This window comes from Alexandromys fortis, unplaced genomic scaffold (genome assembly GCF_014885135.2).
Source record: "Alexandromys fortis isolate MF-2015 unplaced genomic scaffold, M_Fortis_MF-2015_v1.1 scaffold_19, whole genome shotgun sequence".
Lineage (NCBI taxonomy): Eukaryota > Metazoa > Chordata > Mammalia > Rodentia > Cricetidae > Alexandromys > Alexandromys fortis.
The window spans coordinates 12,587,305-12,731,483 of record NW_026067890.1 but is presented as its reverse complement, the minus strand read 5'-3'; the positions used below and the strand labels follow the sequence as shown (position 1 = coordinate 12,731,483).

General features: G+C 42.4%; 1 protein-coding gene across 1 annotated transcript; it reads left to right on the top strand.

Annotated features, from left to right (window-relative positions):
• Positions 1 to 38,384: 38,384 nt before the first annotated feature.
• Enpep (glutamyl aminopeptidase) lies at positions 38,385 to 101,839 on the top strand. Its single transcript, XM_050135879.1, has 20 exons — positions 38,385 to 39,308; positions 48,597 to 48,738; positions 50,589 to 50,720; positions 59,253 to 59,373; positions 61,330 to 61,484; positions 62,124 to 62,237; positions 64,840 to 64,974; positions 66,782 to 66,847; positions 70,951 to 71,016; positions 71,132 to 71,283; positions 77,103 to 77,179; positions 87,202 to 87,335; positions 87,469 to 87,524; positions 90,062 to 90,212; positions 91,869 to 91,942; positions 92,055 to 92,159; positions 92,251 to 92,421; positions 93,356 to 93,496; positions 99,636 to 99,714; positions 101,057 to 101,839. Exons 1-20 carry the CDS (start codon positions 38,677 to 38,679, stop codon positions 101,207 to 101,209), a joined length of 2,856 nt encoding a protein of 951 aa, XP_049991836.1. The 5' UTR covers positions 38,385 to 38,676; the 3' UTR covers positions 101,210 to 101,839.
• The last annotated feature ends 42,340 nt before the right edge of the window (positions 101,840 to 144,179 follow it).

Sequence of the window (144,179 nt, the reverse complement as noted above, 5' to 3'; positions counted from 1 at the left end):
GGAAGCTCAAAATGTAGTGCACAGCTGTGAGGGGCTGTGTCATCATGGTGGTGCCTCGTCGTAACAACTACATTCAGTGGTATTTGATTTCTTCTGCAATAAGTTTTATAGTTGCAGAATATCATTTAAATTTCTTTTAATTAAATATATACTGTGGTTGTTTGAATGAGAATGGCCCCCATGCTCATGTATTTTGAACACTTGGTCACCAGTTGGTGGAACTATTTGGGAAGGATTAGGCGGTATGTTCCTGGAGGTGAATTTTGAGGTATCAAAAGCCCATGCTATTCTCAGTTAACTCTCTCAACTTATGCTTATGAATCCAGATGTAAGCTATCAGTTGCTACTCCAATACCATGTGTGGTGGTTGGAAAGAAAATGGCCCCCAAAGGGAGTGGCACTATTAGGAGGTATGACCTTGTTGGAGGAAGTGTGTCACTGTGGGGGCGCACTTTGACAGTTGACTTCCTGTTGCCTCTGTGTTGAAATAGGAGCGGCGGGGCTGCCTCCCCAGCACCCCGGCTGCCTGCTAGCTTATGCCCCGAAATAACAACACACAAATCGTATTCATTTAAACACTGCTTGCCCATTATATCTAGCCTCTTCTCGGCTAACTCTCGCACCTGGACTAGCCCATTTCTAATAATGTGTGTAAGCACCCCAAGGTGTGCTTACTGGGAAGATTCTAGCCTACGTCCATCCTGGATCAGAGCTGAGAGGAGCTATCGCCTCTACCCGGGAGAGCTGAGCATGGTGTCTCTGCTCCAGAGCAGAGCTGTCAAGTCTGTCTGAGGAGGCTTACCTCACTTCCTCTTCCTCCTGTTTACTCCTCCCACCTATGTTTTAACCTATCAGGGCCAGCCAAGCAGTTTCTTTATTGCTTAACCAATGAAATCAACAGATTGATATATGACACTCCCACATCACCTCTGAGTCAAGATGTAGGACTTTCAGCCCCAGCATCATGTGTATCTGTAAGCCGCCATGCTCCCTGCTATGATGATAATGGACTGAACTCCTGAAACTGTAAGTGAGTCACCCCAATTAGATGTTTCCTTTGTAAGAGTTGCCATGGTCATGGTGCCTCTTCACAGCAATGAAAACCCTAAGACACCATGTCTGCCTGTCTGCTGCCACGTTCCCCATCATGATGGTCATAGCCTCTAACCTGCTGGATCTGTGAGTCCCAAATTAAATGCTTCCTTTAATAAGTTGTCTTGGTCATGGTGTTTTGTCATAGCAATAGAAAGCTAATTAAGATATGGTGATAAGGAGCAAGACAATCTGAAAAGGTTCAATAGCATGTACTTTCGAATACATGATACTGGAGAAGGAACCATGGAGACAGCAAAAAGATTGGTGGTTTCCAGGGTTTCAAGGGAGGGGCAGGAGGGCCCAATGTGTGGAACACGGGATTTTTTGTTTAGAAAATTAAATAATCCTGTATTGTTTTGTGCATGTCACTGTACATGTTTTAAACAGAGTGTGCACCAAAGGTGAGCCCTGATGTAAATTTTGTACTTCATTTGTGAATGATGTACCAACCCCCGCTCATCCATAGCAAATGCACTGCTTGATTCAGTGTGCTAGCAAGAGAACGGGATGGGGAGGAAGATAACGGGTTGTAGAAACTCTTTGTACTTCCCACTAACTTTTTTTTTTTAAGGTGCTGGGGATTGAACTCAGAGCCATTTAATGCCCTCCACCTTTGCCATTTAGCTACATCCTTGGCTCTTTTCATTATTTTTATTTGGACGCAGAGCCTCCAATGAGCCAAGCTAGCCTCAAACTCACTACGCAACCCCGGGCAGGCCTTGAACTTGCAACCTCCCTGCTTCCATCTCATGAGGGATTCCAGGCATACACTATCATACCTAGCCCCACCGAGACTTTTTACAAACTTCAAGTTGATGAAAAAAGAAGCCTATGTATTAGATATATCTAGTCTGGAGTACACCTGTGTATATACATACATCTGTGAAACTGTAAGAATGAAAGAATGGTGTTTCCAGATGTTGCTGTAGTGTGTGGTGAAATGTCTTAAAACTGATTTTATGGGACTTTTTGGGAACCTTTTCTTCATCAGAATTGGCAGTGGTCGGGACCAGATTGAGCAGTACAACTAAAGGGTTCCAGGACTCAGAAATGCATCCCCAGATACAGCCATTAAAATCCATCACTGCCTGGGGTTTAAGGAAGGAGTTAGAGAGATGGAATCATTGCTGGGGGGCCTGAGCGGCCTCTGTAGTCAAAGAACAGAGAAGGGGGTGTTCAGCCCATGAATCCTCACAGGCACATGAACTCCTGAGCCCTTAGCCTGTTTCACACAAGTTTGCAAAGCCAAGTTGAAGAATGAACATCATGAACTGATAAACAAATGAAGGAAAGTGAAATAAATCTTCAAGGGTCAGCCGAGGAAAACCACACACACACAGACACACACATACACACACACACACAATTTATAGTTCAAGAGGATGCTTTCAAACTATTTTCATGTAACAGTGGCAGAATCTGACTCTGTTATTATAGAGGGGTGAACTGTACTCCATCATGCTTATAAGTTATCCTCGAGTTTATATGTGATTCTAAATTAAATACTGCTTCTTGCCAGCTCTGTGGTAAGCTTGCCAGGTTTAGTTTAAGCATGTGCGGATGGATACATGCCACACACACACAAACACACACACACACATACTGGCTCACTCACACAAACACGCACACACACACAAATGTGTGCACACACACTCACACAAACACACAGTCATGCACACAAACATGTGCACACACACATGCATACAAACACTCATGCATACAAATATGCACACTCTTACACACACAGTTGCACATGTGCACACACACACACTAGCACACATGCATGCACATGCACCTTCATTAGAAAAACTATTTTTGTTGTTTGTGCACTTGTTTGGAAGAGTTCTTCAGATGGCAGCAAACCTCAAAAGCAGAAGCTCCAGGCTGCTACTGGAGTGGAGACCAGAGGAACCCGGACACTTCCTGGTGACACTATCCAATTCTCTGACGTCTAAGTAGGGATCCTGGTGGCACTATTCAATCCCATGACGTCTAAGCAGGGATCCTCACAGCCGTACCGTGTTCATAACTGGCAACGTCAGTCACTGTTCAGTTATGAGTCTATGGCAATGGCTCTCAACCTTAATGCTGGAATCCTTTACTACAGTTCCTGGTGTTGTGGTGACCCCCCAACTCTAAAATTTTTTCATTGCTACTTCATATTAACTGTAACTTTGCTACCGTTATAAATCGTAATGTAAATAGCTCCTATGCAGGATATGTGACTCCCAAAGGGGTTGTGACCCACAGATTGAAAACCACTCGCCTGTGTAGACATGGTCAAATCCTCATCATTGACTTCCTGTTGCCGGATGCTATTTCCCCCATTACACAAATAGCAGAAAGAAATGCTTCTCCCTTAATCCTCATAATGGCAAGTATTTTCACACAAGGAAAGAGAAAGTTTGGTGAAAGATGCGAAGGATGTAATTTTGATTCATTAAAACAGGTTTTGGCGAGGTGTAGTGACATGCACCTTTAATCCCAGCACTCAGGAAGTAGAGGTAGGCAACCTGGTCTACAGAGTAAGTTCCAGGCAAGCCATGGCTACAGAAAAAAATAAGGTTTTGGTAATGATCTTCGGCACAGTTTATTTAGGGGAAACCACTTGGAGTCCATTTTCTCTTCCACATGATGCTCGGTATTGATTTGCCCATGGTTAACTGTCATCTCTTGTATTAGCTTGCATTAACACTGAACAAGAAGGGTGATGGGGGCTGGAGAGATGACTCAGAGGTTAAGTACTGGTTGCTCTTCCGGAGGTCCTGAGTTCAATTCACAGCAACCACAAAGTGGCTCCCAAACATCTACTATGATGAGATCTGGTGTCCTCTTCTGGCCTGCAAGCATACATGGAGATAGAACACTGTATAAATAATAATAATAATGATAATAGCCAGGCAGTGATGGTGATTATGTATGCCTTTAATCCCAGCACTCGGGAGGTAGAGGCAGGCAGATCTCTGTGAGTTTGAGATCAGCCTGGTCTACAAGAGCAAGGTTCCAGGACAGGCTCCAAAGCTACAGAGAAATCCTCTTTCAAAAAAACAAAAAACAAAAAACAAAAAACAAAAAAAAGAAAAAAGAAAGAAAGAAAGAAAAAAAAGAAGAGAGAATGGTTATGAATGAGAATAGCTATGCTGTTGGAAAGTTTCCCTTGTTGGTCATATTTCAATGGGATAAGCCACTTCTCAGGCAACATTAATTTTCATTTTATTTTTCCTATTGTTACATTTGTTTTTCAGGCAAAGAAAAATTCACTTCGAATATTAGGACTGAATTTTAATAAGTGCCCTGAAAGAATAAATGGCCTCATTACGATGAATTTTTATTCATTAAGTCATTTATCTAAGTAATAGCTTTTGGCTGTTTTGAGAACTGTGAGCAAAGCCCAGAGAACTCAGTACTTAAATCTGAAATATTATAACGATGACTTTGTAAAACTGACCTTTATGTGGAGACTGACAATAAATATATAATTTCCTGAGAATTTCATGTTTAACTGCACTTTCATAAGCTGACTTCCGTCTCTCCAGCGTTTCATGACTTGAAACTCAATTTATAGGTAAAATAATTCCAGAAAGGTATTTTGTTTAAAATTGCTCGTAAAGAATCAGTGCACACTAATTTCCAAACAGCAGGATAATTGTGAAATTATTGTATCCTTGGTTTTCATGCTTTGGGGATGATTTCAACAGGAATCTAGTCTCTGAGCCCAAAAGAAACTGAGGATAATGTCTCATCATTTGCTTTGCTCTGTAGACAGGGCCTCTCACCATGTAGCCCACACCAGCTTTGAACATGATTTTCCTACCTCAGCATCCTAAGTATTGGGTTATGGAATTCTCTCTCTCTCTCTCTCTCTCTCTCTCTCTCTCTCTCTCTCTCTCTCTCTCTCTTTCTCTCTCTCTCTCCCCCCCCCTCTCTCTTAGAGACAGGGTTTCTTTGTTTAGCCCTGACTTTCCTAGAACTAGCTTAATAGGTTGGCCTTGAACTCACAGAGATCCTCCTGCCTCTACCTCTGTCTTCCAAGTGTTGGGACTAAAGGCATTCGCCACCACCTTCCAGCTTAATATGTGTGTGTGTGTGTATTTCTACATTGTGTTTATCTATTGTGTGTGCACACACTTGCACACAGCTAGAGATCCATGGACAGCCTGTTGGAGTCTCTCCCCCGACTGTATGCACCCCTGAGATAGAGCTCAGGCTGTCAGATTCCCAGGGGTAAGTGTTACCAGCTGAGCCTTCTTGTTGGCCCATTATTTTTTTCATTCCTAATATTTGATAATTTATTCTGGGGACAATAAGACCACCGCTTCATCGAACATAAATTGTCATGTGTCAATCATCACTAGGAAGTTTCCTTGATTTATAAAATGACAAGAAATGATTGCATTGTAATGAGGTTGGGGAGATTAAAGGACGTTAGGCCAGAAAGAGACTTACTGGGAAATGGCCAGCTGCTGGAATTCTACTGCTGTTGTCACGAGTGCTCTATGGCTCTGCTCAAAGCCGTAGCACCTCCTACTCTCTTAATCCCATTTCTTTCATGTGCATTTTAGGGGAAAAGAATCTTACATTAAACCTCCTTATGTTGCACATGGATTCACACTGAGTTACAACAAAAACAGTGGATCGTGACATGATACTTGAGCTTGTCCCTTACACGCGCACACACACATGCACACACACACACACACACACACCCATAATAGAAAATAAAACAGCTGAAAGACTCTAAATGCATTTGTAAGCCCCCTCAACCCTAAGACATTTTTCTAAAACTCACTCTCTCTTGGAAACGGGACAGTCACACACACACACACACATGCTGGACTGCTCATCCTCCTGTGTCCTTGTGAATAATCTTCAAACACAACTCCGTTCTGGGAATTGAGGCAAAGACAACCCACAGACGTTGACTCGGTTCCTGACGTGTTGATTTAGTCACTGGAACAAGGTCAGGATGGACCACAGAGTGCTCTGCCTTATCACCTGACCGCGCAGCTATTCTCCTGCCCTGGAATAGACCAATCACTGCTAGTAACCCTTTGAATAAGCCAATCCAATAAGTTGGAAAACAACCTACAGGTTCCCCCCCTTGTGTCTGTGGCTTTTTGCTTTAAAAGATGGACTGTAACAGCTATCCATGTCCTTCATATCCTGAACCTGAAGGACCCTGTTATGACAGAATAAAAATCCTCTTGCTTTTGCATCAGTTGAGGCTTTGTGAGTGGTGTCTGGAGCAACTCCTCCCTGTTGTTTGGACTTCTAGTCCAACACAGCAAGACAAAGTTCATTCCAAACTGAAATCTGTGGGGCCCAGAACAGCTTGGCCACACTACTGCCATGACAGGCTTAATAAAAAACAGCTAAAAAATAGGCCTGTGTTTCTCAGTTTACTGGCCGACAGCATTGGATTCCAGGAAAAGCCATTGCTGACACTACCCAAGGAGGGCCACCATATAAAGAGAAGTACCTGTTATCACAAGCACCCCGTCCTTTAGATGAGATTAGATAAGATCATCAGATGTCCTTGAGCCCAGCACGCAACTATTTCCCTTTCACCAAGACAGCCTTAGATAAATGTCAGCAATCAGGGTCTTGAACCCTGGAAATCCACTCATCACCAACCTCTAATATGATAAAAAAAAAAAATAAATAAAACCCAAAACCCTAACCTGCCCGGACTGAGCACTCTTCGATCTGGTACCACTATATTGAACACACGGAGAGTCCAAACGCAAGCTTGAAATAAAGGCTCTTTGCTTTTATATATGGGATTTTGTCTTCATGGTGGTGTTTTGGGGGTCCCCACAATCTGGGCATAGCAATAATGAATTCTTTAAATTATTTTGATGAAGTACTGACTGAGTCATCAATTGCCAGGTTTATCAATTGCCTTATTTATGTCAGGTACTGTGACAGAGAAGAAAATCCTAAGACTGCAAACCAGAAAAAACAAACAATTAATCAATATTCAGTTTCATGAACTGCAGTAGAAAAAGCCCTGAACTCTATGTACCAGAGGCTCCACCTCCACCTGCCTTTTGTAACCTTTGAATGGGTTCTTAGCTCAGTGTGATTTTCAGTTGCTTTATCATTAATTAGATTGTATCAAAATTTCAGTATAGCACTATATTCCTTATGTTATTATAAAAGACAAATCTATTTTTTTTCTGTAGGTATTTCATGCAGGTAGAAGCTGCTGAGAAGAATTAGCAAAATCAGTCATCACATGATGCTAAAGAAGCCATCCTCAGAGTTCTCGGCTTTACCTCACTTCTGGACTTGACAGATACTTGGCTCACTGAACAGCCTTGCCCATGACAGACGCCTGGGCTTACTGAAAAGTCTTACCCATGACAGACACCTGGGCCTACTGAACAGCCTTGCCCATGACAGATGCCTGGGCCTACTGAATGACCTGGCCTGATTCAAAGTTCAGCTTGGGTGTGGGGAGGGTGTGATAGGAATTTGACTAGATAAGGGATGAAGAGTTTCATATCTGTCAACCAAAGGTCACAAAGATTAGATGATTAAGCCAGTTTTCTGTGACTGGCACTAGTGGGGAATCACTGCCGGAATCTGGTGAACCCTGGAGAGTGAGTGAAGTTCAGGCCAGGACCGTTTGACAAATCAGTGACTGAGAATGGTGACCAAGAGACACTTTGGGAACAGGAGGGAGAGACGTCTCTATGGTGTCGAGGAGGCTGCTTCTCCAGCTTTCTGATGCTGTGAGGCCTTTGTGAGAGCCAACAAAGCAAGGTGCAATCTCGGAAGGTTAATTCTCATCTATTCCTTATGCCTGGCAGAGTCCCAGACAGCAGTGATGAAGGCAAATCCCGTACTTGATGGAGTTGACATTGTAGCTAGGGGGAAAGACAACATGCATGAAGGAACATGTGAAATAACACGAGGAGAAGAGAAGGCTCTGAAAAAAACCCAAGGCTTGTTCAGTGGAAAGAAAGTGCTAGTGGAGGCCGCCGGGAAGGCTGTGGGCAAGTGAAGGCTGCCCCCCCCCCCCGGGGGGTTTTCTCTAAGGAGGCGACATTTGAGATAAAGTGTCAGAATGAGGAGACAGACCACTTTGTGAGGATGGGCAGGAAGTGCGTTTTCAGCAAATTTTAAGAGGAGGGAGATGGAGCTCCTGATCGTCCAAGAAACAAAAAGAAAGCTGTAGAGGATGGAGCCCAGGATGGGAATAAAGGAAACCTGGGCAGTGCTTTCAGACCACAGGCAGGTTTCAGCTTGTTCCAACTGTCCTGGGCAGCGGACCACTGGGGACTTAATGGAAAGTGACACCATTTCCATAATTATAGCACCAGCCACGATTGACATTTTTATGTTACCATGGCTGGCTTCTGTGTGTATTAATAAAAGCTAAAATCAGATTAATAAGAGGAGCACAGCGGCTTCACCTGGATGTGGATCTGAGCCAGAGAGAGTTTTAATAAAGGCTTGATAAGGTCTGCTCTTATCTGATGTCCTGTCACTCCTGAAGCAAGAGAGTCTCAGAGAGCCGGAGTCGGGAGCGGGTGCATGGAAACAGGACAGCTGGGTGGGTGGCGTGGAAGGTGACTCAAGGAGAAAAACACTGGCGAGAAGGCTCAATCCAAAGGGAAGATCGGGAGTCCAAAAACAGTTTATGGAAAGCAGTTATAATGTGGGGGTTTAGGTCAAAAACTGAAACTTCCCTTAATAACCTGGAAGCGAGGCGTTGGGGAAGAAAACCCGTTTGTGCTTCATTTGGAAACAATATAAATTTCCCTTCCGAGTGGAGGATTGGATGAAGCTTATTATCACATACAGAGAAGGAGTCCTTATTAACACAACTAGACTTTTCCAGAAGCATTTCATAAGGACCTGTATGTGGCCTTCTTGGCGAACACTGGAGAAGCATTTCCAGCCGTATGGGGTGCGGCATGCCTGTAATCCCGGCACGTGGTCAGCGGATGCCGGAGCATCATGAGACTTAGATGGCCAGCTACTTAGAGGGCACCCTGGGCTGCATGAGACCCTATCTCAAAACAAATAAAAAGAAGATACATTTTCATAAAATATATTTCATAAAATATAGGCAAAACATAAGCAACATAAAACTTCAAAAGATGTTTCTGTAACTACGTAAATGGTACAATTAACATTTTAATTATGGTTTCCTGTCTGTTTTTTGTAGGTGGGTACTGCCCCCTCCCACATAAACACACACACACACACACATATATAAATGCTTTTTGAGACAAAGTCTCACTGTGTACCTCTGACTGGTCTTGAGCCACAGGAGAGCAGCCTGCCTCTGCCTCCTGAGTGCTGGTATTAAAGGTGTGTGCCAACTCTCCCAGCACATCTGTATTTAAATTTAAATAGTATTTATTATTATTAGTGTGTGTGTGCACGTGTGTGTGTGTGTGCATGTGTATACAGTGTGAGTGTATGGGCAAGCATGTGGAGGTCAGAGGACAACTCTGGGCAGCTGGTTCCATAAAGGACAATTCTTGGAAAGAAGCTACTTACACAGCTGATGCACTGATAACTTCAAGGGCAATGGGGTTGGAATATTGCTGATCCAGCAGCCTAGTTACAGCCTCTTTGGCCTCTCATTAGCCCCGTGAAGATCCATTCCTTGCCAACCTCTAACATCCTGGTAAACAGGTAAAAACCTTTGCAGTGTGTTAATTTAACAAACTCCTATTCCCTACCCATGGTGGTACTAAGAACTATGAGATAGCATCTGGGTCCTACAGTTGGGATGCAACTGCCTGCTCTAGCTGTCCACTTAACGCTCCCACCAATGTATTTTAAAAGTGCCTTGATTTATGACTTTTCTTGTGCTGTTACTATGAAAACCCTATGAAGCGGGTTCCACATTGGAACACTATATTTGGGGAGACCTCAGTTATTCACGCTTGACTACGGAATGGGAAATCTCTCGGTCCCTTTGGGATGAGAGCTGGGTTCTTTTGTGTGCACTGGTTTCTTTCCACCTTTGTGTATATTCTGGGGCCTGAACTCAGGTCACTGGGCTTGCCAAGTGCCTTTACCTGTTGAGCCTCTCTCCAGCCTCCTCAAGATTTGTATTTTGACCAAGCAATTGCAGATGCTAAGTCACTTATTGTTTGTGTTTCCTTAGTGGACGTATTCTCTATTAAACTACTAACATTTCCTCCTTTTTCTACAATAATTCTGTACTTGGTAAATGTAAATATGGTATCATAATGAAATTGGTTGATGTTGTACAGGGAAAAACTGATTAAATGTTATTGTATGGCCTAAGTATGGCACAGTTAAAATTTTGTACATGATAGAATTGGATTTTTAAATTTATAATACACAGAAAAAACAAATTTCTTTTCAAATTAAGTGTTTCCTAGATGTCATTGTATCTACCCATCCCACTTGTAAAAAGTCTCTAAATGTTTTTTTTTTTTTTTTTGGTTTTTCAAGACAGGCTTTCTCTGTAGCTTTGGAGCCTGTCCTGGAGCTCTCTCTGTAGACCAGGCTGGTCTCAAACTCACAGAGATCCTCCTATCTCTGCCTTTTGAGTGCTAGGATTAAGGGCATATGTCACCACCACCCGCCTTCCTTCCTTCCTTCCTTCCTTCCTTCCTTCCTTCCTTCCTTCCTTCCTTCCTTCTTCCCTTCCTTCCTTCTTCCTTCCTTCCTTTCTTTGTAGCCTGTGAATTGATACAGATGATAAATGGATTCGAAAATACACTGAATGAATGATCGCAGACATTGTGTGGGAAGATGCCTGTTACAGATCAAGAAAGTAGACAATAATTGAAAGTAGTGTTGAGCATAAAACCATGCACAAATTCAGCAGTACCCTAGAAGGAAGAAGCCAGTTCAGCAAAAGAAAGGCTCGTGTCTCAGTTGAGCACCCACTCAACAAGATGCTACCTGAGCCGAGCACAGAACACCAACTGGCAGGAGATTAGCTCCCAAAGATCTAGGCATGGGTTGTTCATGGCATTAGCTAGACGCCCAGGGGAGGTGGTGGGTCATGATCACACCTGCTTTGCCACCTCTCTCTTCTCCTCCCACTCCTGCTAAGCCCCTTCATCTTCCCAGTCAGCCCCCTTTCTACTTTCATGACTCTGTGTGTGTGTGTGTGTGTGTGTTGTGACCCAGTGAGTTCCATTGTGGTTATTTACGAGAGCATGGAAACCTTATTAACGGCTACACCACTGAAGAAAACGTCTGTCTCTGCCTCTGCCCCATTTACAGTTAACTGTGTATAAAACCTCAGGGAAAGGTGGGGACCCGTGAGTCCTTCCCCCGTGTATGGCAGGTGCTGATGGTCTCAGCCTTGCAGATCTGTGCAGGTCAAAGCAGCTGTGCACTCAAGAGTACAACAGCAAGGCTACGCCCTTGGGCAGTGTCTCACACCTTTTCCCACCTTTCTCCAGCACATTGCTCTCTGCACATCTTCTGGAACATTCCCTGGGCCTCTGCGGAGGTGGGAGGGACATTCCATTTACAGCAGGCTATTCAACAGTCATTTATTCTCCGTACATTGACCAGTTATGAGCCTCGGCAGTCACTGCTGATAACTTCAAGAGGAAGGCTTGTCTAAACAAAGCTGACAGCAGCACCGCTCCGTGGGAACAAACACGGTTATTTAGAAGGCAATTTGACCGGCACATCATGTCCATCTAGCAAAACAGCAGCAATAACTTTCCCACCAGGACTTATGGCCTCTCTAGCCACAGACTTTTGATTGCATTTGTAGTACCTGACATAAATTCACCCCCTCTAAAGCAGGTATCGAGTGCCATCAAAAAGCAGCTGATGACTCCCAGAAGAGATCTGCCACGACTGTGCAAGTGGGCTCCTCTTACCTGTAGGTCTCTTGTACCCAGGGGGAACAGACCGTGAGACCATTGATGACCATTTCCCCTTAGCAGTTGTGTAATATTATTTGACACAGGGGCCTAACCACCAGGGAGGAGCTTCCAGCCCTGTGGATTTCTCCATCCTGTCACCAAGACCTGTGACAGCTTTAGCAAGACAGTTTGACTGTTTAGTTTTGGTGGGCAATCAACAGACGCGGCAATCCTCTTGTATTGTTTTGAGAGACCTCAGGGGCCTCCCTGGCCAATGACTTGAAGAGAGGTCACCCACCCTTGGCACTGGGAGGTTTTCTTTAATAACTTCTGGCTTCCCGGAGAGACTTCATTAACCCACATAGCTGAATTTTGAGTCTAAACTGAAATAAATCACATGCTAATCTCACTGGTTGAGAATAGGACCACTGCCACAACTCAAAGTCAAATTTGAAACAAGCTTTAATTTCATCCTGCGCTCTGGTCAGGCCCATCTCTGGTTTTCCAGAAAATGGCCCCAAGTCACGGTTTGCAGGGACTTAAAAAGGCAAAACCCAAAATTCAGTGCATTTCCCATCAGGTCCAATCAGGGGCAGGCATACATTCTGACATACTTCCTGCCTATGTGCCTCCTGCCCACATTCTAAAAGGCACATGCAGTGTAGGTGGGTCAGATAAACTTGTTTAGGGAACTGAAAACTTGTGGCCTGTTACCTCCCATAAATAATAATCTCCAGCATTTCAGGAAGTATCTGTTCTTGGGCAAGGAGCTTATAAGTTAGAGCCGTTTTTGTTTCATGGATCTCTTAGGCACAGTAATTGCAACTTAAAACACAACACTAGACTTTGACAATATATAAAATAAAGTCTGGCTTATAGGTAGTAAACACAATCTTTTATTTTCTGATTTTATGTATATGAAATGATAATGATTTGGACTTAACATTTTAGATAAACTATCATTAAAACTACTTTTTAAAAACTGTAGCTTCTAGAAGGTTCAAAGTCACACATATGCATCATAGTTTATTTTGATTATTGATATTGCTCTGGGCTTTTAAAATAAAAACAAGAAATGGCAAACTGCTGCTACCCAGATTTGCTTTGGGTGTCAAGACCAACAAAGAGAAGCCAGGTAGCTCTGGAGCACCTCTAATGTAGCTAGCAGTCTGGAGGGAGAGTTTTGGTTGAAGCCCAGGCCACAACGTAGAAACTAAAATGTTACAATGTGCCCGTGCCAATGTTACTACGTTGATTATAACTGTAGCATTTGTGGGGAAAGGAAATTCAGCAAGCATGGAAACATAGGTACTTTCCTGGGCAGTGGTAATCTTTCTCGAATTAAAATATACAGTAGCACCATTTTATGGGCGTACGCATGGTTATTTGGAAGGCAATTTGACTGGCAGGTCATGTCTATCTAACAAAACAACAGCAATAACTACTAGGACTTATGGCCTCCCTAGCTTTAAACCAACTGAATTAATTTCAGGTGAGGGTGGACATACTTCTTTCGGCAAGGCCACACCTCCTAAACCTCTGAAACAACACCACCAAGTGGAGATCAGATGTTCAAAGGCCAGAGCCTTTGGGGGACTCATATCACTACAGGTATATATGGGTACACTCACACTTGTGTACATGTACCACAGATACAACAGAGAGACAAAGAGGAAAAAAAAGAAGGCATCGGTGACCCTACTGGGTTCTTTCACCCTTAACTGTATCTTTGTCATCATGTCACTGATATTCTATACAGCACCACACTACCTCGATAAAACTGCTACTTTCTGACAACCCCACACAGAGTAGGACACTAGGAGTACATTAAAGATCCAACAGAAAATACAACATCCAGTCCATCCCAGCTTGTGCTGGGAAAGGGTTTCCCCCATACACTGCAACACTTGATACCCAGATGCATTTGTCTTATCTGTTGGGTCTTACAATGCTCTCTTCTTTAGAAACAATATTATAAATGTAATTTGGGACTTGGACTAACTACGAAGGTCTGCCTAGGTCACGCCGTAGCAGAATTCCAGAAGCATTCATTACGTTTCAGCAGCTGACCATAAAGAGTGCCAAATTCCTGCTGTTAGATTTGGAGGCAGCATGGTGCAATGAGTGAATACTGGGATTCGTGACAATGGTGTCTCTGGTTGCAGCCAACTGGGCAAATAAAAGACACCTGGCACCAAGTGTGGACAGGGAAAGTTGTTTGATTTCATTCAGTGTCGTTCTTTTCTCCCACCTGAATGCAATTTCCTTTGCCCACATTTGTTTCTATGGAATTCTGGCAGTAAATAAAATGCTATCTTAGAGAATCACATAGGCAGTTTCTGCACCCGAGTCATCTTTGGAAAAGGTATGGGCCTCAGGGTAAGCGGCTTTTTACAAATCCCCCTCAAGCCAGCCCCAGAAAGTTGAAGGAAATAGTCAGTGTGCGCATCCTTGATGGGAAGGAAGCATACATGATGAGCATGTCTCAGAACAGCGCTTTGCCATGTGTAGAGCCTCGTCTTGAGGATTGTCTTAGGGTTTCTATTGCTGTGAAGAGACCATGACCATGGCAACTCTTATAAAGGAAAACATTTAATTGGAGCTGGCTTACAGGTTCAGAGGTTTAGTCCATTATTGTCATGGCAGCAAGCATGGTGGCATATAGGTAGACATGGTAATAGAGAGAAAGCTGAGAGTTCTACATCTGGATCAGCAGACAGCTGAAAGAGAGAGACACTGAGACTGATTTGGGCATTGGAAATCTCAAAGCCCACCCCCAGTGACATACTTCCTCCAGCAAGGCCACAGCTACCTCAACAAGGCCATACTTCCAATAACCACTCCCTGATGACTAAGCAGTCAAATCTATGAGCCTATGGGGTCCATTCTTACTCAAACCACCATAGGGATGATGGCTGACTGCTGTAGACATTTTTCAACAGCAGCATTCTTCTCTTTCTGACCTGCCACTGCACTGGACCAGCAAAATAAGTCCTACAGTGAGGAGAGACCAGTGCAGAGCCAAGATGGTCACCAAAGACTTGTCTTTTCTCTTGCAGGGGGAGTTGCTGGTGACTCTGAGCCCTAGTCTCCTTGCTAGTCACAACAATCATGGTTTTAGTTATGGTCAAGGATGTAATTGATAGTTATGGCTGTGGATTCCAAGCCAAGGTGACAAAATAAAACCCAGTGTGAGTTCACAACACTTTTTTCTGTGGCCATCTTGAGAGCAAGATCTTAAAGAGGATAGTGTCATGAGACAGAAGGATCCTGGATCCCCATATCACTACTTGGAGTTTTTGTCAAATACCATTCCCTAACTTAGAACATCCATTTTGAGTGGGGTCTGGGTGAGAAGTCAGTTCTTATTTTTGTCTATCCTAGGTATGTTAGTAGTGATTGGTTAGGCCATTAAGCCTACTGTTATTAATGTGCAGTGTAATTGACCAGATCAAGGTTGATCTGAAGGTAAATGAATGGTACCAAGTACACCCATACTAGAGAGAGGAACATGATCCATCATTGTGATATGTCTTGATCAATGCAGCTCTTCATGAGAAGAAATCTGCATGACTCTCTAGCGGAGGAGAACTTATAGAATAATATGTAATATACATATATTCTTATATAGATATATAATACTATATAATACACATTATATATACACACATATATGATTTGGGGATTTATTAGAGTGGTCTAAAGACTGTGATCCAGAAAGCTGGATCTACCAATGGAAGATCTGAGAATCCAGTAGTTGTTCAGGCTACGAGGCTGGCTGTCTCAGCTGGCCTTCAGTATACGTCAGAATCCAGAAGAGGCAGACTTTCATGGCAGTGAAGAATGGACTTTCGGGAGAGAGTGAAAGCAAACAGGCAGAGGAAAAGCTTCTTTCTTCCTTGTCCTTTACACAGGCTTCAGCAGATGTGGCCCAGATTAAAGGTGGATTTTTCCCAACTCAAAAGATCCAGATTAATAGTGGGTCTTCCTACTTCTAATGATTCAATTTGAAAAATACCCTCACAGGTGCACCCAGCCACTTGGGTTTTAGTTAATTTAGTTAATTCCAGATGTAGTCAAGTTGACAACTAATAGTAGCCATGACACTGTGTTCTGAGGAACTCAGAGACTCAAAAGGAAATAAACCTAGGATGGAGCACGCATGTGCAGAGGCGAGGAGAATGCATAATGAGTGGAACTCACTGTGGAAATAGGCCAGGATGGCTGGAGAGGGGGACGCGTGTAGAGTGGCAGCAGGAAGAGGTGGAGAGACACTTAAGGTACCAGGGAAGCTGGGTGTGGAAAGCATCATGGGTAACAGGAAGCATAAACCCAGACCTGTCTTCCCTCTCCTACAGACGAGCTCCCTCTAGGCTGTGTGTGTATACTGCTGGAAATGTGTAGGCATTAGTCTTCATGATGGACTCAAACATACAATTCCCCTTCCCTCTTTGCCAGTGAACTTCTCGACTTTGTGGCCACAGTGTGAGCTGTCCTGAAGATGAGCTGAGGTTACTGAAGCTGGTCATTTCCAAAACGCTTCCCTTTGTCAGCTGATGCTATCTATAGAAGGGACAGATGTGTCGGTCCTGGCCAAGGACTTGTCAGAAGATGCCCACTGGAGACTTCTGGAAGCATTTCTGCTCACTGATTAAAGGAAAGCCATGCTTAAGAAAATGATGTTTTGCTTCTTTCTCTTCCCTGTCTCTTTTCTTCTGAAAGTGACTGTGACACCTGGAGCTAGTGAAGTCATTTTGAGACCTATAGTGGTTTGAATAATAATGGCCCCTGTAGGTGTGTGTATTTGAATGCCTAGTCACCAGGGAGTGAAAACATTTGAAAAGATTAAAAGGACTAGGAGGTGTGACCCTTGTCAGAGTGAGTGTGTACTTGTTGGAGGAAGTGTGTTACTGGGACTGGATTTTGAGGTTTCAAAAATTCCTATCTCTCTCTCTCTCTCTCTCTCTCTCTCTCCCTGCTACAGAGTAGGAAGTAGCTCTTTCCGCTATTTCTCCAGTGCCATGTGCTTCCTACCATGATGGCCATGGACTAACCCTCTGAGCAAGCCCGAATTAAATGCTTTCCTTTATAAAAGTTGCTTTGGTCATGGTGTCTCTTCACAGCAATACAACAGTGACTAAGACAAGACCCTACAAGCAGGGCAAAGAGGGAGATGGGCAGAGAGTGTGTTTGACTTTCAAGGGTAAACTACATTGAGACGCCCATTGACTTCAGACAGAGGGAGACAGTTGGGTGTCTTTATGGTTTCAGCTATAAAATTTACAACAAGGCAAAGTTTTTTGCTATGTGTACTAAAAGCATGCCTGACTTATGAACTCCAGAATAAATTCTTTCTCAAAGGTCAGGAATAATTTTCATATGTTCCAACACTTGGCTGGCTGTACCTGATGGATGATGTCACACATGGAAATGTGACTACATGCTGAGCAAGGAGATTTCAAGCAGTTGAGCAAAGACCCCACCAAACATACGCATAAATATCTTGGGCCCAGGTACAAAGAGACAGAGGAGCCAAAAGTGAGTCATTGAAAGCCCTCTTAAATGCAATGTGGAAAGAATGCCATTAAAGGACAATTTCTAAAATGAGGAAATCAAATAATTCATAGATCATCCATCAGTGACAAGACTTAGAAGCAAACAAGCCAAGCATTCAGAAGCTAGAAGGAAATTACATTATATACAAGGGATGGTGTCATCCCCCCTGAAAAGACAATACTACTGATTTGTTTTAGAGGACTTAGAATTAAAGTTTCAAAATCAGAAGTAAATATAAAATTTTCACCAGGCACCATTTTAGTGAAGGATTCAGATTAAATTAGCGCAAGCCCTACTGTTTATAAAGAATCACAGAGATTCCACCCCAGCTTGCTCCCAAGCACCCTTTCCATCTACGGGGTCCTAGGATCCCCTCAGCTACGGTGCTGAGGATCTGGGGACACAGTGCTACTGCTGCAGGGGTTTCTTTGTTCCACACGACCCTGCAACTACCAAGCCTGCCCTTTTGCCTCCAAGGTCCTTGGCCAGTAAGAGGCCCTGCTCCTGTACCAGGAGATCCATCTGGAGGGGTAAGTGTATGTTTGCCTTGGCCGGCCGCACACCCTAAGAACAAAGTACAGCCTCCCTCTAATTCCCTAAACATTCCTGGCCATTCAAAGGGGCATCTCCCCGGCTACTGGCTTTTTCTATTTACCCCATCCCATCTTGCCACCAAACACTCCTGTTCATCTACAGGGTCTTTAGATCCACCACCACAGCCTACTTCAGGGTGGAGGGGATCTGAGAGTCGAATCTAGTGCCGAGGGAACCTAAGAGAGGGCAGACCAAGAAAAACCCACAAGTACACTGTTAGCCACAGCAAAGATTGAACCAAGACGCCAAGACTCTCCTGATCACATTTGAAGCAAGAGATGAACAGGCGCCAATTCAAGAATTCTTCCAACAACCTGAAAAGCAACATGATAACACCAGAATCCAGCAAACATGCAACAGGAAGACTTGAACACCCTAATCCAGAAGAAGTAGAAGAAATCAACTTTAAACGTAACATTATGAAAGTGATAGAGACCCTTAAACAGGATGTGAAAAACTCCCTTAAAGAAATGGATGAGAAGACTAACAAAAAGTTAGAAGAAATGAATAAATCCCTCAAAGATACCCAAGAAAACCAAGAAAAAAAGCAATCAAACAGGTAATGGAAACAGTTCAAGACTTGAAAACTGAAATCAAGAAAACACAAACCAAGGGATGGCTGGATATGGAAAATCTGGGTAAATGAACAGGAACTACAGAGACAAGTATAACCAACAGAATACAAGAGATAGAAGAATGAATTTCAGATGCTGAAGATACTATAGAGGAAATAAACTCATTGATCAAAGAAAACAGCAAATCCAACAAATTCTTAACACAAAACATCCAGGAAATCTGGGACACCATGAAAAGACCAAACTTAAGAATAATAGGAGGAGAAGAAGGAGAATTACAGCTCAAAGGCCCAGACAATATATTCAACAAAGTTATAGAAGAAAACTTTTCCAACCTAAAAAAGGATATTCCTATGAAGGTACAAGAAGCATACAGAACAATGAATAGACTGGATCAAAAAAATCCCTTCGCCATATAATAATCAAAACACAAAACATACAGAATAAAGAAAGAATATTAAGAGCTGCAAAGGAAAAAGGTCAAGTAACATATAAAGTTAAACCTATCAGAATTACACCTGACTTCTCTATGGAAACCATAAAAGCCAGCCAGAAGGTCTTGGATAGATGTGCTGCAGACATTAAGAGACCATGGATGCAAGTCCAGACTACTATACCCAGCAAAGCTTTCTTTTACCATCGATGGAGAAAACAAGGTATTTCAGGACAAAAACAAATTTAAACAATACGCAGCCAAATACACACAGAAAGTTCTAGAAGGAAAACCACAACCCAAGGAAGCCAACAACACCCATAATAACACAGACATGTAACAACCCTCCACCAGCACAACTCAAAGAAGGGAAACACACAAACACTACCACCAAAAAAAAAATAACCAGAGTTAACAACCACTGGTCATTAATATCACTTAATATTAATGGACTCAATTCACCTATAAAAAGGCACAGGTTAAGAGAATGGGTATGAAAACAGGATCCAAAATTTTGCTGTTTATAAGAAACACACCTCAACCACAAAGACAGACATTACCTCAGAGTGTAGGGCTGGGAAAAGGTTTTTCTCAACCACAAAAACAGACGTTACCTCAGAGTAAAGGGCTGGGAAAAGGTTTTTCAATCAAACAGACATAAGAAACAAGCAGGTGTGGCTATACTGATAACTAACAAAATTGACTTCAAACTAAAATCAGTCAGAAGAGATGGAGAAGGACACTTTATACTCATAACAGGAACAATTCATCAGGATGAAGTCTCAATCCTGAATATCTATGCCCCTAATATAAAAGCACACACATGTAAAAGAAACATTACTAGAACTCAAAGCACACATCAAACCCACACAATAATAGGAGATTTCAACATTCCTCTCTCACCAATGGACAGGTCAACCAGACAGAAACTTAACAGAGAAATAAGAGAACTAACAGAGGTAATGAATCAAATGGACTTAACAAACATTTATAGAACATTCCACCCAAATATGAAAAAAATGTACCTTCTTCTCAGCATCTTATGAAACCTTCTCAAAAATTGATCACCTACTCAGTAACAAAGCAAACATCCACAGACACAAAAAAATTTTAGTAACCACCTGTGTCTTATCGGATCATCATGGAATTAAGTTAGAATTCAGCAACAGTTCTGCCCTCAGAAAGCCTACAAACTCATGGAAACTGAACAGTCAACTACTGAACCACACCTGGATCAAGGAAGAAATAAAGAAAGAAATTAAAGTCTTCCTTGAATTCAACGAAAATATGGGATACTATGAAAGCAGTGTAAAAGGAAAGTTCATAGCACTACGTGCCCACATTTAAAAAAAAATGGAGAAAGCTCACATTAGAGACTTAACAGCACAGCTGAAAGCTCTAGAAAAAAGAAGCAGACTCACCCAGGAGGAGTAGAAGACTGGAAATAATCAAACTGAGCGTTGAAATCAACAAAATAGAAACACAGGAAACAATCCAAAGAATCAATGAAACAAAGAGCTGGCTCTTTGAGAAAATCAACAAGATTGATAAACCTCTATCCAAACTAATCAAAAGGCAGAGAGAGAACACGCAAATTAACAAGATCAGAAATGAAAAGGGGGACATTACAACAGACACTGAGAAAATTCAGAGAATCATTAGGTCTTACTACAAACTCCTGTATGCCACAAAACTGGAAAATGTAAAATAAATGGACATTTTTAAGATAAGTACCATATACCAAAATTAAATCAAGACCAAGTTAACAATTTAAATAGACCTATAAGTCACGAGGAAATAGAAGCTGTCATCAAAAGCCTCCCAACCAAAAAAAAAAAAAAAAAAAAAAAGCCCAGGATCAGATGGTTTTAATGTAGAATTCTACCAGATCTTCCAAGAGCTGATACCTATACTCCTTAATGTGTTTTACATAATAGAAGCAGAAGAGTCATTGTCAAACTCTTTTTATGGAGATACAGTTACCCTGATACCAAAACCACACAAAGACTCAACCAAGAAAGAGCATCAATACAAAAATTCTCAATAAAATACTGGCAAACTGAATCTAAGAACACATCAAAAAAGTTATCCATTATGGTCAAGTAGGCTTCATCCCAGAGATGCATGGCTGGGTCAGCATACGAAAATCTATCAATTTTCGTCATATAAATAAACTGAAAGAAAAAAACCATATGATCATTTCATTAGATGCTGAAAAAGCATTTGACAAAATTCAACAGCCCTTTATGATAAAGGTCTTGGAGAAATTAGGGATATAAGGATCATACCTAAATTATAATAAAAGCAATATACAGCAAGCTGACAGCTAACATCAAATTAAATGGAGAGAAACTCAAAGCCATCCCACTAAAATCAGGTACAAGATAAGGCTGTCCACTTTCTCCATATCTCTTCAACAAGTTCTAGTAATAGCAATAAGACAACATAAAGAAATCAAGGGGATTCGAATTGGAAAGGAAGAAGTCAAACTTTCATTATTTGTAGATGATATGATAGTGTAAATAAGTGACCCCCAAAACTCTACCAAAGAACTCCTACAGCTGATAAATACTTTCAGTGATGTGGCAGGATACAAGATCAACTCAAAAAAATCATTAGCCCTCCTATACACAAAGGATAAAGAAGCAGAGAGGGAAATCAGAAAAACTTCACCTTTCACGATAGCCACAAATAGCATAAAATATCTTGGGGTAACACTAACCAAGGAAGTGAAAGATCTATTTGACAAAACCTTTAAGGCTTTGAAGAAATAAATTGAAGAGGACACCAGAAAATGGAAAGATCTCCCATGATCTTGGATTGGTAGGATCAACATAGTAAAAATGGCAATTCTCCCAAAGGCAATCTATAAATTCAATGCAATCCCCATTAAAATCCCAACAAAATTTTTCACAGACCTTGAGAGAACAATAATAAACTTTATATGGAAAAACAAAAAAACTCAGGATAGCTAAAACAATCCTATACAATAAAGGTACTTCTAGAGGCATTACCATCCTTGACTTCAAACTCTATTACAGAGCTACAGTAATGAAAAAAGCTTGGTATTGTCATAAAAACAGAAACATTGACCAATGGAATTGAATAGAAGACCCGGAGAGTAACCCACAAACCTATGAACACCTGATTTTTGACAAAGGAGCTAAAATTATACAATGGAAGAAAGAAAACATCTCCAACAAATGGTGTTGGCATAACTGGATATCAAAATGTAGAAGAATGTAAATAGATCTATCACCATGAACAAAACTCAAGTCCAAATGGATTAAAGACCTCAATATTAATCTGACCACACTGAACCTGATAGAAGAGAAAGTGTTAAGTAGACTGCAACACATGGGCACAAGAGACCACTTCCTATGTTTAACCCCAGTAGCACAGACAATAAGAGCAACTATAAATAAATGGGACCTCCTGAAACTGAGAAGCTTCTGTAAAGCAAAGGACACGGTCATTAAGATAAAAAGGCAATATACTGAATGGGAGAAAATCTTCACCAACTTCACATCAGACAAAGATCTGATCTCCAAAATATATAAAGAACTCAAGAAACTAGATATTAAAATTCTAAATAACCCAATTTAAAAAATGGGGTACTGAACCGAACAGAGAATTCCCAACAGAAGAAGTTCAAATGGCCAAAAGATACTTGAGGTCATGTTCAACTTCCTTAGCAATCAGGGAAATGCAAATCAAAACAACTTTGAGATACCATCTTACACTTGTCAGACTGGCTAAAATCAAAAACACCAATGATAGCCTATGCTGAAGAGGATGTGGAGTAAGGGGGACACTCATCCATTGCTTGTGGGAATGCAAACTTGTATAACCACTTTGGAAATCAGTGTGGTGGTTTTTCAGGAAATTGGGAGTCAACCTACCTCAGGATCCAGCAATACCACTCTTTGGAATATACCCAAGAGATGCCCAATCATACTACAAAAGCATTTGTTCAACAATGTTCATAGTAGCATTATTTGTAATAGCCAGAACCTGGAAACAACCTAGATGCCCCTCAATGGAAGAATGGATAAACAAAGTATGGTATACATTGGAGTACTACTCAGTGGAAAAAACAAAAAAACAACAACAACAAAAAAAAAACAATGACATATTGAATTTTGCATCCAAATGGATGGAAATAGAAAACACTATCCTGAGAGAGATAACCCAGACCCAAAAAGGTGAATATGGTATGTACTCATCCATTAGTGGACTCTAGACATAAACAAAGTGATGTGGGAGTGATTTCTTATTAATAAAGAAACTGCCTTGGCCCATTTTATTGGATAGAAAATTAGGTAGGCGGAGTAGACAGAGGAGAATGCTGGGAAAAAGAAGCTGTGTGAGGAGTCGCCATGGTTCTCCCGCTCCAGACAGACGCAGGTTAAGATCCTCCCTGGTAAGCCAGCTCGTGGGCTACACAGAATATTAGAAATGGGTTAGAACAATATGTAAGAGCTAGCCATAAGGAACTGGAACTATCCGGGCCAGGCAGTGTTTGAAAGAATACAGTTTCCGTGTAATTATTTCTGGGTATAAGCTAGCCATGCGGGCGGCCGGGTGCCGGGGACGCAGCCCTGCCGCTCCTATTTCAACAGATGGCGCCCAGACGTGATGGGCTAAATCCACTTAAAAACCTGAGAAGGCTTAAAAATAAGGGAGAGAGAGTTTAACACAGATTTTTGCTGTTTTGTTGGTGGCGTGCTGTAGAGAGATTCCTGATTCAGCTACAACAGCAGAAAAATAAGCTACATCATTTTAAAGCGCGGCTTCCTGGGGGCTGTGCTGCCAGCATGAACTCTGGCTTTAAAGCATTTCAAGGCTTTTATGGGACTGGATGTTTGTGTTCCGCTTGGGATCGGAGGAGAGTGCTCTGAGACCGTGCAGATGGCTCAGAGCTCCCCGCCTGCACCTGGGCAGAAGGCAGAATCAGGCTTAGGCAGGCGGAAGAGCATGGCGGATTCCTGCCGCTATACAGAGACGCATTTTCAGACTGCGCAGTGCTCTGCATGTCAGATTTGGCTGTAACTTGGATGAAAAGAGTTTCTGTGCTGCACACTCAGTCTCAGAGTTAAACTGCTGAGTGCGGCTCCAATGTGGACTTGCTGTGTGCCTGAAACTGTGAATGGTTCAGGGGCACCAAATGACTCTGAGGCAGGAGCGGCTGCTCCATGCTGAACTGTGCTGATCTCAGGCAGGAACTACCGTAATTACCTTAAAACCGTGCAGTTAAGGTTTAGACTGGGCAGGACACAGGCAGTACCGTATTACCTGTAAATGGTGCAACTTAAGTTTTTAAGAAATGCTTAACATTTTAAGAAATGCTCCTGTATAGTAAAGAAATTACAGATTCACAATAAAACAGATTCAGACACTGTTGGATAAATGTACGTAGGCTTGGGAAAGAGAAGAAAAAGAATATAAAGAATAAAGTTAATGTCTTAAAAAGAAAAAGGGTAAAGTCTTTAAAGAGACAGAGTACAGAAGTACAGAGAGTTATAGATTAAAAGAAATAAAGAAATATAAGCCACGTAAAAATGGAAAATTCACAGAGAGTCTGGATTATGTACATTGTGTTTTCTTTAAAATTTTTGACTGTGAAGGAGCTAAGTACAGAGAGACATTTCATTACATGGGCTGCCAATCTAAACCAAAATGGATATAAGGGTATTATGATTTCAGAATTTGGGTCTAAGGATATGATGCTTTGGAGAGGGTCTTCTTTTGTTTTTGCAGAGGATGAGACCCTGTGGATTGCATCTATTCCGATTTGGTATGATAGACCACGCCCTCCTGAAAGGTTGCTGTGAATACCCTCAAAAAATTGCTTCGCTCAATTGCCAACTGAGATGAAACTAGCATACAGGTTATATCATGAACAACCTAATTAACGACGCCCCTATTCAGCAGGAAGCAGTTTGTAGAGAAAAAACTACGCCCATGTTCCCAAATATTGTTTATAAATGTTCTTTTACATTTAAAGGGGGATATGATATAGATATGAATAATTTGCATTGGTATGGATTTTATGGTCAATTTTGTTATATGTATATGTATTTTTGATCTTGATTAAGGTATTGTGATTGTGTAGTTCATTTAAAAATGTAATGTATAATTAGGAAATATAGGTTGTTAATGGATAATCATCGCTAATACTTAAGCTTGTAGTCATGTTAGTTAGATTTTCTAGATATATAGAGAGATATTTTAGTTAGATAGGCATTCTTCATATCTTTCAAAGGCTGCAGAATATGGCATTTAAGATATTTTAATAACTTAGGGTTTTTCATGACAATGAGACACATTTGCTCCTGGCAGCACCAATCTATTTCAAGAGGAAGATGGGCATCGAAGAGAATCCTTATGGAGTTTGATAGCCATTTGGGCAAGAAACTGCTCTTGCCTGGACTGTTGCATAAACTGGACACAGAGAACCCGCAGAGAGAGGACTGCTGAACTTGCCTAAAGGTGAGATGACCTTTTGGGGTTCCTGCTTCATGAAAGAGTCTGTGAGACATTCTGCAGGACACAGCAAAAAGTGACTGAACTGTCTTTGGAATTTCTTGCTTGATGAGAATGTCTGCTGGATACTATGGGCCTGTAGGCCGAAGATGGATGCCCCAACGGTACAGAGGAACTTTGGGTGACTGTCCAGGCAGCGAGATGTCTCTGTCATTTCTAGAGTTTTCTTATTTCTTGTTTGATAGGTAATATTATATCCTTCTGGAGTCTTTGATGGAGTTGAAGAATGGTTAGTTATAGTTTTCCTTAGTTATGATAAGAGATAAAATAGATATAAATATTGTAACTGTAATTCTTACTTGATAACTGTTTTGTTATATGTAATTTTACTATGTTAAAGTTAAAGCCTTTCTTTTTTGTTTAAACAGAAAAAGGGGAAATGATGTGGGAGTGATTTCTTATTAATAAAGAAACTGCCTTGGCCCATTTTATTGGATAGAAAATTAGGTAGGCGGAGTAGACAGAGGAGAATGCTGGGAAAAAGAAGCTGTGTGAGGAGTCGCCATGGTTCTCCCGCTCCAGACAGACGCAGGTTAAGATCCTCCCTGGTAAGCCAGCTCGTGGGCTACACAGAATATTAGAAATGGGTTAGAACAATATGTAAGAGCTAGCCATAAGGAACTGGAACTATCCGGGCCAGGCAGTGTTTGAAAGAATACAGTTTCCGTGTAATTATTTCTGGGCATAAGCTAGCCATGCGGGCGGCCGGGTGCCGGGGACGCAGCCCTGCCACCGCTCCTGTTTCAACAACAAAGGACATTGAGCCTATAGTTCACAAGCCTAGAGAAGCCAAATAGTAAGGTGAACCCAAAGAAAAACATATATTGATCCTTCTGGAAATTGGAAGCCAGGCAAAAGTTGGGAGCATGGGGGTGGGGGTGGAGGTGGGGTAGGGGAAGGGGAAAGGGGAAGGGAGAAGGGAAGGATTGGGGAGAGCTTGGGGGAGTGGGAGGGTTGAGATGGAGGAAGGGCAGATATAGGAGCAGGGAAGAAGATATCATAATTAAGGGAGCCATTTTAGTGTGGGCAAGAGACTTGGCTGTAGAGGGGATCCCAGGTCTTTAAGGGGGTGTCCCCAGCTAGGTCCTTAGGCAGCAGAGGAGACGTTGCCTGAACTGGCCTTGTCACACTTATGAATATCTTGCATATCACCATAGAAACTTTATCCGGTGATAGATGGAGATAGAAACAGAGACCCACATTAGAGCACTGGATTGAGCTCCCAAAGTCCAGTTGAAAAGCAGAAGGAGGGAGAAGATGAGCAAGGAAGTCAGGACTGCGAGGGCTTGGTCCACCCACTGAGACAGTGTGCCTGATCTAATGGAAGCTCCCCAAATCCAGTGGGATGGGGACTGAATGAGCATGTGATCAAAGAGGACTCTCTGAATGTGGCTGACAATGGAGGCTGACTGAGAAGCCATTGATAATTGCACTGGGACTTGTTTCTACTGCATGTACTGGCTTTTGGGGACTCTAGTCTGTTTGGATGCACACCTTCTTAGGCCTGGATGGAGGGGCGAGGGCCTTGGACTTCCCACAGGGCAGGGCACCCTGCCCTCTCTTAGGACCAGAGGGGGAGGGAGGAGGGTGAGTGGGAGAGTGGGAGGGAATGGGGGGAAGGGAATGGGGAAAAGGGAGGAAGTAGAAACTTTTGAATGGAAAAATAAAAAAAAAAAGAATCACAGAGATTCTATTTATTGATCAAATAATGTCTCAGCTCTGTTATCAAACAAACATGATGAAGGCGACTGGAAAGCTCGTAGCTGAGAGTCCTCCATAATTGGTGACCTGTCACTAAGAACAAAACAAAATTCTGAAGGGCACCTTCAGAAAATCTGAATGAAAGAAAAGGCACACTTATTCAGTAATAAGACAAAGTCCACCCAACCATGGGTTTAACTTAAGGAATTCTGTCTTCATAGTTTCATTAGTGTTTGCATTAGTGTTTTTACATCAATTTAAGTACCTAAAACATCATGGTTCTAAATATGTTTGTTGAATAAATATCTAAAATCTGTGATATTGCTTTCCTTAGCTGGTATTGTGGTTTGAGCGAAACTGACCCCCATAGACTCAGATGTTTGAATATTTTAGGAGATGTGGTCTTGTTGGAGAGGATGTGTCACTGGGAGCAGGCTTTGGAGTTTCAAAATACTCATGTGAGCCCTAGTGTGCTCTGTGTGTGTGTGTGCCTTGTGGTTGTGTATTAAGATGTGAGCGCTCAGCTGTTTTCTTTGCTCCACCACCATGCACTCTAACCCTTCTCCTAAACTGTAAGCCAAACTAAATGCTTTCTTTTATAAGTCATCTTGATTATAGTGTTTTATAACAACAAGAAAATGTAACCAACAAAACTTGTAGAAAAAATTCCCGATAATGTAATGGCTTAAAATAACCAAAATTTGGGGCTGGAGAGATGGCTTCATGGCTAAAGGTTCCTGTTCCTCTTTCAGAATACCTGGACTCAGTTCCCAGCACCCATATGGCAACTCACAAGCAGTTGTAACTCCACTTCCAGGGGATCCAACTCCCTCTTCTGGCCTTCGTGGACACCAGTCTTGAACAATAGTACATACACATAGTACATATACAGACATGTAGGCATACATTCATACACATAAGTTAAAAATAAATCTTTTAAAAAATCAGAAACAGAATTTTTTTTCTATAACGTGTGAGGAAGGATAGAGGTCTAAAGTGAACACTAGCAATTTTAAATCGGTATGTCAGCAGGGCACACTTTCCATGGAAGCCATAGAGAAGAGCCCATTCCCTGTTCCTTCCAACTTCCGGTGACTGGCTGCAATTTTTGGCTTGTGGCTGCAGCATTCCCATCTATAGGACTTGCATCTTCAGAACCTTCTCTGCTGTCTTCACCTTGCCTCTATCTGTGCACAAAATCTCTTGGTGTCCCTCTTGGAAGGATAGGTCAAGTTTTATTTAGTTCCGATGCTGGTTATACAGAATCAACTCTCATCTCAATATCCTCAGGCAAATCCTATCTACCCAACACTGTTTTTATAGCGTGTAAAGTTACATTAGCAAATGCCAGGTTTTAGGATGGGAGGGGTTAAAACAAAGCATTTGAATAGTGTTTTACCTGTCTTTCCATACTTGTAATGGAAATACCAAACAACATGATTCATATGGATTTACATATTTATTTTGGGTAACTTTCAGAGCGTTTAATTCATCATCCCTCACCCTATGCACTTGAGCAGAATATTGTGTTGTCAGGAACAAGTCGAGAAGTGGGAGGCTGGCCTCAGGGCTGTTAGGGTACCGAGAGGAAGAGACATAGCCCGAGGCCATACATGCATTTCAAAGACTTCTCCAGACAGGCTGAGCTCCTAAAGGTTTCCCAGTCTTCCTAAACAAGGTCTCTCTCCCGTTAGGGAGAAGGCAGTCACATGAGAGCCTGTGGGAGTCATTCCATAGTCAAACCACACAAATAATAAACTGAAAACAAAGGAGATGCCCAAAAGAGTCTCCAACAGTAAAAGGATGTCCCTCTTAGATGTCTGAGTGACTTCGATCATTTCAGTGTAGCTCAAATCTTTATATCCAAGGGAAACAAAAGTCAGAGACATCGTCATGTACTAAAACTAATGTGATAATAAAAGAACTCAAATCAAATAACTAACCTTGATAAGCAGTCATTGAAAAAGTCCAGATCTTTCCTCAGGAGGGAATTGTAAAGAGTCCATTATTGTTTTTGTAAGTTGTGCAGTTCACTTGGCTTCTCTATGGAGTGACAGAGAGTTTGGTAACACCATTATTATTTTTGCAGGCTTCTGCAGATACAGAGCAGAGAGGGGAAACCCTTGCCAAGAAGTCTGACACTACAAAGGCTGGAGGAAGTGTGGAGTGGACGAAGTATTTCTGGAGTGCACTTAGAAAATAAAGATAATTCTGCAGTTCTTGGAACAATAGAAGTCTGGACTATCTTGTCTTTATTCTTTCTCTCCTATTCCTCATCTCATCCAGCTGTGTGCTTCCAGAGTAGTTGCACACATTACAGAGCTCAACAGAAAAGCAGCTAGAATTCTTCAGAGTGAGGAGCAGGAACCCGCAGACTGAGAAGTCGTTGCAGCTCTGGGGTGTGAGTATGGTGGTCTATGGTTGACGGTGCATCCCAGAAAATCCTGCCAGAGAAGAATCCTAAAAACACGGAACAGAGGTGGCAGAACCCTATTGTTTCAGTGGTGGTCATGGTTCAGTGGATAATTTGGGGGATCGCTTCCTCCATGCCCCTGAAAATCATCTTTTCCCTTCCTCTTCCTGGTAACCTTCCTTCTTGTTTTCTTCCTCACCGTCCTCCTTCTGTGTCTCCCCACACTGCGCTGGTTACTGGACAGATTCACTGTTTGCCAACTTACAAAAATTAGATGCGACAGACAGAACACGCAACAGTTCCAGGCTTTAGGAAGTGTTTATCTGGGCTGGAGCAATGGCTCAGAGGTTAAGAGCATTGCCTGCTCTTCCAAAGGTCCTGAGTTCAATTCCCAGCAACCACATGGTGGCTCACAACCATCTGTAATGACCTCTGGTGCCCTCTTCTGGCCTGCAGGCATACACACAGACAGAATATGTATACATAATAAATAAATAAATAAATAAATAAATAAATAAATAAATAAATAAATAAAATATAAAAACAAATAAAAAGAAAAGAAGTACATGAAAAAACATTCTTCTATACCCATATATAAAATTTAATCTGTATGTATAGCATAGTAGATATACAGATAATATATGCCATAGCATTGATGACATGATATGATATATGCATATTATGGACATGTTATGATAGATAAGGTAGATAAATAAAATTAACACTAAAAAAAAAGAAGGAAGTGTTTATCTGGGGCTTTTAGTCTTGAAGCAGATAGAGTCTTCCCCAGAGCTGCTGGAGGCAGATGAAAAGCTGCAGGGGTCATAGTTTCCCCACTGGGTATGAGCACCATGGTGACTTACTCTGTGTGCTTTGACTAGTTGTGGATCTCTGTAATTGCCTCCATCTGTTCAAAAAGAAGCGTATTTGATAAGGGGAGAGAGCTATACTTATCTACGGGGATAATAAGGACAAGCATTTAGAAGGCGGCTGGAAACTATATCAACAACTACAGGGTAGCATCAGGCTCTCCTCTAGGGTATGTGACCTCTCCAGCCATGGATTTGTATACGTTTCCAACACCAGGTATGAGTTCTTTCCATTTGAATGGACTTTAGGTCTAGTTAAAAAGCTGTTGGTAGGGGCTGGAGAGATGGCTCAGTGGTTAAGAGCATTGCCTGCTCTTCCAAAGGTCCTGAGTTCAATTCCCAGCAACCACATGGTGGCTCACAACCATCTGTAATAAGGTCTGGTGCCCTCTTCTGGCCTTCAGCATACACACAAATAGACTATTGTATACATAATAAATAATAAATATTAAAAAAAAAAAGCTGTTGGTTACTCCAAGATCAAGCGCCACTCTTGCACCATTGGAGATATCTCAGGAACTAGTCGTTGCTGTGGTTCGTGTGGTTCATGTTCTTTAAAGCTGGGTAGGACTGCTGATAGCTTTTTTCTGTTGACAGCTTGCATAGCACCTTCTGACGTTATAGGAGCTAGCCTTCAGGGAAGATGCACAGGTCAATACCCGCTTGATTTTTCCAAGTCCTATCTTGGTATCTTCAGCAACTGGGCCTTACCTTACTATTCTGGCTGTCAATCAAGATCAATGGCAGTAACCAATTGTTTGAGACTCACTTGGACCTTCCTAACCAGGAACTCAAAGAGAAATGTTTTTTGCCTGGCACTGGGGTTTCTGTTAGGTAGACGATGGCTCTTGGAGGGAACATTATTTCATCACAGGCATAACAACATTAAAACTGTGTGTGTGTTTTTGCTAGATTTCCATTGTTATAATAAAGACCACGGCCGAAAGCAACCTGGGGAGCAATGGGTTTTATTTGGCTTGCCTACCCAGAGTCACAGTCCATCCAGGGAAGCCGAGGTAGGAACTAAAGGGATGGATTTAGAGGTAGGAACTGAATCAGAAGTGATGGAGAAGCACCTCTTGCTCTTAGCTTAATGGCCTGCTTGCTCTTAGCTTAATGGGCCTTTCCACTTCAATTGTCAATCAAGAAAATGCCCTACGTTTATCTATTGAAGGACATATGGGTTGTTTTCATTTCCAGGCAATTATGAATAGAGCAGCAATAAATATGGCTGAGCAAATATCTGTGCTATAGTGTGCCAAATCCTCTGGGCCTGTGCCATGGGGATGGTAACAGAGTAGATTGATTTTTAGCTTTTTGAGAGTTTTCTACAGTGATTTCCATTTCAACTAATAAATGGATGATGGAAATGTGGTACAATGCAGCATAGAATATTATCTAGCTGTAAAGAAAACAAATCATGACATCTGCAGGTAAACGGATAGAACTGGAACATATTAAACTGGGTGAGGTAACCCAGTCACAGAAAGACGAATGCCACGTGTTCTCTGTTGTCTGTGGTTCTTACCTCCAAATCTTCAGCTGGGAGCAGATTACCTGGAGTAACTACAGAGAGTAGAGAAGTAAAAAGGCATCCCTGGATGTGCTTGGGGGCGGGGGGATAGAGATGGAATAGTGGGATACAACTGGGGAAATGGGAAAAATAAAGGGGAGCTTAATTAAGGAGGAGAGAGAGAGGCCAACATAGCAGGAGAGGAAGGAAGGAGGGTAAAACAACAGTAAGGATGTCCAAAGGCTATAAGGAATCATATTGTTATTTATTTACCTAAAATTACAAATAATACATGTAAGTGGCTATACTTACACACACACACACACACACACACACACACACACACACACAGAGTTTTAATGGTGTTAGGCCTATGATAAAATAATGCTTCTTCCAAGAGCCATCGTCTATCTAACAGAGACCCCAGTGTCAGGCAAAAAACATTTCTCTTTGAGTTCCTGGTTAGGAGGGTCTTCCAAACAATTGGCTACTGCCATTGATCTTGATCGACGGCTGAAGATATCAGTCACAGGACTTGGAAAAATCAAGCTGGTGTTGACCTGGAAGCACCCTCCCTGACGGCTAGCTCCTATAACGTCAGAAGGTGCTGTGCAAGCTGCCAACAGAAAGAAGCTATCAGCAGTTCTACCCAGCTTTAAAGCACATGAACCACAGCAACAACTGGACTGCCCGATGGTAGTTCTACCTACCAAGAGTCATAGACTGTCTATCAAATACCCTAATACCAGGCACGAGAAGCCTTCTTTTGAGTTGTTGGTCAGGGGAGTCCAGGAGACTTTCCCCAAGTTGGTTGCTCTTGTTGCCCAGAAACTGACAGTAAGTCGCTGTTCTTGAAGACACCACACCCTTCAGACATAGGACTTGCAGAAATTGAACTGGATCAAGTCGGTTCTGACCTAAAAACCTCCTCCTAGAGGACTAGATTTCCTAGTACCAGGAGGCCCCGGTGCAAATTTTCATGGGAGGGAAACAAGCAACAGCTCTAGCTGCTGGGATGTCCGTGACCCGCAGCAATGATCAGCATGGCAAGGGTCACACTTAAAGGGCAACAGTGGCATTCGTATCCCAGCAGTAACCCACAGCTCTTCTGTCGGACAAGGCCTGCTCAACAGAGGGAGATCACGCACAGCATTGGAAACCTTGCCTCTACACCAGGTGACTGGGATCCCAAGTTTTAGGTGAGAATCTAGTACTTCTGCTTATTTAAGCCAGTATCGCTCTGAGCTTCATTCTAAATATTTATTCTTGTGCCCAGAAGGTAGATTTCATCCCTTATCAAAGAAACTTGTCTTTGCAACAGAGACTACGATGTAAAACCACAACTGGTCCATGTGCAGAGAACAAGTAACTGTGTGGTGCTCCGTCCTAGCAGATACGTATATACTACGACTCCCGCACCTAAAACCGGGGAACCATGGGTGGAGATGGGGCAGAACTATGGCAGGAGCCAGAGGAGCAGAAAATCTACTGTGAGCAAAGTTACATCCATGAAGTCTCAACAGCGTTTCTGCCTTAACAAGACCTGAACAAGTACGCTAATAGATGTGTTAACACCGAAGGGGACAATCTTATGGTGTCTTAACCCTAAACAAAGAATTAAAGGCAACTTAAAGGTGCCGAGAGCAAGAGAAGTAGCCTTCCCCAGGGTGGAGCTCCTCGAGTTATCCGATACCAAGTGGTCAGTCCTGAAATAATAACAGGAAACATTACACAGGCTGAGCAGACTGTGCTTCCATACTTAGAAAGATGCTGAGTCAGGGCAGTCTTCCTGGTCCTTGGGTTCTCACAGTCTCTGCCCTTTCTACCTCTGTTTCCCGAGGCTAAGATACAGGGGGTGCTGGGGGAGGGAACTCTAGAGAGAGGGGCAGCCGGATGCAGGTGCTATGAAGAGGCAAGAAGGAAAAGAGGGTACTTAACTAGGCCGAGGGGAGAGAGGGTAATCAGAGAGACTGTGAACGAGGAAGGATAAGAAGCACCAAGGATAAGGATATATGAAAAGCCACAGACGTCTATTATTTTATAAGCTTACTTTAAAACACACATCTTTCTCTGCCTGTCTGTCTCTTTCTCTCTCTGTCTCACATACACCATATACACACACTATCCTGTTTGCTTTTTTATGTCAAGCTGGCAAAAACAACAGAGTCATCTGAAAGAGGGAACTTCAATTGAGAAAATGCCCTAATCAAATTGGCAATCTTGTGGGCCATTTTGCTTTCTTTTATGTTTACGTTTTTTAATTTTTGAAATTAAAATATAATTACATCATTTATTCACTTCCTTTCTTCTCTCTAGCCTTTCATATGTACCCCCTTGCTTTTTCTCAAATTAATAGCCTCCTTTTCTTTAATTGTTGTTGTTATTGCTCAGATTGAGATTAATCAGGCTGAGATTAACTGACAGATGTCAAGGGCCAGCTGAGTAGCTACACCGGTGTTCCTTGTTGCTAGGAGGTTTTGGTGTGGTCCTAGTATCAGGTGAGGAGGCAGCACCTTCGCAGAAATGATCCCATAAACCTCTGTGGAATATGAAATTCTTTTATTGTTGTTGTTTTTCTGAGGCAGGGTTTCTCTGTGTAGCTTTGGAGCCTGTCCTGGAACTAGCTCTTGTAGACCAGGCTGACCTCAAACTCACAGAGATCTGCCTGCCTCTGCCTCCCAAGTGCTGGGATTAAAGGCATGCACCACCACTGCCTGGCCAGAATATGAAATTTTTGACCCTAAAAGAAAAGTGTTTACCTACGCTCCCACTGAAAAAGAGAGGTGCACACTAGCTAGGTGTCCCAAGTCATGGTGAGAGTCTGGCCTCAGGCCACTGGTGTGAGGAGGAATGATCCAGAAGTTTTTCTCCTGCTCAAGCCTAGATAAGATTCCCAGCTCTGACATAGTCATTCCAGTCTTCCCTGGAATTTGAACTGATTTTTTTTTATCTTATCTTTATTTTATTTCAACACTTCCGGATAACGATAGCTACAAACTTTTCCCTATGTGAGCTCTTGGTTCTCTCTTCCTCTTTTTAGCTTATTGAGTCATTATGCGATCGGCAAGCACTTATTGTCAGCTGGAGAACAGAGCCTCAACTTTGTACTCCAAATAGAAGATTATCTGTATTGTTAAAAGGTCCTGGAAATATGGGTTGAGGACCTACAGTAAATGGTTGTTTACTTAGTTCACTGGCCAGAACCTAATAAGTGGGAACCAATGGGTCAGGGTGACTCTTCCTTATTATCCCCATTATTTATGACAAGGCTATCCAATACAGATGATTTAATTGAGGTGGGGGATGATTCACTGGTCTCTCTGCAGGAAGAAATCCTTGCACCAGTGGCTGCCTTGATCCTCACTGTGAGTGGGATATGGGCTGAGGATTTTCCTAGTCAAGAACCTCTGGCTGTAGACCCAGTCCTCCATCGTCAGTGAAGGGAAGGAGAGGAAGGAACTGTTGCAGTCGGAAGAAGTGTGGAGTTAAGGAAGCTACCCTGCGTGGTGACTCTAGAAGTGTCTAGTGCCCTTGCTTGTTCAGCTGGCCCCCTCATTGGTCTGGGTTTTACTTCTGTCAATTAGGCAACCCTGATATGCTGATCCTGACGGAATAAAGATATTTGGGCTTTAACCGGACCTGAGGCATGTTTCATTTCTTCTAGAATAAAAAAATACGTAATGAATTCCTTTTGGCGTTTCAAGCAGCATGGCCATTCTCAGGCCTCTTGCAGTGATCTTCCACCTCAAGGTCTATGATCTCTGGCAGGCAGAGCACAGACTCAGACCTGAGATGAGACACTGTGTATCCAGACAGGACAGAATTTATGGAAATACACATGTCAGCTGGCCTGAAATAAAAATAATGCTTCCAGATTAATGTAATTTTGTGTACATTCTTTCAAATAGTATTCCTCTTCATTTTTCTAATATGTTTAAGAAAATTTGATACTCATCTTATGTTTTGCTTTAGGAGACATACTTCAAAATGATTGACCCTTCAAATATTTAGTGAAATCTCAAATGATTTTTATAATGAAATGGAAAAGGGGAATTCCCAAGCTAAAATGTTGATTTACCATCGGAAACACAAAGCAAACAAACAAAAAAGATGCTTCAGAATATGAAATTAATAGTTACAAGATGAATCTAGAATTTAGAAAACATAACTCTTCCATTCTTTGTCTCAACATTATTTCATGAGAAAATTCCACAAATGTTAGAGATTAATGTTCTATTTTGACATTAAAGGGTTTCATCTCTTTCTAGTGCTTGTTTAAATTTGAAACTTAAAACTATTCTAAATTTGAGATTTAAAATAGTTTAAAGTAGCTTTTCTCAGAATGTGTTCCATGGAAGAACACAAGTTCCCTAAAAAAATAAATAAATAAACTATTCAAAAGCCAGAGATATAGCTCAGAAGAAGACCCTTCAGTTCTGAGCCCCGACACGTCAGTCACAACTGTCTGGAACTCCAGTCTCAGGGGATCTGACATCCTCTTCTACCTCTTTGGGCACCAAGTACACACATGGTGCCCAGACATGAAGGAAGGCAAAACACTGCTACACACATGGGCATGGAGAGCAAACGGTCAAAGCAGCTAACGTGGGAACTTTTTTCTTTTCTTTTCTTTTCTTTTCTTTTCTTTTCTTTTCTTTTCTTTTCTTTTCTTTTCTTTTCTTTCTTGGTTTTTCAAGACAGGGTTTCTCTGTGGCTTTGGAGCTGAGAACTTTTTTCATAGCGTGTTCATTCTCTCTTGGAAGCTCACATTGTCAGGGTTTGAAGACGCCAGAAAGAAAAAAAGGAGGACAATAGAGAAGACTCTAAGTGTGTGTGTGTGTGTGTGTGTGTGTGTGTGCATGTACAGATGCATGTATGTTGGGGCCGGAGGAGGACATACTTGGCTGCTATTCCTCAGGCAGCTGAACACGTTGCTTACATCTGATACAGAGTCTCTTGCTGGCCTTCACTCATCGAAAAGGCTAAGCTGGGTAAGCAAGCCCCAGGGATATGCTTGTGTACACCTCCCCAACATTGGAATTCCAAGGCTTATACCACTACACTTGGCTCTCTTTTTTCTTTCTTTCTCTTAACGTGGGTTCTAGGAACCAAACTCTGGTCTTTGGACTTATTAGGCAAGTGTTTACTGACTGAGCCATCTCCCCAGCCAGAGATTTAATGTTATCTTACCCGACTGCTCTTTTGAAAATGCTAAGCTTCTTGTAATCATCTCACCTTGAACATTCCTCCTCTTTAGATAAGCAACTCTATACAATGCCATAAATATATGGACCTTCAACTCAAATAACCAATTCTGCTCTCACCAGTCAGGTGCCTCTCATCACCGACGTCTAAATGTCAGTCTCGCCTTCTCTAAAATGGGCATCAAAATAGATCCATTTGCCTGGGGCTGTGGGAAAGATTTAAATGCCAGTTTCTCTAAAGTACCTTCCACAGCGCACGGGGTGTAAACAATTACTGAAACCCCTGTAATTATGTTTGCTATGCTTTTGTCAGAGGCGGCTAGTGTTGGCCACTAAGCTGCTTTCAAGCGCACATGCTGGAAGCCCCCACACATACCTCACTCACGGCCAATGGATCATTGCTAATGGGTAGCACAGGCCAGTGTGGGCACCTGTTTTCTGCTCCATACCTGACTTCCTACCAAAGTCTCTAGAACGTACTCTCCCGTGGAGGCAAACTCCGAGACAAGCAGAGACCCTTCCTTGACTTTCTGTTTTCTCAAGCTTTCCATCCTCTCGCTCACTCTTTCACCTTCTGCAGTCTCCCTGACCAGCCAGTTTCTTTGCGTTTCTCTTTTGTCTTCCGTCTGCCTTCCTTGGGCTACCTGCTCCGACCAATCTGTCACTGAATAGCTGAGTGATCCTTAAATTTAAGAATCCCTCCAAGTATGCAACTCCAGGATATGATTTCAACAGAGGGCAGAATTTGAATGTTTACATAATTTGAGGGAAAAGAGAAGAAACAAAACACTTAGCTTCTTTGGCAAGCGACCTAATAAAATAGTGAAATTCAAGAAGCCCTTTGGCTGAGAGAGCCGGACTGCGCACACAACAGGAAGAAGCCCCGGATTTGGTGGCAAAGGTTGTGTTTTTTATCGTAAGCACGCCTCTTAGCCAAAAGCTTTCTCCCTCAAGGCTGCTGACAGAGGTTTGGCAAAACCTCTTCCTCCTGTTGGCCGATAGGCGCAAGCCCTGTTTTATATTTAACTCGCTCCAGTGCAGGCGGGGCCGGCCTGGGGAGCCGCTGTTTATAGAGAGCTGGCCAGCGTTCTCATCCGAACTCCTCCTTCAAGTCAGCTTCCCTCCGGGAGTCTCCATCCCATTCCTTGGTTTCCGCATTCATCCCGGAGTGGCCGGTGGGAACTTGCGGGACTAGAAAGGGACACTGGACGCCAGACAGAGAGGTGTGGGAAAACAAAACCAGGCTGCCAAACCAGGGGACTCCTTCCGATTGAAAAGGAAAGCCAGCTGATGATAGTTAGTTAAACTTAACATCCTTTCATGTGTGACTTCTGACTTCGGCAGGAAGATGAACTTTGCGGAGGAAGAGCCCTCTAAGAGATACTGCATCCGAGGCAAACATGTGGCCATCATCTGCGGGGTGGTGGTGGCGGTCGGGTTAATAGTGGGGCTTTCGGTGGGCTTGACCAGGTCGTGTGACTCCTCTGGAGACACTGGGCAGGACACAACCACGGCTCCGACCCAAGCTTCTTCCACCACCGGCACTCCTCCCCTGGACCAGGACATCTGCCCTGCCAGTGAAGATGAGACTGGAGACTGGACAAACTTCAGGCTGCCAGACTTCATCACACCAGTCCACTACGACCTGGAGGTGAAGCCCTTGATGGACGAAGATAGGTACACCGGCACAGTGACCATCTCCATCAGCTTGAGCAGGCCCACACGTTACCTATGGCTACACATCAGGGAGACCAAGATCACCAAGCTGCCGGAGCTTGTGACACCCTCTGGGAAGAAGGTACCAATTCAACGGTGCTTTGAGTACAAGCAGCAGGAGTATGTGGTGGTCCAGGCTGAAGAAGAGCTTGCTGCCACAAGTGGCGACAGTGTCTACCTGCTGACCATGGAGTTTGCCGGCTGGTTGAACGGCTCCCTCGTGGGATTCTACAGAACCACCTACACCGAGAAAGGGCAAGTCAAGTAGGTGCTGTGCTTCTCTGACCTCAGCTTCTGCAGCATCTGTTTTCCTTTCCTCTTTGCTTTCCATCTCTTATTTTGTTGGTCTGACTCCTGTCTGCCCTTGGTTTCAATTCTGCTTGTTCATCAGAGACGCAAAATGTCTTGCCTTACTGTATTTTGAAATTCTATCACCAAGCTTGAAAGTCGTAAGTGGAATGACCGGTGTAGAGAAGCTTTGTACTTTTAGAAGTCTTTTCCTACCTACAGCAGTATAGAGTACCACTCTGTACTACTACATTTAATATCCACACAAACTACCTCGGATTTTTATGAAGGTATCTATTTGGAAAATTTCGCTGCTGATATTTTGGGGACATATCACAACAATTTTACAAGGAGTGATAATTTCATTTGAAATGACAGTTGCATTAAATGTCAATTGTTATTTCTTGCAATTTCCCGGCAAAGGCTCTTAATGAAAATTAGACAAGATATGACATGTTCTTAGGTGCTCATCCAAGAAGAAAAGCCTAGCTGTGTCTTGTGGTTGTCTGGGAATTCTGGAAAGACATACCCGTGATGGGGTATGGATAAGTCTTGGAGCTGCCAGCTATCATTAAGCCTGCGATAGTAACACTAAACCTTTACAACATAAAAGAAAGTCACAAATGGTTTTTTTTCCCCTGCAGCACTCCAAGCAGAAGTGTTTATAATACACATCAAATAGTTATAATTATAAGACTAATATATATTTATTCAATCTAATCTAATCTATTATTTTTCTATCTGATAGTCTCATAAATCGGTGAATTATCAGATCTCGGTAAAAGGCATAAAGGCCTTCCTTGAACTTCAAAGCCATCACAAGGCCAGGGACCCAGGCTACACTACATCTGAGCTGTCACTGAACTTGACCCTGCGTGGACATTTGCCTGCACAGATTCTACAGAGTTAAATGACTGAAAAAAAAAAAAAAAAAAAAACTAGGTGTCACCAATCAACAATGGGAGCTGGGGCCAGTCCTCTGTGAATCCCTTTCCTCTGTTGTCTGAAGCATCTTGCAGAACAAAGCAAAATCTCTCGGTCAAATTTCTTCCAATTGTTTAACCAGAGAGGCTCACGGAGTAAGAAACGTTGACTCAACTTTGCATTATTGTGTGGCACATGGATTAACTGTAGAAAAAGACTAATTGAAAGAAAACATCAGGGGGATCACATAGATCTACCATGCTAGCAAACTCATTGATTTTTTTCCCCCTATTTTTAAAAATGACAGCATAGCAAGCCCTAGAAACAGTTTCAGGGCCCAGTGGTATCACCCACTAAGGTGTTAAACTGTACTTTAATACTTCCCTAGGCAATCAAAGTGGAAACTGTTACATTTATATTCCTGTATCTATCCGTGTGGATTTTAAAATTTAATAGATCATAAACCTTTTCTTTTATCTTTAAATATTTACAAGAATTTGATATTAAAGACTGTGCAGTATTTCATCCTATAAATGCACTGATTCTCTCAGTTCTTATTGTTGGACATGGGTGCTGCTTCTAGTGTATTATTATTAATTATTAACTCATCAGAGAAGGACACTGCTGTAAATACACCTTTATATGCCCATCTGCTTATTTCCCTAGGTTGGCTATTATCCTAAAAGTTGAATTACCAGGCCAAGAGTACAAGCATACCAAAAAAAAAACCCTTTTAACACTTAAGTTTCTTTATGCATGAATAATACAGTCATTGCAGCGAACCTAAAAGACAAAACAGTGAAAGTTTAAAAAGGAAACATTCACCAAGGAGCTGACTTGTGATTCGGCATTCTTCCACTAAATGACATGCTGGACACACACTTGGGTATGATAGACATGGTGTAATTCTCCCAGCTTTTCCATTAAGCGTAGCTATTTAAGTTGCTCGCACACAATGTAAGGAACAGCCTTATAAACAATCTCTTGTGACCCTCTCCAGTTTGAGCTTTCTGGTGATTTCCATAGCACTGATAGGGTGAAAACTGAAGTTTTGATATTACGGTGGGGTTTACGTCGCGGCAAATGAGAAGATAAAAGGCCAGAGAAATCATGATGGGAAGAAGAAAGCGATTTTGTTGGTGGGGTGAATACACAGAAGCCGACTAAGAGCGAACTTGTGGGAGGTCACGGAGATAACTTTGGAGAAAGAGGAAAGGGTCACTTTGGGGACAAGGGAAGAGTTAGTGAGGGTGAAGCAGGAGTCATGGATGGCGAAAGACAGAAAGCTCCATCCACGCAGAGGAGATATTGCAGATCAGGGTGGAGAGGAAGGCAACCCCGATGACATCAAGAGGACCCATGGGGAAAAACAGTTTGGAGGGAAAACAGCTCAGGCCTGCCTGTTGACTGATGAGGAAGGGCGGGCAGCAGTTATGGGTCCAGGATGCTCAAGATGTAGCATCCGGGTGACTGGCCCTGCCTTTTAGTGGATGCTGGAAACACAAGGAGTTGGTGTCAAAGGAAGGAGAGGTTGGTGTCGAAGGTCAGTGTGAGACCTGTTGAAGTGTGTTAGACACAGCTAGCAGGAATCTGGGGAAACAGCTCTGAAGCCAAAGGCTAATGTTGACGGTATGATTTAGTAGCTGTGTGAAAACAGTGTATATGTGGGAAAATATATTATCGCACACAAATGTGTATCCTCCGTCGTGAGGTTTGGGTCTCGAAATGTTAGCTCTAGTCAGATGATTCTCAGCTCGTGGAGAGTTATCAGTACACAGTGAGATTTAGGAGGAGGTCTTGTATGCGTGTTGCGGGGCTCGTGGTTCTTCTTTACTTTGGAAGTGAGGAAATTTCACCTGGCCTTGAATATCTTCTGCACAAAAAGCAACACAGTTTGGAATTAAATAATGGACTGGTTTTTTCAATCCAGCACGCAACTCCACTGAGATGTGAGGGACCACTCTGAATCAACCGAGCAGCTCGTGTGCTTCGTGTGGGAACCCTTAAGAGCCTGTAGATACAGCGCTGGTAGTTACTACCCCTACCGCAGAAGCCCCCCCCCCCAAGGATTTTAGCCAGATTATGCTGTGTGTCTTGCTGGCTCACCTTATTAAGTTGCTGAACATAGCTTGGAAGACATTCTTGGGAGCACGGGTACCCGTGATTGATGAGATAACACAGTTGTTTGGGGTTTTGCTTTCTAAAGTTGATTCAGAGTGGCCAGGACTGAGAGAGCAGCCACTGCATCTCCTTCTCTAACTTTCTCGAAAGCATGCTGGTTTGATGCAGTCAAGGAAGGCAGACAGAGACTCTCCCTGATGGCAAGTTAATAAGCTACCAGGAGTAAGATTTAAAGTCCAGTGAGTGGCTTATTAGCGTGGCCCAGGGAGGTCCCCTAGAGAAGTGGTTTGCTCAGCACATTTGCCTGGTGTAATAATTATTCAGAATATTGCAGAGTCACTGACGAGTATCTGCTGCGGTTCTCCTCATCCATTTGCAGTCCAACTCAGATTTTTAGAAGGAGTTTTACTTGTGAGATAAAGATTGTGATCTAAAATCTCTTTATATTGCTGTCTTATATATCTTGTTTTCAAATTTGCTTAGCATTTAGGAAACTGGTGTCAATTCAAAGACCTGGCCATCTATCAACAGTTTTCTGAGTTCTTCAGTAGACCACCAAATAAACAAGAAATAAGCTAGCCTTTCTTGTTGTTGTTGTTTTGTTTTTGTTTGTTTGGGTTTTTTTTTGTTTTGTTTTGTTTTTGAAGGGTCTCACTGTGTAGCTCTGGCTCTCCTGAAACTCACTATGTAGACCAGGTTGGCCTCAAACACACAGAAATCTGTCTGCCCCTGCTTCCCAAGTGATGAAATTAAAGCAACACAGTTTACCCACCATGCTTGGCATAAGTTACCATTTTATATGATTGTATTACTGTTAGGACTTACACACAACATATTTTTTTCCAGTGCATAGTCCAGCTAATACATGGATTTTAAATATTTTAGATTGTAGAAAGCACTGTGTCAGGAAGTCTGGGACTGGTGTGGTAGTCCATGTGTTAATCCCAAGGATTCAAAGAAAAAGACCCACCAACCCAGATCACCATGGCCAAATTAATTAAAACAAGCTTTTTTTATTTGGGTACAGGGTCTGTCTCCCTCTAAAGGTGGGGGTTCAAGAGATCAGCATTGGAAGTGAGGAAGACAATGTTTTTGTAGTTTAGGGATAAGGGGTTTCCGAGTGGAGGATGTGGCAGGTTAGTGGGGTTACAGGAGCAGAACATGCACATAATAAATTATTCATAACAAACATGTGAAAAAAAGCTATGACTGCAGGTGGTCGTACCAATGCAGTCATATACAGGTGGATGTCATTACCTTCTGAAATAAAGGCATGATTTTTTTTTTTTCTGGAATAGGCACTACCATTTGTAGTGAAGGTTACAGGTGGGGCACAGCCCAATCCTTGAGAAACAGAAATTTAATCATAAACATGAATGAATGTAGTTTATCTTTTTTTTTTTTTTTTTTTTTTTTGAGACAGGGTTTCTTGAAAACAGGTAACAGTCCTGCCTGTCCTGGAACTCACTCTGTAGACCAGGCTGGCCTCGAACTCCCCAAGCTCCGCCTGCCTCTGCCTCCTGGGTGCTGGGATTAAAGGCGTGCACCACCATCGCCCGGCTGAACCTATTTTATCTTTACTGTAATATCCTGTTAAGCCAAAAATGGAGGCAGGCTGTTTCATCCCATTTTTGTAATCCCAACTCTGGGGCAGCTGAGGCAGGAGGGTGAGGAGTTCAAGGTTCACCTGGACCACCCAGCACAGCCCTACCTCAGAAAGACAAGGAAAGCATAGTTTATCCACAACATTTACAGGGAATAGCAGGGGGTGTCTTGGCACTATTATACCCATTTCAAAGGCGTCACCTCCTGGGATGACCCCTAAGGTGTGTCAGGAAAGAATTACTCTGGTAAGGGCAGGTCACACCACGTGAAGACACTAAATCAGGTGTGACTTGCTGAAGGTCACAGGTGGGAAGATTAGAATTAAGATTAGAGCTATTTAAGATAAGAATAGAATCTTTCCTTTGAGAGAGTTTTTCCTCTGAAATCACAGGGCTCTTGCACTTGGGCGAGGAGGGGGGAAGGGGAAGAAAACCCAGTTCATATTTTGCCTGCCTGCAGGCAATTAATATCATTCACTTTGCCTACACAGCCAGGTCTCTGCGATTGTGTCAGACTCAGCAGCGTGACGGTGAGAAGGCCACCGAGGCCAAGCTGACCCACTGCGCAGGGACACCTGCCGCTCTCTGTGCACAAGCAAGTGCAAGAGCCGTCTAAATTAGGAGAACAACTGGTCAGAGACCCTTTTAAAGGGGAGTGTGACAGGATTAAACCAACCTTCTTCTCTCACCTGGCTTCTCAGGACTTTATACTCTAGCATCTTGCAGAGGGTTGATGTTTGTAAAACCTACACAAAATGAATGACTGTTGCCCAGAAGGGCAGCTCCATTCCCTCCTTACTCTGGGTTTTTGTGATGTGCTTGTATGTATACATGCACATGCGTGTGCTTGCACGAGCACACACACACACACACCACACACACATACAGAGTATATCACTTTTCTGGCTTATTTCTGAGGAGGACTAACTGCCACAGGATTGTTCCCCCTCTCCCCCCTCCCCCCCCCCCCCGTGGGGGCGGGAGGGTGGGGACTCAGAAGTCAAAACAACTCAAAGGAAAAGGAATCTGGGTAAGCACGGGTTGTCCCTTGCTGCTTCTTGTCCTGAGGCCTTTGAGGCATTCTTCGTAGACTGATGTATTTACAATTCAGAATAATCTACAAAAGGTACAAAATTAAGATTTATTGCAGGACATGGTGGCACATGCCTTTGCGCCCTATAGAGGCAGAGGCAGGTGAATCTCTGTGAGTTCAAGGACAACCTGGTCTACATAGTGAGTTCTTGGGCTGCCAGGGTTACACAATGAAACCCTGTTTCAAAAAAACAAAACAAAACAAAAAAGTGCAGCAAAATTTCCTCTTACTGAATTGTTAACACCACCCTAACCAATAATCAATCAGTCTGTTGCAGAACAGACTCCTGGCTAAGGCTTTTCTGAGATAACTTGATTGTAAAAAAGAAAAACAAGCAAGAATAACAAGAAGAAAACCACTTCAAACTTACAGAAACGCTACAAGAATGGTATTTGGAACATCTAAAAATAATTTACCAGATTCATCAATTATTTATATTTTTCCCCCTTTGGACCCTCTCTTCTCTCTCTCTCTCTCTGAAAACTCATTTACATGTTGACAACAGGGTATATTTCTCAAGTCCAAGGCATTGTCTAACAATTACACAGCATCATAAAAAAAAATCAAAGAATGTAGCATCAATCCAATTATGTAACCCAGGGTTCAAAAGCAGTCTTCTTCACTTAACCCAGTAATGGCCTTTCAGTTCTTTCCTGGTCCCAGTATCCCATCTTGGAAGTGTGTACAGCACTATGAGGTTCTTCAAACCCAGGTTTTCCCCCAACCTTTCTTCATCTTTCTCCATGTCAGCAGTTCTGAAGGGGGACGGCCAGTTACTGGAGAATGCCCCCTAGGTTTCCATTTATGTGGCTCCTTTTAATGCCAGGGAACCGTTTAGATCAGGAGTATCAGGCAAGGGAGGTTGTGACCTGCTCGGGAGGTGGTACAACTGCTTATAAGTCAGTTATTGTTGCTGATGTTACCTTTAAAGCGTGCCCTTCTGGTCATTTCCAACGGTTTTCTCCGGAGTGGGAGTGACGGGGTTTACAGGTCATTTTCCCAGAGAATATTTGAAACATGAAACACGTCTCCGCCCAATTCTTTTGGGTAAAGAATTTTCTGAAGATTTCCTGAATCTGGTAGTCCTTCTAAAAGTATTGCTCTCTAAGGGCTTGAGATGGGTCTCATTGGTAGGGTGCGTGCTTAGCGTGCATAACCCCCCCGAGGTCAGTCTCTAGGATTGCACGAGAAAATGTCTATAATCCTACTTTTCTCTCTCTCTTTTTTTAAAAAATTTTTAATGGTTTATTTAACTTTATTTTATGTGCATTGGTGTGAAGGTGTCAGATCCCCTGGAACTGGATCTTCAGACAGTTGTGAGCTGCCATGTGGGTGCTGGGAATTGAACTCGGGTCCTTGGGAAGAACAGTCAGTTCTTTTAACCACTGAGCTACCTCTCCAGCCCCCTATAATCCTACTTAAAGAAGAATTTAAATCAAACTCGCAATCAAACAAAGAGTTCAGGTGCTGTCCTAATCAGCTGCTCTGCTGCTGGGATAAATACTGACCAAAACCAACTTGAAGAAGAATGGTTCGTGTCACAGACTGTCAAAGTCAGAAGTCGAGGGAGAAACTCAAGGTGGGGATCTGAAGTAGAAGCTGAGGCCGAAACCATGGGGGAATGATACAGAGTGACCTCATCTCCACAGCTGATGCAGCACCACCCCTAATTGGCTGGGCCCTCAAGAAAATGCCCCACAGACACACCCATAGGCTAGTATGACCTCTTCCCACACGTCTCTAGTTTGTTATGTTGGAAAAAAAAAACCTAACCAGAACACTGGCTCAGTTTACCCAAGGGTCCTCTTTGGCAAGTCTGAGGGTCTGAGTTTGATCCCTAGAATTTACATGGTGGAAGAAGAGAGCTGGCTCCCGCGGCTGTCCTCTGTTCTTCACACTCTGCCACAGGGTGCCCACCCCATCACACATACCATAAATAAAGTGTTCAAAAGTAGTTTAAAAAAAAGAAAAAGAAAGGGTGCATGGGTTCTTAGTTTATCCAATGGGTTGGATTCCCATTCTGTTGATTTTGGTGCTTCCGTTCCCACAGATTTGGCAAGCAGTAATCGTGTCAAGCAGACACCTGTGTCCTTTTGACTTATTCCCATGATTCTTTGAGAATTTCTTACTTTCTTGGTGTGACAAGATGATCTGGGTGGTCATGGGCTTCTTACCTAGCCTAGAAGCAACTCCTTCTCTAAGGAGCCCTGGCTCCTGTTAGGAGAGAATTGCATTTGTCACTCGTCATCTGGGAGCAGAATAATGTTTGTAATGTGTATTAGTATTATGAGTACGGTGTGTGTGTGTGTGTGTGTGTGTGTGTGTGTGTGTATCTGTCTGTCTGTCTGTAAGGATAGGGCATAATAGTACTTTCAGAATAAATAAAAAGTTCTAATAATTTAGCTTTTTGTTGTGGTGATGATTTTTTTCTTTTTGTTGTTCTTTTTTAATGTGTGTGTGTGTGTATGCGTAGCTTTTTTGTTGTTGTTGAGACAGGGTTTGCTGTGTACCCCAGACTAGCTTGAAACTCAACATAACCTTCCATTTTCAGCCTCCCCAGTGTTGAGATTACAAAGGTGAAACTCCCCTCCTGGCTCCTTAGCTTAGAATTGTGATACAGCTTCTTTAGTTCATGAGAACACATGTTACCTTTGTTCAGATTATTGGTGATGTCAAGCAATGTTATTTTGCTTCTATTGCTTTTATTTGCTGTTCTGTTCAACGACCAAATATATGACCATATTGCCTTCCTGCAATATGCTTATATATGTGTTTGTGTGCATGTATATATGCTTATATGTGTGTGCATGTATATATGCTTATATGTGTGTGTGCATGTACATACGCTTATATATGTGTGTGTACATATATACATATAAAGTTTGAAAATAGTATTTTCACGTTGAAAATCTAGAAATGTTAAACATTAACAGTTTAGAGAATACATGTGCCTACTAGCAGCCCTCAGGAATACTGCTGTCTTTTCAAATGTGGGCTTTTTTAATTAAAAAAAAACCATGCAGAAGATTGCACCCAGGACCTTGCATGTCTCAAGTGGATGGTTTACCACTGAACTCTTTCCTCAGCCCTTAAAATGGGGCTTTAGACCAGGCTGACCTTTCCCTCACTAGGGAAAAGGCTCAGCATCCATTTTGTCTGAAGATGAATAGCAGTTCTGTCCTTGCTGTAGTGTAAACATGGAAGAATGTGCCAGTGGGACGGAAGGAGGGGTGTGAGGAGACACTCCTCCATTCTGTGAAAGGACACACCTGCTCACAGCTCCCCACACAGAAACAGGCAACTGGGTGTGCGTGTGTTTGCCTCCTCGTGGCTCAGTGGCTTTGGGTAGAGTACCCTCAAAATTTTAAAAGCCCTTTGATAGATATTTGATAGTATTTCAGATGGCTCTCGTGAAAAGAAATGGTAGCTGTTATAATAACGTGGCTCATATCTCCTTGAGCAGTAGAAACACAGGGACTGTCGGAAGCAGCAGCATGCATTGTGTCTGTGTTTATTCCTAAGGAGCATAGCAGCCACCGACCATGAACCAACGGATGCCAGGAAGTCCTTCCCTTGTTTTGATGAACCCAACAAGAAGGCAACTTACAATATATCCATCATTCACCGCAAAGAATACTCAGCACTTTCAAATATGCCAGTATTGGTGAGTATTTGTTCATTTCTGCACATACACTGTTTGCAACACTACTTGACCTGCCTGATTCACTATGGAAGGGAACTCTGAATCCTAAAACTAAATGAACTATAGCTATTAAAGACTAAGAAGACCTTCTAGCAATCCTTTTTTTCTTTGACTCAAGGAAATTGTCAGTTTTATAGCATCACAATCCAGTAATAAAGTCACCTTGAAACTTTTAAGAAAGAAAGAATATATACTATACATATAGACTGACTGGGGGCTCTGTTTAACTAACCACACACACACACACACACACACACACACACACACAATCCATGATGCACTTAAAGTGGCCATACTCACAATTTAGACTTTTCAGTTTAATACAACCGTCTTTTTTGTTGTTGTTGTTGCTTTGTTAAAGCTATTTAAAAAAATTACTTCAATTCTTGATTGTACAAACCAACTCCAAAAAATACCACGCCCATAGATTTTCCTCCTAAAAGAATCTGACAAACATTGAATTCTGCCTAGATACTTGCGAGCACATGAATCTTTCCTCTTCATAATGGGTGGCATAGTTAGCTAAAAATCATAACCTTGAAGTTAAGGCTTATCATACACATCACATATTTGAATCATAAGGGAACCACGCTTATTCTCCAGTATTAATTGTTCTTTACTTCCCATCTTTCTGATTCACTAGCTGAGCTATTACTTAAACTCATCCTTCTATCAGTAAATTGACCCTGGAAAAGCACAAACCAAACAAAAGGAGCAAATGTATGAAGATTAAAATGTAAAAATGTCCCCAGCTCCAGAACAAATCTGTTTATCAGATTTGTTTTCTTTGGGCACCTGAGAAGTGAAGTTTGGATAAGAGAAGAAAAAGTAAAGGCTAAAATTCAAGTTGGACACAGCAATTAAAAATATATGCTCAGTGTACAGGAGGCACCAGAATGCCTTGGAGCAGATGAGGGGAGATGGAGGTGGGAGGAGAAAGAAGGCATCCCGGTCCATCTCTCCTCATGACCTAGTCATCTCAGAAGGCTATGCATCTTTAATTCTGCTAGATTCAGATACTGGCTGGGAGAAGGCTGGTTCTCTGGGTCATTAAGAGATAGACCTAAACTGATACCAGTAGACTTTTATTGTGATGTAACTTTTCTGTCGGGAGCATGCACTTAGCCACAAATGGCAAGGATGGTCCCATCTAGAGAGTAGTTATATGAAAATGTGCAGACGTTTAAGCAAGAACTTGGCAGGTGCTTAGGGTTGGCCGTTGATTGACATGGGAGAGGGGGAGGTGTCAGAACTGGCGTGGATGAAAAAACACAGATGAAAAAACACAGTTGTGTCAAACAAAGGACACTATTCTGACAGTGGTCACCAGGGCATTGACCTTAGTGCCCATAGCACGGGTCTTCTGTGTAGATGGACAACTGCAGTTGCAAGAGAGAAGCCAACACTGGTTGTTCACACAGTAGTTAACCCTTTACACACAGTAAACCAGCTGCTGTCCAATTAATTCTTCCTTCTTCAAGACTTTCAGCCTGATCTTCATTAAGGGGTCAAATTTCCCTTTAAAAAAATAGCCAGCATTGTGTGTGTGTGTTTGCAGAGAGTTAAATAAACTCCTGCCCACTTGATATGCCACTTAAACTTATTTTCTCCTGAGAAATCTGAAACAGTGTGCAGTTCAGTCATTCCCCAGTCTTTAAAATAAGGTGACTTTTCCTACATCCTCTTTACCATCTGACCCCGGAACTTTGAAAATGAACTTTTGAATAGGGAATGGGGCTTGGGGTAGTCATTTGTTTGTCTTTTTCATGGTTGATCTTATGATAAATAAGACGATCTTTTGCTTTCCATAGAGAGAAGAGACGGTGGATAACAACTGGAAGAGAACAGTTTTTATGAAGTCTGTCCCAATGAGCACCTACCTGGTGTGCTTTGCTGTACATCAGTTCACCCGGATAGAGAGGACGTCCAAAAGTGGCAAACCAGTGAGTCTTGTTGGATTTCAAAAACTCACCACCAATGCATTTGTGGTTAAATTTCCAGCTTCTAAAAAAATAATTGCTTATTGTTTTTCCGAAAAACAGGCAAGAACCCTCGTTAGCCACCAGGTCTGGGGAGCTTGTTAATAATATTAAACAATATAGAAAAGTACCAGCCACAAGGACATGGGGGATAAACAAAGGTGACAGGCATAAATATGCACACCCTTGAAATAATTTAAAGGGAAAATTCACTAAAAATCCAAAACTAGTTCCTACATGGACTGACATAAATATGTCAGATGATGTGGCCCAACCCAACTGCATTACAAGGCGAGGCATAGGTGTTAGAAGGAGCTTTTAGGTAGAGAAGGGGAGGGCAGGCGAATATTCTGCCAGCAACAGGAGCTGGACCATTGACAGTGCCATTTCTATGTGTTTGCTTGTTGTTTGTTTTTTGAGAGATAGTTTCTTTGTGTAGCCCTGACAGTCCCGGACCGCACTCTCTGTAGACCAGGCTGGCCTTGAACTCAGGGATCCACCTGCTTCTGCCTCCCAAGTGCTGGGAATAAAGGTGTGTGCCACCACCACCCGACTCTCTATATAATTAAAATCAGGCAGCAGATTCCTGAGATCCTGACTCAGGAGAAACAAGAATATATTTCAAATTATGTAAATTTTAAATCAACAACTTGATACAGAAACATAAAAAAGTCAACAAAATATCAGAAGTATTTTGAAAGTATGAGCATATGTTTTTAGATGACAGCTTCAATAACTTCCTTTAAAATAATTTTCATAGTTGCTTATTTATTTACTGTGTGCATGTGTGTGCATGTATGAGTGTGTGTACGTGTGTGCACGCACGTGTGCACTATAGCATCCTGTGGTGGTCAGAGGACACCTTGTGGGAGTTTCTTCTCTCCTACCAAGTATGCTCTTGGGATTGAACTTGGGTCTTCAGAGTGTCACCAAGTCCCTTTACTTGACAATTTATCCTGATGTCCCAGTGATTTCCTTTGAAAAACCCAAAATCATTTTTACCTACAACTTTTTTTTTTTTTTTTTTTTTTTGGTTTAGGGACTAGAGAGATGGCTCAGAGGTTAAAAGCACTGGATTTTCCAGAGTTTCCGGATTTGATTTCCAGCATCCATATGGCTCAAAACCATCTGTAACTTTAGTTCTAGGAAATGTGATGGCCCTTTCAGGCTACCTCAGGTACCAGGCACAGGCATGATACACAGACATACATGCAGGCAAAACACCCATACACATAAAATAATAATAAAATAAATATTTTAAATTTTTTGTCTTGTTTTAGGAGCCCCCATTTTGTTATTATTTAAATTCTTGTTTTGCTTACAAGTCAATTTACCTTTATAACATATATGACCATATATGCACACACACATATATATACGTATATATATGACCATATATACTCTTCACAGTACGCATTTATAAGGAAGAAGTTACTGCCCCATTTTACAGATGAGAAACTTGAGGCCAAGGGAGGTCAATTGCTTTGCTGAAGAGCCATCTGAGGGGTGGTAGGGACTCCCGTTCTGTATATTCTTTCTGAATCACCGTGCTCTGCTAAGGTTTCTGGGAAATGGATGCTCTGAAAATCCCATCACCTCCTCATCAATCACTGCAGGGGAAGGGCCGGCTGTTTTTACTTCCTGTGAAACTTGTTCCTGGAAAAAAAAACTGCCTCCATTTAGGTATTGATGGAGTTGCTATTGAGACATGCTAAAATTGGGTTTCCATAGTGAGTGGGGGACACAGCGACCTTTCACGTGGGACTCCACCTCGACTCTTTCCCATGTCACTTATGTTGCTTTGATCAAGGGCACCACCAGTTCCTAAAGATAATACTGAGTATCGGGGAAATGGCATTGATAGAGGATGTTGCTTTTCTTGACTCCTCCCCTCCGCGTAGTCGATGGCATATCTATCTCTGGTTTGATGTAAAGTTGAGTCCTTTAGTGAAGTTCATGTTTTTCTTCCACTGTCAGCTTGTGTGGACTATTTATTGTGTGCTTTCTTTAGAACCACACTCCGTCACATACAGGTGTTTTTCACATTAATTTTTACAATATGATTACATTCTGAGCATTTTTCTTTTGAGGAGAACATCAAGACAAGGCAGAAAGGTGGAGCAATTCCTCTCTGCTCGTATAGTTTTACGAGTAAGACTGCAGCCAGGCAGCCAGCAGAGGACATTACTCTCTTAGTGACTTTTCTAATAGCTTGAGTTTCCGGATGACTCCCTTCACTGTTCCCTGAGCAGTTCTGCTGGCTGGGTGAGTCATTGCGGTGTGTAGCAGCTTTTGGCTAGATTCTCAAGATGGATTTCAAGTAAAGAGATGGAGCAGCGTGGTGGAAAATACAGTTTTGCCGAAGATTCTCAGCAGTGGTAAATACTTCTTAAATGGCTCCCCTGAGAGAGCTGGCAGCAGAACGTTCTTTCTAAAACAGGCAGCACTCTTTGCACTTTGGAAGGGGAGCAAGGGTCTCCTGTTGTGGCATTCCTTTCTGACTACCTAAGTCATGAGAGACCTCAACTGCCTTCTGAAATTCCCCAGATCCTCTAGACAGAATTCAACAAAGTGACCCGGAGCTGGAGTTAGGGGGCGCCTTACCCTCATCTTCTGCTACACAGTGAGGTGATCTTCCCTAAAAATTGAGCAGAACTTTTTCTGAGGACCTGAAGCATTTCATGTTGACGCTAATGCTTCAGGAAGCTCCCTCCTGTTCTCTGAATGGAAGGCTAATGTCGCCACCCCAGAAGAAAGCTCTCTCGGTGTGTAACTCCAGAGAGAAGCGCTAGGAAAGCAGCTTCCCTAGGTCCACGGAAGTGTGACAGAGAGAAAACCCACCTAAATTTTATAATCCTTTAAAAATGTGTTATAATCAATTTGTTGCAAAAATTACCTAGTAAGGCAAGACATTGCAGTTAGGCAATCAGGCAGTCCAGCATCATGAACGACTTAGGCAGTCGGCCAGTCAGTTAGGCCGTCAGTCTAGCTTCATGGATGACACCTTGCTCTGGCGGTTTCTATCCTGCATTTCTCAGACTCTCTTCCTGTCCTCTTAAGTGATTCTCAGACAGAGGTGAATAAAGGAGGTGAATAACCCTTCACCCCATTGATAGGTTCTTCCCCCATACTGGTTTTCCTGTATTACATTCATGGACTCTTCCGTATATGGATTTTCCTGGATCATGGGCACAAATATTTGTCATTTGGAATTTCTCTAGATTATTTTACCTAAATATATTTTAAAAAGAGAGGAAAACAATTCTCCACTTAAAACTTATTGCCCCTTATGTAGTAGTGCTCTCTATTACAAAGATTTGCTCCTTTAAGACATTATACATTTTAGAGCATCTTACATGTGCTTCAATTTTTTAAAAATAACTTTACATTTTTAATTGAATGTAATTATGTCATTTTCTCCTTTTGTTTCCTCCCTCCAATCCTTACTATGTCCTCTCCCTTCAAGCCCTTCCATAGTCCCTCTAACTCCCTTTCAAATTCAAGGCTAATAAATCTTTTTAAAATTCTTTTTTATATAATGTATTTTGATCATGTTTTCCCCTCCCCTAATCTCCGTTCAATGGGTTTCTACTATATAACACGTGAATCTGGGACACTCATTAAACCGGGTGAGCTGTAGATAGTTGACCCTCTGACAGGCGTTCCTTCCCATCCACTATCAGCAGCTTGAGGTCTGTAATTTACTGTAACCAGAAGAGAGGACACAGTGAGCATCAGTAGTGGCGCTGTTGGTTGAAAATAAAGTGTTTCCCTATGTGTGAGGAAAAATTATATGGAGTTTCAGGATAGCTCAGAAAACTTTTGATTTTCTGTACTTTCTTTTTTTTTTTCTTTTGGAAGAGTAGTTGTGTTTTTATTCAATCAACTGAATGTCAAAAAAAAGAATAAAAGGAGAAATTTGAAGGATGACTTATAGTAGTTTTGTAACTATTGACTAGGCACAAATAGGAAGATGTCCTCCCTCCCTCCCTCCCTCCCTCCCTCCCTCCCTCCCTCCCTCCCTCCCTCCCTCCCTCCCTCATTCCCTCCCTTCCTTCCTTTCTTGTTTCCTTTTTCCTTTTCTATCTCTTGGCAAACACCCCCCTCCTGAGGCTTTTTTGCATTTAGTTGATTGGTTAAGGGTTTGTAGCAAATGATAATCACCTTAGGAAAACAGACCAATCTACTGACCCCGAACCTGGCACAGTATAGAGAAAGTATATGACGTTTTAGCTGTGTGAAATAACTGTTCAGCTAAGGGTGTAAAAACTGCCATCGTCCCTCTAGAAGTCACATCGTAATTACATATATTAGCTGTATTACTAATAATATTATTAGAAACATTTCTGCTTCAGAGTTTCACTTAGATATATTGCAATTCATTTTCAAATCTAGAAACAATTTGGATTTAAATATATTGTTTTATTTTTTTCTTTAAGCACCAATTTAATAGATAGGTTAGAAGAAAACAGGAACTGAGACAAATTTAAATTTTCAAATTGTCACAAATGAAATAATTTCCTGTTAGTAGGTTTGCGGTGCCTTTTCTGACATAGTTGATGTACTGTAGCTTCTCCAGAATGTATTATCTTTGCACCCAGCTCCAAGGAATCAAGTCCAGGCCAAGTTAAATGTCTATGGGGCAGTTGGCGCCTGTCTTTTGTAAGGAAGCATATGTAAAAAGGAGTACCTACCTTGTTGGGGAGTGCCCTTGTCTTTCCAAGTGAAGGAGCAAATCGAAGTGTCTATCAGCTAGATATACACTGCAGTCCAGGCAACTCCAGTAACTCACAGAGACTGTACTGAGCTTTCTTCCCCGAAGTATGGAGGGACAGTTCCCGAATCAGTGTGCCCCGAATTCCACCTGGGGATGAAGCTGCGCTAATTGCACTAGCTTTCTCTGTGACTCTCATCTTAGTTCACTGGTTTCTAAATGAAAATGCTTCGTCAAAGACTATGTAGGCTGCTGTTTTTTGTCTGTCTGTCTGTTTCAAAGAAATAGACTATATTTAGGAAGGCTTTAAGTTCTTTTAATTATTATTTTATTTTATGCGGACGAGTGTTTTGTTTGGTACCATGTGGGGGCCTGGTAGCCACGGAGGCCAGAAGAGGGCGTTGGGTTCCCAGAACTTGAGTTACATCTGACTGCGAGCCACCATGTGCGTGCAAGGCATTGAAACTGGGTCTTCTGGAGGAACAGCCAGCACTCTTAACTGCTGAGTCATCTCTCCAGCCCCAGGATTTTAAGGTTTAAGTTTTATGTCAGGAATCTTAGCTTTTGCATTTCACTTCATCAGAATTATCTCACTAGAAAATGCTGTTTTAATAATGGAGTATATTTTAACACTGTATTTTGAAATAATTCACAAACTTTGCTATGCTGTGTCAATACCGTATATAACTACTTATCATTCCTTCATTAAAACTAAGAAATGAATATTTATACAACACCATTGACTAATCCACAGCCTTTTCTTACGACTTCAGCAGCTCTCATTTTCTGTTTCCTATTTTATGACCTGTTTTGTGCTTGTGTTAGTGAATTCACATATATATGTGTGTGTGTTTAATGCATACAAGCCTCAGCATTTCATTGTCTTCCTAATGAAGCTGAGTGGGTGGAGCAGCTGAAATCTCACATCTCCAGCCACAAGTGCGAGGCGGAGAGAACAGTGGGGGCGGCAGGAGGCGTGTGAAAAAGCCCACACCCAGTGATACACGCCCTCCAACAAGGCCACACTCCTGCTGGTTTCCAAAGGGTTCCACAGAGGACCACGTATTCAAACGTGAGCTTGGGGAAGCTATTCTCAGTGGAGCCACTGCACGCTTCTCTTCACTTGCCAGCTTTCACATTTTTACTTCTAAATCTCCTTTGAACTCTCGGATTTTAAGGAAATGTCTATATCTCTGGAGCTGGTTTATGCTGGAAATCACTTGTGTTAGGATGTGCATAAGGCTTGATTTTCAAATACTGATACATTTCATGGGACTTGATAATTAAGTGTGTGTATGTGTGTGTGTGCATATGTGTGTGTGCATAGTTTAATTATCTCTACCTATACATGTGCTATATATAAATCTATGTATTTTCCATATATATACATTTATAATATAAATGGGGAAAAGAGAAGATATGAAAATCCATCTATCCCTTATCAGTTCAGGTCAGGTAATAGTACCAAATTAGCTCAGACAGATAATGTTTTGATTTTCAGAACTCTGTGGATTTTCTAATTGTGGTTAAGAGGTTGTGGGAACATGATCTGTGTAAGACTCTCAGTAAAATACTCAGCAGTTACATAAAGTACGACATTCTATTAGCAGTAGTGCAAAATTCACAGGACTGACATGAAGCGTGACAAGCTCCTTGCAGGAGAAGGCCCGAGAGCATCTCCCGCGGTGACGCTCGTAGGTAAACACTGAGGAGGTTTGTGAAAGCTTAAGGTTTGGAGACATAAATAGGCACTGAGGGAGAAAATGGTATAAAGATCCATTAAGCTGGGCTGGAGAGATGGCTCAGTGGTTAAGAGCATTGCCTGCTCTTCCAAAGGTCCTGAGTTCAATTCCCAGCAACCACATGGTGACTCACAACCACCTGTAAGGAGGTCTGGCGCCCTCTTTTGACCTTCAGGCATACACAGAGACAGAACATTGTATACATAATAAATAAATAAATATTAAAAAAAAAGATCCATTAAGCTGTTCTAGGAAAAGTTGGTCAGTCATGATGATCAAGTCTAACAAAGAGACACGTGAAGTGAGGGACAGCGATCAACTAGATAGCAACCCTCCGGAGCTTAGGTCTCCCCCCTCAAGTTGCTGGAGACACCGGAAAGACATAAAATCTAAACACTTACTTATGGGGCTGAGGGCCGGCACAGTGGTTATGAGCACTTGTTTCTCTCTCTTTCCAAGACAGGGTTTCTTTGTGCAGCCCTGGCTCTCCTGGAACTCACTCTGTAGACCAGGCTGGTCTTGAGTTCACAGAGATCCACCCACCGCTGCCTCCCAAGTGCTGGGATTAAAGGTGTGCGCCACCACCGCCTGAGTGCACTTGTTGCCCTGGAGGACCGACATTCGATGCTCACCACCACCTCCTGTCTTTAGGGAATCTGACATTTCCTTCTGGCCTCCTCGGGTACACGTGGCATGCACACGGTACACAGGCCATGCCAAGCCTCTCATTCGTGCAATCAAAACACTCACACACAGCAAATAAAACAGATGAGGCATTAAAATATTAAGCCTGCTTTATAAGAGGGTCCAGTATGATAAGAGAAAAGCAACTAGAATAATGGCAGAGCCAAAGAATCAATTTAAAAATTTTGAAAGTCCATACTGTGTATTTTGAGGTAGGGCTAGTCCTCCGAAGTAGTGGTATGTATCAGGAATTTAATTTCCTCTGAGAAGATACTCTACTTTAGAAAATAAATAGATACGTAACAGTTAGGCTCTTGAATCCTTCCATTTACCGATAAAATTTATAAGCTTCATATTTAACCATTAAAAGGTTCCCTGAGAGCAAGCGTGTGAACTGGAAAGAGGACGATCATTAGTTCTGTTGTTCTGTCCAGTCAGTGGCTACCAGCTGGATTCCTAGGTTCAGTCATTGCTTGGAGCAGGCATGCCATAGCTTACCAAGAGGACAGGGGAAGGTAGTAAGAATGGATTATCTCCTCTCTCTGACAAGTAAAAACTAAAAGCCTTAAGGAATGTTGAAGGGGGGGGTCACTGACTGTGGTGGGAGTTCATTTCTATTTATGCATAAGAGGTGAGAACTCCACGTAAGGGACGTTCTCTCATCATTTGTCCTTTAGGCTGTGGTAGCCCTCCAGAGCTCTCTTCTAAGAAATGGGCTCGGATGCGCGTGTCCAAATGAACATCACTTAACAGTGATGCGGTGGGAACAGGAAATGCGTAGGTTTCATCTCCCTCTCTTGTGTTTTTCTAATCTTGAATCATCTGGTCTCGCTGGGTCAACGGTCTTGAACTTACTACAATGACGGCATCGGTCTTTGCCCGAGGGCTTTGGGTCAGGTCTCCGGGTTAGCGCACGCGCATTTCATTTGACTTTCCTGCTGAGGGAGCAGACAGACTGCCAGCTGAAGCGCTGTTTCTCTGTCACTCACGGAAAACTACTAAGCAACCAGAAGGTTCCTGAGCGTCTGTTCTTCTGCTTAGAAGGATTCTTACTTAACCTTTCTTAATAAAGTCCTGCATGATTAGAATTGGGAAAAAAATGTCTGCACTCAGTTCTCAGTTCAATTCGTAAATTAGGTCATAGAGGCATAAAACAATATCCTTATAACTCAGAAAATTGACGAAGCTTACTCACTCCGTCTTGGGAAAAGTTTAGGTCATCCATCATATTTAAGGTTCAGGGAGTAAAATAGAAACATGACTACAGTCATTTAACAAAACAGTGGACTATCCCAAAGGGGAAATGTGTAGTCAATGAAGATTCACCTCCCTGAATGTTTGTCTTTTGTTTACCAGCTCAGTATTTATGTCCAGCCGGAGCAAGCTCAAACTGCGGAGTATGCTGCGAACATAACTAAAATTGTGTTTGATTATTTTGAAGACTACTTTGCTATGGACTATTCGCTTCCTAAACTGGGTGAGAAAATGCTTTTATCTCCTCCTTTCAAGCTGCCTTTGTTTTTGTTTATTTTACCTGAGTTAACCTAGACTGTTTAACTAGATTACCATTGATTACTGATCATTCCTGAGTCTTTTTACAGGTGCTACAGGTCTGACGTTTACCACAAGCCCAAAGATCCATTCTAGGTTCCTCTAAAATTTCTAGGCCTTCTCTACTTTCATATGATGAAGATATCATCTTTGCTTTGCAGCCTCCATATTAGAGGGAAGACAAGTCTGGGAGAAGCATCAGTGTTCCATTTCCAGAGTGTTCTTCCCTCTAATACGGAGAAAGGCTTGTTTTCTGTGAAGCACAGAAGGACCGTAGTCCAAATGATGGAGCCTCCATCAAGAGCAGAAGCACTTTATTAACAAGCTTATGTGGCTGCTTTGAGTAAAACTCTGAGTCCCTTGAAGAACTTGTAAGGAAGGTGTTACTTGAACCAACCAAGAACCCACTTCCCTATCCAGCTCCTACCGCCATAATAAACCCTGTAGAAAGCAAAAGAAAGGTTCTATTGCCCTGAGTGTGTGCATGCCTCAGTTTCTCCTCAATGGCCTTTTGTGCTGCTTAGCAATTGTTAGAGGAGACAGAAAGATAAGTAAGTTATTTACTTATTTATTTATTTTTCCATAGTCAGAAGGGAAACTTTGAAAGAACGGGAAACCCAGATCCCTGGGTCTTCTCATCTTCTTCTCACTTGTAGTGATCAGGATGACCCGAGATGCAGAATCCACACCAATTTCCTCCTTTCTCCTCCTCTTCTCTTTTCTCACCGTATATTTTTCTCTGTATCTTCAACACTCTCAGAATTAGCTGGGTAATAGAGGTCTTTGGAAATGGTGTCCTCATTTATATCAAAGGGTAATCAAGTTGATGTCAATTAATTATAATGTCTGTAGTCACCAGAGAAGAGATTACTTTCATTTGCACAAGGATTTGTGTAAATTATACTTTCCAACATGTGAAAAAATACTTTCTCAATCTTTAGTGATATTCTTATGCCATAATCACAGCACGGCAAGAAAATCGCTGTTAAGTTGATTTCTACTGAAGATATATACTTTTTATTCCTTTATAAAAGTCTTTAAGAAATTTTATTTTAACCAGAAAGGCCCTTTTCTCACATGCTAAAAGTAATTTAACTTTTTCGGATTTTGCCCCTCATTTAAATTATAGTAGTAATAAAAAATGCATTCAGATTATAGTTCATTATCTAGAGAAGCTCTATTTCCCACTAACCAACATTTTTCTATTTAATTTTTCAATTTAATGTAGAAGTACCCAACACTGCATCCTCTTTTTGGATGGCTCTGTCTAAAATCCAGAGGACACAAAAGATAAAAATTCATGTAGCATGCAACATTTTAGAACTGGAGGAAAATTTAGGGATGGCAAGGGGAAGCGACACTAGATGGATGGAGAGTCACTGTCCTCAAATTGTACAGCCTTGGAGGTAGTGGGCTTTCTAAGTCTATGGCCTTGACATGTGAGCTGTTTTCATGAACTCACAAGGTCTGTCTTTCTCAGTTCTCATGGAAAGACTTTGTTCTTCCTAACAGTACACCTCCCAAACAGGTACTGTTTATAACCGAGGTGATAAATGGAGGATGGGGACACCTAATAAAAATGAAGCACTGTGCAGAGAAGAAAGACATAAAATTATATGGGCTTTGGGAGGGGGGGAGTCATGTAACCATTAAGCAAAAAAGGGGGGAGGGGATGACCCATTGAAGTTTGGAGCCTACAGGAACTGATCCATGGGAATGCCAAGTGCATTAGGACCAAAATGTTTGCGCAAATGATTCCTGTTTCTCACTCTGAGAAATTACTTTTAGCCTCAAAAAAGTCATCGAAATAACTTAATTTGGTAAGAAACGCGTGCACAAATGGAAAAAATCCGTTTCTCACTGGGCTGTCTTTTTTCCACAGATAAAATCGCTATTCCAGATTTTGGCACCGGTGCCATGGAAAACTGGGGACTGATCACTTACCGGGAAACAAACCTGCTGTTTGACCCCAACGAATCAGCCTCATCCAACCAACAAAGAGTGGCCAGTGTGATTGCCCATGAACTTGTACACCAGGTAGGGGCCTGCAGCAAGTCTACTGTCTTTTAAAACTGGCCTTTGTATTACATAGCAGTAATACAAAGTGTGATTGAATAGAGAAGCGGGAAGGGGCAGCTCAGAAGATGCTGTCTGGAAACCAATCAGCCTTCACTAACCTTGATCTGTACAGAAACTTTCTAGTGTTTCTCAACCTGTGGCTTGCAACCCTTGGGAGGGGGCACCGAATGACCCTTTTACATGGGTCACCTAAGACCATCAGAAAACACAGACATTTACATCAGAATTTTAACAGAAGAAAAATTGCAATTTCATAATTATGAAATTATGAAAACAGTTTCACACTTGGGCATCACCACCACGTGAGGAACTGCATTAAAGGGTCGCAGCCTTAGGAAGGTTGAGAACCACTGCTTTAGACGGCTTTGCCTTTGATCAACACACAAGAGACTGTCCTATAACATTTTATATTCCTTAAAATATGGGAATGAACTGGAGAGTTTAACATTCTCAGATCGAGATAAAGTGTGAAGCATATGTTAGGTTCAGTGCTGGCCACTTCTACAGCAGCTACAAATCCATGCTCCAAAGCTTCCTATGCATCTTTCTGCCACGAGGATAAACATCTGACTACTTCCTCCTTGCTTCTCACTTCAGTGGTTTGGAAACATTGTGACCATGGACTGGTGGGATGACTTGTGGCTAAATGAAGGATTTGCTTCTTTCTTCGAGTTCTTGGGAGTGAACCATGCAGAGAAAGACTGGGAAATGGTGAGTCTTAAACACAAACTCTCTTGAATATATTTTCTTAGTGGAAACTGGGACTGAAGCCTTTGACGGCGGTCTTGGGTCAGGTCAAGGGCGATGGCGGTCACGGGTGTTCGTGGGGAGGATAGGGTGGGGCCGGTGGCTTCCCCTGAGCTGTTCTTTGCCAGGAGCCTTTATCCAGTCATTGAGCCAGTTGGGAGTCATAGACAGACACCTGTTGGGAAGGGAGGGGTGTGGGGGAAGAAAGAGTAGAAAATGCCCGCCTTTCAAGCAGCAAATATAGTGCTGCCCTCAGAAGTGATATTATTCCATTAGCTACTAGCCCCAAGCAGGTTGCTGGAACGTGGTAAAGAGATGAAGGATCTACTTAGCAGTCAGATTCCAGGTCAAATCCTAACGCATCGTCTCTTAGCTGCACAGCAGGACACGTGGTCATGAACAAGGTGACACCTCTGAGTCAGGCCTCCCTTTAACATCCAATGAGAGCGATGTTCTGTGTCAAGTAAGCTTCCTAGTTCCCACACTGTGTGCTTGCTTAGTGAATAGTCACACAGTGTGCCCGCGAGGGACCTGGGATAAAAGTTTCCAGAAATGCTACAGAATTTTCTTTAGGAAAGTTAGGCTTTCTTGTCTGTCTTTAGATCATGTGAGCATTCTTCTGTGACTGTATGGTATGTATGCATGTATGTACACGCTGGAGATGTGTATCCCTAGCTCTGTATAGCGGTAGATAGCTGTAAAATATGTAGAATACTGCCCTCTACTGGAACAACTGTTCTTAACAGTGAGTAACGTTTAATTATTATTTACCTTGTCTGTATCGTTTGTAAAGAGAAGACAGAAAGAACTACCTCGCTGGGTTGTTGTAAAGATGAACAATAAAGTGTATTCAAAGGGGGTTAGCCTTCTATGTGAATCTGATAAAGAATAAACAGGACGACTTAACTTGAAGGTTATTTTAAAAATCTTTTTCTGACTTCTGACTTCTGATTTTTTTTTTTTTTTTTTTGGTTTTTTGAGACAGGGTTTCTCTGTGGCTTTGGAGCCTGTCCTGGAACTAGCTCTTGTAGACCAGGTTGGTCTTGAACTCACAGAGATCCGCCTGCCTCTGCCTCCCGAGTGCTGGGATTAAAGGCGTGCGCTACCATTGCCCGACCCTGAATGTATTCTTAAATGACTCCTAAACTTTAGTGTATCCTAAGTAGCGTAAAAGTCTACTAAAGGCAAATTTTAAAATTAAGAAAAACACCATCCAACAGAAGTTTAACTTTCTTGGGGCTCAACAGTCTGTAACTGTTTTTCCTTTCATCTTTAAAAAGTAAATTTTTTTTTCTACCTGGGTTCTCTGCCTTCTGTCTCCTCCTCTATCCCCTGCCCCCACTTCCCCATCACAATTTTATGTCCTTTAAGAAACAAAATGAAACTAAAGTAAATTAAACAAAACAACACGTTGGTGTAGGACGAGCTGCTGGAGCTTGGGTAGCTTTCCGTGGCCACATTCCTGGGAGAAATTGACTCCTGCGGTACACAGCAGCCATTACAATATATATATATGTTTTTCCCGACTGGATTGCTGAGAAACAATTTTTGCAAATCAGTTTTTCTATTTTTCAAAGTAAATTAGGGAGTGTGCTTTAGGCATTTCTGGTCTGGAATATTTCTTGCTCCGCCTCTTCTCCTCTACTCTTTTTGTCTTTTATTTTTTCCTTCTAAAATACCTTGGCGTTCTACCTATATCAAACACTTGTATGAAATTATAACATACTAACACTCAAATGTCATAATTTTATACACAAGTTCCCCTTTCAGAAATATTTTAAATTAATAGAAGGAATAAAACTTTTGATCTTTAAAAAATTAGTACTAGTTTAATGGAGTGGTTTTTCAGAATCTTACTCCATATTAATCAAAATAGCAATGATAACCACTTTGTTGGCTTCCCCTGAGTTCCAGGCACTGTGTCAGGCACTGCTGCCCTTGAACTGGAGTCTGAATTTTGTGCAGGAGTCCAGAGAGAAGGAGCTCGGACTGCTAGTGAGTCAGCGAGCTTGTTTAAGTGATGTATCAAGAAGATAGAGAGGCTGTGTTCTCAACCTGGAAGGTTAACCATACTGCAGGACCATACCCGCTTGACTTGGCTGAGAAAAAACCAAGACTAAATCATACTGATCACTGGAACCTTAGAACGAGTTGGGATTTCCTGTGGTTAGTTAGGAGTTTTCCATATTCCAATGCCAAGTAAGAGAAAGCGACTGTGGCCAGTCAACTCTCCGCCTCTGAATTTTCACAACCACCCTGTGCGTTGACATCATTCCCGTTACACAGACAGAAAACTCAGAGAGTGTGGTCCAGTTTCAAGGGCAGCGTAGCAGCAGGAGGAGTAGATATTGCTGGGTCTGTCATACAGGAGTCAAAAGCGGTCTAGCTAGACGACCGAACCAGCGTGGAGCAGCTGCTGGGAGGGGATTCGTCTGAAGACCCAGAGACCACATTGCACGATTGGGGTCGTTTTCTTTTCTCTCCCCCACATTGATGACACGCGATGGTGTAAAGTGGGACGCAATCCGAAGGACGTGCTGCCCTCCTTTGCTTTCTGTCGTTCCAGCTCAGTCAGGTGCTGATTGAGGACGTGTTGCCGGTGCAGGAAGACGACTCCTTGATGTCCTCGCATCCAGTGGTTGTCACAGTGTCAACTCCCGCTGAAATAACGTCTGTGTTTGATGGAATCTCCTACAGCAAGGTAGGAGGTGCGCGGCGTTGCTTTTGAACATGTCCCTATTTACTGACGTTCAGTACATGTCCAACAACTTGTTTTTAAGAAATGGTTTGATTCTGCTGTGAGCTCTGGAAAAGAATGGAGAACTAGTCAGGACTGAATGGTAAATAGTTGATATTTTGCAGGCGAAGGAATTGATGACACGGGAACAAATTTCTGTCCTTTTCCCCATCTTTGTTTAAAATGACTTTCATTCTGATAAGTAAGCAATTATCCCTTAAGCATCCAATTTAATTGCTTTCTTTAATTTTTAAAATTTATTCTGTGGTGGAGGGGCCATATATGCAAACGTGGAGAGCAGGGCAGGGATATGGAGAATTGAACTCAGGTTGTCAGGTTTGGCCGCAAGCACCCTTCCCCCCCTCAGCCATCCCACCAGCCCGTTCTTGATTTTTCTGAAAGATGATAGATCTTACTTTTCTGCTGTGAGGAAACCCATCTACATGGGCACTTTCAACAGGAGAGCACTTTAATGTTCAGAGCAGATACTCTACTGTGTGTGTGTGTGTGTGTGTGTGTGTGTGTGTGTGTGTGAGAGAGAGAGAGAGAGAGAGAGAGAGAGAGAGAGAGAGAGAGAGAGAGTCGAAGATAACTGTGTTTGTGTCTGCTAGACAAGGCAGTTTTTAGCCCTGAAACTTGAGGAGCTCTAGCTGAGAACGGGCCGCCCAAGCCTTTTGTGACATTTTCTCACAATACCGCCCACAGTGTCTCCTCCACACATATTTCAGACGTGTAAAAACATAATATAATTGATATCTTTACTTGGGTAACTTCCTAGCTCAGTTCCTCCTGGATCGGCCTATATCCGTGCTGCTGTTATCTTGGATGAACCCTGACAGAGTTGTGTTTACTTATCATTATTAAAATGAATATGTATCAAACCAGCTTAAGTGAGAAACAGTGATTATTTGATCTTGGTGCCATAATTTTTTAACTTTTTGTACATATTGTTCCCACAACGTCTTTCCAGTCTTCTTTTAAATGATTCTCTGTCACAGTTAACTCACAAAGAAGACTCGGGCTCAATTCTCTAAGTCCTGCGTACTCCAGAGCCTAAAATATTGTCAGAAATAAATATGTTTCCAAGCCTTATTCTTGCCGTGTCCAAATGCAGTTTAAAATAATTGGAAAATGTAGTAATAACTAGCAAGTTAAGTGGGAAGTAATATTTTTCGAGTACATTATTTGAAAACTTATCTTAAAATCTTAGACGTAGTGTGCCTTAGTATTAACCCACATGGAAGAATCTGGAAATCAGGACATTCCTCAAATTCCTGAGATCTATAAAACCAAATGAAGCAAACTGCTTTTGATGAGAAAGGTTTTGTGGCTACATTTTGTATCTATCCATACTATTTAATACGTTATTTTCCCTCTGTACTTCCTTCTGTTAAATATACTTATTGTCTCCTATGTGGGGGTAGATTTAATAATCTGCCATAATTTTACCTTGAAATTAGTGCTTCGCCTAAGAATTGCGGTGGGGACCATTTCTTTTCTCTCATTAACAAAGCGCCACCTGTCGGCCCACTTGGGGAAGTGCAATAACCATTTGGGTCTTGAGTCACGGGTATCAGGGCCTATTTGATCTCTTTATCACTTGGTTATTTAGAAGCACACACACAGAAGGATGTCAAGTGTTGGGGTTTTTGTTTGTTTGCCCGAAATTACAGTACTATAACTATGTAATTCATCAGAATGCTCTTCAAGAAACCCTCGGATATAATCACGAAATGTGCCGACTTTAATCGATACCCTTTTCTCATCCTAGGGAGCTTCTATTCTGAGAATGCTTGAAGACTGGATCACCCCGGAGAAATTTCAAAAAGGGTGTCAGGTACGGTTTCTCAGTGGTAGCAGAAGTAAAACCATACTGATACGCAGCTGGCAATCACGGGTAATTAGGGTTAACTGCTTTCTTTCCTTCCCTCACTTGGGCAGATAAGTAAGAGACAACGGTGACTTCACATCAAGTTAGGGCTCGGTAATGATCACTGACCAGAAATGTCATGGAGTCGGTCAAGCGCACTGCTTAGAGAGACTTTACTCTTTACACACGCTGTCTGCAAGTGGGCTGCCATGGAAAAACAGGGTAGACCAGGTGCCTTAAACAACAGACATGTACTTTCCTACAGCCTTGGAGGTAATGGAGTCCAGGGTGACAGTGCTGTTGTTTCGGTTGCTGGTGAGGATGTTTTTGTTCTGTAGACAGCCCCGCTGTGTCCTCATATGTCATAGGTAACAAGCAGTCCTGTATCTTCTGTAAGAACATGAATCTCACTGTGAGGTCAAACCCTCATTATCTCATACCAACCAGATGCCCTCCAGATGCTCTGAGGCCATCATGTATGAATTTGGGGAATAGGGGCATGATTGGCTTCATGGAAGCATGGCATGGACACTTAAATCTGTCTCTACTAGTCTTCCTATGAAGAGAATATAAGGTCTTTTCCTTAATATTGATTTGGGAAATTATTGACATGAATAGTCATATTCTCATGAAGTCAGTGAATAAGGAGATCTTGCTCCCTATGGGAAGGTAAACAAGAAATTTTTTCTGATGTTCTGCACACATCCTGTGTTAGCATGGCACTACACTGGACGTTCCAGTTCATTTTTGTTCTTCTAGAAGACCCTATGTCAATGATCTCGGGCTTAGTGTCTCCTGACCTTTATTGAAGTCACTACAATACGTCCTTCTAACTGCCCCATCGTCTGGTGGGGCCCATTTCAACCTAGAAACAGAACCTCCTGTTGTGCTAACCTGGGAACTTGATACAGCTGTTGCTGGTGGATTGCGGCCCACAGAACACGAGAGAGACAGTTTCCACACTGACTACCAGTTCTTTGTCATTTGTTTCCCAGGATCATGCCACTACAGGACAATGCCACCACTACCCCAGTAGCTCCCCGTGTGACTTTGTCTCTGTGAATGGCATTGATCTGTCTCTATGATATCCCAAAAGGAAGTCTCTTTGGGGGAGCAGTCATAAAATGCCTCTGTGCCTACCAAAACAAGACTAGAGTAGGATTTAGGAAATATTTAGGGTGCACATAAGGACAATTTGATCATTAAAAAAACCGTCCCGTGAGGACATATGGCACAAAGGGAGGGGCTGTGTGCTTGTATGACTTGCCTTGAGCTTCCAACCCCATGGTCACCGCGTCCCTACTGTGACCATCTTCATGGCGGCCCTGTCTCTTATGTCCTCAGGCCTATAGAATTCTTCACGTATTTGGTGATCCAGGAGATTTTGCTGAGTGGATATCTATAGTATGCAGTTTGTTAATATAGTGTCGCACTAGAAATTTAAAAGAAGCCAGGTGCAGTGGGGTCCACCTTTAATCCCAGTATTTGGGAGGCAAAGACAAGTGTATCTGTGAGTTCGAGGCCAGCCTGATCTACATAGTGAGTTCTAGGCTATCCAGGGCTATGGAGTGCCACCCTCAACATAAAGAACAACAAAAAATCTTTTTTAAAAGAAAGAAAAAAAGAAAGAAAGAAAACTTGCTTTCAAAGACTGTTACAATTCTATTTGCAAAGATTTCATCTTAATTTGCCACTTAAACTAACACATTCTTAATACTTTAAATTAAATGGTCCTTTGTGTCAAGTTTTGTAGGGAACTATCAAAAAAGCCCTTAAAATAAACACCTGCGCTAATCATTCAATAAATGCTCACTCCTCTGTAACCTGCCTGACCTGTAGTCGCTAGTTTTAAAAGTCTCACCTGGGACTAATATAGCTCTATAACAGCCTCTAATCATGATGATCCTAAAGATTTATCCCAGAACAATGGATAATAGGCAACACGTTCCGTACAATTATAGTGCCGTGGAGTGAATTCACAGGAAAAGGAAACCCCAAACCCAAACTGATGTTTTCAGATATCAGCGAAGCTCTCAGATTATCCGGGACATTGAAGCTCTCACCAGAATCCCTCTTGGGCTGCTCGTCCTCACTCTGTGGCCGTTGCCCCAACATCCATGGTCTGGGGGAAACTGGAGTTCAAGGACTTTCTTTTACAGATTCTAGCTTTCTGCCAAGACTGGTTGTCTATTAGAAAAGGTGGCCAGTGCAGAATCTGAGTAGACTAATAGTCTATTTGCGTGTGTGTTCTCCCCACGAAGTACAATGTCACACAGCAAAATGATGCTGCCATTAACTGGAAGACCCGTGGCTGCAATTACGCATTTTAAAAGTACAATACATGGTTGGACATTAACAGCAAAATATAATCATGAAACATGTATCCATCTTTTCTTGTTCCACTGTAATGAATTAGTATTATCCCTGGAAAAGAAGATCAGCTGAGCTGGGGAGGCCTTTTTTTTCCCTAGGACACTAACAACATGCACCATTCAGTTTTCTTTTGTGCTCACTAGTACCAACCAACTAGCAAGGGGACCAAGGCCCAGGTTGTCATGTGATTTAGACCAGAAATATGAGACTGTGATAATGGAAAGGAGAGAAATTCTTAGTATAGACTATTAGGGAACTCTGACCTAGACAAAACAAAAGCGGCACCTTTTAGCAGTGTTTCTGCAAATTTCAGTTCGGCTTCTACTTCATGAGAAACAATAAACTGAAGTAAAGAAAAAACCCTAACAACCCGATGAATCCACCCACAGTGATCCAGCACTCAGATTCTTGCCCACGAGTCTCAGGGGCGTCTCTCTTCCTCCAAGGGCACAGACATTCAGCCAGGGCCATTTCTTTCACCTAAAAAAACGGGAGCATTGTAGTAAGTAATATTTAAGTTCATATCCAGTTCCAAGATGGCTTGCCTATTTCTCAGCTCAAGATCTTGTAAGTATCCAAAAAATGCATTTAGCAGGAGGGTTAGACACAAGGTCAAGGCCAGCCTCTACTCCACAGGGAAATTCTGTCTCAAAAAATAAACGAAAAACAATAACAAAACATCCACTGAACAAATGAGGCCCTCCAAGATGGTTTTCGAAGGGCACTATTCTGCATGAACCTGTAGCTATAGTTATAGCTGCTATTATATTAAGCTTCTGAGTCTGGAAGAAAGACCAGACACAGGCACACTTCTGCCTTCCTTCGCCTGCCCTCTGGTGGTAGTGTTGAGAAGTGAATGAACCAAAAGAACGCAGGGGGCAGTATTCCAAACCGACGTCAGGGATGCTGGAGTCCTTCTGGGATTCTAAGTTTATTTTATCCTTACGTGTCCGAAAATAAAGAAGAATCCTGAAGATAATATGTCCTAGATATAGACCCTCCTGGAACACTAGAGCAATTTAGAGATAAAATGTTACATACAAAGTTAAGCGCTGGGAGCTCTAGTCAAAGTTTGCTTTCTAGGTAAGATTCCCATGTGTTAGATAGCACAGATCTGGAAAGTCGTGGGGACAGAGAACGCAAACACTGGCAGATCTCTGGAAGACCACACCCCAGGAACGACCAATTATGGGATTGAGAAAAGACTGGGAATGTTCTCTGGGGGCCCATCCCATGTCTCCTCACACAGAAGGGTCTTATGGATAAAATTGACAAAGGGTCAGCCTTTCATTTAAAAGATTCCTATTTTAAAGATATTTGAAGATTAAAGACTTACTCTCCACAGTGAGTAATTTCTCCCACTCACTCATGACCATCTTTATCGCAGTTAGAAGACCACAGACACATTCATTTCCTTAGTGCACAAATTTAGCCTCTGCCGTTTCTAAAGTTCAAGCGCTAAAGATGTGTCTAGCTTTCACACGGCTGAGAAATGGAAGGAGCGGTTGATAATAAGGAAATCACACAACACTGAAATAGCAGTGTCTGTTGATGACGTTCTCCTACAAGAAAACCACACTGTGTGGTTTCTTGTGTCTCATCTCATTACCAGGGACGCAGGGACGAGTAGTTGAGGGGAGGTCCAGACAAGGCTGCGGAGGTACAAGGCTGGGATCTAAAGCACTCATCTTTTACAGGAGTATCTGAAAAAATTCCAGTTCAAGAATGCAAAAACTTCCGACTTTTGGCAGTCACTGGAAGAGGTAAGGAAGGCAATCCCCTTGTCCAACTTAAAAGTGATTTACATTTTAATATCACTAATCTTTAACTTTCCCCTTATGTCTAAACTAACGGCTCTCCGTTGGTTTCCAACAACAGGCAAGTAGCCTACCAGTGAGAGAAGTTATGGAGACCTGGACTAACCAGATGGGCTACCCTGTGGTCACTGTGTCTGAAAGGCAGAAGTTAAAGCAGGCACGCTTTCTGCTGGACTCCAAAGCTGATCCTTCCCAGCCACCATCAGATCTTAAGTAAGGCTTTATGACAAAACACTTAAAAGAATAGTAGAAATTATTCAGCAGAGATACTGCTAGCGTTCTCAGATCCCGCTCTCATTGTGTGGTTGATATGTGACAGTCTAAAGGCACGGCCTTTGGGCGACAGAGAGTCCAGAGCTAGCTAAGCGACAGGCCGCGCATCCACAGCTGTATCCCTTCTCCTTAGACGCCGTCGGTAGAAGAACAGAAACAGTAGAAGAAACGAAGCTGTGATGGGGATGAACTTGCATGGGGAGAGCTGTAGGCAGTATAGAATGCTGGGAGGAAGGCCAAAGGAGAAATAGTGGCCCAAAAGGAACAGGGAAAGATGCTGCCGGATAATGACAAGGGTCTCGTGTCTCCCTGTCCCTAGACAGGCCCTGCACTCGCGATGTACATGACGAGCGCAGAGAGCAATGCGAAAGGAAGCTGAGAATAGATCGAGTCATGAGTACAGACTGTGCCAGCTGGACCTCCACCCTCTACTTTGTTCCCATTCATCGCCCTTGCCTCGTTGTAGAGAACTCTCAGAAGTCTGGCAGTGACAGCAGGCAGCAATCCAGATGGCTTGTTTCCCCCAAAATAGACTAAAACAGTAAGAGATCAGCCGAGGACTTCCACAGTGGAGGCCCCAGTGCAAAGCCTTCCTTGCTACGGCACATGCAAGGCAGGTGGGCTGGCTCCCCTAAGACCTGCTCACAGGAGATGCGTGTTTCCAAAGCCTACAGTAGAGATGGCATCCTAGCCCCCAAGAATAATTAGTTTGAGCTTGAGAGATGATTCAGCTGGTAATGGACTTGCCACGTAAGCATGAAGGCCTGAGTTAGCATCCCTAGGACCCATGTGTGGCCATGCGTGCATCTGTAACCCCGATTCTTCTGTGGTAAAATGCGGGGTGGACACAGAAGAATCCTGGGATCCTCAGCTAGTCTGCATACACAGAAGTGGATAATAGAGAGACCTCGTCTCAAATAAGGTGGGAGGTGAGGAACAGCACTCGGTGTCATCCTCTGACCTCCACACAAGTGCCACGGCATGCGTGTCTACACACAGACAGGTACAGGCAGCATACATGCAGACACAAAACAATAATCAGCTCAATGTCCTTTTAAAATATGAATAGACAATAGAAAGTCAGAGCACATAAAATCTCTAAATATAAAAGCTTAAATCCTCTGTGGATAGACAAATGAAAAATTCCTGACTTGTGGACATAATTTAGGAAGCAAATAACAAAACAAAATAAAAAACATAGAAAAGAAAAAAAAATCTTGAAATGTATTCAGAGATTTTTTTTTTTAAAAGCTATTTTGCTCATCATCTAAGAAAGAATGTCTAAGAAAGGCAAATTGAGAACACAGAAGGCATACTAAAATTTTAGTCGAAGTAAATTTGGGAGAGAGTCTCCAAAAATGTAAAACAGACACAATGTGATGGGCAAAATGAAGGAGACAAATGGGAAAGCCTTGTGCCTGAGTAAGAGGTGACCCTCAAGGAAGCAGCGAGGCATAGTGGCATTGTCTATAAGAAAAGGTTAGGAGCTGATCCAGGGCCGGCAGGAGTCGTCTCTCTTCCCAGTGTAAGGGATACTATTTGTAGCTTGTCCCTGGGCATCATGGGAACATTGTGGAAACGAGCAGACACTGTGAAATACCCTCTGAGAACTGTTGTGAAGCATCAACTAACACCCAGGGGCCGGTCTCATTTTACAGAACAGCAGTGACGTCAAAATCCACAAGGCAAGAATGGTGGGGTAGAGCTCCCTCTCGGAGGTCCACCTGTAACGCGTAGAGAAGCCTGAAAAAGCATTTATTTTATTCAGTATTTTTGTTAAAGAGGTAGAAGGACAAGTAACATAAGGGAGCTAACCCATGCCCTCTCATGGATAAATTAGAACATATTGGCTGAATAAATTAGTAAAATTAAAGCGCAGTTAAAACCAGAAGCCCTTGCCTGAGGGAGGGATGTGGGGGCCTGGGGTTTTCATCACCAGCTCTTCGCGTTGTTGATTAATGATGAATTTATGAGCAAATTGCACAAGTCAAAGTCCCCTGATCATCCAAGCAGCACTGCGCTTAGAAATTTAATCAAATTCTCTTGCATATGGCGTAGAAACTTATAAATAAAATCTAGTTCATGCAAACACTACTAATTAAAACTTTATTAATTTAGGTCATTCCTAAACCAGATAGTGGTGGCGCACGCCTTTAATCCCAGCACTTGGGAGGCAGAGGCAGGCGGACCTCTGAGCTCTAGGCCAGCCTGGTCTACAGATTGCATTCCAGAACAACCAGGGCTAAACCCTGTCTCAGAAAACCAAAAACCAATAATTTCAAAGTATGAACACCCAATTAAGTTCTATAACTCTATATCATCTACATTTTTATTTCTTATATATTTTTATAAATCTAATTAAAGCACAAATACAGGGCCAGTGAGAGGACCTAATTGGGGAGGGGACTTGAAGCCAAACCTGACAACCCAAGTTCACTCTCTGGAAGTCAAGGAGCGAAAGGAGAGAGTTGTCAACTCCAGCAAGTTGTCTTCTGACCTGCACATGTGTGCCCCCCTCCCCCACTGAATAAATAAGTAAATACATGCAGGAAACATTAAACCCACATACAGAGTATATCCAAAGACATTTCATCCCGTTAAAAATAAAACCCACAATTTTACCAAACAAGATCCTCCCCCCCGCAATATTAAACATAGTTATTAAGGTCAGATGTTTTAAGAATTTCAACTAAAATGAGAAGCCAATATGCTATTCTCTTTAATTTTCTCGATTTTTAGAAAATGTTTTAAAAGAACATGAAATCGGTTCAAGTGTGTTATCTCCTAACTTATTACAGTTGAGTCTTAGTCGCCCAAGCTCTGCCTCAGTCCGCAGACATGTGCACAGTTACAGAGTTATTTTGCACACATTTCTGAGGGACCAGCCCACAGCCCCCTCACTGAAGGGAAGGATATCAGGACACCAAAGCCTAGGACCAGCCCCGGGATTCTGGCTGCAGTAACCATTCCAAGGATATCATTCTAGTCCAGCTCAACCTTCCCAGCATGCACTTTGGGTTACCTGGAGTGTGATAATACATTGCCAATCCCTGGGCATCACTCCAGTCCTACCCACACCCAATTTTTTTAATGACCTTCCTTTATGTTTTTAATATTCAGTTTGAGTGGAGAGACTTTCGCACCTACCCACTTCCCAGGCACCTTGCGGTCTCCACAGCTTGATTCTTACTGGAAAGGCCCTTGTGTCTCTTTAGTGATAACTTTGAGGATATTGTATGTAACTTTTTTATTTTTGTGCCATTGTATGTCACATGGAAATGATCACAAGTCAATTATTTGGGAGGAATTCCTACAATATGAGGGAGGAGAATGACAGGATATGGAGAAGACATTTTGAAGGGTTTTAACAGCCTTAGATTGGTTTCTTTCGTCTCAGTAAAGCTGATTGGCCAACTTTAATACTGCCAGACCCTTTTATTTCCAAAGTATTTCTCAAATGTGGACCAAGTACCCGTTTGGGAAGTTTCACAACAACCATTCTCTCCTGTCATATTTGTGCGCTGATTTGGAGGGGCGTGGGGAGTGTACAGGTGTCTCAGAACACTTGGTTTCCCCGGGGGTTAGTATTTAAGGGGAGAAAATGGGGGCAGAGGGAGTGAGTATAACACACATGAAGGTCTCAGAGTTCGACAGCAGCACCGGGCATTGAGGAAGTTCATTCGCTTCCCCAGACCTACGTTTGTGTGAGTCCCCGGGGCCGATGCTCTTTTTCTCTTTTTACTTTGGAGAGGGCTATGACGGAAAAAGACTAGCTGCTTTCCCCTCTTTATTTAATTACACCTGGATTAAAGCATAGACTGACTTGTCTTCAGGTGATAATTCAATTATAAAAGTCAACTTAATTGTTCTGTGCCTGGTTCCACTAACCGTTTTAAGCTGTTTCACTTGTAGTTGCTGTTTTTGTTCCAGCAAACGACATTGACCGTATATAATTTTGCCTATGTGGGAATGTTAAAATGTGTAAAACAGCAGCATGCTTCTGTCTTGCAAAACAGGCTCGCACTAGGCAAGTTTCCCAGTAATTGTTTCCTCCAGTCATGTGTAGCCACTGATTTATTAAAGCAAAGCCAGTCAAAGCCAGTCATCCCTGGCTTTGTTTGAGCTGGCAGAATTGTAGTTTTCTGTTTAGTTTTGTTTTAGAAAAACAACTACTTGGCTATCAAGTCCTCTCTATGCAGATCCCCCGCCCCCCCAAAAAAAATTATAATCAAGTAAACTAGGCATTTATGTTCATATTTTTTGAGGTTTTAACCAGATACTGTCACACATTATTTTAATTCCTAGAGGCATGAATTTTAGGGATCATTTATCATATAATTGATTTATTTGTCTCATGTTTATAAAATAAAATTATATAGTCACAGGAAAAGAAACAGAAAATAGGCTCCTTCCAATTGAGCACATTTGTTAAAAAGTCAACAGTAACTGTACCTGTTTATAGTAGCCAGCCTTTGGTATGGTATAGTTCCAGAGAGGATACTACCATACGTAAAGACTGTGCACACAGATCATGAAGCCCCCGACTGTCCGTGTTGGGCCAGGCTGACGCTGTGCAAGATGGAGTAGAAGGAAGTGTGGTCTACTATCTTCTGGTTGGTACTGCCCTAACAGCATAGCAAGAACATAGAATGGCGCTCTTTACAATACTTCTTTGTCCCTCTTCTGAAGAGCTGTAGGGCTCACTAAAAACAGACCTGGAGATGACCATGCCAGCAAAAGTGGGGAGCTGGAAAGAGGGGGTGCCCAGCAGGGGTGCTGCAAGGAGCAGCATCAGTGGAGAGGAACTGGCTGCCAGCTTCAGGGAAGCCCTGTAGCCCACACAGATGTACCTGAGAGATTAGATAAGATGGGTTGTCGCTACCATCCTACCACGGCAAAGCGCCACATCCAGAGGAACACATTTCCTGGAACTTTGGGCCTTCGGGCTCCAGCAGCCTGTGGGTGGTTCCCAGTTAGCCAGGCAGGAAAGCATACTTGAGTAGGGAGGGGGAAAGAAAAACTGCGAGGAGGTGGCATTGGACAAGCCTGAAGCACCCATGACATCCACTGGAGGACCTAGAAAACCATTTATACACTAGTCTTCTGAAACATGCAGCCTGATATTCTCCTGGAGAGGAGAGAATGGCACATTCAAGACCTTCCTGGGCTGCAGAGTGAATTCAAAGGCAGCCTGAGCAGTTGAGAGGGGCTTTGTCACCAAATGAAGTTAAAACGTAGCTCACTGTTAAGCGGCTTCCTTGGCATGCAGGAGGCTCTAAATGAACCCTCCAGTTCCATAAAAGAGACAAGCAGAACACTTGGGCACCCCAGATACAAACTCACCTGGTGGTTTTCCTTTACAGCCTTGATTCTCATGTTTGGGATTTTTAAGTGATTTCTAGGGCACATCCTGTGACACTGAGCGTATAGGAGAGTAGAATTCCAATATACTTGGGCAGAAAGCACATCATGCCAGAACCTATGCAGGCTTGAATGCAGAGGTTCTGCGTTGTGACATAAAACGCTACATTTGTGCAAGTAATGCAAGATATTTATTTCAAAATTTCTGCATTTCGTGGGTATATAGAGACCGAGAACTGTCAGTGCCATGACCTATCTTCCTCCCTGAAGTTCATTTTATAAACTCTATCTGTTGGATGCTACACACTGGCCGATCACATTTAAGGAAAAATGCTGTTGATTTTGACATTTAAGCCCTTCATGATTAAGTTAAATGTTCCTTTCTTAAAAAATTATAGGTACAGATGGAATATTCCAATTAAATGGACCGAAAATAACCAGTCAAATGTCACAGTTTTCAGCAGTTCAAGAGAAGGTAAATATTATTATATTATTTAACACATTCATTTCTTCTTTGAATTGATGCATTTCAGTAAATGAATACGAATACACTGAAGCAGCAATTAAGCCCAAACTTATAGATTTCAGCTTGAAACCATCTCTTAAATAACATCAATAAATCTAAAACTTTGTCTACAATGGGAACGTAGCCTCTTCCATGATCTTCTGAGTGATTTATCATGGCAAACAGGAATACATAGCCAAAGCTAAAGGAATCTTCCTGACCTGCCAGTCATTGGTAAACCAAGTTGTAAGATTCCTGTCTTTCCTACCTTCCCCCTTCCCCTCCAATTCATCCCTCTGTTTCTTCTTCCTTTCCTCTGATCTCTTTTTTTCTTCTGCTCTTAAATCAAAGAAGATTTAAAACATTGGATTTCTTAAAATGTCATAGGAATAGCCTGCTTTTCAGATGTTCTCTTTCAGTTAGAACAATCAGCTTGCGACACGTTTCTTGTTTTCTCTCCATTGGTTTTTCTTATCAGTATTTGAAAAAAAAATATATAGGGTTCTTTAGAAACAAGGTCTTATCACAAACTTCAAAATTCCTGGAAAAAAACAAAGAAACCAATAAGTGAGAGAGGTTTTAGCATCGATCCCAGGAGAAACTTGTTTATTTTCCCTTTTTTAGGAGATGAGATGCTTTATTTGTGCACTTTGCCCTGTTAGCTGGATTTCAAGTCACTTGAGAGTAAAGACCACATTAATATACTTTGTATCACAGGAACCAAACCATGGAAAATTTTGTTTTTTTATGATGTGATCATTGTAGTTGTTTGAGTCACAAAACATTTCTCATCTAAGACAGACTGGATTTCTTCATTCTGTCCCATGGTCTTAGAACAGCATATTCTGTAGCCTTTCCCTGGGGATTCTTGGAGCTAAAAGCAATGGACATTCCTTTATCTGCACCTAGTTACTTGTCCCTAAATTCACTGGTCTAAAGTGGGTCACCTGAGCTAGGGTTAGAGCTCAATTGGTAAAATGCTTACCCGGTATTCATGAAGCCCTGGGTTCAGTTGTCGGCAGCACATATAACCAGACATGGTGGTGAGCAGCTGGAATCCCAGCATTCAGGACCTAGACGCAAGAGGAACATAAGCTCAGGGGTAGCATCAGCTACCTAGAGAGTTCAAGGTCAGTCTGCAGTCCGGGACCTCTTAAACTACATGAAGCCCTGTCTTGAAATTTTTTAAAATAAAGTATATTATCCAATCTTTTTGGTTAAGGTTATACTATGTGATATTATCACCTCAGAAAGAGACTGACTCTTAGGGAATGCAAGATGGTACAACCCCTTTGGATGTCAGTGTGGCGATTTCTCAGAAAATTAGGAAACAACCTTCCTTGAGACCCAGTAATACCACTTTTGGGTATATATACAAAAAAAAAGCTCAATTGTGCCATAAGGACATGTGCTCAACTCTGTTCATAGCAGCTTTGTTTGTCATAGCCAGAATCTTGAAACAACTTAAATTACCCCTCAACTGAAGAATGGATAAGGAAAATGTGGTACATTTACACAATGGAGTACTACACAGGAGAAAAAAAAATAACATCTTGAATTTTGCAGGAAAATGGATGGAGCTAGAAAACATTATTTTGAGTGAGGTAACCCAGACACAGAAAAACAATTATCACATGTACTCACTCATAGGTGGTTTTTAAACATAGAGCAAAAAAAAAAGCCAGCCTACAAACCACAATCCCAGAGAACCTAGACAACAATGAGGACCCTAAGAGAGACATAAATGGATCTAATCTACATGGGAAGTAGAAAAAGACAAGATCTCCTGAGTAAATTAAGAGCATGGAGACCTTGGGGGAGGGTTGAAGGGGGGAGGAGAGAGGCAGGGAGGGGAGCAGAGAAAAATGTAGAGCTCAATAAATATCAATAAAAAAAGAAAAGTTAAAAAAAATTAAAAAAAAAGAGAGAGACCCTTTGTGACTTCCCCTCCATCCCCCACATGCCCAGGTCTTAAGCAATTTCTGGACTTGTGCCAATGAGGACTTAGCTTGTTATGGAGATCTGTTTTATGAAATGATAATAGTGTTTTTCTACCTTCTCGTTTCAATTAAGGCAGGTTTTCCAGGGTTCATCCACGTTGTGGCAAGGATCAGTGATTCATTCCCTTCCATACTGGATGTATATCATCCTGTATTTATATGTTATGCCACTTGCTGTTCCTTTTTCCTTTTTTCCTTTTATCATAAACTCTCCTACATTTTTAGTTCTATTGACAACTCTTCCGTCCTGGCTTTTATGAAGGTAAGACTCATCTCTGGGCTGTTCCTGACAGGAAATATGGTTGTAGGAAAATTTCCCCTTCATTGTTCATGCTAATGATTGCTATGACATTGTGGCCAATGGCTCTGAACTATTCCAGAAATTCCAGGTCAATGCCTTTTTGTCTCAGTCAGTAGTCCACATATTTATGCTGTGCTTGAGTTCGTAGCTGAATGTCTTGCGGGCTGTCTGCTGACTGTTTTCCTACTTACAGGCAGCTTTGCCAGTGGAAAATGAAGAGGACAGAAAGAGAAATAAAAGACAGTAAAAATGTCCCGCAGCACTCATAAAAGGCACAACAAGATGGTTAGGGTTTCAATGCCTTCAACTGAATCATCACCACATATGTCCCCCGTTGGTCGCTGTGTTTAACTGAGGGTAGGAAGACTGTCTCGGCAGCAGCTTGATTCGCTGTTTACAAATTTAAAAACATGAATAATTCATCCATTCTAACATAATTTTTCCAATGTTTTCCTGGAACGAGGATTTCATCTAAGAGAATGTTCCAGATAGTGAAGGCTCTTCAGAAAACAAGTGTCAAGAGTTCAGAATAAACATTCTTCTAATATTTTTTATATATTTATTAGAAAGAATTTTTGGATACTCAGTCCTTAATTCATTAGTTCATCCTTTCAGGCAACTTTTTGTTTTGTTTTGTTTTTGAGACAGAGTCTCATGTGAGTCAGGCTGGCCTTGTACTTGTTATGTAGTCAAAGATGACCTTAAACTCCTGACTCTCCTGCTCCTCCTGAGTGCTGGGATTACAAGCATGAGTTTATACACCTTCTTTATACCATGCTGGGGATGGAATCTAAGATTTTGTGCCTGTTCAGCAAGCACTGTAAGCTATGTTGCTAGCTCAAATAAATATTTTTTTAAAAATAATTTAAGGTGCAGTTTGGGAATGAACATTAGGAGAGTGAAGTTCAACCATTCCTATCTTGTAGACTCCTGCCTAGGGCAGGTCAACAGAGAGGTCTGTTATAACTGTGACCATGACGCAGGTGATAAAGGGCACTCACAGGGCAAGGACCGGTGGAGGAAAGGTTGTTGTGGACATAATACTTAGGTCAAAACTCAGTTACGTCTTGTTAGTTACACCTCACTAAAGTTTGAGGGTACAGACTGATGAAGTCCAGAGGGGGGTCTGTGCCTCAGACAGCCAGAGGAGAGGGAACTTGCCTACTCCCTCCCAGCTCTCAGACAAGTCCAACACGGCCTTTGTGTCTCTATTGGTGTATCTGTGTCTCTCTTCCTTATAGAATGTTCTTTAGAGGAAGTGAATGGCTTTCTGGTTGCTGCTGCTGCTCTGTTGCTTCAGCAGACACGGAGTGATTATTTATTGTATGCATAAATGGATAAATGAATAAATGGATGCAGGGCTCAGGTGTCTGAGGAGCTGTGGTAAAAGACCTCCCTTTATCTGAAACTTCAGAATCACGACTAGTCTCTTGGTCAGAAAAACACTAGACACCTCTTCTTACTTCAAAGGGCCTGCTCCATTTTTAGGCTGTGCCACAAGTTCCTGTTTCCTGTTTGAGAACGTCTTCAGCCCAGGGCACAGATGACAAATATGTCCTGAGTGGACTGGATGGGCAACTAGCTCATATTACCTGTCTCACATCTCTGCACTTGACCACTCTGATGACTCATCAGTTATAAATGCCCCAAGCAATAACAGGACTTCCGGGGTGTTTTATTTACACAAGTATTGTGCAGGATATTTTAATCAATGGGAAGGGAGGATATGTGGTATTTAACAAGAGAAGTACATGACGCCAAAAAAAATATTTTCTGTCTATTCTAACCCAGACCCCCCAAAAAACACCCTCATTTAAATTGTCTTAACCCCCTTAAATTGAATTTATTTTTTATCAACATATATCTCCTTTACTGCTGGGATTTGTGGTCACTGGCGTTTTATTAGAAGATAATCATCCTAAGTACTTTTTTCTTATATAGCTGATGCTGGCAGCGTTGTTGGTCCTTTTATTTTTAGTGTTAGTGGTTGGTATTTGAACAGAAATCATAGTTATTCTAACTCCATTTGCTCTCTTTTCTTTTTCAACTAAATTATAAGCTCTGGAAGATACAAGGTGCTTACTTCCTGTATCTCTTGTCCCTATCCATTATCAACAGCTACTAGGTTGTTGGTACATAGTAAGACTTTGGCAAGCGGAGGGCTGCTTGCCCTGCCTGTTCTTTCTCGATGTTAGTTGTGTTCTATATCTAGCAGGATACCATCTTTATGCTTTGATTTGTTGCATTCTATTACTTAGATGACATTTGTCACAGGACAAAGGAGTTATTAGTCTTGCTGGAACACTGTTTCTGTAGGCATTACTCCAGGACTGGGGCTAGGAAAGGGGCTAAAATATTACCTTAGGTGTGGAGTCTAAAAGACAGCCTAAGACATTACTATAGGGGAAGACCTAAGACATTATTACTATGGGAGACGACCTAAGACATTACTATAGGAAATGGCCTAAGATGTTACTATAGAAGATGGCCTAAGAAGTAGGAGAGAGTCTAAGACGTTATTCCAGGAGTGAGGTTTTGGAGGGGCCCTAAGCTGTTATTCCAGATGCAGGATCTAGAGGAGGGTCTAAGACCTAGGCATGTATAGATTTGGGGATGGTAATTTTTATGACTTTCATGTCTGGACTGTAAGAATTTACATGAGCAAATCCCAGTATCGTAGAAATAGAGTTTACTAAAATGTTTCAAATGGGTATGTTTAAATACTCATTACCAAACAAGCACCAACTATGTATCCTTATATATGTGTCCAAGAGGGAAGGACTGTCCTCCCATTTTTACACTGAGTCTGTGTAATGTAAAAACATGGCATCCGATGTGCTGGTTCAGAACTCGAGTTTGTCAGCTCAGCTCTGGTCAAGTCTTGGAAGATTTATTCACTTCAGCCAAACACAGGAGATTAAGCAAGAATGTTGACTGTTGTGTGTCTTAATCAGGTATGCTGGAATACTAACTAGTGAGCCATTGTACCTGCGTAGGCTAATCAGATATCTCTTTCCAGTGAGAATATACTAAGCAAGTTAGGGGATCACAGGATGAAGCCACCACTTTAAAGCTGTCATCAAACCGTGATCCTGACACAGTGGTTGTTCAGGAGAGCCCGATTGTTGTGTTTAGAAAACTGTCAACTGTGCCTTGATGCCATGAAAATTCCTTGTTTGCACAAAAGCTAGAAGAAGTGTTTCTGCAGGTGACTGTCGAGCAAATAACAGCTGGGGAATCCTGTTTTCTTCCATCATGTAGTCCCACCGCAACCTGGATGTTGGAATCCTTCATGGGTCTTTTCCAACCAGGGGGACCAGGGCTACTAAAGGACCACTTCTGTCTACGTTGCCCATCTCATTTTCAACAGTATGATGCTACTCAGCAGCGAAGGAGACTAGTGTATACGGCCTAGCTCTTACCTAGCGAAGGGGACAGCTAGCAGGTTTCTGCCACGAATGCTATTGCCTGTAGAACCAGACTTCTCAGAGGTTAAGAGAAGTGAGAATGCCCGTGTGGGCTCAGACGGGCACCTGTGTCCTGGGGCAGGTGGGAGACACACCAGCACGTCTTCACCCTCCAACTCTTCTTTGTAGGTGTCCTTCCGAATCACCCAAATTAAGGAAAAACCTTCCTTGTGATAGTCAGGTTGCATTTTTTTTCAGACTTTCTTGAATTGCATATTATGTATTAAGATTGTAGCTGGAGGCTGAGGATGGGGGGGTCGTTCGTTCAAGGTCAGCCTTGGGTATACAGCAAGTTCCAGGCTAGCCTGAGCCATGTAGCTAGCGCGATCTAGTCTCAAAAGCCAAAGAACAAACCAATGCAAGCTACTTTCTTGGCAGGCAAATGCTCTGTGTCGATTGCTAAACTCTGGGGGAAAACCCTGTAATTTTAACTCACAGAATCATGGCTCCGTTCCTCGCTTCCCTCTTCCTCCCCCATCTCTCTTCTCTTCTCCCTTGCGCCTCTCTGGGATCTCAGTAAGTTTCCCAAGCGAACCTTCAACTCCTGATTCATGACCCTTCTACACCAGTCTCTCGAATAGCTGGAATTCCACACGCGGCACAATTTTTGTTGAAAACGTTACCGCAAGTGGATGAAAAAGTCCATTTTACAAAGGGTCATACTTAATTTTAGAGAGTGGAAAATTTAAATTAATTAAAAAAATTTATTGTGTGTATATGTGCATGCTGTAGGCATGGGTGTGCACCGGTGCACACACCCTCAACCACGTGTCTGTGTGTGGAGATTCGAGTTCAGGCACTCTCCACCCTTAGTCTTTGAGGAAAGATCTCTTTTTCACCCTGGATCTCACCATTTTGGGTTGATTGGCTGGCCAAAGTCCCTGGGGATCCACCTCTGTTTTCCCTCTCAACACTGGGGTTTCAGGTGTGTGCCTGCTAGGCAATGTTGGGGATCACAGCTCGAGTCTTCCATTTGTGTGGCCAGTCCTTTACTCACTGGATCACCAGCCCTGAGAGTGAAATTCCTTAGAAGAGCCCTCAGCCAGGGATAACTTATTCAGCATTTGCTGCACTGAACTAGTGAAAATAGAACAAAAGTATTTAGAAAGTGGGTGATAAGAGTCCCGATGGTCCTTGCAAATCCATTTTCAAAATATAAGACTTCAGAGTATAACTTAAAATGACCAAAGATTACTAATCATGGAAAGAGTAGGTGGAGCACCGTCATGCCTGTTTGTGTTTGCTTGTTTACATGTGTGGAATAGTCTCCCACATGTACACATAAAGAAATTTTAAAGAAGTAAGCTTGATGAGTAACTTTTATGTTAGTATGTATACTTTTTTGGGGTTTGGTTCTGTTTGAAACAGGATCAATTCTGAAGCACAGATTGGCCTCGAACTTGCAGCCATCCTCTTGCCTCAGCCTCATGAGTACTGGAATTGCATGCAGTTCGGGCATGTGCCACCCCGTCTGGCATTCTTTATACTTTATTTCCTGGGTATCCCGTGAAGAACGCATGCTAGTGTTACAATCGTTAAAAGGAATACAAACCAGGTGCACACTCTTACCCGTAAGTGGGCATCAGTTCTTCAGTTCAACCTGCTTCCTTGCATTATGGAGCAACCCTACAGTTTGCTTTTGCCAACTGTTCTCAAAGAAGCATGAACTTGGAAAGTCCTTAACTACCGACTTCCTGGGTCTCAGCTTCCTCATCCATAAAGTGAGAAAAATCACGGTAACGTTAGACAGGCTTAACTCGGCACATAGAAAGCACAGTAAATTACCACAGTATTTAGATGGATTGCCAGGAACTTCTCAATGTTATTTATATTTGCTTGGCTATTTCTAGAACTGGCAGCCTATCCCGTTTCACAATAATGGGGAAAGCTACCACCTGTTGGTCACATAACACCTAACGATGTGACCCCGCTTTATCTGCGTTATCTTACTTAATCTTCACAACAGCCCCGAGAGGGATTTTATCCCCGTTTTCCTCCTGGCAATCTGGAGCACAGAGAGGTCAAGTGATTTGGCCGGTGTTACACAGCTTGCCAGTCTCGTGGAAAGGATTTTATCCCAGGTCTGTCAAACTTAGAAGTTTCTGTTGTATCTTCAGTAACATATGGCTTTACCCTTACCAAGAAACTCTCCTCCCAGTACAAACAGTCAAAGGGTGAGGTTGCCAAAAGATTAGCTTCCTTTCAACAACTTCTTCATGGCCAAATGACAAAGAACGATGAACACTGCGGGAGTGAGGTAAGGGTTTGTAATTTGTCAAGTACCTGCTCCGAAGGCTCCGAAGGAAACCGATTGTCTTGTTGAAGAACTTACTTATATATTATGAAAAACTACCGTGTCCTGGATATCTTCCAGACCTTACAAATGCTTCCAAAATTTAAATCATCTTTCCTCCCAAACTTGCCTTCCTCTATTCTCTGGCGGCAACACCATCACTCATCCCACGGGTGCAAGCCTTCGCCCTGCCCTCCGCCCGCCCCCTCCAGGCAGAAGGAGGGCTGTGCCGGCTTTCCCTCTACCGTGTCTCTCTGCTCTATTCTCATTGTGGCCACGTGGGCCCAAGTTCTCACCCTTTCTTGTCCTAGATTATTACAGCTGGGCTCCAAATTGGTCTTAGAATATCTCCCATCTTACTGTCAAAATTATTTTTCTAGCAAACAGACTCAGGCATGTTGTTCCGTTGTTTGACCATCTTCTCTGCGTTTTTCCCCTCGAAGAATGGTTTCTTTCACATGGTAATGTGCCGGGAACTCTGGTCTTCTTTGCCAGCCTCATCGGCTATTTCCAGCGCTATTCCCTACATTGTCACCACAGTAAACTCCTTGAGATCTCGCACACATGCTAAGTTGCCACACCGTTATTTGAATAGTCCACTTTCCATGCAGACAGAACATATAATTAATTGATGCAGTACTGACAAATCCTCATGGTATCTGAGCACAGCTATTGTTTTTAAGATGTTTATTCGACCTAAAATTAACTCTCTGTCCCTTCAGCATTGGGCTTCTAAAAGCTTGACGCTGGAGCCCTATGTGTGTATGGGGGGTGGGTGGCACTTTGGGAAGAAAGTTAACTTGCTAACTCCACTGATTAAAAAAGCACTATCAAAAAAAAAAAAAAAAAAAGCCGGGCGGTGGTGGCGCACGCCTTTAATCCCAGCACTTGGGAGGCAGAGGCAGGCGGATCTCTGTGAGTTCGAGACCAGCCTGGTCTACAGAGCTAGTTCCAGGACAGGCTCCAAAACCACAGAGAAACCCTGTCTCGAAAAACCACAAAAAAAAAAAAAAAAAAAAAGCACTATCACCGTCAACTGAGATAAGGACTTAGACGACCTTGCAAAGACCAAGAAAATTGAAAGCACGTGTGGGAAGTGGGTTGCCAAGTAAGAGCGTTATCTTTGGGAACCAAGTCGTTTGCAGCGCATCCTGACTCCTTAATCACGGCGTGATTTTCCCATTAGTACTCCGCAGAGCAACAATCTGGGTCCATTTTGTTCTGGGGATTAGATCTGGGGGCTCCCCCCTGCAGGGCAAGTACTCCACCACTGCTCCACATCTCCAGATAGGTTTCAATTTGATTTTTGAGGCAAGGTTTCACTAGGTTGCCCAGGCTGGCTTTTGAACTCACGTAGCGAATGTATAATCCACCCCAGTCCCACGAGTAGCTGGAATTCTAAACATATAGCAGTAGGTCCCGCTTCCGAGATGATTTTGAAAAGGTGTTCTTTAAAGGTTTGCATCTCAGCCCTTCCTTCTCCGGGTCGTCCTAATGACACAGCCTTCACACAGTTAATCCATTACACTTGGGAATGTGTGGACTCCTCCTAGGAAGCATGGATTTCTTTGTGCTTGGGTATCGTTTTCTTTGTGCTTGGGCATCGTTTTCTTGACTGCAGGACTGACCAACTTAGAGTTATTGCATTCATGTGGCAAGTTTCTGCCAGGGAGGAGTGTAAGTTACAAATGGCAGGATGCTTGTTGACATTAATTATTTCTTGTTCATCTCGCTCACTCCAGTGACATTCTAAAGTTAGGCAACTAAATAAGAATTAGGCTCAGGGGCTTTGGGTCCAAATCAAACTCTACTTTTTGAGCTAATATTGCTTTTCTTTCCTTTTTTTTTTCTTTTTGCCCTCTGGGTCTAATTTCTCTGTGTTTACAGTGGATGCAAACATGTTTCTCATTAGTGTTTATTTGCTACCACAGAAATCACTTTGGATGCTAGTCTTGGTGCAGAAGATTTTCTCAAAATAAACCCAGATCACATTGGGTTTTACCGTGTAAATTATGAAGAAGTAACTTGGGACGAAATAGCCAGGACTCTCTCCTCAAGCCACTTGGTAAGAGACAGCGTGGCTAGGAAGTATTGTCGTTTTGTTCCAACAACAGCATTTTAAAGATGCTCTTTTTTCCCCCCAATGCTCTTTGCTTTTGAGAAATCATGGCTTTTGTTTTTTTTCCTGCCTCTTCCAGAGCTTCTCCGCTGCTGACCGTGCAAGTTTTATTGACGATGCTTTTGCTTTGGCAAGGTATGTCTCACGATGTGGTTGGGCCACTTACAATACCGTGAGTTTTCCCAGGCATCTCCAAAATTAATTCCAACTGCACTTAAGTATGAAATTTTTTAAAAATTGAAAACACCCACAGTCTGTGTTTTAAACATTATTGTTATTTATGGGCCTCTTTTTAAAAAACTTCACATGAACTTTATAGCAAATACTAATATTAGCTATCCATAGACACCCAAGCTTCCCATCCCTACCTGCTGGCATGAGGTGTGATATATTCCATATCAGGGTCTTTGGCTTGCTTAGTGATATTTTAAAATAAACAAAAGTACATCTTAAACTGATGATATGGCTCAGAGGTTAATGGTGGCTTCTGCCAAACCTGATGACCTGAGTTTGAGCCCCAGGACCCACATGATAGGAGAGAAGTAATTCCAAAATACTGCCCTCTGACTTCCACATGCACACAGTGGCAGGCCCATCCCCCTCAAAATAAGCACGTGAAATATAAATGACACTGTTTTAAAATATACCTTCATAACTTGATTTAACAGACATACAGTGTTTTAGTTTTGTGAGTCCAAGCTTACTATTAGATATTTTGGTCTAGAATTATAAATTTTTGTCTAAGTCACTGGGACAAGAAGAACAAACCACAGTGCTCTTGCACTGGTGAACATTTTGGAACTGTTTTGGAGAGTTGACTTTTTTTTTTCATGATTTGAGAGTGATCTGAACTTAGAGAGAGAAGCAACCTCTTAACGTTTTTTTTAAATTATATTTTTTAATATTTATTTATTATGTATACAATATTCTGTCTGTGTGTGTGCCTACAGGCAAGAAGAGGGCACCAGACCCCATTACAGATGGTTGTGAGCCACCATGTGGTTGCTGGGAATTGAACTCAGGACCTTTGAAAGAGCAGGCAATGCTCTTAACTGCTGAGCCATCTCTCCAGCCCCCCTCTTGACGTTTTTCAGATCACCTGACCCTAATAATTTTTTATGAAGTTTCTGACTCTCTGCAGTAGCTAGATACATAGTTGATTTGATTTCTTTGCTTTTCAGTAGCTTTGTCTAAGCATGAGGGTAGATGAGGATTCCTTAGGAAACCTCTTCTGGCTCCTCTGCCTGAATTGGGCATTATTTGAGGTGCCCACTTTTTTTTTTAACCATTGTATTGTATAATCATTGCTTATTAGTGTCCATACTGCCCAAGAAATCCTCTTATGAAAGTGGGCATCCAAACCCAACTCATTGCAATATGTGACTGTTGGAGTTATTGTTCAATACTTACTAGCCAATCAGATTGATGGCTGCTACTTTAAGCAGAAACATTTGACATGGACTCCTTAATAACATCAGAGGTCCAAAAATGTTGATGTTTTCCAAAGGGTTAAACAATAGACTTTTGTTTTATTTGTTTGTTTGTTTGTTTATTTATTTATTTATTTATTTATTTTTGATTTTCGAGACAGGGTTGCTCCGTAGCTTTTGGTTCCTGTCCTGGAACTAGCTCTTGTAGACCAGGCTGGTCTCGAACTCACAGAGATCCACCTGCCTCTGCCTCCTGAGTGCTGGGATTAAAGGCGTGCGCCACCACAGCAGGGCTAACAATAGACTTTTGAACCTGACTAAAATCCTGGTTCAGTCGAAATTGGAGTCACCTTTTAACCTCTGTCTGGATCAATATCCTTATAGAAAACTAGAGGTGACTACATATTGTAAGTAATAAATGAGAAGACAGGTAGATGGGATGTAAAAGATGATCCTCCTTACAAGTTCTCGTCTATTACTTGACCAAAGTGCATACACCTCAGCTTGTTAACAGTGAAGATGTGTTTCCAAAGCTCTCCTGAGTTGGACCTCTTAGGCAGTGTTCCCTGAACCTTACAGGGAACATCGAGATGTCCAACTTAGAACTGCATGTTCAATCATCTCTTAATCTCAGTTCCTGGTGCAGTCATGCATCTTCTTCATTCACCTCTGCTTACCACCTAGAGAGTCGTCTCTAGTCAAGACTGCAAGTAGCATTTTCTGTGTGTATCAACATTCACAATGTTATGGACAAGTTTTCTAGCTAACGTTCTGTTCAAATATATCTGAACTGAACTTTTAGAAATATGTTTTCATAATTTTTTGTGGTGCTGACTATCAGGGTACCAAGCAAGTGCCCCATCACTCAGCTTTGGCCCAAACTTTTCACCTGAGTCTCGACAATAAGTGCAATTTTTTAAAAAGATACATTCTAGCTTTTTATGTGTGTGTGTGTTCGCACATATGTGTGGGAGTCTGCAGAGGACAGAAGAGAGCATCTGAAACCCTAGAGCTAGAATTGCAAGCAGATTGTGAGCCTCCTGACAGGGGTGCTAAGAACTTGGGTTCTCTGCAAAAACAAGAAGTACTCATAACCACTGAGCCATCTCTCCAGCTCATAAGTGCAGTTTTTTAATTGTTTGGTGGGACTGTAACTAGCATGAAATGCTAGACTGGCCATACTGGTCCTTTCCACTGAAAGTCCGGGTTTCAGTTAATTGTCCTATGTGTTTTCTTTCTCAGAGCTAAACTTCTGAACTATGGGAAAGCTCTGAATTTGACTCAGTATCTCAGATCAGAAAAGGATTTCTTGCCATGGCAGAGAGCCATTTCAGCTGTAACCTACGTCATTAGCATGTTTGAAGATGACATGGAGCTGTACCCCATGATAGAGGTAACATCGATGCTCTGAGAATACCACAAATGTAAATGTTCAGTAGTCTGGGTGGCTTCTAAGGAAAGGGGCTCTTGCAGGCCATCTCTCCAACTCATGAAATCACAAGATGTGCGAGGACTTGTCTAATCAAAGTGGACAGATGGTCTGATCTTTTCCACTTTGAAGTGTTTCATATTTGTATTTCAGTATACCTCAGAAGAGTATACATTTTAGTATCAAAATGTATATGACTATTTTATTTAAATTTATAGTGTTTTAAACCATAAACTAAAACTACTTTAAGATGGACTTATCTGCTAAAACTAGTTTTCTTGACAAAATTTAACAAAACAAGAAAACCATATTTTCTTCCTCTCATCTCCACGTTGGGATTTTCTTTTAAGTTTGTCGTTTCTGTTTACCTTTTTTTTGTCATTTCAATAGCACTTTGGCAGACTGCTTGCAATTTTAAAGAAATTCCTAGATCCAAATATGGCTATTTTGTGTATTAAATGAAAGATCTTTGAAGAAATGATTTGGTATTTGTGAGGGTTGGTTTCATTTGTGTACTAGGAACCATTAGTACTTACCTGACTGTGGTAATGGGATAGTGAGGACCCCTTAAAGATCTTTGTAAATCTAAATAGCAAATCACTTTTTAATATTTTATCGATGCTTAAACAGTCATCTTAGTATCAGAAGCATAAGAGGTGGTTTCTACTTATTACTATAATGAAGAAATAGTTGGGGTTTTTATTCCTGTTGATGTGAAAAATACCCCAATAAAATCAATTCAAGGGAGAGGGTTTATTTGGTTTACAATTCCAGGTTACTGTCTGTCTTAGATAGGGTTTCTATTGCTGTGAAGAGATACCATGACCATGGTAACTCTTATAAAGGAAAACATTTACTTGAGGTGGCCACCTGGTTTCGAGGTTTGGTTCATTATCGTCATGGCAGGGAGTAAGGCAGACATGGTGCTGGCTACATCTCGATCAGAAGGCAACAGGAAGTGGACTGTGGCACTGGGTGATACCTTGAGCATATATGAGACCTCAAAACCTGCCTCCACAGTGAAATATTTCCTCCAACAAGGCCACACCTCCTACTAATGCCATTCCTTATGAGATTATGGGGGTCCACACTCTCCATTGCCAGGAAGTCAGGGTGGCAGGGACTTGAAGCAGCCTTTATATCCACAGTTAAGAGCAGAGAGCAAAGAACTAACGTGTGTTTGTGACTGCTCAGTTTACTTTCTCCACTCTTAACCTAGAATATCCTTCCTAGGAAATGTTGCCGCGCACGGTGGGCTGGGTCTTCCCACATCAAATAATGGAACCAAGACAAATCCCCATAGACTTACCGGATCTAGACAGTCCCCCACTGAATCTCCCTTCTCAGGTGACTCTAGGTTGTGTCAAGGTGGACAATCAAGCATCAAAGGCAGTCTCAGTCAATATTTTTAGAAAACATTGAGGAAAGATCTAGATGATCTCTATGTTTAGGACTGAGGGAAAGTTTAGCACTGTAAAATGTGAACACCTTCTTTCTCTATGTGCTGACCCAAGCTTCTCAAAACTAGTAGGACAGAGATTGCAGTGGGGAATTCTAAGTGAAACAAAATGCAGATAGAAAGCAGGCTCTTACTCATGGTATATTCTGTTTCTATTTCAGACGTACTTCCAAAATCAAGTGAAGACCATTGCGGATTCTCTGGGATGGGAGGATACTGGAAGCCACATCCAAAAGTTATTCCTTACCTTTTACAAACTAATTTTTACTTAACATTTGTGTGTTTGTGTTTTAAATTATGATGAAAATGTGCTAAGGCCCTGGCTCTGTGCTTGTTTGTTTTTTAAGGTTACTCCGTGCCTCTGTATTAGGATTCGCATGCAAGATGGGAGACAAAGATGCCTTGGCCAAAGCTTCCGAGTTATTTGAGGGCTGGGCACAAGGGGGGAAAAGGTGACTATTTGTGTTGTTTGCTTGTCTAGAAGATTTCAATAGAGTTGTGAGTAAACACATGAAATTCCTGAAACATTGTTTCTTCTGGTAGCATTCCGGTAAATCTTCGGCTTCTGGTATACCGCTACGGGATGCAGAACTCTGGCAATGAGAGATTATGGAACTATACTCTGGAGCAATACCAGAAAACCTCCCTAGCACAAGAAAAAGAAAAATTGCTCTATGGGTTAGCTTCCGTCAAGGATGTTACTCTTTTGGCAAGGTAAGTTCTTTCTGCTTGCTTTGTGGTGTTTGGGATTAAATCCAACCAAAGCTTTGTCCATGCCAGGCAAGTCTTATAGTGTTACCACGTATACTTAGGTATAATTTATTTTATCATTACTTTTTTGTTTGATTTTTGAGACAAGGTTTCTCTGTATAACTTTGACTGTGCTGGAACTCACTCTGTAGACCAGGCTGGTCTCAAACTCATGAGATCCATCTGCCTCTGCCTCTCGAGTGCTGGGATTAAAGGTGTGTGCCACCACTCCCCAGGCTAGGTGTAATTTATTTTTAATTTTCTCTGTTTTAGTTTTGTTTTTTTTTTTAGGCAAGATCTCACTGTGTGGCCCTGTAGATTAACATTAAGGCAATCTCACTGCCTCTGCTTCCCACCAGGACTGCCATGCTTAATGTGTAATTTAAAATAAATTTTGGGGACTGGAGAGATGGCACAGCAGTTAGAGGCACTGACTGCTCTTTCAGGGGACCCTAGTCGATTCCCAGAAACCACAGAGTGACTCACAGTTTCCTGTTAATTCTAGTCTCAGGGGAACTGATGCCCTCTTCTGGCTTCTATGGGCACCAGGCCCTCAAGTGATGCACAGACACACATGCAAGCATGTCCATACACATTTTATATTAGTTTAATTTTCAATAATAGCTGTACTATTTAATATTAATTAGCTAAAATTATTAGATTTAAATGCTTATATTTTAGCGGTCCTCAAAATTAGAGGTTAGTCTTTAAAAACAGCTGAATACACTAATTTTTTTTCTAAAAAGCCTGTTCCCCCATTTGTCATATTTAATTCACTCTGTCAGGAGATCCTTCAAGAATTGAGCTGCTGGGATGAAAGCAGTGTGGCCCTGAAACTTACATGACGGTTAACAGTCAAAGTTCGTTTTGAAGCAGTTTTCTTCTTGCCTTCACTTAGGTATCTGGAAATGCTCAAAGACCCCGATATCATCAAAACCCAGGATGTGTTCACCGTCATCCGCTACATCTCCTACAACACCTACGGGAAGAGCATGGCCTGGAACTGGATACAACTCAACTGGGACTATCTGGTCGACAGGTGGGATGAGCGGATGATGGCTTCTTGTTCTCTTTGTTTGACGCTCTCTGCAGGTGCCTCCTTCTTCTCTTCCGTGTACGTTCTTTGTCTTCTGTACCATACCCAAAAGGCGTATTGTCAGAGGTAAAGGACCAGAGCACTGTCCTTCCAGGTCTGTTGATTTTAGGCAGGATTCTTTTTTTGATGAAAGTTGCTGTTCCTAGCTATCAGCAAGATTGTGAGATCTGGAGAGAGAACTAAACTGCGATAGGTTTTGTTTAATTAAGACAAGTTGATATATTTCTGCCCACTGTACTGATGGATACATAGCAAAATGTCAGACACATGTTTAGTTCTCAGGTACTGTTCACTGAGAACGGGGTGAGACATCCTGGAGCTGGGCTCCAAATGGAACCCTGCGTCTCCAGAACTCATACATACAGCAACTTTTCATTTCTCCACTTTCTTCATTAACCAGATAATAAGCTAAGTATTCCAAATGCATCTTAAAAGAGAACACATTTCTTAGGCAATAGCACTTTGGGGGTGGGTGAGTGGAGATTTTGAGTGTGCACCTCTCTCTCTCTCTCTCTCTCTCTCTCTCTCTCTCTCTCTCTCTCTCTGTCTGTCTCTGTGTGTGTGTGTGTGTGTGTGTGGTTTGTTGATGCTGAGGACTGGAGGACCAGGGCCTTCTCTCTGCAAAGCATAAAGCACACACTCTATGACTGACCTACCCTCATGCCTAGTAATAGCAGCTTGGAAAATGGGAACCACGGATGACAAAAAACCAGTAGAACAGACAAGAGGTGTTTCCCCAAGCTTCTTATTTCTTTGGCCCCATGCAGAGCATGTGCTGCTGTTCTTGGCTCTGGTCCTCTAAATGCATTGCTCAATTTCTGTTAAAAAGACATTTCTTTGGCTGAATATAAAATCGAAGAGAGACTAAATATATTTCCCTAATAAATGTGTACACACTGATGAAAGGTCGTTCCACCTGTAAGCCTCATGTTAGGAAATCTCTTTGTTGTCTGTATTAATCTTTCCCGTCAACAGTGGTTGGTAATTGCTGTCCTCTGAGAAACATAGCCACAGGGATGACTTTTAACCCCCTCTTCTCTCTTCTGCAATTCCCCACTGCCTTTGTGTCTATATTTCCTTTCTTTCTGAGATGCACAGTGTATCTCCACCTCTCAACTGAAGTTTTCTACATTGCTTTCGTCTCTTGCTGATAGATTTTTGCTGTTTCTATTCTTGTAACTGGTGAGAGTCACTGTTCTTCCATTTCTTGTTTTGTTTTGTTTTTGTTGAGACAGGGTTTCTCTGTGTAACTGCCTTGGTTGTTCTGGAACTCACTATGTTGTCCAGGCTAGCCTCGAACTCACTGAGATCTGCCTGCTTCTTCTGCCTCCCAAGTGTTGGGATTAAAGATGTGTGTTATCACTGCCTAGCAATGTTCATCCATTTCTAAATACTAGTCTGAGGACATATGCACATAGAAGTTCATATCCATTGTTTATCAGTTTATAATTGTTTCAGTGAAAGGCTTGGTTTGGACTGAGTAAATCTATTCAACAAAAACGTGCTATCTGAGCATACAATTCCTTTTGTGTAAGGAGTACTTTCCATTTAGAAAGATGGATGCCTAATAATACCTACTGTGTGTTTTGTGTTAGCTGTCTATGTATGCTCTATGTATGTATGTCTATGTATGCTGCACGAAATTTATATAATTGAAGTGCAATGTTTGCTTCTAAATTCTTGTAGGATAAAATAGCTTTTGCTTATTATATGTCTTAGTAATTAATAAGTAGAAAAATAGGTTTTGCCTTGCTGTAGAGACCGTCTACATCTGACTTTAAAATAAGCACATTAGATTTTATAAACTAAACTGTTTTCCAAAGACAATGAATTGATTAACCATTGTCAGAGCTAGACTCACAAGCCTTGCCAAAGGCTTTTAATATTTCTTCATTGTCTAATGCTCTAACTTTCATGAGATATTATTGCAGATGGCCCCAACACACAGATCATACAATAACCACATGTCTTTTACACAAAAGGCAATATTAATTATGTTTGGTTTGAAGAAATAGAATTTTCCTGTGAAAGATTAATAAGACAAGCAAATTGAAATGAGCCAAGCTTTATTCAAATATTTCCAAACTTTTGAATGATTTCCAAATTTTCAGTTGTGTGGTGTTACTGCCTCTATTTCTGAAAAATTTATTGTTTCCCTCAAATAAATAATCTGTTTTTCTATTGAGCTTTTTCCATGTGACCTTTATAACTGCTGTTTTCCAGGCCACTACTGTGCCCTCCAGCTTGAACCTTAACCCCAAAGCCCAATATCTGTGAGAGATGACTCTTTGTTCTGGTGTCTTCTAAAACCTTAGCTGAAAACTGTGAAGCTCCATGAACTCAATGGGTCTGTAGTGGGGTTTGACCAAATTTGATTTGAGTTTGCTACAGATGAAAAAAAATCAATAATTTTGAGATAATGAACATGATTTAAACATTTAAATATTATCTCAAAATAACTTAATAAGAACTCAATTATAAGTTTTGAATACATCAAAGTAATTTCTGTATGATGTAATATTAGGGTATATAAAAATGAAGTCAAAGAAGATTACCTCATGTAACTTATTAAATTCTCATAGTTTTAGCCACTTTGATGAAGACACAGTATGTTTTCACCTATTTTCTGCACTTTATATTACATTGGGCCCCTGAGATAAACACATTATGCAGGTAGTGTTTACACAAGTATTTGGAGTTTTTATTCGATGTATATGTTGCTATTTCCCAAATATTTCTTCTAATTTTTAATTACTAAGAGTAAAACAACAATAATTCAGGAAGTAGAGGCCATTCAAAGAACAATGACTTGCAGTTAGCATCTGTTCTTGATTCGTAGCCTCTTTGCAGCAACACGTATTTTCTTCTTTTTGCTTCCTGTCTTCCCCTTACAAAACTGATAGGTGTGGTTCTTCAGAAGCTGCAGGCGATAATAAGAATATTTAAGTAATCTATAATAGAATCAGCCAGAAGTAATTTCTGCTGTCACGTCAGGGTTCATTCCTGAGTCATCTCTCCATGGCTGCTGGCTTGATACACAGAGTCACGCCGTCCACAGGATTTTATGATTCATTCTTTTTATAATATATTGCTACTGAAAGAAAGGACATTGCGATTTCTGATAAATGACATTTTAGAGTAACTGCCCATTTCCCCAGTATGTTCCTATACTGTGTTGTTCTTAAATATCCTCATTAATACCTCATTTTGTTTCTATGTTTTTAATTTAGATTTTTTTTCCTATTTTATGTTTACGAGTGTTTTGACTGTGTGCATGTATGTGCACCACATGCAATGTTTGGTGCCTGGGGAGGTCAGAAGGTGGTGTCAGAGCCCTTGGAAATGGAACCACTATGATGGTGTTAGGAATTATACCTTGGTCTTCTAGAAGAACAGCAAGTGTTCTTAATTGCTGAACCATTCCTCTTACTCCTAAAACGTCACTTTATTTATTTATTTGTATTTTATATGTGTTGATGTTTTGCCTGCCTGCATGTCTATATAAGGGTGTCTGATTCCCTGGAATTGGAGCCTCAGACAGTTGTGAGCTGTCATGTGAGTACTGGGAATTGAACAGGGCTTTCTGGAAGAGCAACCAGTGCTTTTAACCACTGAACTATGTATCCAGCCCCCTAAAATATCATTTTAAGTTAAATTCTTTGGCTAGTAAGTCATGTAACACACATGCTTTGTGTTAGATTCGACAACTGGCATTGAGGCTGCAATAAGAAATGGATGGGTCTTGCAGAACCCCAGACTTCGGTGAGAGCAATATTAAGTCAAGAATTATTAAAGCTAGCAAGATTAAATCAAGAATTTCGCAAATACATGCACCCAACTGCAGTAACTACCCAGAAAAGAAATCCGGAGTACAACAAAATAATGCAAAGGGGAGACTAACCAGCTTGAAAGAAGTTGGAAGTGAGGTCTGCCTAAGGAAGGACTAACTGAATTGAAGGAAGGGCAGGAATGAGTTAGGTAAACAGAAGCAGAAGTATCTTGACTGGGGCTACCAGGAAAGAAAGGGATTACCGTTAAAAGGAGTAGAGTCATGTTAAAATCTGACTTTTATTTTAAGAGCAATGACAAGTTAGCCACTAGAAGTTTGTAAGAAAGTCAAACTCATGTTGAAGAAACTCATGTTGAAAATGAGTGCTTCTGCTGGTGAGAGGGAGGCACTGGTGAGTTCAGAGTGGATTTGGGAAACACAGTTAACTTCTGCAGCAGTCCCAGCAAAGACAGTGATGAACTGGACCATGGAGTGATGGTGGAGGTGAAGGGCTCACAGAACACAGGGAGTTGGATAATAAAAGAGGAAGTGAGGGGATAAGGGTGATGCTTGGGTTTCTGGAAAGGTTCAGCTTGCTACACATGTACAGTTTTCTCTTAAGGGCAAGAGGGGAGGTTTTCTTTTTTTCAAGACAGGTATCTTGTCAGATGCCACTTAGAATTTAAGTAAATTGAAAGGTGAAAAAAGTCAGCTACATTTACTGATTAAAAAAATGTACTTACATAAAATTAGTGATCTTAAAAAGCAGTGTTTAGGGCTAGAGAAACTGTCCAGCAGTTAGGAGTACTTACTCTTCTTGCCAATGAGCTGAGTTCAGTTCCTAGCACTTGCCTCAAGAAGCTCATAACCACCCATAATTCCAGCTCCAGAGGGAGCTAATGGCTGGTCCCCACAGGCACCTCACTCATATGCACATACCACCCCCAATGTACACATAATTAACAACAGTAAAAACGGAGCTTTATTTAAAAAAAAAAGTATTCTAGAGGAGTGATAGGAGATGATTCCAAGTGAACAGAGCTCACAAGAGTCTGTAGCAAAATGTAATGAAAAGTTTAACAAGTATGAAAGGAGAGACAAATCAGAGAAATGCCAGATTAAAAAGGAGGAGCCTTCCTTTTCTTCTTTTTTAAAAATTTTATTATTATTATTGTTATTATTAACTATTATTTTACATGTATTGGTGTTTTACCTGCATGTATGTCTGTGTCAGGGTGTCAAGATCCCTGTAACTGGAGCCACAGACAGTTGTGAGCTGCCATATGGGTGCTGGGAAACAAACCCAGGTCCTCTGGAAAAAAAGAACAGCCAGTACTCTTCACTGCTAAGCCATCTCTCCAGCCCCCCTTTCTTCTTTTGTATATTGACGGTATTTTCATGTACCTAATATATTTAAATACTGATGAAAAAGTCCCGGTATGTGAAAGAAAGAAAACAAAGTTTTTTTTTTTTTTTTTTTTTTTTTTTTTTTTTGTAAGCAAATAAGTTGACTAAAATGTATCAGAAAATTTTTGCATTTTTTGTTAGTGAGGATGTGACCTGGCTTTAGAGCTGTGTTACTGTATGTGGAATTTATTTTTTTTTTTTTTTTTTAGTAGAGTTATTTTTTTTTAAGTAGGATAACCAGAATCAAAGCTCAGGTGTTAGGTTTTGTCTCTAGAGTGGAAGGCAAAGACATCTCTAGGGAAGGGGAAAGGGAAGGACAAGGTTTAGAGGTTGGAAGTGAGAAAATGTTTGAAAGAGCAGACTGATGGGCAATGAATGTGCTGGCTGGGGAGATGGAAAAGGACTATTAATGAAGAGATTACCATTTGAATTTAAATCCGCGAATGTTCAGTGAGACAATACAGGGTGAGTCTGGTGACTCCTCAAGCCAGCACTGTCGTTATCTGTGTACCCTTGTACCCAGGAGGAATGAAAGTATTTGGGGGATACAACAAGCAGTCTACCATGTCTGAGAAATGGTATGAAATCTATATGCAAGACGAAGTATGGACTTTATAGACAGCACTCGTGAATATGATTATAAAAGTGTTGGCTTTTAAATGTTTATAGATTGTATATGTGCATTGGTCAAAAGATGTCTTTTAGGAGTTGTTTTTTTTTTTTTTTTCTTTCCAGTATGAAATTTGAGGACTGAACTCAGGTCTCAGACTCGCATGGCAGGCACTTTTATTCTCTGAGCCATCATCATATTTGATTAATGTGTTTAACTACTTCATACCCACACACCTTTTTCATATAGAAAAAGAGATCTCAGGCTCAGACACTAATATTCTGTTTCTTCTACAGATTCACAATCAATGACAGATACCTTGGCCGGATCGTCACCATCGCTGAGCCCTTCAACACGGAGATGCAGCTCTGGCAGGTATGGGGACATATCCCCTTCTGCTTCTCTAGGAAGGAACAAGCTTAAGCTTTTCTCCCAAAGGGACATGGTAATTTCTCCAATCAAATCCCAGACACAAGAAGAAAGAGAAACCCCTCATATCGAACAAATTATATGCTGCTTTTTTTACTAACCTGCAAAGTGATCCAAATGACAAACAGCCTTAAAAACTGAGAAATGGAGCCAAGCGGTGGTGGTGCGCGCCTTTAATCCCAGTGCTCAGGAGGCAGAGACAGACAGATCTCTGTGAGTTCGAGGCCAGCCTGGTGTACAGAGCGAGTTCCAGGATAGGCTTCAAAGCTACAGAGAAACCCTGTTTCCAAAAAAAAAAAAAAGACAGGAAAACAAAACAAATAAACAAAAAATATGAGAAATGGAAGGCCCCACAAGGCTGGAGCAGGCTGGGACAGGCTGGGACAGATTGGGTCAGGCTGGGGAAGGCTGGGGAAGCTGGGACAGGCTGGGGAAGGCTGGGACAGGCTGGGGGCAGCTGGGGAAGGCTGGGGAAGGCTGGTGCAGCTGGGGCAGGCTGGGGAAGGCTGGGGCAGCTGGGACAGGCTGGAGCATGCTGGGACAGGCTGACAGAAGGGCGTGGAGTGGGTCTTCCTATTCAGGTAGCTGCTGGTGACTCTGGAATAAGTTGGTTGAGATTTGAGTCCACTCAGAATTGATAGTTTGGGAATTTTGAAAGGAATCTTAAATCGCTGACATCTCAGTGAAGAAAAAATATGTCCATTAACGCAGGACAAAAAGAGATGTCCTGAAGTCTCCATGTCTGTGCATTAGTGGAGATGTTTAGCTTCTTGCATACAGTAAGAAACAAAATAATTCTTAGTTTTGAAAACGGCAGATAAATACTCTGGTTCAGTTTTTTTTGGGGGGTGGAGCTTGGAGAGTAGGCAAGAGTATAGAACTATGGTGAAGACAGACTTTCCCTACATTCATTTAGGAAATAAACTGAAAGTATAGGAAATTCTCCAGACCCCTGGAGAAAAATCCATCGCGCTACAGGCCACATTGTCCATGGGACACTTTGGGAAAGGCACGGACAGCAGAGAAATCCCCAGAAGTGGCCATGGTAACCACGGCATGGTGCCCTCCTTCCCTATCTTAGCCTCTTGTGGCTAAACAGGTTTTCAGGGCCCAAAGCCAAGAGGAGCGATTGCTCACGTGTCTGGCAGGCTCATTCTGAGTGCCACACCGGGAGCAGCCACTGCAACCAATTTCCCATAGGAAGCAACAACAAAGCCAGTTTCCAAATGGAATTCCTGACGAGGCGGCCTTCAGCTGGGTCTCCTGATAATTTCCTTCTCTCTTCTAGATGCAGAGCTTCTTCGCAAAATACCCAAATGCTGGAGCTGGAGCACAGCCGAGAGAGCAAGTGCTGGAGACGGTGAAAAACAATATTGAGTGGGTAAAAGAAAACAGACAGTCCATAAGCGACTGGTTTAAAAGCCTGCCGAAGGACGGCTAAGGTACTTCATCTTGTGAATCAGCCGTGCCGTGGAGCCCGAGGTGGCCTGGTCTCCAGACTGCAGAGGGAGCCTTCGATACGGGTTCTGCTTGTGCTAAGAACTGTGTTTATGTCTCGCAAAGCTGTTAAATTATTCCTCTTTGTTTTTTGAAGGAAGATACTAATAGAGTATTTCATATACTCAGGGATTTCTCCTAAGTGTACTTCACAGGGATGTCTTTACAAACTGAAGGGTTTAGTAGTCCATTAATGTCTTTAAATATCATTCCTTGTATCTTAAATCTGTGAAAATAGAACAATTTGGTCCTAGCTTTACATTTTTAGTACCAAAGAAACACCACTTAATCTTCTCCCTTGATTGATTTTTAAAGTTTAAATACCAGTACTTGCGGGACATATTGCCATCTTAATCTTTATTTTATTATTCAGAATTACATAGACCTAGTATCATTTTATTCACATGTGTCTCACTGCCTTAAATCCTACCAAAGTAACCTTGGCTTAATTTTTGCTCAAGGATTGAATGAACAAGCCAAAGAAATGATTGACTGTTGCCTTTGCTCTTACTAAATCAATCAGACGGATGCTGTATTCTTTTTTTAAAAAATAAAGTTAAATTATTGCCTTGAAAAAAAATTGTTTCCCAGTGTCCCCTTGCTCTGAAGTGTACATAATGGCGGCATTCCCCAAATAGTTTAGCACATTATAAGTAAGCATCAAGAACCTGGCCTTGGTCACGCATGATGCTCTTTCATCTCTCTTGATGCATACAAAGCTCTGTCAAATGTGCTATGAAATTAGCGGGAATGGGGGGCTTAACTGTGCTCTGCGGATTTGATAGGGAGAAAGGAAAGTAGTTGGAAGCTGTTCGGGAGGGAGAGAAGGCCGATTATTCTACCAAAGCAAAAGGGCTTAAAATCTAGCTTTGCCCTCCCGAGCAACAAAAGTGTGAAAACGGAGAAACTTGAGATTGTCTCCAGCACAGATGCACGTATAAGAGCACGTCTTCTTGGATATGGAAATTTTACCCAGACACCTTTAAATCCAAACCCGTACAGAACACCACTGATAACATCTATACATGTAAGCCAATGAGATGGCTCAGCCTGCCAGCCCGCATTCCATCCACACGGCTAAAGGAACTCCTGCAGCTTATGCCCTGACCTTCAGACGTGTGCTGTGGCGCGTGTGTGTGTGCTCACGAGCATGCGTACACATACACATACTAAATTAAAGATAAAAATTTTAATTTATGTGCGTGACTGAAAGAAAGACATCAGTTTCATAGAAGCTGGTGGCCGGGGTCTATTGACTGTGGCCCTTGATGCCCAATATCTCACAATGGCAGCCCAAGAGGCAGAACAGACCGAATTTCTTCTTTCCCATCTATTCCATTTAGACAAAGTCTACGTTTACTTGGAAAATTCAAGATTGGCGGGGCTGGAAAGATGGCTCCGTGGTTAAGAGCATTGCCTGCTCTTCCAAAGGTCCTGAGTTCAATTCCCAGCAACCACATGGTGGCTCACAACCATCTATAATGAGGTCTGGTGCCTTCTTCTGGCCTGTAGGCATACATGTAGACAGAATATTGTATACAGAATAAATAAAAAAATTTTAAAAAAGAAACCCTGGCCCTTTAAAAGAATTCAAAATTGGTTTGATGACAATTGGGGGCACATGTGCACAATAAAAACTGTTGGCTTTCACTTTATTTACACAACATACCCCAAGCCCATACTCCAGTGCTGTGCTGATAGCTGCCTGCGATCCTCAAGTGGCTTTAGAAGAAATGGGAAAATGGCCTAGCGGTGGGGACGAGAAAAGCAGGGCGGAATGGATGCTGATGGACTTCAGAACCCGTGTTTTGTCCTGACACTTCTTTAAATATTGAAGTGTAATATTTGTAAATGAAAAACATTTATGCCCTCGTGGCGATACGATCTCAAGATTGGTTAGACAGTGTTCACTTGCACAGGGTCACCCTTCAAACACTGCAATACCCTATCCTGCTCTGCACGGCTGGGATGAGAAGCTGGGCTTGTGCTTCGTAGTCTTCACACAGCTCAGGACCCACAGCTGATGTGTACCTGCGTGGAGTTTGGAAGACAGTAATCAAAGGGGTCGTTCTTTTCATGCCAGTGGGGAGATAGGGGTGTCAAGGAAAAATATGAGTCGGTAGTCTCTGAACTCTGACCCCTCCACCCTCACCTCCACACCCCTCAACCCCTAGTCCCCTCCCCTCCCCTTCACTTCTCCCTACCCCTAGTCCCTTCAACCTCCCTCTTCTCCCCCACTGCCACCCCCACTCCCAGCCCCAGTTCCGTCAACTCTGACTTCTCACCCACCTTTAGTCCCCTTAAACCCCCACTTCTTACCCACTCCCACCCCCACTCGCAGCCCCAGTCTGCTCAAACCCTCCTCTCCCTCACCCCTACCCCTCCAGTCCCTTTAACCTCCTAATTCTCCTCCACCCAAATAAAACCCAAATAAACTCTTGCTTTTATAAGTTGCCTTGGTCATGATGCTTCATCAGAGCAATAGAGGAGAAATGAAGACAGGAACATTTATGAAATATGGAGGAAAGATTGTTCCCTGTGGTAAAGGGGGAAAGAATCAGAGCAATGTCTGACTTCCAGATCGCAATACATCTATTTATCCATAGGCATCCCTGAGATGCCTCCAACCCTGACTTCCCCAGCTCTGCAGCTATTAAACATAGAGTCACCAAATGGAAGGAAGCCTATTTCTAGGAATGTTTCGGGGTGTGGGGGGAGGTAATGTTCAATCTCCACATAAATCTTTATAAATGGATATTCATAGAAGTTTTATTCAAAATAGCCAAAAATTGAATATTAGTCCAAATATGCATCCATTAATAAAATACAGCATAACTGTAAAGTGGGCTCAATTTAAGCAGAGTCTGGTCATATTATTCTGCACCTAGATCTAACTGCCCATATGCCATATGGATATACCCTTGATCTTTGAAATATGTAGGCCTATAAATCTCTACATCAAAGCTCATTTAATACATTGAGTTATTTTTTTCAATTTTAGTGAAAAAAGACCCTCCAAAGCATCTATCTATGTATGTCATATATATGCGCATATATATTTATATGACAAATGCTATGTTAAAGAAATCCTGAAGGCTAAAAGAAAGGCCCAATAAGCATGAAAGGGAGGAGAAATAGCAGTGGCGGGGAAGGGAGAGAGTGGAAGGAAGCTGAAAGCATTGTTATAATTATCAGCATATATTTATGTGTAGATATGATATGATGACTCATTTCGTTTGTTTTCCAATAATTTATTTCCTGCTAGGGAAAACACAGTCATTTGTTTTTCCCTCTATTTTAAAACCAAGTGAAATAGTTTGTTGGTCTGTTTTCCACGGCTTGACAGCATAGTTGGAAAAAAATCTACTTAAAGGAGATTTGTCTCAGCTTCCTGTGCCTGGTTATCCGGCCGGGTTGTTTGGGGGCCTGTGGTAAGGCAGAATAACAAGGCAGAAAGACTTGGTGGAGATGGCTACTTACCTCCTTGTGGACAGGACAGTTGAGGTCAGGGAAGATAGCCAGAATCCCAAGATCCACTCTAAGCGTATGTCCCAATGAGTTGCGTCCTCCAACTGGGTTTCACCTCTGGAAACTCCCACCACCTCCCAAAAGTAGGGAAATAAACTTTCAACAATGAGTTTGTGGGGGACATTTTACGGTTCCCACCATAACAGATGGTGGGCTGGTAGCTGAGCACAATGCTATTTTGTTATCATTAAAGCACAGTCTATCAATCACTCAAATTCCATGGAAAAACAAATGAAGGAACTTCCCTCCCCCAAACTAGTAAACAGAGCACAGGAAGGACCAAGAAACACAATGAAGCAAGACAACACATCGCCTGAAGGACTGGCTGATCCATTTAACCATGTGTCGTATTAAATCAAGTATTTTGAAATGCCCAGGGAGAATTTTTATTTCCATGACAGGTACCATTTTTTTTTTCTAAATCTACAGTACATTACTTTTCGGTGAGAAAGAAAAGGACTGTCAGCTGCAAAGCCGGATTGTATATCCCCGAATCCACACACTTTTCTGGAATGTACGTAATCATCCAAGTTCACAAACATGGTCTTCTACGGCTCTTAGCTGGCACAAAGTCCAGGGGTAAAGATGTGTTCAAGATAGATTTTTGGAAATAGTTATGACTCTTGTTTTCCAAGCATGTGTCGTTTAACCAGCGACCCCTCAACCAGAGTGGCCTCTTTCAGTTTTCCTCGCTTGACCGCTTTACTCTATCAAAAGCAAAGTCACTGAAGGAGGAGGTCAGTAGCAGTCAGGGGCAAAATACTACACCAGCAACAGGTCAGTGCCTGCTTAAGCGCATGGGCAATGCTTTCTACTTGTGTGCTGGGCTCTATCATTATTCCACTCCACAAGGCATTCTTTCTCTTCTGTCATCAGTATTTGATTTTCTTTCTTTTTTTTTTTCGTTTATTTATTTATTATGTATTCAATATTCTGTGTGTATGCCTGAAGGCCAGAAGAGGGCGCCAGACCTCTTTACAGATGGTTGTGAGCCACCATGTGGTTGCTGGGAATCGAACTCAGGACCTTTGGAAGAGCAGGCAATGCTCTTAACCTCTGAGCCATCTCTCCAGCCCCTCAGTATTTGATTTTCTTCTGCTCTCTCTATCAGTAGGGAAATGTACCATTGTTCTTCCAAAACGAAGAACAAAACAACAAAGCTTTCATGGCATCTTTACCAGGTCTTGATGTATCTTTACCACAAAATTCTCTAATGAGTTGTTGACACCCACCTGAGATCTCACTGAGCCCATTCTGCGAGGGCTTTGATCTCAGTGGTCTGCTAAAACTATATTTGCTGAGGTAAGCCATCTAATGTCAGTCGTGAATTGTTGAGACAATTGTGCAGAAAGTCCAAGTCATAATGTACGGGTAGAGTGTTAACTGACAACTGGCTAATATAAAGCCAAACTCAGAATATTAAAATGAATGAAGTATATGCTTCAGAAAACTCCAACTCCAATATTATTTTGGTCTTGTAAGTGTTACCAAACCAGAATGGCTTTGAATAGAGATATTCTTCCTTGTTACTTAGTAACTTGATGAACTAGAGACCATTTTGGCAAATACTTATGAAAGCTCAAAAGCAAATGTCAAGATAGAAATCAGTCTAAGAGTTGTCCCAAGGTAAGGGTGACCCACATAAATCATTCTGCAACCATTTGCTCTAGTGCATAGAACAACTAGTAAAGTCCCCCAAATTACAGGACACGGAGGAGGACTCCAATTTTTTAAAAAGCTATACAAAACATGATTAAGCTTTCTTCTTGGTCATTTCCCCTTGGAAGAGAGAAATGAAACAGCTCTTGATAAAGTATTATGTAATCTATAACTTTCATCAATACAACTTTGCAACTGACACTTCTAGATCAATTGAGTACGTACTCTAATTGGAGGATCACGTGTTAAAATTGTAACAATGATTATGCCTGAGCAGTCAGCATGACTGATTCTCACCCAAGGAATTAAAGGTCCAGATCTAAATATCAATAAAGGATCAAATAAATGTATGCTTTTGTAAAATATTTACTTGCAGTATAATGAGAAATGATGTTCCAACTTTTCAAAACATCCAAACTTGAGGCTTATCGAGAAGGAAGTCATAAAAGTTTAGACAAAGCATCAAATAGACTAACAGGGCCATAATTGGGGGGTAAAGAAAAGGCTGTGATTTTGGTCTTTCTTTTAAAAGCAGATGGATGATAAACTACGCTCTAAATCCAACCAAGATTAGTCAATAATTGCACATAAAATATCAAAGTTTGGCTTCAACTTTAGAATCAAATGTGCACTCACGAATTAAAGCAGAACAGAGCAACAGAAGACCTGCAACATTTAGAATAGTTAGCCTTGTTTATATGGCTGAGACCTACGGTTCAGCTGGAATCAACTCTTTGAACTTACCCTAAATTCATGCTTCAAGTTACTCTACCCTAAAATATATCCTACATCTTGGTTTTGATTTTCAAGCTAAGAGTTTTACACGGAAACTTCCTTCGTGTGTGTGTGTGTGTGTGTGTGTGTGTGTGTGTGTGTTGGTATTAGAGAGAAGAGGTATTTTATTCGGGGGTATTAAGGAAAACAACTTAAATATAACAAGACCTTATGTGTGCGCTTTGGATTCACATGCCAGTTGACTTGTTTGATTTACACCTTCTATACTGGTCAAAGATTCAATGGTGTGACAAAAGTAATTTTGTCACATTGCTGAGGGAAATAATGTAACAGTAAGAAAGATTTCTTTTGGCTCATGGCTTCATAGGTCTCAGTCCATAGTCACTTGGCCCCATTGCTTCTGGCCCCAAACATGGCAAGGCAGAATTTCTTAGCTGATTATATGTAATAAAGAAGATCTCTGTGATAGACACTGATGAAGGTGGTGCCTATGTGGCCCAAATGCTTGCCCAAATCCTATCAGCTGGCATGCAAGCCTGGAGCACTTGGGCCTTTGGGGGGAACATTTCATATCCAAATCATAAAATTCCCTCCCAAAGGTCCATGTCTATCTCGATGCAGAAATGTCTTTATTCTTTCTCCAAGAGTCCCAACCCTAAACAATTCTGACATTGCTTGAATGTGCAAGTCCAAGATCTCTTCCAAGACTCAAGTCAAATTTTAAGCCGTGAGTCTCTGGGAAATTAAACAATTTATATATGCCAGAAGTACAATGTCACAGAGAAAATGTTCTCATCTAAAAGGGAGCAACTGGGTTATAGGAAAGAAAGATGAGATCAAAGCAAGGCTAAAACCCGAAGGACAAACACTAAATCATAGTCTAGCACCTGGGGTACAAACAGGATAGCATGGCGAGTGTTCCAACGGGCTTGACCCTTCTACCACAACAGGTTTTCTCTTAAGCTACCCTCCGCCCTGGCTTTGCCTCAGCAGATCGTCCACATCCCTGGCGTTTCTATCTCCCTGGGGTCTCCATTACATCTCTGTCTTCCTTCTAACCACTTCCTGTCTTTGGGGCTAACTAAAGGAATCTTCACCTTGACACACATCGCCCGGCCTCCTAGGCTTTCCTCTGAAAACTAGGTGGAAGCCTCCATGACCCCACAACTCTTGAGTTCTTCATAGCAACAAAGTCAGTACCGCACGAACAATGACAAGATCTACCATCAGCTCAGCAATAAGTAGATTCATATGGATCATGGCTTTAGTAACCTCTGAATGCCCAGACAGCTGCACGTGGTGAAATGAATCCTGAGGAAACAACTTCTCAGGTGAGACTATCCAAGTACCCAAGAGACGCGCTGTTCTCAAGGGAAAGTCTTTCAGAGACTTTACTCCTTAATACCCTTGAGCTGGAAAATGGGTTGGGGCTGGCCAGTTTTAGAAATGCCTTCAAAGCGACTTTTCTACTGCCCCTGTGAAAAAGACCTGGGTTGTTGTTGTTGCTTTGTGATGATGTCATTAGAAACTATGTCTTCTTCTGCTCCTACTTTACTCCAGATTTTCTGATGAAACACCAAGGACTTCAAGCTTCAAGCTTCTCTGCTCTGATTTGCACTCTTATTCTCATCTTAAAGCTGGATAAGAGCAACTATACTCATGCCGCAGCTCGAATGTTGGGCTTCCTCAAAATATCTTCCATAGATGAATCAAGTGATAGTGCCCCCCTCCTCTCTCCCATTTCTTTCATTGAGACAGGGTCTCTCTATGTAGCCTTGGTGGTCCTAGAGTTTATTATGTAAACTAGACTAGTTATGAAGCCACAGAGTTCTGCCTCTGCCTTTTCCTTTTTTTAAAAAATTTACTTTTTTTTAAAATTTATTCTGTGTGTCTTTCACATCATGCATCTTGATCCTATTCATTCCCCTGTCCCTTTACATCTACTCTATACCCCTGAAACCCCCCCTTATAAAAAAGTTTAAGAGAAAAAAAATTAAAATCTCATCATAGAAGCTGCACTGTGATTCAGTGAGTCACACAGATAACCCCTTGGTCCATATATCTTTACTTGCAAGTGTCATTGGTCCGGTTCAAGGCTTCTGGTTTCTACTACATTATAGATGCTGGGCCCTCAATGGGACTCCCCTTTGATGTCCTGTTGTTGCCCTGGACTATGGAGATCATGAAGACTGTGAGTCAGGCACCTTCGCATTCTCTAGCAGACCATAGATGGGGTGGATGTTGAGGAGGGCCAAGTTGTAACCTTGTTCTGGATCCCGGCAGCTGCAGGGTTGGTCAGTCTGCCAGTTCTCCGCTATCCTTACCACCAGGGTGAGCTCTCCATCAGTGCCCCCACTCCTACCAACCTCCTTTTTCCCCTCCTGCTAATTTACCCCTCACAGCAATGAGGGTAGGGCCAGTTCCCTTGCCTTCAAGCCCCCAGTGTTTGCTTTCCCACACCTACACCATTAGGACCAGCCAGCTCTGCTGTGTTGCTGAGGCAGGGTACAGGGGCCACTATCTTGAGCAATGCAGCTGGCGGGAGTCAGGGACAGCCTTCCATCCCCATGACCCCAGAGACAGCTCCTCCACCAGGTGTTGATGGGTGGGTGGGAGATGTCTCCCTTCTGCCCATGCTGCTACATGTCAGGTGAGTAATGGGAACACCTCCCCTGCTCACAGCATCTTGGCTGGGTCACTCACACCTCCAACAACAGAGTCAGCTGGGCTATGTTGCCTAGGTGAGGCGCAGGGAGGGCTGACTTTCCTGAGTGCTGCACTTGGTAAAAGGGAAGGTCCGCTCTCTGTTGTGGAATGGGGAAGGGGGTGTTAAAGGACGAGGAATAAGGAGGACATCTCTCTCCCCATTCACGTGACAGATGAGTAGTGGGGACAGCTCTCCCCTCCTCACAGCCCCAGGGCTGGCTCACCTACACCTCTGCTAACAGGGTTGGCTCTATTATGCCACCCTGGTGAGGTGCAGGGTTTGCTCCTCTCAAGTGTTGCAACTGGTGGGGGTCACTGCCTCTTCCTTTCAAGTGCTGGGATTAAAGGCATGTACCATCCCACCCAGCTGTTGAAAACATCTTTGAGCTCAGTCTTAGAGCATCAAAACAATGTAGACAAATTCTTTGATACAACACAACATGCCTGGCTTCTAACCTAACTCCCAATGGAGTCTTTGTTCTCATCAAAACTTCGTGAGGACCGGCTTTACTGTCTCCATTCGTATTGGCATTCTGGTCTTCTGAAAACGAATCAAAACTGTCTTCTGAGCTCTACTTAGAGCATCCTAGGGTTCTGCAAGTCCGCATCTCCAAACTTTTCCAAATTCCCCCACATACCGGTAGCAAAGACTTTGAACCCTTGATGATCTTGTGACCACAGCAGCGTTCCCGCTTTATGTTACAAGTTTTCTGTGCTAGCCAGACTTTTGTGGCTATGACAAAATACCCGAAAAAAAGAACTCAAAAGGAGAAAATATTTATTTTGACTTATGGTTTCCGGCTGTGGTTTCATCCATGTTGAGATAGAATATGTGCATAACCTGTGGTTAAATGACTTACCTCTTAGTGGACAGGAGGTGTGTGTGGGGGGGTGAGGGACAAGATATTCTTCAAAGGTCTTCCCCACTGTGACCGACTTCCTCTATCTAGGCCTCATCTCCCAATAAAGCAATCAAATAAAAAATCAATTAATGGATGAATCCACTGAGGAAGATAGAGCCCTCAGGAATTACCAGTATTTACTATCTGATTGTCAAGCATTTACCCTTGGGCCTTTGGGGGAAAACTCTTCACATCAAAATGGCAACACTTGTTTTGTCAACTTCCAGTCTTTTACGAGCCTGATGCTAAGAAAAAAAGGGAAATTATAAAATATGAGTGCAAGGATGCAGCTAGACACAAAGAAAAGTCAACACTGGGCTGATATTCAGGCAGACTTTAGAGACAGTAAATTGGGATTCTTGCTCAAGTTTTCTAGAATATTGATGAAAATGCTGTGAGCACCTAGGAGCTTCTCTGGAAGAAATCCTTCTTCCATTTTTTTTCCCTCTCCAAGTATAAGTAATGAGGTAATTCCTAATTCCAACCGTGTACTTAAAAATGGAGGCTTCTGGATCTAGAGAGACAGCTCCTTGGTCAACAGCGCTTGCTGTGAAGCCATGAGGACAGGAGTTCAGATCCAAGCACCCACGTTACAAGCAGGGCATCCCATTCATGCCAATAACCCCAGTTCAGAGGGAGTCGAGACAGGAACATTGCTGTGACTTGCTGGCCTCTAGGCTAACCAAGAAAACATGAGCCTCAGATTTAGGGAGAGACCCTCCTCAAAGGAGTAAGCAGAGAAATAGAAAAGTCCACCCAGTGCCCTCTTCCAGGCCCTGTGCACACACAGACACATGTAAGCAGAAATACAGACCTCTTCCCAGATGTTTACAGACTAAAACTGCTGCCTACAGAGCTCTCTTACAAAGACTACCTCACCCCTTCCCCTACGCTGTACGTAATAAACACACTGAAGTTCTGGGTTGCAGTGGTAGCATGTGGAGAATGCCACCTGAAGCCAGCTTCATTGTACCGGGATCTATGTTTCTTTCCTTTCTTTATTCCCTCAGTGTTTCAGGACCCAAGCCCAGAAGGTCGGGACACTAAGGAGACTGGGAGTGATCCATGAAACTGTAGGGTTTTTTTTTTTTTTTTTTTTTTTTTTTTTGTCTTGGAACTTTCTCTCTATAGCCTTGGGTTGTCCTGGAACTTGCTATGTAGACCAGGCTAACCTTACAGAATTCCGCCTGCCTCTGTTTCCCACATGCTAGGATTAAAGATGTGCCCCATCATGCCTTGCTAAACTACACATTCTTTAGGCTTATGCACATCCTGCCTGCTCCCCTACATACACATACACACAATTAAAAAAAAAGATTATAATATCTGCTTCATCAGACATTAACATTTATAAAAATGTTAAATACAGGCACAGAAAACATTGAGAACGGGACTGCTGGGATAGCTCAGTGGTTAAGAGCCATCTTTCATAGGACTTGAATTTGATTCCTAGCACACACATGGCACCTCACGACAGTTCCATGAAATCTGATGCCCCCTTCTGAAGGACCTCTGCAGGCACTAGGTACACAAGATATATGCAGGCAAACTTTCATACACGTAAAATAAATAAGTCTCCCCCCCCCAAAAAAAAGCTCTAAAATAACCGAAGTAAAACAACACATCCAGCATACTAATGTACTGCGCCCATTGACGTGCATGCGTGACTCACGGACGTTAAATTAGTGGTTTGCCATCTCACACGGAGGGGTGGGTCTCCCGTGTCAGAACTGAACGCAATATGCTTCTAATAAGAAGAGGAAGCCTCCATCAGCTACTGGAACTGTTCATAAATCTTCACCTTGAGTCATCCAGTGTTTGCTTATTTGAGATCTAATTATATCATGCCTCTCTGGAAGTCCTTTCTGAGTATCCCTTATATTGTTCAAACGGGACCGAGGAAAAGAGAATGACTGTTTAACCCACTGTAGTGGGCTGTAAGAACAGAAGCAGACACAGTGCATTTTGGCCATGAACTCTGCCTTTTATGCAAAAGGTTTCTTTCTAAGAACAAAATTAAAAAAAAATTAGTTGTAGAGGCCGCAAGCATTCCAGGTATGTATACTACACTACTTTGAAATACAAACGCATTAAAGCAAAAGTAAGAATTTTTTTTTATCTTCTACTTGGATGCCCACAAAAATCAAACACTGGTATGAAGCAAAGAAAAGACAGGAAGGGAGGAAGGAGGGGGGAGGGAGGGAGGAAGGAAAGGAGGGAGGGAGGGGACGGAAAGAAAGGAAAAAACAAAAGGCTCTCCGTGGGGACGAAACATTGCAATATGAATTGCAAACCAGGACCACCTCCAGACTTGGCCAGTTCACGATTGATTGCCGGGGAGGGAAGGTCTCTCGCTACTTTAGCCCTCACGTAGAGACTTCAGAGCAGCCTCTAGCGGCAGATTAAGGACTTTACAGTGACTTTGCCAAACCGAGATGCCTTCTATTTCTTTTACTACTGAGCAAGCGCTGAGCCAAAATAGCTAATCAGCCTTGGCAGAGTTACACATCCAACTGTCCTTAATACTTACTTCTGTTTGGGTTTATGCGCATAGTGCCAAAGCTCCCAATGCGTTGCAAATGGAGGGGGACCCTGTGGTCTCGGAGCTGAAGCGTGCTGGGTATGATGGACGAGGGTTTTACTTTAAGGAACAAAGACTACACGAAGACAGATGGGCTTGACCACCTTCCACATGAAGCCCTTTCCTCCAGTGACTTTTTTTTAATCCTTGGAATTATTGTAGGAGGGACTGTGGGAAGAAGGGGCCAGCAGTGTATTTGCTGTGCCCCTCTCTAGTGGAGTAACCGGCAGCAGAGAGATTCTTCAGGTCCGGGTGCCCACTGGTGCTCCCTGGGGCCCCTTCTACCTTCTGGGTTCCGTTGCATCGCTCTCTCTGGGCGGACACTGCACAGGCCCAAGCCCGGGAAAGGCGCCCGGTAATGAAAGAATGCACCCGGGATGGCGCTGCGCCCGCGTTCTGCGGCCCCCGGAGGCGGACCAGAGTGCGCCCAGGGCCACCGCAGGGAGGCGGAGGACTGCGGCTGCGCACGTCTTCCCCAAGGATGCAGCCCCGGGTGCTACGGGTCCAGAGACACCTTGCTGTCTCCTAGGGTGGTTCCAGCTCCACAGCAGCATCCTTTATGGAAACAAACGTCTGGACGGTGATCCTCGAGCTTCCCGAGGTAGCTCACGAGCAACCCCGATGGAAGGTTGAGAAAGAACATTTTATTTATTCCTTCATTTTCAGTTTTATAATTGGTGAGAAGCCATGGTTTGAGGTGATAGATTGGAGGAATGGAGAAAGGCAGGCACGTGGATTGAGAAAATGTCTGTTTGCCACATCGACACTCTTTTGAAAGGACCAACCTCAGGGAAGTTTCCCGGTTATGCCTACTTTTTGTTCGACAACTTCACACACTTATAGAGTGAACTTTGGTTATTTTGGCAGCCCTCCATGGGCCCTCTTTCCCCCTCCTCCTCGCCCACTGAACCTTTCGAATAAATCCTTCTGTTCCACAGAGAGTGAACAATAAAACAGCGCTACCATTCTTTACAAATTTTTATAATTAATCTTTTTATAATACAATCTTTATAATTAATATAAACATGTAATAGTTTTAATTCCTCGGTGTGCGCTACACGGATACTCTCAAATAAATTAATCTCTTTTTTTGTTATATCTTGTTTATTAAAAAATTTTTCCACTTTGGTAGGAGAGCTGCAATGATAAATATTTGTTGAGTACCTGGAACTAAAAACAACATGAAACATGATGAAATTACTCTATTATTATTGATACAAGAAAACAATAACTTGATGGGCCTGGTAGCCCTGTGCCATCTGCTACATTAACTGAATTTACTGTTGGAAATGGGCTTTGCCTATTTAGGCCGAACAGTAGAATTCAGTAATAATTACCCAGGTAATTCAAATTCCCAGAAAAAAATATGAGAACCTACTTTGAAGGAAAGTCTCTTGATTGATTTAATTTCCCTGTTCTCTATTATTACAATAATCGTCGTGTTTAATCATTTATATAAACAGATAGATTATTTTCATGTTATCTTTCCAGTTATTTGAAATAAAATTTTCAGTCTGCACTAAGAAAGTGAGGGGAAATAATTTTCTTCCCTTCGTGGAAGCCCTGCTTCTCAGGTATTATAGCAGAAATGAAAGGAAAACTGCCGGGAATTTCAAATATTTTACCACGGCTCTTGGTTACATAGCCTTTCTGGCTCCTGGACAGGAACAGACTTTAAACATTAAGACAATTGCCTTAATTCCCCCTCTTCCCTTCACTAACGTCCACTGACTACAGCTCTCAAAAATCACATGGTCCTGATTGTGTTTCAGAAGTAATCTCCAGAGTTTTAGTAATAAATTATTTTGTCAACACAGGGCTTTTTAAAGTAATGTTCCAAAGTCGCCAGCAAGAAGCTCTAATCAATCATTGAGAAACTTTTCTATATTCAAGCACAGAAAACATTAAAACTTAATATTGCGAAAGCAGGCCAGACCACTATCATCAACCTAATCATCCTCATCATTTATATAACATATTCAATTGACTCCGTGCAGATAGGCCAAGCGAGAGAAGCCGCGCTGGGAGATCACTGGAGGCAGTGATTCTTTCTAGCAAACTGGTGTCGGCTCTGATGCTTTTTAACCCTAAAATAGACCCACTAGACATTTAAGATCATTTGAGAATACAAATGTGCAGGATCCATGAGCGAGAGCTCGGTGTAGTTGTGCCATGACCCCCAGCATCCTTGTAAGTTTTTCTCCAGCCCTCTGAGGAGAAAGGAGCTGGAAATCAACTCAGGAGCACGTCTGTCTTCTGGATCCCCACCACTGCCACAGAGGCTGAGAATTTAAGGAACATGTTCGTCCTTCCAACCCATGAGGCATTGTTTAGAATTTGAATTGCCACATCTGTCGGTTCTGAGTCAGTTTTTCTAGTGGTTATTTATATGCGAATGGACCACATACAAGTTACTAAACTTTTTAAAACACACATGGGGGTGCACCCCCCCCCCACAGGGTGGGTTGGGGTAAGAAAACAATAGGAGTACTTGTGTTGATGCAGTGATGTTTTTGATTTTGTTCTTCTGAATGAAGAAAGAGGATCGCTGCTGACAGAGCGATTCTTCCGCACGGGCACATCCACGTTAACTCTCCTTTCCACACCACTTGTGGAATACTATGCAGTCCTGTAGTTCTGTGTACTGAGCAAGACACAGACGTTCATGACCTTTAAAAATACAGCTTCTGTAAAACAAAGTACGCGGTCAACAAGACAAAATGACAGGCTACAGAATGGAGAAGATCTTCACCAACCCAACATCAGACAGAGGTCTGATCCCCAACATATACAAAGAACTCAAGAAATTGGTCATCAAAAGAACAAGTAATCCAATAAAAAAAATGGAGTACAGACCTAAACAGAGAACTCTCAACAGAGGAATCTAAAATGGCCGAAAGACATTTAAGGAAATGTTCAACATCCTTAGTCATCAGAGAAATGCAAATCAAAACAACTCTGAGATTCCATCTTACACCTGTAAGAATGGCCAAGATCAAAAACACTGATGACAATTTATGCTGGAGAGGATGTGGGGTAAAGGGAACACTTCTGCATTGCTGGTGGGAGTGCATACTGGTACAGCCCCTTTGGATATCAGTATGGTAATTTCTAAGAAGATTAGGAAACAACCTACCTCAAGACCAGCAATACCACTTTGGGGTCTATACATATGCCCAAAGGATGCTTAATCATACCACAAGGACATGTGCTCAGCTGTATTCATAGTAGCATTATTTGTCATAGCCAAAACCTGGAAACAACTTTAATGCCCCTCAACCAAAGAATGGATAAAGGAGATGTGGTACATTTACACAATGGAGTACTACACAGCAGAAAAAAAATAGCATCTTGAATTTTGCAGGAAAATGGATGGAGCTAGAAAACATTATTTTGAGTGAGGTAACCCAGACACAGAAAGACAATTATCACATGTACTCACTCATAGGTGGTTTTTAAACATAAAGCAAAGAAAGCCAGCCTACAACCCACAATCCCGGAGAATTTAGACAACAAATGAGGACACTAAGAGAGACTTACATAGATCTAATCTACATGGGACGTAGAAAGTAGAAAAAGACAAGATCTCCTGAGTAAATTGGGAGCATGGGAACCTTGGGGAAGGGCTGAAGGGGGGAGAGGAGAGGCAGGGAGGGGAGCAGAGAAAAATATAGAGCTCAATAAAAATAAAATAATAAAAAACAAGACAAAAAATACAGCAAAGTCTCTGAAATAATATTCCAAATTATGGAGATGTATCTCTTTTCTTTTCTTTTCTTTTCTTTTCTTTTCTTTTCCCTTTCTTCCTCCCTTCCTCCTTCCCTCCCTCCCTCCCTCCTTCTCTCTCTCTTTCTTTTTGAGACAGGGTTTCCCTGGCTGTTCTGGAACTCACACTGTGGAACAGGCTGGCCTCAAACCTCGAGATCCACCTCCCTAATGCTTATGCATTAGGATTAAAGGCATATGCATGCCACCACTGCCTAGTGAGATGTATATTTTTTTATTGCATTGATGGCACCATTTGCAATTTTTCAGTCTATGACTAAAAATATAAATAGAACATTAAAGGAAAAGTCATGACTAAGATATATTGGGACTGCAGTTGACACAAATTAGAGATTAATTAAATTTTTATCAGACCCTGAATATTCACATATAGGGATGTTAAAAATATTCTACAAACCTTTAACAATGAATTATTTTCATATTGTGAATAACTTACTAAGACAGTAGGAGAAATAAAAGCTATTTACTTTGTATTTTAAATTCTATTTTCTTAAAGTATAATAAGATAAGTCTCCTTGAATGAAAATAAGTACAAAGCACTGAAATTCACACTCCATGTTCAAAGCAGTATTTTGCCTACTTTATATGACATTGCTCTTAAAACAAAGCTTTTAAGCACATTTAACAGTAACGATTTAGAATAAAAAAAAGTATTAGCTTTCTAAGGCAGGAATTAAATATTTTAATATTTTGTTGTGATGAATATTTGGAAGTCAGCACACATAACCATCTGGGTGTGACAAGTGGGTTGTCCTTATTGTTATTTATTTTCTTATACATTTTCTAGGTTCTAAATCCAGACTAATTCATTTTGTAGAGAAATTAAATTTATTTGTAAGGTACCTTGGAAATGAAGAGTGTGCATTCTCCCCCGTGCCAATAGAAATTCCTCATTTTCTCACGGCAAGAAAATTACCTTTATATCTATTGAGGAATACTGGGGCTCTGGCTCTTTGTGTGTTTGCAGTTCATAAAAGTTAATCCTGATGGATTTCAGGGACCTCTGAAGGTTCACAGGGTAGGAAAAAGTTTTGTAAGAAAATTTAAAAGCAGGTATTTCCCCTCCATCATACTGTCAAGAATTTAAAACTTTGAAGTATCATACACCAATATTGACAATAATAACTAAACATTTGAAAGGCAAACATCTAAGTTAGAACACTGATGCATTTATGGACAATTTGCCTTATGTATTTTCCTACTTAGTCTATAATCTGTAGTGATGACCCCAAAATAACTCAAAGGTCTTCAAGTGGGAGAGCAACAAGTAAAGGTTTTGAGGGCCGGTGAGATGGCTCAGTGGCGAAGGTGCTGCCATCAAGCCAGAAGACCTGTGTTCCATACCTCGACCCTAGATGGTAGACGTGCAGAACTGACTCCCGTAAGTTGTCCTTTGATCTCCACTTGCATCCCCAGACATGTATGCACCCCACACTTACAAAGATGGAGTTGTACACACAGAGAAACAGATATATGAGTGAGTGTACACATGGGCTCACCTGAATTTACCCCTCACACACGTATAAAAGAAATACGTAATTGGAAAATAAAAGAGTAAAAGAGAGAGAGAGAAAGGAGAGAAATGGGGAAAGGGGGGTTTTGAACATAACATTTCCCCCAAGAAAGCAATGTAGAGTGAGTTTTTTGTACAGGTCGGTTTCTTTGGAAAGAGCTCTGAATACTGAACTGTGATGTCGAAAGAAAAGAAAAACCTACTTCACAATTCATATGTAGACCAATACTAAATATGTTTTCTAGACAAATGTGGATGACATCTCAGGAAAATTTAAATATGAAACTTTAAAACCCATTTCACAGTAACCAGACTACTTTCCAACAACAATAGAGAACAAATAACATTTATGTATTCTCACCAATATTAATCCCCGCTTATGGATGGCAAAATAGAAAAAAAAAAACTTCAGAGGCAATTAGCCAAGAAAACCTATGCTTTTCTTTCTTTCTCTGTAAAGAAATACTACATCCAGCACAATCTATAAGTGCTGCAGATAAGCCACTGTTCCTATCATTGTTAGCCTCATTTTACAGTAATTTCTAACTTGTTTTTAAGAATGGGAACACCAATTATCTTTTCAATTTTCTTTTTACTAAAAATAAGCTGTAGAACATAAGACCCCTCTCCCTAAATTGTGACTGTTACCTTGAGGATGAAAAGCACTGATTTCTTTCCCCAACAGCGCCATCAATTACTAGGAGGCATTGGCTAAGTGAGGGACAATTTAGCACTTCCATGTTTGGGACACGAAAGAACCTCAGCACAGTGGAAAATAAGATGGAGCAAGTGGCCTGCGGCTACCTTCTTTGTACTTTACAATGTGCAGGTTAATCTTAAATCTTATGAGTTGCTCTAAACCACTGGGTTTGTGCTTTATTATGAAGATAAAGATTAACACGGGTCTTGGCTTCAGAAAGTATACCTATTCTAGAGAAACCACCTTTTCGGGTTTTAATCTTTCTATAAAATAAGGTGGGTGAGTGTTGGGACCAATTGAGTCCTGGCCTTCAGCTGCTCTTCCCTGCTAGAACCTTCTAATTGAAGTTACTAAAAGCTGTGCTTTACCTAGAGGATCAGAGGATGCGATTTTCACCTGTTGGCCATTGACGGCTGTGTATTTAAGCCTCCATGGTGCTATTAAAGAAAGGGCTTTTGTACCAGCCATTGGAGGTCCATGTGTGTCGGTTTGTCTCTGTGTGTGTTTCCTCAACCTCCAGCCCCTTGCCCGAAGCTCACGAACTGGATTCTAGCTCATAGAGCGCAGATGGGGGTGGGGGGTGGGGTGGGCGGTTGGGGGTTGGGGGCGCAGCGCATGGCAGATGAGAGCATCCTTTGCTGCGTGTCTAGATGTTCATGTATCTGGAAAACAGCAATGTAGGCCATTTATCTGAAGACAGTCCATGGTGTCACCCAAGGTAGCATTTCCATAAGATTTTGGAACATACATGACAGAGGCCCTATGAATCTGGTTGCTATAGTTCACTAAATAAACGGGCCAGATCACATTAGACAATAACTTAAAGGCAGTTTTTTTTTGAAGTTTGTACAGCTGTCCAGTTGAGGATTTTTCTTCATATATATTTTGAAGATTGTAACCCTACCTGCATTGTAGCTCTTTCAATGAGAAAATCGTGATTTTGCTAGACAATCTGAAGTACCAAAATATTGCATATGGCTGACTGGAATCTACCATCTCATCACGTTCAGTCTTTTGTTTTTCAGGACACCGGATCCACGAGAAATATCTATTACATGTACCTTGAATTACTGGTTTAAACATGTACAGATAGTCACACCACTCTTAAATCTCTTCAAGGACAAATTCCTTGCAGCGGTTGTCTCAAGCATCCCACAGTACACACATGCTACGCAACTTACAATAGGGTTGCACATAGCTGAATACACTGCACATTGAAAATGCAAGTCAGCAATGCATTTAATGCACCAGCCTCCCAGCCACGATAACTCAGCCACAGCACACACAGGAGAGTATTAGCAGCTTCCCCTATTCACTCTGTGATTGACAGGGAGCCTCCTGCTGCCCCCAAGCACCATGAGAGGTTCTCACAGCATAATTCCTTGCCTAGAAAAAGATCAAAATTCAAACTATAGTTTTTACTAGGTGTGCATTTCTTTGGCTTTATCAGAAAGTTTAAAAAAAAAAAAAACCTCCTAAATCAGAGAGTCAGTATTTTGAGTATTCACTATTTTTTATACATATTAATTCCAGTTCCTCCTCCCTCCCTTCTTCCGACTCCCCACACCTTCTCCTCACCCTATCCCCAATCTGCTCCTCAGACAGGGTAAGGCCTCCCATGAGAAGTCAACGAATTCTGTCACACCACCAGGTTAAGGAGGGACCAATGCCCTTCCTTTATGTCTAGGCTGTGCAAGGTTTCTCTTTATAAGAAATAGACTCCAAAAAGCCAGGTCACTTATTAGGGATAGCTCCTGGTTCCACTCCTGGGTCCAATGGACCCACAAACTTCCCAAATCACCCACTGTCACCTGCTTTTAGGGGGCCTAGATGGGTCATGTGCAGATTCCCTGGCTTTCAGTCTGAAGTCAGTGAGCACCCACTGGTTCGGGTCAGCTGTTTCTGTGGGTTTCCCTATCGTGGTCTTGCCCCCTCTGCTCATGTTATTGTTCTTCCCTCTCTTTGACAGGACCCCGGGAGCTCTGTCCAGTGGTTAGTTAACTAACCACTCTGCATCTGCATCTCAGCATCTGCCTCCATCAGTTAATGGGTGAAGGTTTTAGAAGATCATGTCTATTTCCCCTTCCTAGGTGGATCCAAGTATGTCTCTCTTAGGGTCCTCTTTGTTACCTAGTTTCTCTGGTGTTGTAGATTGTAGGTTGGTCATCCTTTGCTTTATGTCTAGTATTTTCACTTATGAGTGAGAACCTACCGTATTTGTTTGTCTTGGTTTGGGCTACCTCACTCAGGATGGTTTTTTTCCACTGAGTATTCACCATTTTGATAGTCCCTTGGCTCCTTCAATGTTTTGGACATTCAGAGTGTGAGAATTCAAGTATACACAACATCTCATATTGTATATGTCTAGAATGGAATATGGAAAGTCCTCAACTGATGCAGGCAAAACACACTTCACGTTTTTAAACAGTATGTCATACTCCAGCCGCATACTGAGAGCGCAGGTCATTCATTGTATTAGTTACCTATTGCTGCATAGCAAATTACCCTCACACTTGGTAGTTGAAAATGACAACAAACATTTATTATCTTACATGGTTTCTATGGCTTAGGAATTTGGACCCAGATTAGCTGAGTGAGTCTGGATCACTCTCACTCCTGTGAAATTAAACTCTCAGCTGCAGCATACCCTTCCAAGAAAGCTGGTGTGAGGATGAAGACTTTCTTCTAAGATAGCTTACTCACACGACCGTCTAATTCACTCTAGCTTTGTCTTTTACCACACAGACTTCATAGCACTGGTGGAGGGTCCTCATGGCATGGTCTGAGGGCTGGTTTCCCTCAGAGTAGGTGGTCCAACAGAGAAAAAGCAAGAAGCCACAATATCTTCTCTGTGTTAGAATTGGAAGCCACACACTGTCTTTTCCATTTCCTATACCATGGATGGTACAGAGCAGGTTTATCAACTGTGGGAGGAGACTATACAGGAGCATGGGGAGAAAAAATTATTTGGAGAACATCTTGCTCACTAACATGAGTTCATCTTACATCCCCCGCTGACTATCCTCTACAACCACCGTCACCCATGAGTGAAATATCCTTACATCCATCTTCTCATGGCTCTTAACAGCCTCATCCCATAACAACAGCATCCCAAAGTCTAGACTTTTGCATGCCAATCAAGTCAACGTGTAGATGAAGCTTAAATAGACAAGATGCCCCCCACCACATATATACCACACAACAATGGGGCAGAATTGCAATAACCACCATAAACACTGCCATTCAAAGCACAGTGAGTGCAGGACATGCCGGAATCACCGGTTCATAGAGATGCTGGAATCTGGCTGGGCAAATATTCGAAGTTCTTCATGCCCGCTCATTCCTGCTTCCTGGGAATGGCTATCCAGCTGTGACTCTTGGCTCTTTACATGTTTGCTTCCACTATGGAGGGTACTCCTTTTTTGGTGACATGCAGCTTGTTTTTCTAAGTCTGGTTCCTGCCTACAGAAAACTGACGGTCTAGAAGCTCTCTTTTTCGTTCCATCTCCGTTCTTTCCCATATAACCTATTGACAATCCTGACAACCGTGTGCTCATGGAAACAAATGGGTACCCTGTGAGCTTTACTAGGACTGATTCCATTTACACACACACACACACACACACACACACACACACACACGCACGCACGCACGCACACACACACACACACAGGTCTTTCAACATCATCTCTTCTCTACTTACAGATCCAGCTGAAATTACTGAACTAATGAAATACACACCACATTTGACTCAGTCATTCTCTGAAGCACTACTTTGGCCCTTCCTAAGGTTTTAGCAGGGAGTTTCACAATCCTGTCCTCGGCTTCATTTTCAGGCCAAGATTGTCTGGCAGTCCTGCCTTGGATCTTGGTCTAGAAGCCACTTCTTTGTTTTGGCATTGTTTTCCATCTTGGAAAGCCTGGTCATTTTGAAAGTCAGAAGTTCTTGAGTTTTGCTGGTTTGACAATTCTTCCATTCATTTGTCTTAGTCTTCTCACATTTCTCTGTGAACTGCAAAGGAAACCAAGGAACATCGTCAAAGCTCTAATTGGAAATCTGGTATCCAAACAACCCAGTTTTTCCTCTTTTTCCTTTTTCTTCTTACAGTGCCAGGGTTGGAACTCGGGACCTTATGTGGGTATGGGGGCAGGGTGCAAATTCTCTACCGCTGAGCTCTTCTCCCAGTTCTGCTTTGTCTTTTGGTTTATTTATTTATTTATTTATTTATTTATTTATTTTTGTCATCATGCTGTTTGGTGGCACCCCACTTCCAGATATATTAGTTAACTAATAATACATAGCAAATTCCCAAACTCTTTGAGTTGCTATCTCAGTTTCTGCGAGTCATGAATTGGGGAACAGCTTATCCAAGTGGTTTAGCTTCAGGGTCTTTTATGAGGTTGGATTGATACTGACTGTCCTTGTAACCATCTAAGAAGTGACAGTGGCTGTCGTGTCGGCTTCCCAGACACTTCCCCGTGTGCCTGGTAAGCTCTTGTTAGGCAGTCTTAGTTCTTTAATCTTATGGACTTCTTCATAGGACCGTCAGAGTGACCTCATGACACGGCAGCTGCTTCTTACCCCGTGGTCACAGAGCTAATCTCAGGAAAACTAAGCAAAAGTTGCGTGTCTCTCATCTCTTAGTCTAGGCAGTGGCATTAAATCATTTCTTCAATATCACCTTTTCAGTTAAAGTGTTAGGAATTGAACTGAGGACTTTGTGCATATTAAACACGTGGTCTACTGTAAACACATGCCTATACCACCCTCAATGTCTTCTAGGTATGCAATCAACTCTTAATCATTGTGGAAAAGGCTGCAGAAGAATGCCAGTCATAGGATTCAGGAATCATTGGCACTACCATAAAAGTGAGTGGTCACGCTCAGCAACATCAATGATAATTTACTATTTAGGTGCTTCTATTAATCCAGCTTTACCTCTTTGGGTACTTAATGATTTTTATTCTTTAAATTTACCCTTATTTATCCATTAACTATTTTTACGTTGTGTAATTTTGTGGGTTGAATCCAAGTCCTCGCGCATGCTACACAGGCACCCAACCACTGACACCTTTCTCAGCTGTCAATCACTAAAGCTTGATCAAATTCATTTTTATAGGGGCTGGAGAGATGGCTCAGAGGTTAAGAGCACGGGCTGTTCTTCCAGAGGTCCTGAGTTCAATTCCCAGCAACCACATGGAGGCTCACAACCATCTATACTGAGATCTGGCGCCCTCTTCTGGCGTGCGTGCATACATAGAGGCAGAATGTTGTATACATAATAAATAAATCTTAAAAAAAATTCATTTTTATACACCACCTAATTTTTTTTGAATCGTATCTCTGTTATATAAACAACATTTTTTGAACTTTGAATGACAGATTAGTATGGTAAATAGTGGAGTTTATTTATTTGTTATTGTATTTGTAGGGTATGTGTGTATAGGCACACGTGCAGAAGTCAGAGAACCAATTTGCAGGAGTGAACCTACCTTATAGTATGTCACCTATGCCATAGCCCCAACTTCTTTCAGAATTTGAACACGTTTTTCAGAGACTGGATTAGGCTGACAAAGCCCTCAACAAGTGAATATTGAAGATTACGAGTGCAGATTTCTAATCAGGAATCTATTAACATATGATTGAATCGCTAGAGTTATATATACAGCAAGTACTAATTTCCGGTAAAATTATGAAGTAGGATAAATCCATCGCCTTTGCCCACTACTTAAGAGCAGAGGCAGTGCTTTTGTTGCTATTCTTGTTGCCCTCCCACATTGAATTTTGCTTTATGATTGAGATTTTAACTTTTTCTTCCCCACTGCTGGGACTGAGCCTGGGAACTTCCATGGGCTAGACAATTGCTCCACCATGAAACTATAGCTATTGTCCAATGGATGCTTCTTAAGTACTAAGTTGGCTAATAAACTGTTATTAGGTATAAAATCCCTCTCTTGATACCCAATTTCTCCTATCACTAGGGACACTCCCTAGCCAAAACCTGTCCCCAGTTTTCTAACCTGGTTATCTTCTAAAACCCCAGTCTGGAGCTGGAGAGATGGCTCAGTGCTTAAGAACACTTACTGCTCTTTTATACTTCCCCAGTTCGGTTCCCTCAACCGTTACAAATATAACGCTAGTTCTGGGGGATCCTATGCCTATGTCTCTGTGGGCCATAAACATGATATACATAAACTTATGCAGGCACACACAAATACATATACATGAAAATAATAAATATTATCCAGGTGGTGGTGGCACATGCCTTTAATCCCAGCACTTGGAAGGTAGAGGCAGACCATCTCTGAGTTTGAGGTCAGCCTGGTCTACAGAGTGAGTTCTAGGACAGCCAAGGCTGCACAGAGAAACCCTGTCTCAAAAAACAAATCAAATAATAATAGTAAATATTTTAAATGAAAAGCTCTATTCGGTTATGCTTTATCTATTTTTTTTCTTATTTTCTACCATGAGCCCAGTTTAAATTATTTAGCTTACCTCTCACAGCAGGGTCCTCCAGCCACACACCCTCACCACATTAGAATACAAAATCAACACTCATCCAGCTGCCTAGAAACCTCAGTCAGTCCCAGCTCCTCCCCAGCTCTGTGATGGCCTGCCTGCATAGTTTCGATTTCAGTGTCTGCCACATTCTAGCCACAGTTTAGCTTTCCAAACGTATCCTCCACTTCTTCCCCATACCATATTATTTTTGGTTCACCAAATTCATCCCACACACCATTAAGTCTCAATTTCACATTTTCCTCCTCTGCCCCAAATGTTCTGCCTTCACTTTCATTAAAATTCTACCAACTTTTTTTTTTTTTTTTTTTTTTTTTTGAGACGGTTTCTCAGTGTAACCTTGGCTGTTCTGGAACTCTTTCTGTAGACCAGGCTGGCCTTGATTTCACGGAGATCCACCTGCCTCTGCCTCCCAAGTGCTGGGATTAAAGGCGTGCGCCATCACTGCCCTGCCTAACCCAACTTTTAACGGAAAAGTCAGTAGGACTTGAAAACATAATGTTCTCTGCTACAAGCATTTGTTTTTGGCCCCTCGAAAGTTCATGGTATGGTGCACCACATTGTAACTGAGATTTAGTCATGTGACTGCTTGATTTCTCTTGTATATTTTTAGTTTCTTAGGACTTGGGTAGCAACAATTCCCGTGCAGTGGTTAGCATATCTGCCTTACATGGAGGCTCTTTGTGAGTTATGGAATGGACCTAAATAGGCCTTGCCTGTTAGTTTTGGGTGGTGGGTAGTCATGGAGTGTTGTGTATGGTTAAGAGAAACGTCTTTGGAGTCCAAACAATCCCAGAGTTAACTAAACTGGATGATCTTGGGTAAATCAAATCTTTCGCCACCTCAGGTTCTTCATTGGCTAAATTAGAACGGCATGCTTTATCTCATACTCTGTTATCATAATTAAGTACCACACTCTCTCTAAGGGACTTCTGTGCCAGGCGTCCTGTCACACGCCAGTAATCCCAGCACTCAGGAAGAGGAGGTAGGAGAACGGAGAGTTCGCATAGTGATACTCTTTATCAAAATAAATAAAATTAAGAAGTAATTATTATCTTCCTTCCCTCTCTTACGCCTAGCAGAATCTCGTAAGTGCTTTCAATATGTTTTTGATAAAATAACAATTAAAAATAAAATTAATGTTGCCGGGCCATGGTGCCACATGCCTTTAATCCCAGCATTTAACAGGCAGAGGGAAGCGGGTCTCTAAGTTTGAGGTTGGATGGTCTACAAAGTGAGTTGCAGGACAGCCAGGGCTACGCAGAGAAACCCTGTCTCAAAAAAAAAAAAAAGAAAGAAAGAAATTTATAAAATAAAATCAGTCACTTAAAAATAAGGGCACATGGAGAATTCTGAGTTGCAGAACAACTAAGAAAATGTTGGAAATATATGGAAAAGGGTAAAGATGATAATCAAGATTTTTTTAAATATATGTTTTAGTTTATTTTTATGTGTATGAATGCTTTGCCTCCATGTGTATGTGTGTACACAGGAGGGGGGCATGAGATCCTCTGCAACTGGACTTACGGATGGTCGGATGGTCGGATGGTCGGATGGTCGGATGGTCGTGAGCCGTGTGTGGGTGCTGGGAACCAAATCCAGGCAGTCTGCAAAAGCAACAACCGCTCTCAACCACTGAGCCCAAGCCCCCAAGATTTTCTTTTTTTAAAGTTAGCGTGAAGAAATTTAATCTTTCTTGTTAGTTTGTTTTTTAAACTGTGTTTTCATGGTCCATGCCTGTAATCCTGCAGGAGGAGTGGGAATTTAAGACCAGGGGCTGCGGCTTAGGGAGTTCAAGGCTAAATATGAGACCCTGTTTCACGAAACCAAAAATAGGCGCAGAATGCACCCGTGGAGAATGGAGAAGCGATTGCAGGAATCTCTTCTTTCCTTCCACCAGCTAGGTCCCTGGACTCACACTTGGGTTGTCAGCCTTGATCCCAAGCACCTTTACCCTCTGAGCCATCTTGCCACCCCCAGCTTCTAATTTCTTCTATAAATTTGTAGCATAGTCTTAACAACAGAATAGGATGAGAATTCCTTCCAGCTTTCCTATGGGAAACATTCAATTACCTGCTACTATTTCAAAGACTTTGCACCTTAAATTACAAATAAAGACGTCTCAATACTCAAGCTTACGGAAAGTCTAGGCAGACCTAGAACTCAGCCACGGGACAAGGGTTGAGATGGCCCACCCACATCGAAAGTGAGCGGCTAGTGGTCCTCCTTGTCCACGTTGGTAAGGGACACCTCTAAATGGTAGTAACCATTTGCCTGGGGAAAGGCTCAGGGAGAAAGACACCTGAGAAATTACTGGACAAACACAACTTATTTGTTTCAAGGCTATAACCTTGAAAGCTGAAATTAATACCTTCAACATGGCTGTGCTTCTAAGCCTCTCTGTGTAGGTTTGGGCTGCCTTGTATCAGCCTGCTTCTTGGGAGGAGGAGAACGTCCCATGGGGGAAGCTAGAGTTTCAGGGCACGTCATGCTATTTAGTTATAGTTAATTGAGAGTTTGGGTTCATTTTTTTTTAAATAACCTTTCCCCACAATGTCTTTAGAACCAAGTCCTCCAAGCTGCAGCACTGCATAGCATTGGCATTTAAGATCATGTTTCAGGTTCCTTGGGATAATCTTTTCCTAAAACTCCATAAAAGACACTTAAGCGGTGGGCCAAACTCAGATAAGGTGTGGAAAGGTACAGGGGACCGTCACCCCTGATTTTCCAGTTTTGCAAAAGATAATATTCAGTTTGTTTCATTTCAAAGATATTATCTTATCTGTAATTAGATACAGTTTGAAAACCTAGTGTCTTGAACTGATACAGAGCAGACGGTTTTGGAAGTGCGGGAAACATAATAGACCTTCAATAAGTGTGGCAGCAGAGGCAGAAAAAAAATCACAAAAGCAAACAAAAAACAGCTTAACAGGTGTGTGTGTGTGGCGGGGGCTCTAAATTCAGAGCTCCTTTTTTGGGAAACATGTAAAAAAGCTGCCAGACCCCTGGGGCTCGTCAATCTTGTGCTGTTTTAGTTGAGTCAAGTAATAGTTTAAATTTTGCAGATTATTTGAGCCAAAATTTCCGGTCCCAAGTATTGAAAGCTGTTGTGCAGCATAAATCCAGGGTGCGGTTATCATATACAGCCTACTTTTCTATAGTAGGGTAGACTCCTTCTCCAAGAATTTCATCTTGGAAGAGTTCCCTACCTCTAGCTTTATTCCACTGTGTGTGTGTGTGTGTGTGTCTGCGTGTCTGTGTATATTTGTGTATATAACACGATCCTCCTTCACCCCCTTAATACCACCCAGGCCACATTAGCTGAGGGCCACTTGAAGATATTTTATCTACCTACCATTGAGCATCTGAGGACCCCAACATGTAGTGTCTGATTTTGATTTCAAAAGTGTCCTCTTCTCTCTAAGAGAGAACCTATGACTATGGGGAAGGACTGTGTCTACTGAAACAGGAACTCTATGGTTCAAAGTGGCAGAGACTTACCATGTCCTACCTCAGGCAAATATATATGGGCCTAAATAGCAGGATCTCAGGAAGGGCACAGCTTTAAAGGGACCGCACACATCCTATCAAAGTGCCCTCTCCCCCACCCCCGCCCAATGCCCTCTCTTCCCCCATCTTTCATGTATGTTTCTCTCGAAGTCAGCTCTGTCTTGCAAGATCCTTCAGTCTTCTGCTCTTCAGGGACACAAACTGAAAACTCATCTCTTCAACACGAATTGTTTCTCTTTTTAAAAGTTCCATTTGAGAATTTCTGAGAAAGGTACGGGGGCCAGTGAAGTCATTTGTGTAGTCTTGGGAGCTACTGTAATCGGCAGACTTCAGTAGACCAATACGATTAGAATAAAGAGAATGATGCTTTATCCCAGAGGAAGACACCTATCTGCAGAAAGTGACTGACACTGGGGAAAGTAAGTATGTTACTATTGTAGTTTGAAAAGTCAGAAATAAGCTGGGGGGGGGGGGTGAAGCACTCCTACAGCCCCAGCTACTCATCTGCTGCATTCTTTCAGCCCCTCCTTCCACAATGTCCTCTGAGCCTTGGAGGCCAAGAAAATTGTTTGGGCTTAAGAGTTGAAGGCCAGCCGGGCGGGTGGTGGCGCCCGCCTTTAATCCCAGCACTAGGGAGGGAGGCAGAGGCAGGCGGAGCTCTGTGAGTTCGAGGCCAGCCTGGTCTACAAAGGGAGTTCCAGGACAGGCCCCAAAGCTACAGAGAAACCCTGTCTCGAAAAAACAAAAACAAACAAAAAACAAACAAACAAACAAACAAAAAAAGATTTGAAGGCCAATCTGGGTACTGTAAGAGATAGTCTTATCAACTATGAAATAACAACACCTTTTAAAAGTCTTTTTCTTTTTTTAATAAAATGTCATGGCACTCTGCCTCCTGTCATTAATTTCAGATTTCTTTTGTCTTAAGCACTTTTCTTGCACAATATTACTATGTCACCATGTCCCGTCTCTTCCTCATTTCAGCTCTGCTTGTGAGGGGTGGGAGAGCTGACCCTGTGATCACAAGAGCAGGAGAACTGTCCCTACCCATCACCAGATGTAGCACTCGGGAGAGCAGGCCCTGCACCTCATCAAGGCAACGGAGAAGAGCTGGCCCTGATGTAGGAGTGCAGACCCTAAGGAAAGAAAGCAGGAAAACTGGCCCAGCCTCTTGCTAATCACAGCAAGGGTGAACTAGCTAGGGCAACGCTGGAGAGTTCACGCTGGTGGAGATCTGGTGGGTTGACCAACCAGGCAATTACCCAGACACAGAACCAGGGTTATGGCTTGGCCCACCCCAACATCTACCCCATCTATGATCTGCAGGAGCATGTGAAAGGGCCAGTCCTGCAGACCCAAAGCTTCATAATCTCCAAAATCCAGGGTAACATCGGATATCTAAGAGGAGTCCCAGTGAGGGCAGTGATAGTGTAGCAGAAACCAGAGGCCTTGAACCAGGTCAATGACTCTTTGCAATGAGCACTTGCAAGTAAAGATATATGGACAAAAGGGTTTACTGTGTAAACTCACTGTGTCACACTACAGCTTCCATGACGAGATTTTCCTTTTTTCTTTCTTGTTCTTAAATTTTATTTTATTTTGGAGGGCAGAGGGTAGACACAAAGGGAACAGGGAAATGAATGGGATTGAGATGCATAATGTGAAAGACACAAAGAATAAAAAGAAAGTTAATTAAAAGAAGAAAACAGCTGCCAGGCGATGGTGGCGCACGTCTTTAATCCCAGCACTCGGGAGGCAGAGGCGGGCTGATCTCTGTGAGTTCGAGACCAGCCTGGTCTTCAGAGCTAGTTCCAGGACAGGCTCCAAAGCCACAGAGAAAACCTGTCTCAAAAAGAAGAAGAAGAAGAAGAAGAAGAAGAAGAAGAAGAAGAAGAAGAAGAAGAAGAAGAAAACACCTTCTCTGACCTAAGCTGCAATTGGTACTAATCTATGTGCATAAACATAAGTATTCAGAGAGTAATTTGATTAGCAAAACAACAGCAATAAATTTGTTGATGGGGCCTCTGACCTCTCCAGCCTTAGGCTTTTCACAAATTTTACAGTGCCAATCATGAATTCCTTCCTGCAGGCCTTAAATCCAGCGAGGAAGCCCTTGCTTCTTCTCATTTATATCATCCAGTGTTTTATAGTCAGGAATCTTGGAGTTGGGACTCTGAGGTGAGGAGAGTCAAGTTGTTGAACTACAGCAGCATGTATTTAAAGAGCTGCAGACTCTGGTCCCAAGCTCAATCACATAGTTTGCTGCATGAATTGTCCTGAAGAGACAAATATCTACTAACCCAGGCAGGACACTAACAACATAAACTAACTACAGGTCAAATAAACTATTCCCCTCCAGTCTAGTTTGGTGAGTCAATGAGCTTCTTGGGAGTTGCTAACAGGAACATGGGCAAGAAGCTGCTTGGGTGAAGGGTTTCCCATAATAGTACATGCTGGTCCACTGTAGTTTTGATATCCTGAACATCATAGAATATGTGTGATCTGAATATGTGAGAGTAGTGGAAAATCCCAAGTGAGATATTCTAAATTTCATCATCCAAATTATACTCTTTGAACACTCATATTTTGCTTTGATATGATCATATTTGTTAACTTGGCACAATCTAGAATCACCTGGGAAGGGACTTTGATGAGAGGTTCTCTAGATCGTGCTGGTCAATCGTGTTAACTGAGATGCGAAGACCCATCCACTATGGGTGTCACCATTCCCTAGTCAGGAGATCCTGAGCTGTATAGGAATGAGGAAAGAAAGATGAGTGTGAGCATGCATGCATATATTCATTGGTCCCTGCTTTTGACTGGGAAAGCAAAATGTGACCAGTTCTCTCAAGCCCCCACCACTGTGTCTTCTCTATTATGATGATCTGTAACCTGGAAAACTGTGAACTAAAATAAATCTAAATACTAAAAACTAAAATAAACCCTTTCTCTTCTAACTTGCTTTTGTCATAGCAGCAAGACGTGGAACTAGAACACCATGAAAGCACAAAGGAGGGGTAGTCTGCTTCAACTTACTGCCAGAGTGTTAGGGGGGCTTTTTCCAGAGTAGGGATGTGCAAGCTAAAGTCTTCAGATAGCCTTAAGGATGGACAGTGCAGATGGAAAAGGAGGAGCAAGAAAGCAGGACAGAGGTAATATACAAATGAAGTGGAAAAAATAACTTGATTATATACCATATTTCTGATTGTCATGCATTTTTGTATGTGTAGACAATTATACATATGCATAGATAGATGATAGATAGATATATAGATAGATTGAGATATATAGATAAATTGATTGATCCTTTTTACTGATGTCATGGAGAACGTACCGATTTTCCCATTATACCTAAAATATCACATGTTCAAATATCATGAGATGTTAGCTTCTCCACATCTGCTCTGTGTATTTCTTTACTCTAAGAAATGTGTGTTGAGGAGCTGGAGAGATGGTTCAGAGGTTAAAAGCACTTGCTGCTCTTCAGAAAACCCATGTTCAATTGCTAGCACCCACATGGCAGATGTCTATAACTCCAGTTCTAGGGGATAAGACACTGTCATTTGGATGTACATGCAAGCAAAACACCAATGCACATAAGAAAACTGAAAAAAGAAAAAGAAAGAGAAAGAAATGTGTGTTGAAATACACAAAAGAAAGTAAAACTTAATCTTCGGCTCAGTCGTTATAATTATTAGTTTTTCCAGCATCTCAGAAGACAGGTAGGTGCTATTGTGTTCATGCCACTTTTAACAACGTTTTTATTTTACTTTATAAATGGCATTTTCCAATCATGGCATCAAAAGGTAATAGAGAAGAACAGTAATAATCTCAGGGCAGTGAGATTGTTTAGCGCCTGGGCTAGACTCTTTCTCACTGTGACAAATATTGAGAGAGATAGTTTGAAGAGGAACTTTGTATATTAGCTCATGGTTTCAGAGGATGACTTGCTGCTGTGTTAAGCAGTAGTGAGACAGACTAGCATGGGAGTGGTGTCATATGGCAGAAGCTGCTTGCTTACCTCCTGGCAATCAGGAAGCAGAGAGGCAGAGGAGGAAGGGAGGGAAGGAGGGAGGGAGGGAGGGAGGGAGAGAGAGAGAGAGAGAGAGAGAGAGAGAGAGAGAGAGAGGGCGCACTCATAACTGTTTCTTCCTACCTCTTTTATTTCATCTGGGCCTTTAATGCATTGAGTGGTGCCATCTACAGACAGGATGTCTCTCCCTCTAGTTAATCATCTCAGGAAACACCTCTCCTTAGAGTGTACTGGGAATCGCTCCATTCAATCACGTTGTCAATCAACAAGTTCTTTTCCAGTCTTGAATCTACCATTGATTAACTAAGCAATCTGAGGCAAACTAATCTTCAACATCAATCCATCAGATAAGAAAATGATAGTACCTACTTTACAAGATTACATTCTTTTTTTTTTTTTTTCTGTTTCTCTAATGACTCTCTTCTTGGTGTTTGACTCTAGGCAGTGAGTCCTCTCTTAGAGTGAGTCCCATAAGAAACATCATGACCAAAACAGATTCATTATGAGAAACGATGCTCTTCATTGTAATTCTTTATAACTCTGGACCTCACCAGAGTTACTTGTTTGCTTATATGTGTATTTTTGTTTATGTATTTAATGGAAAAATAATTCTTTTCTGGCAAATATCAAGAGTTATTAAAGCTTCATAGATATTTCATCAAAGTTCCAGTGTTTCTGGTGAGATGAGTTTCTTTTTTTTAAAATATTTATTTATTTATTTATTAGGTATACCATATTCTGTCTGTCAGGCCAGAAGAGGGCACCAGACCCCATTACAGATGGTTGTGAGCCACCATGTGGTTGCCGGGAATTGAACTCAGGACCTTTGGTAGAGCAGGCAATGCTCTTAACCTCTGAGCCATCTCTCCAGCCCGAGATGACTTTCTGTTCATGGTAAATTCTGGAAAGTGGGAATGCATACGGCATTTGGTGCAGGGACCAGTGCCACCAGTAAGAGAATAAAAAAAATACGTGAGGTACAGGACATGGTGGTGCATTCCTTTATCTCACGCGGGAGTCAGTTGTTCTCTATGGCAAGTTCTAGAACAATCAATGTTACATAGAGAGACCATATATCAATCACACAAGCAGAAGCAACCAAGAGTCCTACAACACATAATACGTATTTGTATAAGCAAAAAATAAAATGTGAGGGGCTGGAGAGATGGCTCAGAGGTTAAGAACACTGCCTGCTCTTCCAAAGGTCCTGAATTCAATTCCCAGCAAAATAAATAAATAAATATTTTAAAAAAGAAACCAATGCTCATTCCAAACACTAAAGAGGAAGAAGAAAAAAATGGATAGACCAATTGTGTTGATAGAATTGTCTTTATACTCTTGAGAATCATCATATATGTTCATATTATTGTAAACAGAAAAGTCATTTAAAGAGTAAAATAGTTTCAAGGATTGGACATTACGACCCTTTGTCTAGACAAGCTGGGAACATCTGCCTTGTCTGATCTTCACTTATACCCAGAGTCTGGGTTTCTCTGTTTCTCCCACTCCAGCACTTCCTCTCTCTCATTTTGAGGTATCGTCACATTTTTTTTGTAGCCTAAACTGGGTTTGAATTTGCAGCAACTCTCCTGCCTCAGCTTCCTAAGTCCTGCGATTACCAACAAGAACCGCCTCTCCCCCCATGACCAGCCATAATTCCTTTCTCTACCTTCTTTTTACCACATCTATTTCCCAAGCTAAATTTTCTAGAAACATCCTTATGGATAAAATCAATATGCCAGCATTTGTCTGGCATCTTATGAACGTAGACTATGACTCAACATCTTAGAAACACTCTGACATCATTAAGATGATGAAAAGATTTAGAAGAAACTTCTACAGGATACTCTTAGATGTCTGGCTTGTTGAGAAAAGGCTTAAAAATTAATTAGAATTAACCTGAGATTTAATTCATGCCAACCAAATAGATCTTCATGTCTTTGATGTTTTATTTCTGTGCACAAAGGTTTTAATTATACCATTTGATCAATAGGTATTTATTGAACATCTACTATCATGTCAAGTGCTGTGCCAAGTTCCAAATAAAAGCTAAAAAATGACCTCCAAAAATCTTAGCTCACAATACAATACCCTGTTATTCCAGCAAAAGGTAGTCTTGAGGTATGAGAACAGTAACTGTCTAGAAACTAGGTTGAACAAACAGATGGTGGGGCTGATTTAAAATGACATCAGCTGAGACTTTGGAAGGAGTTAGAAAAGCAAAGAGGTCAAAGGAAAAGGGAATGTGGAAGCTCATGAATGGGGAAAGGATATCTTCCAACCAAGTTCTAGTCTAAAAGAGATAGGCATGAGAATGAAAGGGTTTTCCAGTCACAAAAGGAAGGAACATTCAATAAGCACACACGACTACAAACCAAGGGCCTTTGTACAGGAAGACGAAGAGAGGAACTTATGAGCATATCAGCTCAACAAAGGTCTGTGTGTGTGTTTCCTGGAAGACAGCTTACAAGTCCACTAATGGTAGTTTCCAGGGAGGAAACTTCCAAGGTAAGACAGTAAGCTCGGGTTGGGAAACGGGCTTAGTCAGCTGAGTGCTCTTCTTGCCAGCAGGAGAACCTGAGTTGCGTGGCCAGAGCTTGAGTAAAATGCCAAGTGTGGTGGTTCAGGATTGGAATCCTCGGGAGGTGGAGGTAGGTGGTTCCTGGGGCTCTCTAGCCAGCCATAACTTAAAGGGAGTTCCAAGTTAGTGGAAGACCCTGTCTCTGAAACAAGTTAGATGGATGGAATGATGGCTTAGTGGTTAAGAGCAAATGCTGCTCTTACAGAGGAGCTGAGTGGAAACCCCAGAATCCAGGCTGGGTAGCTCACAGCTGCTTCTAATTGAAGATCTATAGGGTCCAACTCTCTCCTGGCTTCTGGAGTCATCTGCATACATGTGAACATACACATGCAGATATAGACGTAAATTAAAATAATAAAAACATTAAAATAAAATACGTTGGTTTAGGACAGAGGGATGGCTGAATGGTAAGGCGCTTGAGGCCTTGTGATGAAGCCTGACAACCCGAGTTTCATTTCTGGAACCCACCAGAAGGTGGAGAGAGAAAAAGGTCTCAGAAAGCTGTCCTTTGACCTCCAAGTATATGTCAAGAAATGCATGGCTGCAGACACGCTAACAATATTTTTTTATTATGTTGGGCCAGGAAGGGGTGGTGCAGGCCTTTAATGGTAACACTTGGGGAGCAGAGACAGATGGATCTCTGTGCATTTGGGGCCAGTATGGTCTACAGAGCTAGTTCCAGGACAGCCAGGACTACCCAGAGAAGAGCCATCTCAAAAAATAAAATAAAATAAAAAGTTGGGTAGTATTCCTAAACAGTATATCTGAAGTTATCCTCGGGCCTCCAAACACATATGTACCATGTGCACTGACACAAGCAAGCATGTACATTTTGCTGTTATTGCTGCTATTTTAACTGACGAAGGTAAATTGAAGGCAAGATGTTTCACTTTGATAGTCTTTCCAAGGGTCTTACTGACCCCTGAGAGAACCGTACTCATGACTGCCCAGGACATCCTGCACACGAGCTCTTGAAAGACAATGGTAGCATGCGCAGTGCCTGTTCATCCTGAGGCTTCTGGGGTTCAAACGAGCACATCGTGTTCTTGACAACAAATGGTTTGCAGGTAGACTCTTATTTGCATGAAACAACTTTTTATATAGGGAAAAAAATGAGAACTGTAAAAAACACAAAGCCTATCTGAAAAGAGGGACAGGCAGAGTATAAACCCTGAGTATCCAAGGTTCTGGGGAGACCCGAGTGAGGGCCAGTAGGGCAGGAAGTCGTGAAGAAAGCAGAAAGTGGCGAGAAGACAAAGGTGTACACAGAAGTTGGTGATTTCCTCTTCTGTGATGTTTTACCTGTATCTATTCTCTGAGGAAAGGGTCTGGATGAGTCAGGGTCCAGCAAAGCCCAGGACTGCCAGGCTGCTCCTGGAACTCCGGGCCCCATCCTCTCTCCACCTCCATGGTGGCACCCCACCCAGATTCCTTTCTTGTCAAACTTGTTTTCAGCCACCCAGGCCCTCTAGTCTGTGACCTATCAGTCAAACCTTCTGTTACCCGGGACACAAATAGATCGAGGGTGTCAGATAACACGGTAGTTTGGTGAGGAAGAAGATCATTTGAGGCTATTATACCCTCCATAATTCCCCTTCCCTGGTCACCGGGTACCTTTAAGACCTGACTTGTTTCTCAGTCTCAGATTTGCCCCTAGAAGGGCAACAGAGCACATGATTCATACCTCCTTTTATTTATTTGCTTTGATGTGTTCAGTATCTCTCTGGAGCAAACTGGTGGAACATTTGAGTCAATTCTATTTTTCTTGGGGAAGCAGCGTAACACAAAATTGGATGATGACAAAGTCAGGCTGTCACCGCTGCACTGGAGTGACATAGAACACGGTGTGCAATGTGTGCAGTGAGCTAAAAGCAGTGACAAGCCATGAAGTGATGAGATTAAATGTGCAACCACATCTTAAACTCAAGCCATATACCCTAAGAACTAACTGGAGGGTGGCATCCCATTAATACTTGTACACAGGACTCAGAACAGGCTTAGTGGGTTCACCTGGGGACTCGCTGAAAACCCCTGCTAACTAGACATATCTGCTGCCAGCCTTTGAGCTTTCCCAGAAATACACAGGACCACTAGCAACACAGGCTGTGAACACAGGGAAGAAGTAGCTGCCTTTGAAGTTAAGAGGGGAATCTAAGATGTGCCATGGCGCCTAGTTCACACCAGACAGGCACACCACCAAAGCCACTTTTTTTTTTTCTTGTACCCACTCAGTACAAAGACTAGGTAAATACTCTCTGTGAAAACAGGCTTGCTTCAGTGACCAGGTCAGAGGCACCATCCAAGTTGGGAAGAATGGTGATTGCCACCTGCCAGGGCAAAGGTGCTGAACAGGCACTACAGTCTCAAACCAGTATTTTTGGGAGGGAGGGGGGGAGAAATGATTGAATTTTAGTAGGGGCAGGGACTTTTCCTGCAGTTTGTTGGCAATGCCTGGGAGTTTCATGGAGCCCTCTTTCCCTCCTGTGCACCCCCTCTCCCAGTGTGGGGAGGGGAAGGGAGGATTAGGCTGAGGGAAAAGAAACTAAATCACCTTTCTACTCAGGAATTTGCCCAGCGCCAGAGTTCTTAGTGTTTCCCAGGTAAGGATACAAGAAGTTAGCAAGCGCTGAGTCCCTCATTCTTTCAAGTACTGTTTTTCTTTCCATGTGTGTTCCAGTGACTGGATGCCTGGGCCTGCCTCCTAAGTCCGCAAAGGACATGGGTTACTTTTTTGTTAATAGAAAGAAATAGGTCAGAGAGAGAGAAAAGGTAAAGCCTGCGGCAAGGGAAGAACGGGTGAGGGCGAGTGTATGGTTTCCTGAGGATCTCAGGCCAAGGTGCTCAGCCCAGGCCAGCCCTATAAGCTTGTAGCCACCCACCGCTGGCCTCTGATCTTCAGACTCCTCACTCTGCTTACTATCCCCGCTACCCATCCAGCCTAGCCTCCCAGCGATGGCAGAGGAGATGTGGGGGGCGTTTTTTTCTCCTTCTCCCCGAGGCCAGGGGTCCTTTTAGATTAAAGGCTGCCTCCACTAACTCTTATAAGAGATGAAATGCTGTCCCTGACCTTTCTGGAAAGGACTTTTCCTTGTGTTCAAAACCCTCAATTAACCTCAGGCTCCGCAATGGGAATGATTGGCTGTCCGGTGTCTGTCCCTGACCACCTGCGGCAGAATGGTTCGTGGGTAGAGGCAGTCAGTGGAGTGGGTACAGGGCGTGTGGTCAGATCTTCCCTAGACGCCGAGCTGGCTATAGGTTGTCTCTCCTGGGACCGGATAGATAATTCATTTTTATATGTAACGTTTTACCTCACTCTATAGCTCTGACCTGTTAATATTTAACCCTTGGGCTTGAGGCATCTTGAAGGAGGCAGGCGGGGGTGACAGACTCAAGGTATATGGCCGCTCAGGAGTGAAGACGCAGAGGCCAGGAGAGGGTGAGAAGGGATGTGTAGGGGAGGGCTCCTCCTGCCACAGACTGCAGCCTCTGGGATGGCTGCTACAAGGTCGCGCCCACACTGTGACCAGGGACCGGCAGCCAGGCTGCGGGTTCCGGCCCCTTTCAGCGTTTGCAGGGCGCAAGCGCTAGGGTCCGAGCACCTCCACAGCTGGACCCTGCGGCCAGCCGAAGTGCCCCAGCCAAAGGTGCTGGACCCCGGATCCGGGGCTACTGGCTGAGGGCGTGGGAGGGAAGTGGGTCCAGCAACCGACTAGGTCAGATCGTGTTATGTGGAGGGACACGGAAACCATGCTGAGACCCAACAGCGCGAAACTGGACGTGCATAGGTGGCCCTCAGGGTTCCATTTTCTTCTTCTGTCTCAGAAAAATAGGATTAGATGAAAGGGAGGTCCGACCTCTTTCTGCTGCCCCTAGCTCTTACCTCCGGCCAAAAACAAAAGCAAAACCAAAATAAAACAAAAAGGCCAGAACATTGAGATGAAGCGGTCGTGGGGATCGGTGGACAGCCTTAGAGCTGGACTGTACCGAACCACCGGGTCTAACGATCCTAGGAGAAGTTGGCCTTGAGGGCACTCTCAGGTGGAGCCACAGCTTCTGGGTGATCCGAAGGGCCAAGCTCAGTGGGCCGGGCGGAAAGGAACTTGAGGGTCCAAAATGTTTTGTCCAGCTGCCTAGGGCCTGGTGTTTGGTCATCGGTAAATTAGTCCAGCTAAGCGGGAGAAGGAGGTCGAAGCTTGGGAAGCTCCGCGCAGGGACGCTGAAGCCTGGAAGTGCAGTCCAGCAGCCGGCAGACAGGATCCACCCCTTTGTCGTTGAAACAGATAAGAAACCACTTCATCAGATAAGATCAACCCCTTCCACCCCATTTCTGGGTTTCAGCAGAGACCTGAGGCGCTGAGGTTGACGAAGTCTTGGAACTGAACATCGGCCTGAGGCCCAGAGCACGCGGAAGGCTTTTATTTCACTTTCTTTTGTTTGATATTACTTTATTTTCAAAGAGATCTGTAGCCCTGGGCTCTGGCAGGCAAAGCCCTGTCCTGAGGATGGCCTGCTGGGTCTCTACCTCTGTCCGCAGACTTCCCCTCCCCCCCTCCGTCCCGCGCCCGCACACAGCGAGGTGTAGGCTGTCTAGGAGGCGGGCGGTCAACCAAACGCAACCATCAGCGAGAAGTGACACCCGAGAAAGACCTGCCTCTCCATCCCGAAATATAGGGAAGGATGTCATCAAAGTTTTCTTCTTTTTTTCCTCCCTTGTGCAGGAGTCAATCCTGCCGTGACACCTAGTTGCCTGGGCTGTTGACGGAGGCAGAGCAGGAGTACCGGGCTGCCACTAGACTGAGTTCCGAGCCACACTCAACCTGCCCCACCGTTCCACCGGAGACAGTAAGGAGGGCTCTAGGTATTATCACCTCAAAGAGACTAGCAGAAAGGCTCCAGCTCCTGACCGTGTGCGCTGTGACTCCCTGAAAGAAGCACAAGAAACTCTTCTAAATCTTGAACAAGAAAGCTTTGGCCGAGGAAAAATAGCACCAAGACTTAATTTTGGTACAACAGCCTCCAGCACTACGGAGCAATTTTCTAAGTTGCTAGAATGGGGAATTGGGGGGTGTGGACAGGGGGCGGGCAGCGGAGCAAACAGCAAAACAAAGCAAAGCAAAAACCTTGTCTGGGTGCAAAGAAGATAGTAAGGCGAAGAAAAAGACAGGGAGAGAAAACCCCATGAAACCTTAAACGTTTTGACCAGAACATTGGGAGAACCGAATGGGGGGGGATCCATTAAAATCACAGGCTTCTCCCCCACCTTCCCCCTCAACACGAACAGGTTGGGGAGCAACTAATTAGTCTCAACTTCATTTAGCCTCATTTTAAGAAGACAGAGGAAGAAAGACCATCGTGCAACCCTATCACCCCAAAGTAAATATCTTCTCCACACAGCCACTGGATGCTTTTAAAAGCATGTTTTAAAGAAAAAGGAGGCTAGATGGTTCTAATAGGCATTCTTCAGCTAAGCAGCTTAAGGTCCAAGTATCTCCTGTTTTCCGCAACTGCTACAGTGCATCGCCACAAAAAGAGAAGCTGTGATTTTTTTTAGAGCAATTAAGTCAAATTAGCTACTTTAATGGGGGTATTTTCTTTCTTGCAGGGCTCCCTTGGCCCTCAAACAAAATCTAAAACTAACATTTACATAAAGCATAAAATATTCCGAGCAAAAATGAAGATTTGCATCCGGAACACAATAAATTCTACTTTCCATCCTTTCCGATAGAAAAATCAACAATGAAAAGGTCTCCCTGGGTGTGTGTGGGGGTGTGTGCAGGAGAAAAGAAGAGATGACAACTTTGAAGCCCAGCATAAAATCTCCACGGTTTCATCTGCTAAAAGTCTAAAGAGGTAAACCAGATATGTGTTTACAGAGGTATTTCCAACAGTTCATTTTAAAAACATCTCCTCTAGAATTATTGTTTATTGGGTTAAATTAAAACACAATGGTTTGGGAGGACGGGAGGAGGATGTTTTTAACTCCCTCTGAAAAATCTGCTGCGGGAGATTCCTTTCCTTGTCTTTTCAGACCTGCTTCCCTGAGTCCAGCCCGTCTCCTGCACGTCAGTGGGCTTGCTTACATTAACAGCAGTTCGCTGGGGGTTTATAAATCAATCAATGGGGAGTCTATATTCATAAAGACTCTGATCTGGTTACACCCCTCCCTCTCTCAACTCAAAAAAACAAAAAGTTATACCTTCCAGCCTGGACCCCTTCTAGCTCAGATCTGTGGTGGGTGGTGGACAGACTGAGGCTTGGGAACTGGGGGGGGGACAGGCGTCGGAGTCTCGTGAATTTGGATGTGGATTGCAGGATAGACCTTTGTTTTGGTCACCGCGGTGACAGGGGGCGGAGGAGGTTGTTCTCTTTCCTGAACACAGGAGTTTTATAGACACTCCTCAAAAGGGTTCGCTCCTCTCCATGGGTTAATTTATAGGGCTTTCGAGGAATATTGGGATTTTAAAGATACCATTTCCCCCATTAATTTGTTGGTGGTGTTCTTACACTCCTAAGGGGACTCCGGGGTTTCAACATCCTGGGGAGTTCTGGGGAGGGAAAAACCAGGTCAGGGAAAAGCGGATTCCTTTTCTGATCAGGTTGGCTGTGGTACTGGGGCTTGACATCTTATTTCCCATACATTTATAAATAAGTAAGTTGTGGGCATTACAGCTGAGATTTGGGAACTGGGAGGTGATGAGGATGAACGTGCGCTGTATCCACCTTTCTCCCAGCCTCCGCCAACCTGAATCCCCCTGAATCCCGTATTAGAAGAATGTCGAGCATGGAGACCCAAAGAAGATTTAATTTTTTTTAAATAAAATAAAAGCCTAGTTTTAATGTAGCCATCAAGGTGGGCGAAGGTTCCAGTGTGTAGCAAGTGGGTGAGTAGGACCTGAAGATTACCCCACTGCGGGTCTAAGCAAGGCCTTCGCTTTATGCTCGGTTGCTCTGGCTCTCCCTGAGCTGCCTCGCTGCTGGGCACCGAGGCCTGGGTCTCCCGCTATGCGCTCGCCATGTTTGAACCCACGCGGGGGAGGTTGATCTTCATACTATAGATTACCTTAAAGTTTCCTTTAAGCGCTTTAATACACAACTAGCTCAGAAATCATTAAGAGACACAGAGAAGGAGAAAAAATACCCTCACACTCACCGTAATAAGTGTTGACATGCAGCAAAAATCGATTGAGTGGAACTGAGGTGGTGGAGGTGGCGATGGCTGGGGGGTGGGGGGTGGGGGGGAGATCCGCGTAGGAGCGGGAGGGGCGAGGGGGGCGGACTCCACCCGCTTGGGAACTAGGCTTCTGCGGCTCCAGGAGAGAGAGGAGCTGCCTGGAGGGTGAGTAGCTTGTGAGTCCTGGACGAAACTGAGAACGCAGCTGAGATGGTTGAGACAGGGCCTATCTTCTGTCCCAAGTCTCCGCCCCCAGTCTGAACCTCTAAAGTCGGGAAAGTGATAACTATTTATTTATTTATTTATTTATTTATTTATTTATTTATTTTCATTTTGATTTCCTCTAACAGAATTCTAGTTGAGCCAACAAACTAGGCCGAGACTCACCTCTTTAAACGTGCTCCCTCAAGTCACCCTGGGTTAGAACAGCCGGAGAAGTAAACCGGTTAGCTGCCCTCTCGGGCCCTTCCAGGCAGGATCCCCAACTCTTTCACCCAGTCTGCTCCCCCACCCCCCAGCTCTCCCCTAACCACCGCGAGGCACAAGGAGGCAGGGACTGGCTCCTCCTGCCCCCTCCCTTCCCTGTTTCAGAAGGCAAAGTCCGCCTTGGGTGACCGCTTTCCTCTCCACTGCTCTCAAGAGAACAAGGACGGAGGTGACCCTCGACCAAAGGCCTTCTATCTGCCCCCCACCGCCGCGTGATCCCGGCACATGGACAAGGGCAAAGCTTTAAAAAGAAAGAAAGAAGAAAGTTAATGTTCACGGGGCACTTGATCTTAAATTGGGGATATTATCTGCGGCCTGTTTAAGTGGCAGCGGCAGATCTTCGCAGAACAAAGACTCGGAGTCTGAGCTCCGAAAGCTCCTAGGTAGAGTTTCGGTGAGATGAAAAGAACGTAAGCGTAAAAAACACCGGCTTTCTCGGCTTCGGAGAACCGGAGGCCACTTTTTAATACGTGTTCCCTGGCTGCTGTTTGTCCTAGCATAC

Coding starts and splice junctions, on each gene's coding strand:
- Enpep (XM_050135879.1), top strand. CDS start 38,677: ATGAACTTTGCGGAGGAAGAGCCCTCTAAGAGATACTGCATCCGAGGC. Junction 50,721..59,252: donor CGTCCAAAAGTGGCAAACCA/GTGAGTCTTGTT, acceptor TTTGTTTACCAG/CTCAGTATTTATGTCCAGCC. Junction 77,180..87,201: donor TTTCAGCAGTTCAAGAGAAG/GTAAATATTATT, acceptor TTGCTACCACAG/AAATCACTTTGGATGCTAGT.